Below are 144,179 nucleotides of genomic sequence, written 5' to 3'. Positions count from 1 at the left end.
AGTAAACAAGGAAAGCTTTTCCCCAGCTTTTCAGCTGAAAGAAAGAATAGATTTTGCATTGGTTGGGCTCATTTGACAATTGGTTTGGCTGAAAGTCTACTCCATCAAGCAGACTTCACTCCTCAGAAACAACTTCTTTCAGAAGGAATCTTCAGCTTCTAGCTCAACCCAAAAAAAGTAAGCAAAATGATATACATCATTATTTGCTCTCATGCAATGGAAATATCAAAGCACACAGTTGATTAAGACTTGTGCACTGCTGTTAGGCAGAATCTCTCCTAACACTACCGCGATTAAATTTACAATTATGAACATAASAATGCTTTTAATTTTGAAGGCTGAGGAAAGGAACACTGAAGTCAGCTGTTAATATGCTGCCCAAATATTTTTCTGCCCCATCTACATCAATCAAATAGATATTGTACTGAAGTCCACTTAGGCTACCAATTTCAGGAAAAACAGAAGAGTGATCAGCAGTGCAGTTAATCCCATCAGAAAGCTCATTTGTAGATGTTTCTACACAAGAGACTGTAAAACAGCTTTTTGCTCTGTTGGATGGGTCAGGAGTTCATCACAACCATGACAATCAGTGGAGAGCTCTGCATTCTCTATGATCACCTGAAGCAAGAAAAGGTCTTTGAAACTATGTTTTACCAGAGTGCTTAATGCAGAAACCAATGACAATTCTGTTTCTGAAACTYGGCACCAAAAGTTTCACTTCTGATGAGAGGCTGTCATAAACTGTTACTAACAGCAAATCAATATAACTTTCCTTGAAATGAAACARTAAGGTCGCCAGAATAAAATACCCATGAAATTATACTGTTGATGAAATTCTCTCTAAAACATAGCTCAAAAGTAGAACCCAGATTAAGGGACCAGGAAGCTTTACACTTGTTGAATTAACATCCTCTTGTGTGGAGTTAACATGCCCCAAGTGTTTCAAAAACTGTATTTGAGAAAAAGATGGCAAAKCACCCAACATCAGCATTTCCAGCTTCACAGTATTTCCCACGTGCACAACCACATACCTTTTGTCACACCCACAGCAAGGGCAGATTCCTCACTGGTTTGCAAACAACTGCTGCATGTCTTAATCCCACCCCTTAATATGCTGTGACCACAGTATTTGTGTAAGATTCAATAAACCTCAAACCATGAATAAGATCCCTATTTTCATACAGAACCTGAGAAGAAAACARCATTTAGGACAATTGCTCAATATGGATGATGCACTTTGTGATGCTGGAATAATTTGGTAACAAGCATTTCTTGCAAGATTTAGAATGAGAAGTTTGCTGCTAAATAGATCCCACACTTAAATACAAGGGTTCTTTCTAGTGTTAGCAATGGGCACCTGGAAAAGATATTCCCTATTAACAGCAGCTGAGGAGGAACCCAAGAAAAGCAAGGGTCTGTCCTGTAATCTGACAACCTTCAAACAAAGAACTGCTTCTTACAGAGGGCAAGTGGTAACTGGACACAGGAAATTATTTTTATATTCTCCCCAAGTGTTGAAACCCAAACCTTGCAAGAGAGACACATTTTTCCCAAAGTCTTAGTTTTAATAAAATAGGATTATCCCTTTACAAAACAGAAAGACRGGATATTAATTCTAGCAATGTATAGAACCATGAGGGCTTGCTATGCAGGCAGACACCTTCCAAGGAATGACCCCTTTATTGTCACAGCCCRTACACCAATATGCAGCTGCTAAGTATTTCAGTAGTGCTTACCACAGCAGCAGTTTGGGGGAAAAAAAAATGCCCAAAAAGCTGGGGGATGACAGAGGGAGTGAAGCAGCACAAATTCGAGAACCAAGTCCAGTAACTAAGACTGAAGAAGCTTAGTTTTAAGTTTCAGGATAAAGAATAATAGAACATAACTGAGCTTGGATCCATTCTTACTTTATGAAGACACAATATTTACACCACACCAAAATGGGCAAGTCCAGGTGCAAGTTCCTGAACATGATTTTTCCATTTCCTCTCTTTGGCCATTAGAAACAAACAAGTAACTTACAATCATACACTTAACAGTTCATCTTCGTTTTAACCAAATTTGCAACTTACAAAATCCTAAACAGGTATAAGTAGAGAGCAAGCCACAATCTAAAACCAATTTACAAATTCTTCAAGCTAGCGTCATTAATGCTTAGGAAGCTGGTAAAAACTGAAGTAACGTGTCACTGCAAGATTAGGTGAGTTACAACAGTGAGTGCAAAAGAGAAATAATTAAATAATAAATAATCCCTGGGGAYCTGCAACATTTTTAAACTTTCCTGAATTGCTGTCAGCTTTTTGCTTCAAGTTTTAATAATGCAACAATTGGAATCTATTAGGCTTTTTTTCCTGAAAAAATATATACTTTTGCAAACGAGGAAGACTTTTCACACTATTAATAGTGGTGTGCAAAATCCATTCCCAGAGTTATTTAAGTATCACCAGAATACAGCAATTCAGATTTGTTATTTCCATCATGCTCARTGAGTACATGAAACACTRGAGAATGGCATGAGAAAGAAGGGRYAGAGGGATGCAAGTTTAATAAAGCTTCAAACTCAAGCCGTAGGCCAGAATATGTCTTCAAAATCAGTATTTCAGATTAAATTTTCAAGTCCAAACCTAACATTTCAGAAACTCAGTTTGCTGTGACACACAAAGATACTTTCCCCTTGCCCATCAAGGTTTYTGCCTTCACCTTTGACAGGGCAATTACACGCCTGTAATGCTTCTGAGAAGGGTAAAATCCTGATCATTCAGTCAAGCCTGYATATGCAAYRCAAGGAAAAAACTGTTCCCCCAGGGTTTCTCTGTAAATGGCACTGTTTGTGGCTGAAGTTGAGAACTTCTGCTGTAACATCCATAACCACGGCCCATATGGAWACCCAGCTCTGACACCTAAAAGCCACAGTCTCCACACAGGGGCAAAATATCAGATCACAGGAGAGCTTTGCCTTCTGTGATCAAACCCACTTCTCTCCAAAAGAGAATGCAGAAACAAAAAATGGATGCCAGTAATTTATTGATACTGGGTATGTTATACCATCATTCTATGTAAGAGAATGCTACAAAAATAGTTCAGACTTCAATGTCTAGACACTTTGTCAGCTAGAGCACAAGGACTGGTCCTTTTCTCCAACTCACAATAACTATGCTAAAGCACTCAAAGTCAATACCATGTACTCCTGGGTCTCCTTATTTATCCTTGCAAAKTCAGACAAACCACCTTGAAGTTATATTATTTCCACTCTTCAAAATAAACATATATTTATTCTTTCTAACCTTCAGCATAAACAAGTGAACTTACGTTGACATAAGGTTTGAATTATAGTAAGTAATCAACTGTCAAAGCCACAGACCATATCGGTACCCATTTAGACAGATGTGACACATCATATATGTGCTTATATTACAGACTCTCCCTCAGAGCTGTTCCTCTCAATAGTGCTTCAGTGACTTTGACTCATGCCCGTGTATAATTAACTGAAAATTTGTGTTCAGGAGATTAGAAGCTATCAAGTATATGCAACAGAAAGCACAATTTCACCATCTCATTAATAACTTACATTGTCTTCAAGTGTAGTACCTGTCATAAGATTCAAAGGTTATTCTTTTGACACTTTATGGAAGCAGCCCTGAGTGCTGTTTATAAGATTGTTCTGAAGTAATTTGTAAWATGTAATTCATCTCTGTAAACCTCATAAAAACAACAGGAAACTTTTCTTTTCTTGAACACTATCACGGTGCCTCTCGTAATTACAGACCTGGGCTTTATGTTCTATATTGTGTATAGTTTTCTATACTGCCTGAAGAAAACTTTTTGCAATTGTAAGCCTAAACCCACAGGGCCTTGGAGTAACCTAGAGCCCTAGGAATTCAAATAYAATTTCCTTAGTTTTTAGGATCCCATGGTCACCATGGAGACCTAAACTATTACTAGCTTTATTTTGCACTTCCAGCTTATGTCTATTAACAGGACCTTAAAAAAACAAGCAGTCACATAGGTATCTCAGCAGGACAAGCATTTAAAACAACTCAGAAAATGTAAACTCCATGGTTCAATGTGAGAAGTTATTCTACATAAACACAAAGCTCATACAGATCTCGAAGTGGACAAACATCTTCCTGCCTACAGACTGCTTTACAYAGGACTAAACCTAACTTTCTTTGTATTTGGAATCTTTAAACAGCAGACACTAAAGCAGGACAATAGAAATGCATAGGAAAAGGAGAGCRCRTGTGAGGAAAGAAGATAYTTTTCTGATTCAAGGATTTCAAAGCTGAGTTACTGTGAAGTACCTTCTATCCACCACCTGCTAAGCACTGTCTTTTGCCTACATTATTTTCTCTCAAAACTCAACACAGCTCATTTGTTCATTTGCAGGAAACAACTATTGCAAGACTTGCCACCAAACAAGCCAAGAACAGACATTTAGAAACCACCAGTGTAAACAAACTGAAATTAAGTTGCAGCACCCTGCAGACTTTTCCAYAGAATCTCAGAACAGTTTAACATAACAAGATATTTCTTCCAGCTCAAAGAACCAAACTCTTCTAAAATAAACACTTGCTTCAAGGGCTTTAGTTGCTTATTCCACTTGGAAGATTCCACTGCATTCATTTGCAGTACAACACCTACGATAGAGAACCTTAAGCACACTCAGTCTTTATCCCCTTCAAGTGAGATAATCAGACACTGACCACCGTGCTYCCAACAGGTCATTTAAAGCTTTGCATGAAAGTAACAAAGGGATGCTGGAACTGCACGAATTCTTTCTCTAAATCCCTTCTTTAGTTAATTATGAGTCATGATTTCTGTCTTCCACATATCACTAGAGCTTTTTTGCTGAACACAGCTTCCTTGTTAACAAGCCCTTGCACTTCTAGATCTGCTCGTTTCATTATTCCCAAGACTATGGAAGCAGAGTATGCCTAACAATGACCCAAATTCACCTTTTTACATTCTTCACCAAGCCTTACACTGCCCATTTTTTCCTGCAAATAGTTCAGTTTAACCCCRTTTTGCATCAGATGCATTGTGGATAAGGTGCTGGTTTCATGCCAGCACTCCCTACCAAGAACTCTCAGAAAGAAGTCCAAACTGGCCTGTCCTACTTGCCCCAGCTCCTCCACCCCATATGCAGTTGTTTCACTACTCAATGGTCACTGACAGACCAACCAAAACATAAGATGGTCTCAAATGCTGTCAAAAGGCTGCAAGCTTTTTTTTAGCTACTGACGAGACAGTCACACTCCTCAGGCAAGTCTGATTATACAAATACTAGGCTTTYATTAGCTTATTACTCAAAAAGAAGCATTTTCCTATTGCTTAGTTGAATATCCCATGAATGTTGCCAAAAGAAAGCTTTTCTAATTCTAAGCTACTTGGAGGTATCTTAAGTATGAATTACTTAGATTCCAAATAGCAACTCCTAACAAGCACAAATATTTCAAGCACCTGTAGAGTGACCAGGAACAAATAAAACTTCTACTAAACACTAGAGGCCCAAAAGGAAGACAAATTTCACTTGCACAGGTCTCCAGCATCCTGATTTGCTCACCATATGTAATGAGAGAGTTAGGTCCCACAGAACACATGTGGATGTGTAAAAGAAAGATGTTTCAAGTAAAAGAAAGCTTAATTAGAGTTCTCACAGAACAACTCAGCCTCAGAAGGAAATAGCAAGACTATTGAAGACATCAGAACAAGTGTTGGTAAAAAGTACAACTGTTCTAGAAGGTTTGTCGTTGTAATGACATGGCTGCTTTCTGTATTTGGTCATAATGATACAAAGAGTATTTCACAGGCAGTAATGTAGTTCTGGTTACAATAATGAAAGGTAAACACGAAGCAAGAAATTTGGCGTATAAAGACCAGAAAAAAACACAATTAGTCAACAGACACTACTAGAAATCTTCAGTCTTTACAAAGATGTAACTAGAGTTGGCAGGTTTTTTTAATGCTTTTCTCATTTTTCTTTCTATTCTATGACTTTCTGCTTTCATTCTACATTTCTTTCCTTAGTTTTAAATAGCTTGTAAACAACTTTTAAAAAGCCACTCCCTGCTTTATCTCCTCTTTTTACCCAAAGGACAATTATCTGAAATCCCACCTGGCTTTTGCATCTTCTTCAGTGGCTMAAATTGTACTTCACTCCTTGGCAGCTACAGAAGATGAGCTGTACACTDAGAGATACACTTATTGGGTGGGTACCAAGACAGTACTGGTGCTTGATAGCAGATGTTTTGCAGGTATTTGGAATTTATCTGCTGTAGCCTCAGGCAGGATAGGAACGACACTGTGTTGGCTGCTGAAAGAATTGCTGTCCCTTCTTACAAGTCCCAGATGGAAAAAAATTTAAAAAAAAAACCTCAATGGAACAAAACTTCCACTATTTAGGTTTGCTTATTCCTAGAAGTTTTAGAGGCACAACCTAAGGCCACAAGTCACAAAGGGATGCTTATAGAAATTTGCATGCTGTCACAACACACGTGGGTCACATAACAAAATACCCTATTCTCAAATACAGTAACAAGAGGCAAAGGCAAGGAATTCTAACTAGGGGAATGCACAAATGCTTTAGGGCCTTCAGGGCCCTCTACAGCTGCAAATCTTGCTAAAATCACCTCTGATCCTGAACACTCTGAAGTGTTATTATGTCAGATACACAGATGCCAAGACACATCTTCCTTTTGCTTCAAAATCCGTACGCAACAACTGACTTTCTACTCCCAGTATAAGCTCCTTGTCATACACATGAGGAGGTAAAAATCAATCTAATGAGATATTACAAAAAGTTGGCCAAAAAATCTGAAATTATGACAATAACTTGGATTTTGAAATATGGATTTGCATGCATCATCATTAAGGATGAACCTCATCCTAAATAGTGTTTTGCCTTGAGACATTAGATACTGATAATGTGAAGCCATCATAATTAGTAAGACTTTTAAAAATTAAGTACCCAGTGAGGTGAGGACAAACCTTTACAATTCCTTCAAGTCGTGATATTTAATATAGTACTTCACTTAAAAAAAAAACAAACAAAACTGAAAAACCACCTGAACTTAACGGCACATCTACAAAAGCCTTTTTTAAGGTTTCTTACTTTATAGCAAAAGAGACTAAGGCATACATTGGGGAAGCATTTGGTCTTCCTACTGCAATAAAAATTGATATCATAATACACGGAAAACAATATGGCATTCCCTTGTCAGCAAATACTCCTGGCAGACTAATAGAAAACAGCTAAAGATTTGAAGAAACGAGTATTAGAACACATTATGGAGTGTGGGAGGTGTGCTACAATGCTGGCTGACCTTAGAGATGTTTCCTACATGTCTCATCTTAGGGTATATGCTGAATTGTTTCAACAGTGAAACACTCTGGGAACTTCTCTTTTGAGGAACACCACAGGTAAGATGTATTAGACTAAACATATTCTGAACAGTAAATTATTCCTTTAATAGAAATGAGAAAATACTTTTATAAGAACACATGACAAGTGTACACTTAGTGGTTTTATCTGYAACCTTTACATGGGAATCCTTTTATTTTTTACTCCAGTTAAAGGAGTCATTCCACAGCCACATGGGAAATTCTTTCACTGCATCATTCATAGATAAACTAATGCAGCAAKGCTGGAGCCAGAAGTGCACCAAGTTGATTACATAATTTTATTAAAATACTTTAAAACATATTTGATATTTATTTTATAAAAATTATTTCCAAGCAGTGGAATACCTTGTAATAAGATGGGGAGTGATCAGGAAATTCATATTCCCACGTTAAGTTTTGCTAGCTATCTTATGGCAAAGGGCTTAAAAGAGTTGTCAAACTTAATGACATATTAAGAATTTTTTTCTACGAAGATAACTGTGCAAAACTGGCTGATCTTTTCTGTMATGACAACTGACTGTCAGTACTATGCTACCTACCAGATATTTTCAAATAAATATACATTTAAGGTGTCCCTTCAAGGTGAAGCTGACATTTTAACAGTGAGTAAGAAAATAATTCCTATTCAAAAGAAACTCACTCTACAGAGACTGTTTTGAAAATAGATGCTTGGAATTGTTTCCACTGAAAAAAACCTCCTATAAAAACCCCTGAAAGCTGTACATAATTTCCTAAGCTTTAAAACCTTAAAAAAAAACCCCCAAACAAACCTGCTTAAAAATCTTCCAAAGTAAGTGCTTCAGGAAAAGAGGAGAATGCAACATCTTCTCATTAGACTGCAAGAACAACTGATCGACATCAGGGGAGATGGAAATTTAATACATGAATTCCAAGAAGAATCTATGCATAGTTAAGTGTACAGGAGTGGAAAATTAGTACCATGATTTAGTAAGCACAACCAACAGTGAACTCCTTCCACTTGGATCTGCCTTGGTGAGGCACCTTTTTCAGCTAAGACAACCATTAAAACCAAGTGTTGAAATAAACTGAACCTAGAACCAGCCCTTAAAATGGCTGTATACAAGTGATTAAGCAACAAATTAAAAAATTTAGAGAAGCTAAATTTCAATTACATAGCTCTCACTAAATTATTCCTTCATGAAAGTAAAAAAGGGTTTTGTTAAAAAATCAAACRAATTTTCAAACTATTTGTCTTGTCCTTTATTAATTCCTATTTTTTATGTATGTTCTCTAATGCATATAATAACAGTAGAGCAGTATGTGTGTAACTTCATAAATAATACTCATATTTTTTGATGTGTGGTCACAAAACTTTTACTGATAAGGCGTGGGAACAAAAAAAATCTTTGGAAACCACTGCCTTAAATGATTGGTAGGATGACAATATTATTCCAGAGAAGTTACAGCAATGGTTATTATACTAAGATCCACATKGAACACAATGCTTTGTTTTCAGTTTTCAACATAAAGTAAGAGAGGCTTTTTACCCTCATATGCAGATGGCATTTGTAATGCTTCAAACTGCAATTTATCTCTCAAAAGGAATGATAATAGCATTAAGGCAGGAACACACTGTTCCTGCACAGATATTCACACTCATTACTGAGCCACTTTCACAGCCTGGCCTTACAGTCTCTTCAGTAGCGGTGTGCTTGGTTACTCAGGCCCATCCACCCTCCTTACAGCTTGCAGGCTTCCTTGATYTGTGTTAAATAAGCTCCAACAACTGCTGCATAAACAGCTCACCTTAACCACATGCTTGTAATGCAATCAAGGTGGTTTTCTGCCTCATCTCTTTGTCACTGAAGCCCTGCCATTCCCTTGGGAGAGGTATTGCACAGTCAGCTAAAGTTCTGACATGAAAACTCTAAAACTACATTGTCTGCCCAGGACAGAGCCAGAACAAATTTTCACTCACTCATACAGCACCTGTGAACCTTTTGAACTGACCCCTTCTATATCCATGTCCACTACGTACAAAGGCCTCAGACAAAACTCATCAGATCCCCCACAAACCTCTTCATGTCTGGATTTGTTCTGCACTTAATCGGCACTCTGGTCTGCCCAAGCTCACCAGGCAAAGTTAACTACCCCTTCTCCACAGGTTTTAGTCCTCTGTACATGCACATACATTCCTCAGATGTTTTAAAGTCTGGTTAGTATCCCARTGCAGCTGAACAGACAACCCAGCAACAACCAGGCTTATCTGAATYGAACTCACAACTGCAAACACAGGCACTGATTTTTTTTTTTTTTAATTAAAAAGCTCAAATATTTTGCAGGGTTGGTGCATACTACATCATCTCAGGTTCTTGTCTAGAGTCTGTACATCCTTAGCTTTTGTACATAACATTTCAAAACAACACTTTAAACATCACAACGAAGCAATCTCATTTCCCACAGTCATCGCTTTTTTCAACTGAAGCTGGGTATTTATCTCTTCCTCCCTGTACCAGTGCCTTTAGTGATACCCTGACCCAGGAGACWTCACTGGTTCCTTTTGCTTGACCCTGAGTCCTGGCTGTGCAGTAGTGGCTCCCACTTGATCCYTTCCCCAGGGAGTTCAGGCACACCCTTGTCAACAGATGAGTCCTTATACCACAATAAAAAATCATACAGTCAAAAATGATAAATAATTACAAGAATTATAAAAAACTAGAATTACAAAAATTGCAAGCTACAGGGAAACTGAAATATTCAAGCTGGGCTTCCTKATTTCATTTATTCATATATTCGTTTATAGGCCCATTGCTAAATTTTGATTCTGTCATCATATCTAAACATGTTTATTGTATCTAAGGATTATGCCCCTCAGTCCTACACCATCATCATATTCTTGACACCATCCCTCCTTCCACCATGGTTCTTTTCACAAACAGGCACCATCACTTCTGCCAGACATTGATAACCTGTCTTTCCTGCTTCTGTCTGCCAAGTGYCACCTTGCCATTTCTTCCTACATAGCACTTGGCAAATGTAAATTGAACAAAGGTAAAAGGTACTTGCCATGAATTACTTCAAGCCTAATTAATATTTTCAGCTGTACAAAGTCAAGCCAGAATTTTTGGAATTTGTGCTTATTTTTATGTTATATATACACAAACTTTAAACCTTATTTTGCAGAAAAATCAGAACTTGCTCACTAGTACAGAACACRACTGAAAACAGACCACAGGACAGGYGGGACTTGAGGYTGCTGAGACAAAGGGTTTATTATCACATTAGAGGTATCAACTCTCAAGAAAGGGAAAGGRAGATCATTAYACGAAAATAAACAAGAATACAGAATAAGAAAAGCATTACACAACKGAGGACCTTTCTGAGCTGAATGCCATTGTTTAAAAGGCTCTCACACTACTACACCTAATACTTCAACAAAACACTAAACCYTTCAATATATTAGAACAACAAATCTACCACAGCTGACAAATACAAATTTTTTACAAGTCGGGAAACTGTTCACCCCAAGTAGTACCACTGATTTTTTATCACCTCAATTATTATTTGCTATGATTTAGAAAACTGGGAGCCTCCTGCTTATTCCTAGGTTACACATCACTTTTTCATGAAAATAAGAAATCTCAACCTTACAAAAGTTGCCACAGAGAAAGACACAAGGTTCATTTACAATTCACTTCAGACCATACTTTCTTCCTGCTGCCCAAACACAGAAAGATGAGCTACCTACTGAGAATGAGAGGAAGGCAGTTTCAAGTGCCAGCCTGACCCATTCTTGGCAGAAATTCAACTGATAGCTGCCAAGTAAAAGGACTACAAGTAAGTCAGCACTGTAATACTGTAAAGATATTTTAAGACAAGACTTACTGTTCTATAGTCACCCTCACCTTGTGAAGTCAATCAGTGCATTTTCTAGCTTTATGAAGATGCTTGAGTAAAAAGGCGCTGGAGCTTTGAGAAGCGAGGGGGTGGATCTCTGGGGATGAAATCCCAGCTTGCAACTGGAAGTGGAAAATATCAAAATGTTATCACAATTGCTTCAAGTATGCAGGCTAATTCAAACCCATTTCCAAGATAAGCATGTGTGCACACAGCACACCCAGGGAAATGGGTCTCTGACTACTGTGAAATGGGTTTTCAGCAGCATTAGCAAAGACAGAAACCTCCCAAATTCATTGTACACAGTTACAAGTCTGGCATCAGAACTAGGCACAGCTCCTCACCACCTTCTCATCCCCAAGCCTCACTCCAACAGCTAATATCCCTGCACCCAGAGACAAAAGGCACAATTCTCTTAACACTGATTAGACCCAGGATTGAGTGCATGCTGTGGATCAGCACTTACACATCTAAGGAGCTCAGGCTACCTTCAAGGCATTCTTTGTGAAAAAGGAATAGATTGTTTAATCACAACAATAAAAATGAAGCATAAAAGAGCTTAAGRCCCAGCATGATGTCCATATCATAATCTCATCCACAGAGTTGCAAAACCCTAGATTATTCTTCCTAATATAGCCTCTGGAAGTTGCAAGCTAAACTGTTCTGAAAAAAAAMCCTCTGCTTTTTCAGTTGCATCTCCCTTCCCCCAGATTTTTTTTTGTTCAATTTAATGTGCATTTCTGTAACCATACGTGGTCAAAAGGAGAACCTTGGAAGCAAAAACCTGCATTCTCCTTCAGGACTACCTGAAACTGCAATTTCCAGCTCCATTTGTCCCAACTGAAACACTAAWATCCAGAAGTAAACAAATGAAACKTAATACTGCCTTATTAAGATAGCCTCCCATCATTTGCAACAACACCCAACTATTTTGCTTGCTGTTCTCAATTTGCATCAGCATTCTATTGTCTCTAGAAACATGCATAAGCAGACTTGCCAAAACTTTTAAAGATTCAAAAGCAGGGAGAAGAAAAGAATTCCTGAAAGCTGGTACAGTGGTCTGTAAAGAYATTCACACTTCTTTCCTAATTAGGGCCTGGTGCAAAGGCAGCATCTGGAAAGCACTGCTTAGCAAGAAATTCTGCATACTGAAAAAGAAAAAATAACATCAAGATGTCTACACACTTGGCAGTTTACTGAAATCTCAGGGGTCAGATAGGACTGGCAGCTAAGAATCAACTCAAATGGTGTTTTCAGCACTCTAATGCTAAAATTATGGATACTTCAACAAACAGTATTGCTCATATTCTGTGATACCCCAACAGTTATCTGACACTACAATGCCATAAGAAGGAACAAAGTTGAGATGATTGAACTGATATCTAGATGTGGTACTACCATTTTTGCAAGCCATCTACTTTGCATTTGCACCGGTTTAATAGATACATACTATATAGGTAAGCATGTAAGGTGAAAATCCAAATATTAATGCCTCAGAACATCCTTGCTACATGGAATCAGACCTTTGCAGAAACAATCCCAAATAAAAAAGTTTTCACTGCAAAAATTCTAAGTCATCCTGCAGTTCAAGCWATGCTACAGCTAGACAGTTCTTTCAAGCCCACTCCTCCTACTTCCAAAAGAAGACTTGACTCTGCTGTAGTGGTGTTTTGTACTGATAGTTATATTTATAACGGTAGATGGATTTCCTAACATAAGTAGAATTCAGTCATTACATTAGYTGGCAAATGATGAAAGAAGTCTAAGTAAAACTGTAAAACAAACCAAGCTCAGAATAAAATTACTTAATCCTTTGCAGTTCATGCAAGTTCATCTTTCTCAATATTGTCTGCTTGTAACCAATCTATCCATCACACACACACACCACAAAACCTCTCGCCCTCTCAGGCACTACTACAGTGCAATGGGCAAYGTTTCAAATCAACTTAAATTAAGCTGTACTACATTCCATTACATGATATCATGCAACAGATGTTACTCCAAGAACACAYAGGACAATTATTCAGGATAAACTACTGTAATCTGAATGGCTAAATGAACTGGTATCATATAGGAAATGGCTGCAGGCTTTATCTAACTTTACCTTGAGATTCAGAACTTGAATRTAGCCCAAGTTTGCCACAGTTAACCCAGACATTTAGACTGGCAACCAGAAACAAGAAGTACTCTTATCTTACATAACCTCAATAATTTTATCATCAATAGATAAGACAGAATTCCATTTAAACCTTTAGTTCTGCAGTGACCAGTKAGTTAAATAAGGCATCATGAAACTMAAATGAAATGCACTTCCAAGAGGCAAGAGACACGCCCCTTCCCTCAGCTGTGGTAACCTTGAATCTCCCTTGAAAATGTCACATTATGAAAATTAAAGCAGGAAAGGTAGTTCAGCCAACTTAACTCACAGTTAACTTGTCTAACAGCTGTTCTGTTGGAAGTATGACTGACCATTACACCACGCAGATATGAAAGCTTTTCATATACTACAATTTRTAAGGTATTTATAATTAACACTGCCAGCTTGCATTCCCATTTGCAACACACTGCCATACGCACACATATTAGCGATGTTTTCCATAAGAAAGAGCAATCTCAGAAAYGTGTTGCTTCTTTGCTTTTAAATCATAAGGTTATTGTTCCATAGCCACTGGACTCTTCTGAGAATGCAGAACTCCCCAATGCCTCTAAGTAACATACTTCCAAGCCCAGAAACGGCTTGAAATTTAATATGGCTCAAACCTGGCTCCAAAATATAGGTCTGCAAAATAAACTTTAAAAATATTTGGAGGGAAGTGGACAATTGTTTAATCCGACAAAAGGCTTTTTCAGTCAATGAACATTCCCCCAATCTTTCTAAGTAGACGACCCAGCAGCATTTTAACACACAAAAAGTAAAGCCTAAAAAACCTGAAACGGCTGGTCAGCAGAACAAAAGCGCTATAGAAGGTGAGCACAAAGCCAGCGGAGGCCCCAGTTCTCAGGTGTTCCCACGCAGTGATACCGCACCGGGGCTCTYCAGACACCCAAAGGCAAGAGTGCACCCACAGACATCTGCTGGGGGGGCGTGGGACAAACAGAGGTGTCAGGTCACACMGGCGGACCCCAGCCCCGGGCGCGGACAGCCCCGCTGCAAGCACACAACGCCGCCTGGCACCAAGGGAGGTTGTGCGCTTTGCTCAGCCCTGGTCACGCAGCCTCCTCACCGGGACAAGCAGCCCGGAGCCGCCGGAGCCCTGCACGCCCCGGGCCGGCCCGGGGAACACAGAACGTGCGGAGCAGCGAGGCTCAGCTGCCCACCCACCAYCCACCGACCCCGGTGTGCGCTGCGCAGGGGCGGCCGCTCCTTCCCTCCCCTCCGGGATGGCCCTACGGGACCGCCCTGCGACCGCTGCCAACCCGAGCCGTCCCACCGCTGCCGTGGGATGCGGACAGGAGATACAGATTAATGCATATAGATCCACGCGTATGCAGACGCGGCAGGATCGTCCTTGGGAGGTCGTCACTTCACCACGTATTGCGAAAAAGGGTTTTTCTCCATCGCGGGCGCCAATAGCACCAGGGAATGGAGCGAACAGCTCCGTTCCCCCGATAAACCCACCCCTGCGGCCACGCCACGCTCCCCCGGGCATGATGCGAAGGGCCGGCCGCCCCAGCACCTCCGTCCTATTCCAGCCCTATACAGCACAGGGAAATCCCGAAACACCGCTGTTTCCCTCCCATGCCGGCCCGGCTCCTGACGAAGGATAGGTGAGCCGAGGCCGCTCTCCCCTTCCCAGGGCTCAGCCAGCACAGCATTGGGCCGGGCTGTTGCTGTCCTCCCTGGACCCGGCAACTTGTTGGGCGGGCAGCGGTGCCCACAGGCGAGGCTGTGCGGGCGAAGCGGGCACCAGCGACCGGCGGCTGCCGCTGCTCGGAGGCTCCCACAGCCACAACCCCGCGGCAGCCGAGCGGCTCCGCGCTCCCGCCGCTCAGCCCCGCGCCGAGTCTTCCCCCTCTCGGCGACTCCGCACAGACCACACGCTCTATGCAACGTGCAACGGCGGGGCAGGACGAGGGTGGTCGCGGGCTCCTACCGGGAATGCTGTTACTGTAGCATTACGGAGCGCCTAAACCCCGCCGCTCTCTCGCTTCCTTCCTTCCCCCCGCTCGCCTGTTGCCCGCTCCCGCCGCTCCGCCGCCGCCCGCAGCTGCCGCGGCTGCGGACTCGAGGCGCAGACCCCCGCCGGGGAGGGCAGGAAGCGCGTCATCACTCCGGGCCGCTCCACCGCCCTCCGCCCGGCCCGCTCCGCTCCGCTCCGAGCGACCCGCGGCTCCCGCCCGCGCCCACAGACCGGCGGCAGCGGAGCCCGACTCAGCCGAAGGCTCGGGGCTCTCCCTCACCTGGGCCCGAGGGAGAGGCGCCTCCGCCGGCCGCAGCCCTTCCCAGGCGATGAGGTAGCGTCGTTCCCGTTCTGCCTGCCCGGCACTGCGCTGAGGCAGCCAGGGCACGGCAGATCCTCGGGGGAATGAGGAGGAGAAAGGCCAGAGCAACCCCGCGGGGAGGAGAACGACCCCGCAGGGCACCGCCATCAGCGGGGGCCGCTGTGGGGGCATGAGGCGCCCGGCCGGCCCCTCAGGCCGCGCTCCCCGCCCCGCCGAGCCCGAACGCGCGGGGATGGCCGGAGGAGCGGGGAGCCCGGAGCGCCGGGAGCGTGTCGTGCTTAGCGCTTACAGTTCAGGTTGGGAAAGAGCTCAGAGATTAGCGAGTCCCAATTTATAACCGAACATCACCTTATCAATCRGACCACGGCACTGAATGCCGTGTCCAGTCGTTTCTGGAGCACTGCCAGTGAGAGAACCCCATCATCTCCCTGGRCAGCCTGTTCCCATGTTCAATCACCCTGTAAAGGAATTCCTCCTAATATTCAACCTAAACCTGCCTGATATAGCTTAAGACTATGTCCTCCTATTGCTCGTTGCCCGGGAAAAGAATTCGACCTCCACCTGGCTCCATCCTCTTTTCAGGGAATTGTAAGGAGTGATAAGGTCATACCTGAGCCTTCTCCAGGCTCAACACCCTCAGCTGCTCCTCACAGAACCTGGGCTCCGGATCTTTCCCCAGCACCATTGCCTTTCTCTGGGCCAATTCCAGCACCTTAATGTCTTCTCTGAATTGAGGGGTCCCGAACTGGACACATGTCGAGGTGTGGCCTCACCAGTGCCCAGCGCAAGGGAAGAGTCACACCCCAGTCCTGCTGGCCACACTGTTCCTGAAGGCCAGGGTCCAACACCAGCCACAAATAAACTGCTCTAGCAGGAAAGGAGACTCAGGGCTTCCCTTGCACAGCTTGTGTTATTGGAACAGTTCTAACACTGTTAGAGGCGTATGAATGGTTTTCACACCAATATATTGACACAAATAGGAGAAAAGAAATATCTACTCCAATTTAGGTCCATTACATGAATTAGTGCCATATATACTGGGACCTCTGTAAAATTGCAACAGTTGAAAATCATGCAGTTAAAATAATTTCGCCTGATTTAGCTGAAGTCGTGTCGTTAATAAATATTTTTACTTGTAATCAGYTTAAAAGAGCTGCATTAGTATACAACTGGTTTTGCCTTTCAGAATTTTACTCCGACAAATTAACCTTAAGACATTAAACTCACAATGCATGGTGACACAGTCCAACAAAGTTACACATGTTGTATCAACACATTTGGTGGGCATGTTTAAGGCAGTCCGTACATATAAAACCCAACCAGATTATTTTGTGCACCCACCCTACAGAATTAAAAGCATCACAACTTTTATATCCCTAATAGTTACCCTGACCTGTGCCAGCTTTATCAAATGAACAAAAAGTGTCTGCCCTTTAACTAAAACAGAGCCTACACAGGGTTTGCCTTATAACTTGCCAATACTTGACAATATACATGTTTTACAAGTGCATTATTGTTATCTTCTGTTACTAAAGAGATACTATCCACTCTGCTATTAAAAGAAGTGATAACTAAAGTATTTCTTGTGGTTTAGATGTACTTTTGCACAGGCAGATTASCTGTGAACAGCTGTAACGTTGGCATAAATTACAGGTGTTTTGATTTGTCAGCTTTTTTGTTTTGTTTGGGTTTTTTCCTGGCCTTTTACTACCACGATGATAAGCTTCCAACAATGTGGTTTTTCCTAAGTGGCATACAACTTAAACTTCCCTCTTAAAAATACATGATACATTTCATTCTTCTCTTTGTGCAATATTACCCTATTTCCTAGCACAATAGTGCTTCAAGAGAAACTTCCCGTACTCCATGATTATACTTGATTGCATTCTCTTTTTCTGCCTTCCCATTTTAAACCTTTTCCTAACCCGTGTTCTCTCACACAGTAACATGCAGCCCCACAATCCCAGTCTCCATTGCCCTTGTCATTTCTGTGTTCTGTTTCCTCTCAGCTCTCAGGAAGTCTGTTTCAATCTCTCTGCTGCATTGAACTCCAAACAGCTATTTTGAAATCTCTACAAAGAGATTTCAGCAAAATGGCAGTAAAAGTACCCAGCCTCAATCCCAAAGAACAAAATWTTACCACAATATGGAATGCAATGTCAAGACCTGTATCATTTCTATGTCTTGCTCCTCCCAGTAAATCTGTGTGTTGGGACACATTTACTATCTCCCTTTGTACCCACCTAGTAACTTGCTTTGGGGCAAACCACCTTTTTTTTTTTTTTTTTCCTTATGTTTGCAGCATCTCAAATACAAGGAGGTCTGTGCATATAACTGCATTCTACTGTAATAATCCATGATAAAACTAATGCAATAATAAATGAGGTATTCTGTCAATCTGTCATGCGAGGATTCAGCTTCTGTTATTTCACTAATGAGAAATACACATATTTTTGCTTCAGTACAGTGGCTATAGAGAACAGAAGTATGACTTCCTGGTTCTTTACAGTATTTCAGCTTATAAAAATCTCAGAAAGGTGCATTTCCCTTGAAAAAAAAATTATACTATAAATGGCTCTGAAAGCACTTACATCAATATATTCACAAGACCAAAAACTTCTTTAGCATTTCTAAAGAAGTTTTAGTCTTTGTGTCCTATCAGCCTTTCACTAGCTCCCTGGAGTATAGTTGAACTGATTTTACCAGTCATAGCTCTGGAGTTGGAGATATTAGTATCTGCATGGCATAATAATCTCCTGAGAGTAAATCTGACTTCAGTTACAATTACCATCTGTGACAGTAATGGTTATGATTCGTTGTGATTGAGGGGAAAAATAACATAAAAATAATTCTAAGCTTTATTTGCTTTCAGAGAAYATTTTGACATTAAGACATTTTGTTGGACACCTGACTTCACTTCTAAGGTTACGTTTTCCTACCATCGCAGCTATTCCAACACTTTATCTTTCCATCTTCTAATTACCAAACCCCACAACTTGAAGGGTGTGTTTTATAAAAGAAAGCACTACAACAACCTAATGTCCTTCTTCAAAGTGAAAATAGATCTTGTGTGTGAACATCAGGGGTGTTCTCTAGCAGTCTGCTTTTCCCACAAATCAGGAGAGAGATGTTAAAGGATCTCCAAAAACAGTCACGAAGCACCCACACAAACTCTCCCRAAATGATGTCATACTTGTCGTACTTGTTCACAGCCCTCTGTTAATCCTCCTATTGCAAGTGCTTCAGCATTCTGGTCCTCAAAATACCCCGTGGATGAGAGCAGCACTGGCGTGGTTACTGATGTTTTGRGTGAACCAGAACTTAGCCAGTGTGTGTGCACAGACCTTCCATGCAGCACATTATAAACAATTTYCTCATCTGTCRTTTCAAAYACATTTTAAATCATAGTCTCAGAAMAGGTCCATTAAAATGCAGCCTAAATCATACCCTGTAAAGTAGATTCTGTATGTGTGACAAGACTATTTTAATAACTACATTGGATAGCTTTGCAAGATAGATTGAAGACACATTTATAAAAGTGGCATTTATAATGACTCACACTTATCCTTGGTAAGCAGTGCTAAGCAAAACTCAGCGCTGCCAGTATTACTCTAGCATTAGCAGGGGGAAATGGTTCTGAGTTCTCTCGGAACCCTTAATGGCCCTGATCAACCTTACCTGGGGCCTCCACCCACACCCTCTGCCTCTGTGTCCTTTTTTGTGGTAAGTTCTKTTAGAGATTTGGTTTCTTGGTTGAAATTGTCTGCTCTCTCAAGACCAGTTTGGTTGATTTTGCTTGGGTGCTTTAGGGTGGTTTCTGGGTTTTTTGTTTTGTTGGGTGGTATTTTTTCTGTTTGATCTTTGGGGTTTTTTTTGGTTTTTTTTCTTTTCATTCTTTGTTTGGGTTTTTTTTTCTTTGTGGGGTTTTTTATGTGTTTGTTTTTTGTTTGTTTTTTGTTTTTGTTTTGGTTGGGTGTTTTTTTTAACTTTGTTAAAATTCTTAAACCAGGAAATGTTCCAGTATTTTGGTGTAGCTGGTTCTGGTATTCTACTGGGCTTACTAGGAGGTTTCCATGAGGAYAAGGTTTGTGCTGCTAATTTAGATGGGTTCTTTTTGTGCTGTTCTCTTTGATTATAATGAATAAGTGCATTGTAATCTATACTTTATATTTATTGAAGTTGTAACTTTATAGTTTGAATTTTTTTCCTTTGCTCTGCTTGATTAACATCTCTTTGTATGTTTATAGAAAGTTTTCTTGTTTCTTTGGGGTKTTTCTACTCTCCTCTGGATCATTATGTGGTTATATCTGCAGAAAATCAATCAGCTGTTTCTAAATGAGAAAATGAACTTACAGGATTAATATCATTGGTAAGGAATGCTCAAGACCAAAAGTGCAGAAAACAAAGAGGATATTTTGGTACCTAAACTTCAAGGGAACAGCTCTAAGAGAATGAAAGATAGGATTTTAATTTAGATCTGGTTACCACAGAAGATGTCAGTCCCAGCAAAGTTAATGGGACACAGATTTGGCACTGTGGGAGGTCAGGAGACTAAGACCCAGAGTGGCATCCCTCCAGTCGAGTCTGGCACAATACCCTACAGTGGCAGGGCCATAAATTGATCCTGGTGTCAAAGAGCCTGGCTGCCCTTGAGCAGGCAGATTTTCTGRTGATTTGACTTCTAAACAGCAGTGTTTTCTGTAATGCTGTGCCTCAAAAGCCAACACAAGTTGTCTTTTGGGTTCTAACTGTCTGTGGCTTCTGACAAACATATTAACATTTATGCTTGCAGCTGAACTACATTCTGGTCTGGTGAACACTTCCAGGTTTTCAAGAGTGCTGCAAGAAGGATCAGAAAATGAACATGAGGACTGTTATMCACAAACCCACATCCATCTAAGTGATGTTTCTCAATATAAACGAAAGTAATGCAGAGTTTTTGCGTTCCAGGGATTCCTGAGTAGCAATCTACATGCTTTTCCAGGTTTGTTTTTTAAAGCACCTACTAAATTAGTGTTGATTTTTAGAAGTCTGACTTTCTCTTGTTTTCTTTTCTGTATCTAAAATGTAAAATTTGCTATACAAATTATACATGAAAATATTTTATTACAGTWTTGAAAACAGAATTCAGCCTTCTAAACTGCTTGGCTCTTACATGGTGTGATCCAAATTGGATGTGACTTGTATGGAATTATGCWGAACTTTTTGCTTTGTCTGAAATTCATATCATGCAGTAATAATGGGTGTTTTTTCAATTGCCTGTATTTTCAGGATGCTGATAAAGCATTGGAACAATGCCAGGTATTTTAGGAAATGCATTGCTGTTTCCCTGGATCACCAGATGTTACAATACATTAACTCTGTTTCCGGAATAAAGAGTAATTTTTATTGTGTTTCTTTAACTAGGGTGATTCACTGTTAGACAAAAATCTTTACCTTTAAAATGAGAGATGTTGTTAGCACTTTGTCTTCAAACAAATAATTTAGATAATGTGCAGTATAAGATATGCAACTCTGTTTCCTTTTACTTCTATCATTTCCTTCAATGAGTGGCAAGAGCTCTGCCTCATTTTTATCACRTTCTATAGTTCAGAATCATTGATTATTTATGATTTATAACAGAAAAAGTCTTTTAAAACAATGAAGCACAGGCATGGGCACATTTAAATGGATCCAGCAGATGCATTGTTTGAGTCTGTGTGGTACCAGAGGACAGAGTTATAGCTGACACACGATTATTTCCTGCTGGAGTTTCGCCAAAGAAAAATTGGCATCATTCGCACTATTCTTTATTGCGAGTCTCCTCTAATGTGTGGTTAATAAAATGTGAACATCTGGGCCCACAGGGTAAACTCCACATGTACAAGCAGTGTAACTCTTCCAAATCAATTTTTATTTGCAAACTTTTCACTCAAGCAAGCCATCGCGGAGTATCCACTTTGGGGCCGTTGCTACTTTAATGCTACTTTAGCACTACTCGGGGTTTGTGGAGCTGAAGTGTTAGATAAGCTTTGTTCCTTCCTCTGCTTCCCGTTCAATTGCTGTGTTCTCTTTATGGCCGCTCAGGGATTTCCATGGCATGGCCCCAGGCTTCTGCAGGCAGCCAGCACTGCTGCGATTATTGATCTCCACTGGAGAGCTGAGGAATGAAATCACAGGAAAACGGAGCTGTGTTTTGGGATGGTCACTTCTAAGGTAAGGCATGGGGGGAACCAGAGTGCAGGAAGATATTTGTCATCTCTGCTGGCAGGAAGCTGCTAATGCTGATTCCTCAGTTTGTTTCTGGTGCTTGCCTTTATCCTTGCACCTTGATTTAACAACTGGAGTGGGTGCTGCAGTCAGGTGTAAGGTGAGCACTGAGCTGTGAGCAGGCCAAGTGGGCTCAGATGTGCTGCACAGGCTTGTGATTCTGGCCTTTTCCACAGCAAGAGGGAAGCCCTGCCAGGAGCTTTTGCTATAGCAGTTACTGGCCCTAGTTTAAACTCACTTTTCACATACCTGAGACTCTGGTTGGGTGTCATTCTAGATATCTGTATTCGTGCTGGGTGTCTTGGTGAGGTTTTTTTTTAAAATGTGAACCAAATCCTCAAACCTGCTCAAACAGGAGTAGTAGGAGAAATCTTTTTTTAACATTAAAAACATGGATTTTATGTGGTAGAAATATGCCAGTGCTTTTGCTCAGCGGTATTGTACTGTATTGCTGGCAAATACCTAAAATCTGAGGGGAGAAAAAAGGCAGGGCAAGAGATAAGGGAACTTCTTCCTCATAGCTGGTGGCAATGCTTTGAGTAGTCTCGAGCTCTGAAGGGGATTGCAGTGTGTGGGTGGAATTTTGCTCCACAAACACAATGGTTGCATAGAATTAGACAGTCAGTAACTTGGAGGATAAAAGGAGTTGCCATAAAGAGGGCAGTAGGTTCTTTTGCATCTGACTTCTACAGTCAAGTCTTAGGTTATTTTATCCAATGTTATCCAAATGGGTGAAGAATGCAACATYAGAAAAACCTGATGAAGTAGAGCAGCTTTTACGAGGTCGGTGTGGGAAGAAAAGAGCCACTTCTGCCATTAAGTGGGAGACTATAATTATAAATAATTTATAACTTCTGCACAATGCATCTTAGCGGTAAATGTGGAAGTGGAGTCCTTGTCTGGCAGTGCTGAGCAAGCAATCTCTACCTGTGTGCATGTTCTTTGTGCACATCAGGATGGCCTGTATTTAACTGAAGTGATGTCTAGATCTTGTGGCATTCTTGTGTGCAGAGGCATTTTATAGACATTTGTGCCAGTGCTGTTATTTCTGCTTCCTGCCCTAGTCAGAGCACATCATTTTGTTCATGCATATCAAACTGGGTTTATAAGAATAACAGTCTCAACCAAGTAATTAATCATTTCTGATTATGATTGTCAAATTCATATATAATCAGCTTTTTAGTCACGGGAATAGCAAATTAGATTTTCCCTCAGTAAAATGAAAAATTCATACTCTTCATGTGAAATCTTGGACAGCATACAATTAATATAATGTTCCATGTAATTTATATTTTTACAGAAGTAGACCAGTACATCCTTTTTGTGTCCTATTAATTCTTACCTTAKATTGTTACAAAAGTGACCTGCCTTTTCAGTGACTTCATTGATAAATCTCTTGATTGTTATGGTCTCTTGTTGATGTATTAAGTCAATAATGATTGAACAGTCTTTTTAAAATTATGACAATTGTACCACTTCTGGCATGCCTGAGATCTGGGTGGAACATAAGAGCCATGACTGTTGTTTCTGTTCTCAGCTGTGAGACACCTTTGTACTTTCTGGTTTTGGGGATGTTTTAGTTTTCAGGGTTGGCCTCGTTWATGTTGCCCTACCTGCTGCTGGGAAATCAAGGATGGTTAGCACTGCTCCTTCTCCCGCACTCTGCTTCAAGCACATGTCCCTGGTATTTCTCTAGGAAGCCCCACTGCCAGCCCAGTGCTGCCATCACCCCCTTCTCGGGACATTGTTCCCTGAGAGGGACCATTTCCCTCTGTTTTCTGCTGCTGTGTAATGCAAATGAAGTGGGGTGCCCTGGGGCAGTTCATGTACTCAGCTACACCCCTAGAGCAGTGCTCAACATTCCCGAATCTTTTCTTTGCCATTTTAGAGATCTCATAACACAAGARTCTTTAAATCTACTAATTGTAATCAGGGTTTGTGTATTTGGCAGTTTTCCCTTACTCCCTAACCAGCTTTACTATTTCTGCCAAGCCACCCCTTCCTTCCCGCAGCTGAATGCTTTCTAAAGCTGGATGTGAGTCTACTTGTCCCAACTCTGGGAAATGGACCCATGGATTTCTTCCCACAGATGTAATGAGTTTTGAAAAATTATTTGCTCTTCTWGGATTGTGTTTATCACCTCAAGAGCAAAATTCACTGTTTCCATGCAAACTTGCATTCCTTCCAGAATGGGTTACTCTTCATTGTGTTACATGCTCCTCCTCCTCATCTTGCAGGAAGGGGGAACGAGAGATCTGCAACTTCAGTATGGATAAATCCCTGCAGCTTTACTTGCTGGAATGTATTGCACATGAACATACTCTATTACACATTTTGTGGTCAGTTGCTAAGAAAAGGGCATCCCAAAGCAAAGGAGCAGTTCAAGTTGTCTTAYATCACTCTAGCCTTGTGCTCATCAAGTGTGTTGAGGGATTTTTAAATTGTAGTGAATCTTTTTTAATTAGGTAGTATGAGCTGGGACTTCACTGGGACATGTATCCTAATGGGAACTTGCTGCATGCTTAGGCTTTAAATGCTGTTCTGCACCCTGCATTGTGYATATCTGGCTTTAGAGTTTTATTTTTTTTTCAAGTACCCTTGCAAAAATTGGATCATTCAAACAAAGCACAAAACAAGTTCTTTGCCTTGTGAATGCAGTAGGTGTGTGTGTGCATGTACATGCCTATCTCATTTACTAAAGAGAAGCAATTAGTAGTGACCTTGGCAATTTGGGCAGAGGTTTGTTTTTGTTTGGTTTTTTTTTTTTTAAATTTTAACAATGCAGCAGATTTCAGTAAGAGTTAAAACTCAAGACAAGATGGTAACTGGCACATAGTGCACATAATTTCCTGTTTCAACTTTGCAGGCAAAATTTTTGGTAGATAAATGGTTTCTAGTGAGGTGAAAGTATATGCATAGGTAGAAAGCATAGACAGGGTTGATTTGGGGATTATTCTTTGCTTTTGAATGRGGCTAATCTCTTGGTGCATGACATGGCCAGCTCTAGGCACAGGCAAAGGAGRCAGCAATAGGTGTTCCATTACTCTTTAGCCACTTCACAAATCAAACAGATACTGCTTTAAAAAACAACTGTCAGGTAAAACCATTGATGAATAGTGGCGGACACCCATGGATATTTGCAGAGAAAATACTCAGATCCACATGAAATATAGTATGAAAGATTAGCAGAACAACTGAGGAGAAATTTATCTGGTCCAGCAGAGCAGCAAGTTGTGGGCTTTTATGTGATGTGCAAAAGTGGCAAGGTGGAGAAATGCAGGAGAGTTGCTCGAGATGTCAGAGTTGTGGAGAATGCTCTTCAGCCTTTAGGAGCCTTTGTGTAGGGGCCTGCTCTGAGTTGGTGGAAGAAGTGAGGGATAGAGAATGTCTGTGAATAATCAGTCATTAATAAGTGTTGCTTTTACTTTTCCACAGTTCTATCCAGAAGAAATTGTCATGTCTCCAATTGTTGCTGAGTCCAATGAGTAACTTTCTCCAGTGGCACACATCCAATCCTTTTTGTCTTCTGAGCTTTCTGAGATAGAGTACTCTTCCTTTGCCAGAAGTGTCCTCTCTTTTGTGGCTGCTAAACTGGAATTCCATGGAGGAGCCTAGACTGCAGATTCTTCCAAATATCTCAATAAATACAACAGAGGTTCACTTACTCCACGTTAGGTGCAGCCACCTCTATATGAGACAAATACTGATGGATTTAGCAGGAATGCTGCCCCACAAGGGGCAAAAATGAATTTCCCCTCACTATTGCAGTTTGAGGAATGACACTCAAGTGTCACATTGTACAGTGCTCAGTATCTGGGGTTAACTCATCCGTGTGATTGGATGTCAATTGATCTTCCTGTTACAGTGCTCAAAAAAACCCTTACTTTGTTAAAGGTGTTTCTCACAGAGCTTCAGAGCTATTGGTACCTTTAGATTCCTTTCCATTTGTCAGGATTTCTCTGCCTTGCCTCTCTCCACCACTCTGACCAAGCTSTGTGTGTCAGATTGTTTTTCTAGGCCCTGATTCAGCAGCCAGCATCAGGATTGAATGTCTCAGCAATAGCAGCTTAGTCAGAGTTGTGACTGTGGCAACAGTGAAAAGGAAAAACTGGTTAGCTCTGTGGTGGCATCCTTTTTCTTGGAGGAACAACAGTCCAGTGGGCAAGGATCAGTTTTCTAAAGGAGGCATCACCTAAAAGGGCCAGTAGAACCCTGCTGCAATTTTGGAGTAGCTCAAGTCTTGCTAGTCTGTGCTCTATCTGTGAAAAAGCTTTTACTGATTGATCCTGCACCTCTTGAAGCTGATGGCACAAGTTCTGCTGCAATCTGTGTGGCAGAATTAGGCATTCTCAGTTTGCTGGTGAGCACTGGTGYCACTGCTGTGCTGACAAGGAGAAAGAACAAAATGAAGTGAGAAGGCAGAGCCCTGGTTTGTGGCTAAGAGGCACTCAAGGTGTTGCTGAGTTAAGGCCATAAGATGTGGTGGTATCTGAACCCTGGCCTGCCAGATATCAGCTCTGTGAAAGCATTTAGGGAATCTTAAATATGGCTGGCATGGAACTGAAGCACAGCTACATCACAGGATTGATTGTCCTGTTTATCAGGTGCTTTTTAGAGAACTGGGAGCTGCAAGCCTTGTGGCACAGTGAGCTGGGCTTTCTCCTCTCACTGCTCCTGAGGTTGTGAGGATGGCCTTACAGTTAGGCAGTAGCACTATTGCAGCACTGCAGCTAAGTGTACCCATCCTGTGTTAGGGAGGTTTTGGCATTCCTTCAATGTTATGTAACAGTGCCAAATTAGAGATACCATGCAAATTAGAAACACAACTTGCACAGAAATATTTTGTCTCTTAAGTGTTTAATTCAGTTGTAGGCTAATATGAATTTGCTCTAGCAGTTGTGGTTGATTTTTACTTAGTATTGCTTTATGCTCATAGAATTAGAATGGTTTAAATATTTCTTAACAGCCTAGGGAGGAAGAAGTATCACTCCTGCAGCAACAAAACAGGCTCTGTATCTGTGCTTTCCCCTGTCAGTGCCAGCCTTTGCTCTCAGAAGCTGGCATGCAAGCTTTGCAGATAGCTCAAGCTTTCCTTAGCAAACGGGACTGGAGCTTCTTGTGTACTATGTTTGGGATAGGGAGGAAGTACAAAGGAAAAAAATATTTTTTCCAAAGTCTCTTGTTCAACCAGAGACTTAAGTAATGACTTAGTTAAAATGTGAGAGATTTCTGTGCTTCTTACCCACTGGATCAGAACATTTTCATCATTGCTCTCTGTAGCCCATGAGTAACAGATGAGAATAGGATGTGTAACTGCACTTCAAGTACAGGTTTAGGAACCTGGAGTCCATTTTGTAATTGTTATTATACTCTAGTTACCCTCTTGCTAAGTCAATGCARTGTTGTGTATTTGTGTTACTCAAACATAGGGTGTTGAACAGGGAGGAGCAGGGGAAAGCTGTGCATTGCTGCAGCTCCATTGTGGAGTCTTGTGCCACAGTGGCAACCACAGATGTGTGTGCCTCAAACACAGAGCACAAGGGACAGCTGCCCCTTTGCCTAGAAGAGAGTAAAAAGGATGTCACTGACACCCTGGCAACTGGACATGGTTGGGCAGCATCTCTTGTATATGCTTGCAATGGCTAGATCTCCTTCTTGTGAGGCAGATACTGSCCTCATATAGGATTGGCCAAGAAAAAAAAAACCCAGAAAATAGAGGTTGGTACTTGTTTATCAGTTTGTGAGTAACTACAGAAGTAAGCTGATACGACTTTCTTTAAGAACCTAATCTCTTCAAGTAATTGAGCATGTGTTCAATTACTGAGCATTATTTACTAGTTACATAAATTACTAATTACAATGTTGAGCAGGAGCAGCCTTTTTCTGTTAAGGTGGTTTTATATTGTAAATCTTACACTTGATCTTCACCCCTGTTTTCCTCTCTTTTTATGTTTAGCACTTTGGTAAGGCAGATTTCCATTTGCTGAGCTGAAAGCTCTCCAAAGCTGGGCCTGCAATCTGTTGTGAGCTAATAAGAGCAGCCAGGGTCTTTCGTGTCCATAGTGCCCTTGTGTTGAGGCACTGCAGGCTACAGGGAAAATGATTACAGGTACTAATGCCACCCTCAGACAGGGGGGCATCTGCACAGGTCTTTAGTGGGTGTTTCAATGAGTGTCAGAAAATGAAGAGTGACATGCAGAGAGGGGTCAATCTGGGATGCAGTCTGTCTGGTGCCTGGGATCACTGTCACTTTCCTGTTTGAGGGATGAGAAGTGTGTCCTCAAAGCATCTTCAATGCTTATTGCTTCATTCCCCATCCTGCACACCCAGGATCTATCAGGCCTCCACTGGGACTCCCTTTTCACTTATCTGAGAAAGCTATAAGTCAGATTTCAAGCTAAATACAGATGGAGAAAAATGCTTCTTCCAGTAAAAAAGGGGAAATGAGGGCCAAATGGAGATGCCATAGTGACTTTCTAAGTGTTTGAATAAAATAAAGGTACCTCTGAGTCCATGAAGGACTAATGTTAGAGGGGAAATTGAATTTCAAGATACTATCTGGTTATATTGCACAAGAATTAATGGAAACTGAAGTGATGAACAAAATTGTTTAGTCTTTATCAATAAAATAATCTGTAATTTCATCCTGAAGTTTAATTTTCAGCTCTGTGATGCTCCATGTTAGTAACTGGCTTTCTTACTGGAATTTAAGGAAAAGGCTGACCTTGTAACACTTGTCATTTTAGGGGTAAAGAAAAGGCTTTGACAGGGCTGGTCCTTTTGAATCTCCAGTTACCAGAGCCCATCCATGCAGACATACAGCTGACTCCTTAAGTCTCAAAGGCTGTGCTGCTCAGATAGCAAGGAGGGCAAGGCCTTAGGGCTGGAGATTTGGTGGCTTTGTGCACATCCTGATCGGTGGTTGGAATTGACAGTAGGTTGTGAGGGATGTTTTGGTGTCTTTTTAGTAAGTGCTGATGTTAACATTGCAATTCTTGGATGGATGAGGTTGGGGGAGGTGTGTCCTGACTGTCATGCCAGGGAAGGGTTTGGAGGGATCTGGCTGTTTGAGCAGCTGTAGCTGGGGAAATGGTGCAGACTGAAATCAGCACGTTTTGCTGTAGATTTTAGTGGGAGCTGAACTGCCAAGGGTCTGCTTTCAGGAAGGCATGGAACTGCCTGGTTACTGTTTGAAATGGCAAATATATTAGATAAAGAGTGGGGGAAGGAAAGGGAGAGCATAACATTWGATTTTCTATGCATTTTTGACTGGGTAAGGAGTCAGTTACAACTTTCTAGTTTTGCAAGGAAATTCATGCTGCTTCAGATAACTTGGCCACAGGACAAGAGGGTCTACCAATCTCAACTTAAAATCCCCTTCTGGCTCTTGGACAGGTTTTGCAGATGTTTCTTGCGTGCTTAGACACTGCTTCTGCCAAGCAATTCAATGTAGGAATAGTATCCTCCTGCCCAATACTGACACAGAGCCCTTTCAATGGGGGAGCTATGCTTACCACCAGTTTTGGTTTTTTTAATGTAGAATGTCTCAGGGAAAACAATCCCAAACAAAATCCATTAAATAAGATGCATTTTGTTTATACTCACTAGTTGGAATCATGTCAACAGTGAACAACTCTCAAGTTTTTGTGGGGGTTTTAATACTGGGATGTAAAGTACATTGTGCTACCAGTGCCCTGTTCAACACCTGGAGCAAACCTCGTGTGTATTGGGGAGTGTCTCTGCAGGAGGAAGGAGCCATTACTTCAGGGAGCATGGCCAGATCTGTGCTTTTGCAATAGCAGGCTCATTTCCCCTGTGATAACTCAGAACTGGATTTTTCACAATATAAAGTATAGAAAGCTGTGATTGTTAGCTGCATTTCTACAGCTGACTTTTCAAAATATGTTCAAGCTAAGCTCACACTTACCAATGTTTTTGAGAAAATTATGCCCCGTTATTGATAAATTCAAGGACTGACAGAGTCAGTGAGTTGAAAAATCAYGTAGATGATAAAGTGTATATCTTTATCTCCCTCACTTTTAAATGAGKTATTCAAGATAGAGCAGTGAGATCTCACCATCTTGCCTTTTGGCAGATTTTCGATGCATTGATTGCTTTAGAATTTCYTATTCTATTTATTGGTTTATAATATTTCCAGTTCCTTGGCTTGCTTTGTGAATACTGTTAAAATTAGACGAAGGTTCAAAGAAAAACCCCTAGGGACAAACAGATATGGTAATGGGCCTGAATCTTTTGGGGACTCTGTAAGTTTGGGRACATGTAACTCATCACGTCTACTGTTTCACTGAATGAACTTAGGCAATCAATGTTCTAGATATGAGCTTACATTTTCTTCTGAGTTTGTTACATGCCCTGATATCCTGCAGAAAACTAAAGCAACTGGGAAAAAAAAGGAAACCTCTCTTCTCCTTTACTCTCATTTTTCAAAAATGGAAACCAACAGCTGTTTCAGAGGCAAAAAGAAATATAAAGYATGTAGCAGGTGGTACCATGCATGTATGTCTAATTGCAGTCTAAGTCTGTGAGCCAGCTACCAAGTAATGTGGAGTGAGATCATAATTTGGGCASAGAAGGGGAGTAAAGACAATGGGAAAGTGAGAGAAATAGTTTTGCCTCAAGAAATTAGTGTCTTTATAGAGGAGAGAAATGAGTGTAACTAGGAGCAGKGAGTTGTGATTTCCTTTTGTTAGTGAAATGTTGTCCTCTTGACTCATTACAGTCTAGAGAAATGGGCTATAGGTGCCAAAAATCCTGGGGAAATGATGGCATGTCTGGTCCATGGCTCAGTGTAAGCAAAGCTGATGGGCTGTGTCAGGTGAGATGCAGCTGATGGCTCAGAGGCTCACACAGAGCATTGCATGGCTGTGTCTGGGGCTCCTTTCACACACTCTGTGCATCTGTCTGCTCACACCCACCCTCTGAGGGATCAGATACCTGAACATCCCTTGGCATTTCCTCCTAAAGGAGCTCTCTTAAAGCACTGTGTTTTTATTGTGTGGATTTCAAGCACTCAATGAAAACGTCATTCGGGATGGACAGGACCACAAATGTGGGTAACTCTGGAGTCACAATTGCTAAGCTGGCTCAAAGGGAACATGGCACAGACCTGGCATGTGCTTCTCTTCTCACTTCAGAGAGAGTCTGCAGTCAGCAGGATTACACAGAGGTGAAGCCAGCATCACTGAGAGGAGGGAGCACCGGCCCATTCCCAGCTGCTCTCCCTCTGGAGGTCTGACAGAGGTTTATTTTAATGCTGTTTTCCACTGACAACCCCCGCAAAGTCGTAATTTGTTTTCATTTTCTGTGATCAAATCAATCTTCCATCTTATTGTCAGTCATGCACTGACAGCAATCCTCAGTTTATTCATTTTTTCAACACTATCTTATTGCACAGATAAACCAAAGGATTGCTTTGCCTGGAGGATATGTGCCACTAACTTAAACTGATTTAGGAAATGCTCTTCCAGAATTTCACTAGGCAGCACACTGAAGATATTTTGAAAAAAGATTTAAAGCATTCCATAATAGCACAAGCCCAAGTGTGCTTTTTTCCCCTTGTCTGGCTCTTTCAGTGGGTGAAATGGACTCTTGCATGGTCCCAATAAGATAATGTACCTTTGAAACCATCCTTGAAGGGCTTCTGTCAAAGTAAATGTCATAACAGCTCCCTGTTGCCAGGGCAATACTTCAAAAGCGAGAAGAAAAATCTAGAAAYCTGTAATTGATTTTGCAAGAGTCCTTTAGAAATTTTAATCAAGCCCAGAGTCACTTAAGTTCCTCCTGAGGGRCTTTGACTTAGATCTGACCACAAGCAGAAGAGAGGTGAATTATGTTCTTAGAGCAGAGTAAATTGTTGACAGGTGAAGTTGGGCTGTCATTGATGCCTTTCAGTCTGCCTGAAAGAGCTGATCTTTGAACAGACAATGTGGGTTAAATATTTGGGGACTGAAGYTCCTGGGGCCTTGTGGCCACTTTTGCTGCTTTGGGACTTAGSAATCTTAAARGTCTTTTCCARTCAAAATGATTTGTAATTCAATGAATCACAATCTTTATTGCTCTAGGAAAGTTGCTGAGCAATAACTTGCTAAGTATGATATTTTAATTAGTTAAGATCAGTTGTTCCTCCCAACTTCTGCTGATGGCTGTAAATAGCAATTAAGAGCAAACAGCACAGGGTGAGGTTGCTGCTGCCATGGAGTTTGCTATTAGCAATAATCAAAGCCAGAGGCCTGTGCTTGTTAGTGCCTGGGCCATTTGCTGCCCTGCAGTTTGCTGATGAGTTCTGCTTAATTAAAAGCAGCAGGGACGAGTTGATGCTTTCTGATCCTGGTTCTCTGTCTGAGAGTGCTGCTGAGGCAGGCACTGCTCTGGCACAGAATGGAGGAGCAGGCTCTGTCTGGAGCCAGGGATGGGGGTTTTTCCTGTGGAACAGCAGCTTTCAGGTGAGTTTTGCCCAAGAGACCCGTGAGAGGGGCTGGTCCCTGCCCTTGGCTGATCATGTGCATGGTAAATGTATGTCAGGGATAGAAGCAGACTGCTGCCCAGGAAGTTTATAATTTATTCATGTGGGAGGAAAATGCAGAACCTGCTGGATCAACTGGCTGGTTTCACACTCTGCTCTGGGGATGGTGCTGCCAATTGTGAAGGAAGGGCTGTGCTTCCCACAAGTATGGCCTGAAAAAAGTATCTTCTCATGTCCCTTCTTTCTTSTCAATGAACTGCCAGTTCATGCAGTCCTTGTAAGACTGGTGCTAGAAGCAGCATTTTCCAGAGCTTTCATTATATTTGTTACTTTAACCGAGACAAATTAATGGTGGAAGAYACTTGTAAATGCCAGGAAACAGAGCAAAGCAGCTTTTACTTTACATACTCAGATAGCAAAAAAACCCCACAAGGGTCTAACAGCTGCAGTATTGGGTTCTGCTTTTGGGTGTGTGAAGCCCCAAGTGAARCAAGCACTACAAGTGAATTGCAGGCTGTTTTCTCTCAAGCATTTGGGGTGGAGCAGTTCCCAGAGCACAAGTGCCATGTGTTGCACACTGCCCTGGGAGGGAGGGAGGAGGCTGAGGCACGATTCAAACTTCAGCCTCGCCTCGGGGAATGAAAGGATGAGGTAGCTAAACAATAAAGGGTTTCATTTTGTCCTCCCCACTTAAGCAAAGCTCCTCACCATGAAACAATTGTTACCAAGTGCCAGAGAATCTCTCACAGCCACATGAGCTTATTTCTGCTCTTCTGATGAGAATTTGTGTGTGACAGCAATAACTGCAAATTGTTTCTTTGTACAGTATTATCTGGCCATGTGTTTGAACTCTGTTTGGTAGCAGTAGTTAAACAGCATTCCTCATGCCTATGGATTCCTGATTTGAAAGGAATTTTGTCACCGAAAATCCTTGCATTTCTCCCACTCTTCTTGCTGAGTATTGTTCTCCCAGCATTTTTAACCTAATYTGCTCCACATCTCTGGTTGTAAACCATTAATGGTGCATGTTCAAAGTGGAAGTGCTGGGGTGTGATCCACAACATGCCCCAGATAGAGCTGCTGCTTTATCCCAGGATATAATTACARTATCCTGTGACTTTTCTTCCTTTTAAATGAAATTTCAGACAATCCATTTCCTCACGATAAAACTGTCACTGTTTTCATCCTTTCTGCTCCCAAAGACCAAAACTGACAGCTCCACAAAAGCTTGAGCCTTTTCCCAAARCTGCCTGAAACCTACAGAGCTCTTGATATTGATGCCTGGAATCAAGTTCCTCTCACCAGTATCAGTTWCATTAATGCATTTTTGCCCCCACCATTTATAGTCCAAGTGACTTTTGTTCTCCAACTATTATTTGTGTATTAGGAGCTCTGAGGTAAAGGAAGTAATCATAAATCATCTATATGAAGCTTTGCAAGGTTTTTTTAAATGGAAAGTAAAAGTGGAACACTATCTCATTTCAGAAAATGCTTCTGGGAGGAACACAATTTAGGGGACAAAAAACCACAGTCTAGAAATGTGATCATTTTAGAAAAAAGAACTGTCCCTTTGTACATAGAAATGCTGAGGACAGACTAYGGTGGAGAGTCTAGCTTTGAGCTTTGCTTTGAAGGTTGAACTTGAGTGCACCAAAGCAACATCTCTTTCTTTATGAGGTGCTGCTGGTTAGTGAAACTACTTTGAAATGTATTCCACTTAAAGACAGAACTCTCATGACTGYATTTCCTGCCCATCAAGATGTTGTGGCCAATTCCACCAGTGTGCTGTGCCACCTTCAGGTAGAAGAAAGGATCAACTAAGTTTTACTCTTCAGAGGATACTCCTCAGCTCTTGGTGAGTTTTCTTTTTTAAATATTTAATTTGCAATGATTAGATGAAGCTGTCTGGAGTAGCTTGTGGTCTTAACTTACTGCTAAGCAGGAATATTTTCCAGTCAAATCTGAAGTCTAAGTCTGTTTGAAAAATGCTGTAAACAATTAGAAATTTACTGTGTTCCAACTGGAGAGGAGCAAGTAATCTGGGGGTTGCTGTTCTTTATGTGTTTCACCAACTCTCCCATAAGCAGCATTAGGATTGCCCTGTGAAGCAGCTCCTGTAGCAGAATTCTCCATTGGCTCTCGATCTGCCTCTCATGGGGAAGGGGCTGGGGCCAGGGAGGAACAGCAATCTCTACACACAGTCCTGGGAGCTGGGCTGTGCTCATGGGCTCTCCCAGCCTGTCACAGTACACTGCAGGGCCTGCAGGCAGCTGCACTTGTTGTTAGGCTGAACTTAGGAAATCTCCTCCTGCAGTGACACCTCAGACTTTGTAGCTCATGGCATGGGAAATGCAGGGAAGCCATGGCTGCCAACACACCTGTTYTGAAGTGTTAAACACTCCCAATCAAGATCCAGCATGTTTTACAAGGTGAGTTATCCTTTTTGAAATGTCCTTGGCTTGCTGCCTTGTTCTTTCTCGTGAGCCTGGTTTGTACCAGCAGATTGCTGCTTCCACGTGGATGTGGCATCTGGTGCCTTTAAGCTTCATACATACTGTACCTGCAGGAACACTGCAGCAGCCAGGAAGTGCTGAGAACATGTGTTCAGGGCCATTACAGAGAGATCCTTCCTCTCCTTTGCACTTTGAGGTTGCTTTGGATCTGTGCTCCTTGGAGAAGGACTCCTGAGGGTGTGACTGGGCAGGGAGGAAGGTTATTAAGAACTGCTTGTTTAATAAAACCTGCATGTAGATCAACSCTGCCATCCTTTTGGAAATCAAAATCACCTTTTACAAGTTTCTGCATGGCTACAGGGGTATAATACGGCACAGTTGGCTCAGTATTGTTATTTGTGCAAATCATGGGGCACAGCATATGGTGCATAACTTGACAGTTTGAGCCTTGTGTCTTGAAGGAAGACAGCAAGCAAGGAAATTCTGGGAGGAGTTCTTTCAAAGAATAACTACTGACATTGTAATGATTGGTTAAGGTGCTGGTAGTAGATAATAATCCATTTGCTGACTCGTAGTTTTCCTTTGAGGCATAAAATTATGTCTAAAATGACAAAAAAAAATATCAGCACATAGAACCTTAGCTTTTCTCAAATTTGACTTTTTGAAATGAATGTGAAAAATATCTTCTTTGCATAGAGTCAGGATTGTGTACTAGGAAACTAAATCTGTTTTTTTTCTTTTTCTCTTTAACCTTGATAAAAGTAATCCTTACTGATGTTMAGGTTTGTGGAGACTTATTTTAATTTTTACAAAGCCTCTTTTTTATTTGAAAATAAAAATTATTTTTAGCTTTTTTCTTTCATGTTTAAATTTATTTTGAGCACAAATATGTGCCATATTATACCCCTGTGGTCAGGCAGAAACTTATAAAAGGTGATTTTGATTTCCAGAAGTACAGCAGGATCTATGCACTGCAAAACACTGGCAGGTTTTATTAAACAAGTACTTTTTGGTAACTTGGCTGGGACCTTATGACTGGCCTCTCAGTCAGCAAAACTGTGAAATCTTCCCGACTGGGCATCCTTTAGCTGTCTTGGTAATATTAATTCCCTGGAGGAAGATGAGACWCTTTCACCCTTCAGAATGGCAGCCTTACAGACACAGGGGCACCACAGCCTCCTTGTGAGTACCTGACTCCTTTTCACCTTCGAAGTTTAAGACTTAATCACTGAAAGTCACTGAAATGRTACACTGAAAGGCAGCAGTTTGCCAAGCCTTGACTGAGAGTCACCTGTGCTTTCAAAGTTGGAGCTGTGCAACACAGCTAAAAAATCCCYATTTTTTCCCAGAAGCAAGCAGAGTCTTTCTGCCTATTGCATTTATTTTTTCAATTAAATAATCTCACTCTCTTTTGTTTTCCTGTCTCAAGCTGGTTCCAGTTTTCTTTAGGATCCTTTCATCAGCATACCTAAACTGTCCAGGCTGTCTAGGAAACTGGACAGTTTTCCTATTTCCTCTGGTCCTAAGAAATTTGCTCCACTTTGCTGTTGAATTTGTGTCCTGGTTATCTGTGTGTAGAGACTTGCTTTTTTGGGAAACTGCCTGAGTGGAATCATGAACAGCATATCTTTCATGGATTTTTGCATRGCAATTCTCAGGTTCTCATCACAGCACCATGTAATATGCTATCAAAAATGAATTCTTCAGTTYTTACCTTTAGATCTTTACAGTTCAAACTGCTGTGACACAAGGTATTTGAGATGCTTGGCATAAAGTCCCCAAGTGCCCGAAGGGCCCTGCAGCTCCGAGCTCTTGCTGCCAAGCAGCACTTGGGTTTCTGTTCATTCATTTGTTCATTTAAAGGAGCCTGGACTCTTCTTGTAAAACTATACAGAAACTTGTCTTTGCTAGGATGAAATACAAGCTACTCTGATAAAAAAAAATAAGATCAAGTTGTGAGATTAGTTTTGCTGAACCTGTTACTGCTTTGTATTCGTGTACAAGTAATGCAGAATGGTTTGGCCATTGATTGGTGGTGAACAGTCTGCTAATAGATATCACTGACATTTGTCAAAGTGATGGGAAGGAATCAATGTGCTGTACAATGTGCTATATTTACTCACGATATCGATCTTTAACAAAAAATGTATCTAAGTGCCTCAGTGATTGAAGTCATCTTTCAAGATGCTACAGCTGAATGATGGTTGCATTCCTCAGGAAAATAAAGCTGAACTGGGTAATCCTCAAGAAAGCCTGTAGAACTTTGGAATATTTTAGGTAATATAATGCACAGTCATTGCTTTTGCTGTAAGAGCTGTTGTGAGTTGTGCATTCAYATCTCCCCCTTTCACAGCACAGCCAGAAGGGTTTGTATAATCTTTGCACTCATTTTGATGGGGCAGGGAGTGCTCCCCATCCCTTGGTGCACAGGCTGTCARTTCCTGCAGCTCTCCTGTCTATACACCCTGTAAATCCCTGAAAGGCTTCTCCTTGCAGTTCCCGGCTCTTCATCCAGTCAGTTTTAACATGTTTTGGGCACCGCTGTGTTACCCCGGGCACCYCCAGTCCTGGCGGGGCCGGGACCCGCAGCCGGAGCGGGACGAGGGGGGACGAAGCTTTCCTGAGCCGGGCCACTGTGCCCAGTGAAATCCGAACGGCAGGAGATAAATAATATCAGTAACACACCAGGGAAAACTCCTGGCTTGCGTTGGTAAGAGATTCCATTTGGTTACAGCTTTTCCCTGGCCAGACGCCAGGGTTTCACCTGTTGTTGGTAMAGGGGTTGTAATAAAACCTTCCACGAATTATATCCGGTTTAAAAGTGCATTATTGCAGACACATTTCTCATAGCAACAGGAACCTCTTGGCAGCCTRTTTTAATTATTCTCTGGAGCTAATCAAGGAAAGAGAAACAGTTCCGAACACAGGAAGCTCCATATATACATTTGAGTGCCTATTTCCACGGGGAAGGTCCAAGTGCTTAAGTGTTGCTGAACTCCAGGCACAGGAGCAATCTGTTAAATGGCTGKAAAGTGCAGCTTTCATAGGAAGGGGAGAATACACCACCCAGTGTAAGGCACCTGCTTACGCTTTACAGTCACCGGAGGGAGACAGGCAACTGTGAGCAGGAGACTGATCACCTCTGGAAAAGCCCTAGCGCCTTTTTCCCCTATCGGTAAAGGGACTGAAGAGAAATCGTGCACCTATAACAGGGTCGTTATTTTATTTCAGCACTGCCTGATGCTAGCTGTGAATTTAATACACCTGAGGCTGGTTACCATGATTGCTGTCCTGAATTACTTTCGGGATCTGGTACCGGAGGCAATCAGGTTTCTATAAAAATTGCCATTTCTTTGATTTTTCTCCATGTTTAGAGTAAATTTTTTCTTTGGTATTAAAAGCAGAAGGGCATATATTGGAATAAGCTCAGTTACTCTTTGGAAACTACATGGTATGTAATGCATGATATATAGTATGGTATTGCCTGGTCTGAATGGGTAACCGCTATATGGTGCACACGCTGCTTCCCAAAGGAGAGCACTCCCGTGTCTCAAATAACTCCTCTTACTATGCTGCTGAAAAGTCTCATGGGCTGGAGAAAGCACAAACCCCTTCCAGAACCCYCTAAATTAGATTGGAGATTATTTGAAGCACACCCACATCAAGTAAGTTCATTTAATTACAAACTACACGAGTCCTACAACTGAAATGTCACTGGGATATCCTGAACCTTTTTACAAAGCATGACAGGAGGAATTTTCTCGGATTTTAATCACTAGCCCACTGTTATGCAAATGAAGCTTAACTGGTATAAAACAAGCTGGAGACAGGCAGGGCTTACATCCAGAACATGTGTGTACCAAACTAAATCTTTCAGCAGGTTCAAAATGTTCCCTGCCCCTGTAGCCCACGGGATTTGTTTCCTCTGAGCACATTTCGTCTATTTCCAGCACTCAGTAAACATGAACTTAGCTCTTCAGAGGGAAAAGGGAAGAAGAATGTTATTTGTGTACTATCCCTGTGTTATAGGATTCAGTTGAGTATTTAGCCAACCAGTTTGGCAGGCCTTCCTGCCTTTGCATTAAGGATTCTTATTTGCAGCTTGCAGAATAATTATAGAGTTTGTAGAGGTGGGTTCAGGCTCTGCTGCATTGGTGAGGAAGTTCATGGATCCCACCTGGCTCTCTGCAGGATCTGTTAAGCGTCACGCGTGCCTGGGTTTTTGACATGCTGCGTTTCAAAGTGACTTGMTAAAGCATTTTTTGCCTTGTGTTTCTCCTCGCTGCATTTGCATTCCCGTTTCTGCTGCTGCCCGCTATCAGCGATAAGAACACTGTGTCAGAGCTCCGCCGTCTCTTGTTCTTTGTGAGTAACGAGGGGGTGGACACGCATTYAGATGCAGAAGGGCCCAAAGTTCTTTACAAATGAGCTTGAAAACCGCAATCCCCACTTCCTACTGCTCTAACGCTGGAAAGCTGCCAGGATYTCCAGAAAAGAATCCCCAAGACAATGTTGCTTTTGTCCCGGGTTTGTTAGTTATCTCGAAACACCTCGGGACGCCTCTGTAAGTAGATGTTGATCAAAAAGAAATTGGAACAGAGGAAGGACGAGGGGCTGGGGCCGGGCGCGGGCAGCGGGTGCCAAGCGCCGGGTGCAGCTGCTCCTCCGCGGGGGCGAAGGGAGACCTTCAGAAAGCGCTTTCCGTGAGCGGCCCCTTCGGCCCGGCTGCTCCGGGCACGGCCCCGGTACCCAGCAGAGTGCCCGGCTGAGTGCCCAGCAGAGTGCCCAGCTCAGTGCTCATCAGAGTGCCCGGCAGAGTGCCCAGCTCAGTGCCCATCAGAATGCCCGGCACAGTGCCCATCAGAGTGCCCAGCTCAGTGCCCGGCAGAGTGCCCGGCACAGTGCCCATCAGAGTGCCCAGCTCAGTGCCCGGCAGAGTGCCCAGCAGAGTGCCCGGTGCTGACGCTGCGGCGCCGCTCCCCTGCTCAGCCCCCGCTCCTCCCCTCGGCCGGCAGCGCGGGTGGGAGGTGCCGGCGCGGCTACAAAAGGGCCGGCTCGGGGCGGGCTGTGCGCGGCTGCTTCCAGGTGCTCGGGGACAGMGGGAAAGCGGCGAGCAGGGGCTGGRAAGAGCAAGRCTTGCACTTGTACGTCCTCTGCTAAGGAAGAAACACGGTAGGGATTTATGCGAGAGGAGCGTTTTCGCCGATGGTGTTTGGTCTCTTTAGTGGTTTAGTTTCGTTCTTGTGCCAGTTGCTATAGTTAGTGTGGTGGGTAGAGGCTGTTTTGAGCACGGGGATTGAATGGGCTTGGGGCTAGTCCTGCCTTGAATAGCACCCTCCGCACCTTGCTTGGCTGTAGTGTGTTCAAGAATGTTCATGTACTTTTTTCCTTCTGTGTGTCTGCAGGTGGATTTGTCCTTTAAGCTTTTCCCCTTTGAGGATCTYCTGCCCAGCTAAGTGATGTGGTTCTTGGAAAAGATCAGAGCGYCACATGAAAATGGAAACCTCCCCAGCTCTTCCTTTCTGGGACTGCCACACGGCCAAAATCTGCCAGAAAAAGCCCGCCTGGGGGCTGCTGCTTTTCCAAATGTGCTCACTCCTGACAGAATCCCTGAGTTCTGCATTCCCCCCCGGCTGATCAGCTCTGGCTCCRTTAAAGGCAGTGGCTTCCACCAGGATCACAGTGTAGTGGATGCAGCTCTTACTTCTGGTTATAGTCCCAGCTCTTTGCCACATCTCATTCAGGTGGAAAGTGTTGAAGATGAGATCGGAGTCCTGGAGGAAGAAAGCACCAAYGCAGACCCACAGTCCCAAGCAGCTCTCTCACTGCCCCACTTCCCCAGAGCCTCCACTTCCTATGGCTTCTGCACTTTGCTGGAAAGTCCCCACACCAGGAGAAAGGAGTCCATCTTCCATGGTGATCCCCGTGGTGCTCTGCCCAGCCTGAAGCTGTCTCGAGCCAGAGCTAACACTTTCAGTGGCAAAGGGAGTATGTCTAATCCCATTGCTATCAGCTTTGCTTCTGTGAGACTGCCTCCCAAGCATCTCTCYCTGCAGAGGCAAGGTGCCTGTGACAGTGACACTGCCTCCTCCAGTGATTCCTCTCCTTTCAGTTCTCCACTTCTCAGCAGGTCACCTCCCAGACCCTGCTCCTTGATCAAAGCACAAAGTCAGGAGGGACTGCTCTGCAGAGCACTGAAAGCCAGGAGCAAATCCAGCGTGGCCAGGAACAATTCTCTCTCTACAGAGGAGAGCAGCTCGACTGATAACAGCCCCAGTGCCATCAGGAGAGCCTCRGAGGGGCTGCTTGGCATGCGGAGCTTTAGCACGTCCTGTTCTCCCATCTTTCCTCTGGAYCTGAGCCGCAGTCGGGAGAGATTGGTGGGAGAGAGCACCGTGGTCATGGACAAGGGGGGCGTGTTGAGGCTGTCGGCTGAATACTGCTCAGAGAACGAAAGGCTGCGCATCCGCCTGATCAGCGCAGAGGGTTTATATGATGATTCTGTGGAGCCCAAAAACATAAACTGCTGTATCTCCTTCTCCCTGGTGCCAGGGAAAACACAGAAGCAGAAAAGCACAGTTATAAAGAGAAGCAGAAATCCCATCTTCAATGAGGACTTTTTTTTTGATGGTATTGCAGAAGAAGAGCTGTACGGCCTCGCYGTCAGGATGAAAGCAACAAATAAAGGCTGCAGTATGAAACGGGATTACACCTTAGGAGAACGGGAATTGTCTTTAATGAGTATGTTGTCAGTGTAATGCTTCAAATATTAAAAGAAATTGTCTTCTGAAAGTTTTCTACTAAATAAAGYTTTAGGTTGACTTTTATGTTGATGGAGTTTTTTTTAAGAATACTTAAAATCACTACCTTACTTAGTGTTACTGTCATGCTCTTGTGCCTTGTTTTACTGTTCAACCCTTTAAATTCTGTGAGGTATGTGGTGTTAAAGGTGGCTGTGGAACAGACCTTCTGCCTGTGGAGTAGGACCGAGCTAGTTTGCCTTTAGGACAAAGGATTAYGCTGTTACCAAGTCAAGGCTATTCKAGTTTATGGCTTTCAGGCCATAAAGTTCAGGTGGAAGTGTTTTTCACTCTTCCTGGTCCCTAAGGGTAACAGCCTGCGCACACAGWACACCCTGAACTCTGTTGGCTCCTTGGTACAACATTAGTGCAATGGACCATTTTAACAGTGCTCATATTTACACCAACTAATGTTTTAATGAGCCCTGCATTTGGAGGGGAACGAGGTCTTTTACAACAGGTGCGTTTGTATTCCCAAGGCCGCTGTAAGTTTGTGTTGAGGATAACAAGATGAGTTTTGAGAAGCAGCTGAAAGCCACTGGAGGCAGCGCTCTCTTTACACAGCCTGTCAGTATCAACACTCAACAGGCTCCTGTCTGGGYGATGGCTACAGCACAGTCAGCATCTTCATTTACCTTCCCTTGCCATGGTCAGCTTCACAGCCCTCAGAAACAAGTTGCCAGGTGATTCCATTTTGGTCAGGAATGCAGCTGAGAGCCATAGCCCTCCGCAATTCAGTTATTGAATCCTTTCTGGASCTGAAGCAGATAAGATATCAGTGCAGCAAGGGCAAAGCTCAGTTTGGGATCTTGGCATTGAATTCCTGCTTCAGGTAATGAATTGATGCATACCTTGCTCAAGTCATTGTCATACAATGTAATCAATCTGTCCTGTCAGCAAATGCTGAGTGGCTGAAGCACTTGCTTCAGTGCCAGGGGAAAGGCAARGGTGCAGAACTCCTGCATGCTTGAGACCATCTTCCTTTTATTTTWTTTCTCCTGCTGAGGTGGACTTGGAGCTGRGTAAAATGGACAAATTAGTGGGAGGAGGCAAAACTGTCTTGAAAATGCAGGCCTGTTGCTGCCTCCCTTGATTAAGTTGCAGGCTTCATTATGTGAAGRGAGATAAGCCTTAATGGAGGAGCAATCCAAGCAGGCATGGGGCAGAGAAAACAAAGATTTACTTCTGTATTCCYTGTGAGGCTGTAGAAACATGGCCTTGCTTCTGCCCAAATACACACCTTAAAAGCTATTTCACAAAGATTTTAGCAGAATCTCCCCCTTGCCTATTTTGGCAAGAGTTTAGTTGTCTGCAAATCGTGGAACTACTCACAGGGAGACTGTGGTATTCCTTGACCAATGAATCCTTTGCTTCTGTTTCAGACTGAAGTAGGAAGGATAGCAGAAAAAGTGCTGATAGAAAACTTCTGATAGCAGTGAAAGCCCAAAGGATGTTAACTGTGACCACAAGTGCTCAGAAATGCCTGCTGCTAATCYTTGATCCAGCTCACGTGAGAGGCTTCTAAAAACAGAATCCTTGTACAAAGGACAACTCACACAGGCAAATGGATGGGTGAATTCCCAGAAGTCCCCTGAAGTAAAATGGAATAATAATCTYTTTGTGCTAAGGGAAAGAATTAAATCTACTGATACACTGCTCAGATGGAGGTGATGCATTGTCACTTTTATCCTTGGATCTGGGCAAATTTGTCATAAGGGAAAACCTAAAGGAAGTGGGAGAAGTGAAATTAAAAGATGTGACCTCAAAGAAGAATCAATAATGTTGAAAAAAAATACGCCAATTTAGTTAGTTATTGCATGGTGTCTCCTGAAGGAGGGCAGAGACTCCCTCTTCAGGCTTGTCACTCATCCACCATGGCATTTTCAGTTCTTGAGGCTTTAGGGTCTCTTCATAGGAATGCTCACATGGTGGGATTGACTGAGATAACACAGAACAGTTACAGGCCTCAGAGGATCACGTACAGTCACAGTATGGTGGGTGTCCACGTGTCATGTGCTATGTGCCATGTGCCATATGCCATGTGCCATGTGCTATGTACCATGTACCATGTGCTATGTGCCCTGTGCTATGTGCCATGTATCATGTGCTATGTGCCATGTGCCAGTGCCATGTGCCATGTGCCATATGCCATGTGCCATGCCAGCACTGTCCTGCACACAAACAGAACAGTGGGATGGTTCAGGGGATGATGCCACCTGACTCCTGCTGGAAGCACAGGCAGCTCCAGCTCCCCAGGACCATGTCCCATTGGGTTTGGAGTGTCTCCAAGGATGGACACTCCACAATCTGCTCGGCAAACACAGCCCAGCATTTTACCATCCTAAAGCWGGAGAGCCTTTCTTTCTGCACAAGTGAAATTGGCTGTATTTCAGTCTGTCCTCTGGCCTCTTATCCTGTCACTGGATACTGCTGAGTAGAGCCTGGCTCGAGCCTCCCCACTCCCTCTAGCAGATATTCATACATACCAATGAGATCTTCTCCCCTGAGGCTTCCCTTCTGCAGCCCAACGGGCACACTGCAATTACTGCCAGAAAAGAATTGTGCTTCTGAAATCTCATCCTACAKCAGGCAGGGAAGGAGTTCTCCCTTCCTGTCATAGGAAGATAAGTTTCCAGCTGGGCTCATCTATTTAAACAGGTGAAGGCTGCATCTTTGGTTGGTTGAAAAGAATTGTAGCTGGTTTTAAGGCTCTATAAAAACGGATACATTTCTGAGAAAGCGTCCTCACAGAGTTTTGATGATAGGCCTACAGGTTAGGGGGGACAAAGCAAAGCAGTAGAAGACTTGCAGATCCAGTTCAAAGGCAGAATTTAAGCCCAGGAAGGAYAGATGGATTTTGCTTATGTTTCTTTGGTAGATTTTTTTATTGCTTTATTCTTTAATAAAAGAACTTTGAATTGAGTACCTATTTGACTAGACTATACATGACTGTAACACTAGACAGAAAATACTTTTGGTGGGTTCCCCCTCAATTTTAGTAAGTCTTTTTACATTTTGGGGCAATTTGATCCCTTTTAAGGTTTGGGGTGTTGCTTTCAGATGTTATTAACAATGCAAAGCCGTAATACTATTTGAATACTTCCATTTGCTTGACTGTCCGAGAGCACAGGACTTGTTTTCCTATGCTCTTAGAGGTCAGCTAAGCTGTAAGTGGTGAACACCTCCRGGGCTGCCTATGCTGCAGCTGCTTTCCGTAAGCGTCAGCCTTATTGGGGCAATTACGTAAAACACCTGCATAAGCAAACAAGAAGGCAACTGGATACTTCAGCCTGGAAAAACTCCTGATGCCTCAATGCTTGTGTTAGAGTCAGCAGCAAGAAGAAAATCAATGTCCTGGCATTAGTAAACATCTACTCAGAGTTAGGAAATATTATCATCAGAAGTTTTCTGAACTTGTTAAATAGCATGAAAATATGGGACCATAAATGATGCTTCCAAGCAAAATTCCTGTTTTGGGGTAGTCTGGTCAGCTGTGTTCAGTGGTGCTCACTGGCTGGAAGATCACATCTTAATTTAAATTAAAAAAAAAAGAAACAAAACCAAAAACCCAGACAATTGTTCGAGGAAAAGAAGGTCTTTGTGCCAAGATCCTGGACTCATGTTCTGCTAAGCAAATATTATTTGTTTCAGCTGCACTGGAAGTAATACTTGTGCTGGCCTTTTCAAATGCAGTTATTTCGAGCATGTCTCTTGAGTTTTGGAAACATGTTACTGCAAAACAAGGCTTATGTTTTTCTTTCCAGAAGGTTATCCTTTTCTTTCCACTCAGGTTATCTCAAATACAAATTGAGTTGCAMTATACTGAGGTATGGTAGGGTAGAAGGCAATTCCTGTAAMTGAGCTCMTTTTCAGGTAAAGTTCAGAGATAATACCAAGGGAAGCAAACACATGTGACCTAAAAATCCTAACAGGACAGACCTGTAGATTGGGGATTAGGCAGCATAGTGACTGCAGTATCAAATTCTGTTTATTGCATCACTTTTTCTAAGCTGCTCCCATTTCCCAGACTGGCTTTGGAGAGGCACTGCTGAACATATCACCTATGCTGCTTCCAAGTGCTTCCTTTGAGGGAGCTTTTTGGGAAGGGTGATACTTCTGTTCCTGGAGCTTGGCTTTTCAGTCAGCCACAGTGACTGTGGTGCAAGACTGAACATATGAGGGGGTCTAAAGGGCAAAAATACTTCTATTTTATAATCTAGGTGGTAATTGCTGTGAGTAACTCTTAGTTTCCCCACAGAACTGAGGAAAGAGCAATTAGATGAATGTACAAATCTGTGAAAAGCCTRTCTGTGGGTTGCCAAGCTGGGGAAGCTGTCCTGGAGAAATCTGTGTCCATTTGCTCAGTGTGAGAACCTCTCTTGCAGGACTGCTAGGGAGGTCATGCCACGAGCTGTGCTCACCAGGCTGCCCGATCCTCACTGGGCCATTCCCAACTGTTGGATGCTGGTAAATTGTCTTGCATCAGGATTGGAGCTCTGTCTTGCATAGATGTCTGAATTGTGGGCCATGATATTTRGCCAGGGTAGGAAAGGTAATGAGTCACATCTATTGATGGCTTTTTACAGCAGGATGTTTGATTGAAACACACAGTAGCCTTACACTCACAGAATGAATGGCATCATTAGATGCTATTTGTTTTCCAGTACTGTGTGACCTGAACAAAAAAAATGTGTGTGAGGTTAATCTGCATATTTAAATGGCATTTCAGTACAGACTTAATGCTAGTGATTGCCACTKAAATGTACTCTAATATTATTATTAATAGTGCCTTAGAAGCAAAGGCTGATGCTGAACAATCTGTCCCCATAGCAGAGGTAAAATGCAGTTTAATGTTGTAGAGTGAACTAACCTACTTTGCATGGAGGTGATTGATGTAAAACACAGGAGTGATGCCCCAAAGCAGATCTCAGCCTGGGCTGTGCACAGTGTTGTGCTGCCTACAGAGTGGGGAAGGGGCTACTTCTTCTTTGGGTATTGGCCTGTTGTGCCTCCATTAGGATTGACAAGCAGGTCATGATTTGGGCTGCTGCATTTTTGCATTTAAGGTATCCTTATGAGAGGAAAAGAGCTTCTAGGAGTTCTTTGTTCCTGTCAGGAACAGAAACGGCTACAGCACTGGTTATGGTACATGGCAATTGGGGTGAGGTTCTGGGAACTGAGCACAGTCAATGAGATGATAGGAAACATCCAATAAATAGGATTGAGTAAAATTCACAGCCCCTTTTGCTCAGATAATCACAAGTGACCAGACAGCTCTGTCTTCTGATTTTGTTATTCTTTCTTCTACTACTTCTCTGTTACTGGCTATAAATATTCTAATGCTGCTAAATTAGCTATTCTGAGTGGTACAGTAAGAACCTGACCTTGTCAAGCATTGCATGTACTAGACAGGAAAGAACTGAACAAGATTGCCTCTGTTCTGTTAAATCTAAATAATTTTTCTACTTACCTTTCTCAGTCTCTTCAGTTCAAAATCAGGAAACATTTGAAGGAGCACAAGATGAAAGAAGGTCACCTGAAAAACCTTAGAGTTGCTTCTTTTTAGTGGGAGGACCAGGCATTCTGTCTGTCTTCATTACATTGTCGTGGTGAAGAAGCATTTACAGGGAAGCAAGTCACAGCCTGTCTGTTTAAATTGTCGCTGTCAATTAGAGGAGGCCCACACAATTTTAGTTTCCCRATGCTTGCATCCCTGTGTGCTGTGGTTTTCATATGGTTATGTCTCACCAGTTCCTCAGTTGCCTGTAAGGAAGAACTTTTCCCTGTCTTAAGAGGTGAGAAAGACATTGAGAAATGTCACTCAGGTAAGAGGCTTATACTAAAGGTGCTCATTTGCTCATGCCCAGAGCTGAAGGATGAGATGAAGGCGCTTAGAAATGCATTGTATGAATATTCAGGATCATTTCTGTAAGCCCATTATGAAAGCACACAATTCCAGAAGGCAAAACCCTTTAACTCCAGTCCTTGTTCTGGTTTTGGTAGGGTGGGGTTTGTTTTGGTCAAATCTTCCTGTGCTAACCACTGGCTGAGCAATAAACCTGCAYTTACTGTACCAGTARATATAGTAGCAGTAAGAGATGTCTYRAAATCCCAGAGCCAGCTTCAGCTTGCCTCTGAGGTTTGTGTGATTTCAGCAGATTATTTCATTTTTGTAATTGTGATTCTAGAAGATACCCTAGCTCTAAACATGTGTTGCTTGATCCTTTCTGGCAGCCCAGTGCCCACAGCAGAGCTGTACCTGCCAGAATTGCTTTCTGTTGAGATCCTCACCCTTACATTTCACACAAGGATTGGGCATTGGGCACAGCTGGCTTTTGCAGTGCTGGATGTCAGAACTTCAGCTGAGCTGGAGGCCCCAGCACTGCTCCTGCCAAAGCTTYGGTGTTAGACAGGCTCAGCACATCCTGCTGCCCAGCCTGCAGGGACTGCTGTGCTCAAGCTGACACTAAAGATGGAGTTGAAGTCAGGGAGAAGGGGATCACGCAGTAAAGCTTGTAAAGGCAAATAGCTCATGCTGAGTGTTGGCAAAAGCAATCTCACAAACGGTGATGAAGTGACTGTGGTGGTAAAAGCTGACTTTCACACCCCTAATTAGCTGCTGTCAAARCTCATTCAAGACAGCAATTCAGCTGTGCAGTCTTGGATCAGCTAGTCTGTGGGGGAAGGAGGAGAGTCAAACATCCACAGATGATTTCTAATGGATAGGAAAAACAGTGTAGAGCCCTAAGTGTTGTTTGTCTGCCACATGTGCTCCACCAGTGATGGAGGATGGCTGGRTTGGGAGTGAGGGCATTGTCAAATGGGGTTCTGTAAAGGAAAATATTCACCCTTCTCCTCTGACAGGTGATTAACCCTGTGACAGAGAACACAGTGTGCCCAAGAAATTGTTTTACATTTTTAAGATAAAATTTCTGGTTTTTGTTAGTAAAGGTTACAAAACTATCTTGCAGCTTTGTTGCTTATTAACCCAGCTGTCCTTTTAGCAGAATGTTTTGCTGGGGTATTTCCTCTGGTATAATCCAGAGGAATCTGAAACAAAACCATTAGTATGAAATCACTGGTGAAACTGAGAGCTATTCTTAACCCACTGGGAACAYTGAACATTTTCCAAGTTTGCATAAATCCTAAGCACAAATCTAATTCAAAAGTGTGTTTCCTAAGACTTGTCCTAAATAGATCTATTGGAAAGAATCAGCCACATCTAGTAAATGTAGACAAAGAGGTATGGAAACCAGCTGGAATAATTCTGTATGTTACTATTTTTAGCCATCTGTTTTGGAGATATCTTGCTAGGAATGAGTGAGTTGAGGTTGTTTAGGAATGGGACTGGGTGGAAGKTACAGGACAACACACATGTCCAGCTGATAGGAATGATTTATCACCCTTGGAAGTAAGCACAGGAGATGAGCAGAGCACTTGAGAATTGCATTAATATGAACAAAACCAAAGGGAGATTTAATCCATGGGACTTCTGAAAAGTCAAAATGCAGTGTCCTCTCAGGGAAGTTACTGGAAGAAAAACCAATAAAGTGAAAACCAAAGTGCAGGCTTGGACTACCAGTATGGAACTAATCTGCTCCACTTATTTATATTTCCACTCACTGTTTGTGTTGTAAAGAAATACTATTTAAAGACTGAGTACAGCTCATATTTCACTTTTGCTTGATAAGAACTCCTTTTTTCCTAAAGAAAAGCAGTCTTTGTTATGGCTTTGGCCCATAATTTTTGTCAGCCTCAGAATCTTGGAATAATCAATGCTGGCAGAGACCCAGAGATCCCCAGCCCAGCCCCTTGCTGAAAGCAGGGTCAGCTACAGCYGCCTGCTCAGGACCGTGCTCAGCTGGACTTGGAGTATCTTTGAARGATGRRGACTACAACCTCTYTGGGCATCCTGTTTCAGYGCTTCCCCACCCTCAGAGTAAAACAGTGGCTTTTTTCTCTGCTTCCTTCTCCTGTGTCATCTTTTGTTTAAATGCAATTTCCCATGTTTCAGTCTGTGCCCATTTCCTTTTGTTCATTCTGGTTGCTCTGAGAGGAATTTGGCTCMATTTTTGCTTCCTCAAATCACACTRCCATTGTTCCTTTTATTCACTCTCACCTTCCAAACACAGGAGATGACTTTTCTGTGCTTTGCTTATATGTTTTGCTAATACCAGAAATGTAATAATATGTCTCACTCATTTCGGTGGGTTTTTTTTTTTTTGGTTTTTTTTTTTTTTAAGCACTACAAATATCTGTGGTGTAGCCCTGCTTTCATCACATGCAAAGGGAATCTCAGAATGTCCCGAGTGTCAAGTTAAAAACTTTAAACACTCATGCAAGATGCAATGTCAAAAGTAAAAATACAAATGTTAGAAAACTAGGTAAGACTTTAAACCTGAAAAGTACATTGACAAAATAATTTGGCAAGGCTGAAGTCTTGCTTGGTTGATTACCAGTGTACAACAACCTGGGATTCTGTCATGATTCATTTCTCGGCTCATTACACGTAAGTTAACAAGATTCTTGATTGCGTAGGCTGCAGGACTAAAGTCAAAGGATGAAAAGATTTGCAGTATGSAATTCCAAATGCATCACCCAGACTGACATCAGTTTAGAAGTGCAAACAGGAGTTGTTCAGTGTTTTTCTGAAGAAAGATCCTGAACCCTCATTCCGAAACAATCTGCTAGATAAACATGTATTATCATACACGTGATACAGAAATGTCTGAAGAGAAGTTTTTGCCCATAATACATCAGAAGTGTAAATTCTTTTTACCATAGTCTTGAACATACACACATGGTTAAACTAACACGGGCCTGTGCTACCAGAATTTCAGGAAACTACAAATTAAGACATAATAGGATGTAAAGGGAAAGGAGCAATCCATTATACCACACAGAACTTTAGTTCTACGGGTTTTTTCTACACCATGTCCACTTCAACGTCACTGCAATATAAACATTAACAAAATCCACTGACAGAGCAGGACTTGCTCAGGCATATGAAGCAGAAAACATTTAATGAGGAAACTGGTGATATTAAAGTACATCATAAAACACAATTATTGTCCTCCTAATTTAATGAAGCATTGCACCTTCATTGGAGCGAGCAGTTTGTGCAACAGAATAGTTTAGGAAATAAGAGACCTATTTATATCCCCCAGGGGTTTAAAATGGTTCTAGGGGTAAAAACAAAAGAAAAGAGCCAGGCTATAATGATGTCAAGCTAACTGTTCAGGTGAGGAAAGCTTTTGGATTTGCTAATACACGATGTGCTTTGACCACATGGAGTTTTTTTTTCCTCCCTTCACCCCATCCAGTTTCTGAGTCTGTCTATACAGGCACCAGTAAGTGTTGTCAATAATGTAACAGAATTCTACTATGTACACGTGAGAGGGAAGCACACAGCCAGACTCTGTCCCTGCTCAGTGTATRTGAAAGCAGATTCATAATTTATGCTGCTGCTGAATAAGTCGAGGCACTAGTGCATTGCAATGATTAATTTAACAAAGCTTACTTAGAAATGACACCACAAGTGATAGCTAATGGCAGGTTGTTTCATTCTTGGAAGTGCATATTAACTGTTATATTCAAGAAAGAACAAAGGACTGAAATTCTATTTTTCCTAGTCAGTCTGCCAGATAAAATGGCAGGTTGCATATTTCCGAGTTGTCCCACATAATTTTCAGGTGTGTGCCAGCTGCTTGAAGCAGCTTTGRCCTGCAAAGGAGATAGTAACAGCTTCACCCCATACACAGTCAGGGATCAGGATAATGTATAATCAAGGTGAATGCTTATCCCATTCACGAGCCCATGGTGGTTAGAGATAGCACCCAGCCAGGCTGCCTTTACCACCAGGTTTCCTTTGTTTGCTTTGGAATTAACCCTGGGACGCAGTACCCAGCTTCCATGTGCACACTGGACAAATGTTTTGAACACTTTGCAACTGTAACTATGTGCTTGCCAGCCACTTGATGTCATGAGCTGCTGATATTTCTTGGTGCAGCTTGGACTTACCAAACGGGTTCTTGAGGGACGGCTGGCCAAACAGTTTGGTTCATCAGCTCTGCAGTGAACATWCTTCCCAGACTGCCTTTAAACTGTCAGATCACTGGACCTGCCATGAAAATGAATTAACTTGATGTAAAAATACTTTTAACCTGCAATTGACTGTTTTTGTCAGGGAAATTGCCAAATCTTTGTTTCACATGAACAGATATGTGAGTCATTACAATTGAGCATGTTTATTGTACACAGCAGTTCTTTTCAAAACACGCATGTTTAAACAGATGGCTTATGTTGACTATTAATGCAGTTCCTGCAATTAAGTTCAGTCTGAACGAAGTCGACAGAGACYGACATTCTATTGACATCAAAGCTGCTGTATTGCACCTTCTCTCTATGAATGTTCAAATTTGGATCTGCTACTACAGCCTTACTGAAATGTCAACTGTGATAAGTCACGATRTAACTGAAGAGGAGAGATAAGGTAGCTGGCGTCTTGCTAAATGACTTTTTGATGGGGATTTACTACTTTCATATTCATGCTGCTACATTTTAATGGTGAAAGTCCATGTTTGAGAAAATTAATATAAATAAACACAGCAGTAGGAAGAAACTTGTCTCTCTGTATCTATAGATGTGGGGGGCTCAAACCACAGTCAAGTGGACTTTTGCCATACTGGGAACCCAAATGCACAGTGATGATGTGCTCTGCTCACTGTACTGCCCACAAATGCTGCTGTCAGGTTTATGGTCCTGTAGGCAAATGACAGGAAATAAGAATGGCCACATTCCCGGTGAAACCCAAAGCTCTTGTACTGCAGTGTTGTGTTGAGGCAGGATATTGCACCAGTGACTGCCAGAAGAGGATGAGAGCAGCTCAGGTGACACAGCCCAGACCACAGAGCTGAGGTTGCTTTGGGGTTTTCTGATCTGCAGTCCATTTAGCTGTGTTTGAAAGTGCCAAACAGGTTTCTCCTATAGGAATTTTTGCAGAATTTTTGGAATTTATGTAAACATTCATTCCTGCCACAGAATGCTTCATGCTTTAGCTGTGCACTATGTGAAAAAAACCTTCCCTTCTTTTGAACTAGCTGCTATCTTCATTTGATATAATCTGCAGGTATTTCATTGGAAGAAACACTGAGCAATTGTTCCCTAATCACCGTCTTTTGTCCCCAGTGATTTTATAAGTCCATTCTATGATCTGATGTGTTTTGCAGCCTGAGGAATTCTATACTATTTTTATCACTTTTTCTTGTATCAACTCATCAGTATTTTACTTACCTACCTCAGTCATTTCCAGACAAGTCTGCAGCAGGTAATGTGTTGGCCCTGAAGGTGGATTTATGTGGTTGCAATTCAGCAAAGAGGGTATCCAGCCCCCTGTGAAGGGGGGGATCCATGTAGGGGTTGTTGACTGTGGCTTCTGAAGTGACACAGAACAGGTGTAGCTGGGTTTAGTGAAGTAAAGTAACAGGAGCAGTTTAACAAGCATCTCATGTCTATTAGATGCTGCTTACTCTTTTTCCTTCCTTGGTACTTTCCTAAAGCAAATTCCATCTTTACTACSTCTATGTATTGTCCACTTTAATTTAGGAGTGGGAAAACAAACATTCTTCATATGTCTTTAGAAAGAGATGTTTTCAAATGTCCTTYCATTATTCAGTAGAAGCTCTGTAAACATGCATGGCAGTAGCTTTCATACAGCACAGAGCTGTGTAGTAGWTAGGCTGTTTCCATATCTGCCCTAGCAGGGGCTGTGACACACATTCCTGAAAGACCTCCAAGTGTCACTGCATGATGCTGGACAAGGCTGAGGTTGAAGCAGAACAAGGTCCCTTCTRTTTCCAAGGCTGGCACATGTTCAGCATTGCAGGGCTGGCACTGCCCAGCAGTGAAACCGCCTCCATGCTGGAACACCACCGTCTGTTGGAGCAGAGCGCTCGTTTGCAGTCACCCTCATGCAAAAACTCAATAATCTAATTAAATCTGAACATTGATACATGCAATCTAAACTGCAAATAATTATCATTCTTTTGGTGGAATTCATTGTTGGAATTAAAAAAAACCCTACCGTATTTCTGGGAAAGCCTTATGAAAGCTCTCTAAGGAACAACAGGCAATGCTTAAATCTGTTCTGACTTGTTTTTTTATTAGATTTAACAAAATTTACACCACATGAAGAAGAGGGACAGCTATATACCTCATTACATAAATTCTGACCTTTCATTTCAGTGAATATATTGTAAAGGAAATTAACTTTATGGAGTTATTATTTCAACAGTCTCAGGTAGTAATCTGTAAAAATCAAACAAACCCCCAAAACACTGACACCACAACCAACACCAGCCACAAAAAACCCCTCCACAATCCCCYAAACTCTCCAAAAATCTAACACAAAGAGCACTTCATCTTAAACCTGTGAAATATCCTGGCAATAGTAGATTTTCCTCTCTAAAAAGCTCTGGTTAGCATTTTAGCTGACCCAGAGMTCTAGCAAGAAAGTCTCAAACCCAAAGGGAGACCAGCCTGGATCCTTCTCCAACAAGATGTAACTACAGCAACCACGAGGCACAGCTATTTGTCTTTACAGAAAGAGAGAAGCAAAGTTGTGCTGTAGCTTGATTAAATATTTGTGAAGCTGATTTAACATCCTTTCACCAGGTGAACGTAYCATGCTCCAAACAGCTGTGTAAAAATAACCTATGAAAACAGATTATTTTTGTAACTTTTATTGAAAAATGGCTCCAGAGGAGTRCAGGTAATGAGCAGGTACCAAAAACATTAGGAAGCTTACAACTGTAGCTTGTAAAGCTGGTTATTTAGGTTGCTTGACACTTCTTGTCATTAGAGCTGAATTTCATCATTGGTAGCATTGTCAACTCACATGTTTTTGGTCTCATGTTTTCTAGCCTGGATGTTAAGCTCAGACTGTATTTTAATGAGAAAATGACTTAATTGTTCTTGTTTCTGATCAAGCTGTGTGTGCATGAACTCTAAAGAGTAATTAAGCCTGATTCAGCCCATGCACGCAAACAGAATCAGACTTTGCCCATCAAAGCTGCTCTGGGCCCAGCACAGAGCTTGTATTTTTTGTGCTTACATTGATCCTGTGCTAGAACATAATGGATGCATGATAAGCAGGAGGAGTGAAGACCAAGAGGAGGGAGGGTTCACCTCAGGGAGCTGGCAGGACATGGCACCATCTGCAGAGGTGGTGGCTGGGGGGGACCAGCCCAGCTGGCCAAGGACTCAGCAGCAAAACAGCTCACACAACTGGGGCTCTCACAGGACAAAAGAGGGAAGAGAGTCAAACCAGCAGAAGAGGTAAAGCAGTGGAGATTTGGGAGGGACTGTAGCTGCATTGGTCAAGGTAAGAAAACCAACAATTGCAGCAGTTTTTCAAGCAGCAGAACCAGTTTATTGGTTTTGAGGATAAAATATCCCAGATTAATAGAACTTATTTTTAGTGTGTGTTTTCTGAAAGTTAAGTTTTAAAACAACCTATTTCAAAAGAATAACATTAACAWGATTGCTACCACCACAGAAAACATCCAGATCTTTGCTGGAGCAGAAGCTTCCCAAGTTATTTCTGAAGGATGTTGTCAGTGGGAAATGGTTGGTTAAAGTGCAGGGGATGATGGGGGAAGGCAGCCTGGGCAGTCACTTTGATCAGAGGAAATCTAATGAACACTGCTGGTTAGCAATGAATGCCTGCAGGTTACATGCATTCATTTAAGAATTTCTCAAATCCAAATTACKGAACAAAATGAAAGAAAAGTGATCACCTTATGGCCACCAGTATTTCTTGAATTTTACTCCCTACTGTGTTAAACAAGTGATATAATTATGCTGGAGCCTTATTTTCAGCTTCCTGTTTTTAAGCTTACTGGCATTTCCTCCTGTCCCAAAAAGGTAAAACTAATTTACTGAGGGATTATAGAGCGGTTAGTTTGTGTTGGTTTAGGCAGCACTTCAGATTCTGTGTGACATTAAAGACTAATCTTTGCTTCCCTYTGGTTTGTGGATAAATGCAACAAACTTTCCACAGTCACAGGTAAATAAGGATCTTTGCAAATAAAGCAAGAAGAGTACTCCTCCTTGAAAAGTTGTTTCACACTTCAAAACAGCAGCTATCATTRTGACCTTSTGTCTGCTGAGCATCAGTGGGATTYCTGGTCTGTGYTTCCATGTTCTGTGCTGCCAACTATGAGGAGCAGAGGTCTTCTTGGCAGTGGCCCTGATAAACTGGTAGGCCATAWAGCTTGATACTGGGATAGAAGTAGATGAGAATGATGATGTTTATTTTGTTGTTTGGTTTCCTCCCCCAACATTTGCTGCAAGTGAACAGATTTTGCTTTTTCCATCCAGTGGCAATCTGTCTGCATGTAACAAAGCACCAACAGGTTTTTCATTGCTTGAGTGCAGAGTATGAACCAGCACTCAGGGAAAGACATCTTTTGAGGCATCCTGGCCATGCTGGAAGCTGTGGCAMAGTGGCGTTGTCCTCTTTCTTCTCTGTCATTTGGCTTTGGCAACTGAGTGTAGAAAGAGGTGGTGCAAGCAGGACACACACACCTTTAAATTACAAAGCAATTCTTTGTTGCCTGATGCACATAGTTGAGAACGACAAGTTCCCAGGCTAAGGAGAGCTGGCAGGGACCTGACAGTGACAGGGGAAAACCAGTGCTCTCTTGTTCCCTGGTACAGGCTCACCCTCAGAGYTGCCATCCTTAAATCCCTGTTTTTGATTTAGGGCTTTATGCTTTTCCAGGAAGTGACATTCTTCATCTCAACAATGTTGCCTCTGTCTGGAAAGTTATCTTTCTCATTTTGTCCAGCCCCAGCTGACATATGGTCTCACAGCTGTTGCTCACAATTGGGCGGTTTTCTCGGAAGTCTGAGTGAGGGTTATGCTGACTCAAAACAGAGCTTCAGATTACAGAGAGCTGAAACAAAAGGAGGAGGGTAACGGAGGAGGTGCAGCCATGAACTCTGTGTATCTTGTGACTGTATGCTGAGCAGGTTGGCTGGTCTGGGAAATCTGGCACACACCCCCATTATGTGCTGGCACAGAGCTAAGAGCCCACAGCTTGGACTAGGTAAGACTGTATGGAATCCATTTTGGAGCATCAGCAGTGAAGAACAGAATTAATTWTCTCAATTATCTATTAGCCCTATTCATAAGGATGTAAAAGAGCAACCCTGATACTGGACAGTTCCTGTTTGCATTAGAAAAAGTGTTTTTTCATAAGTATCTTCTGGGAAAGTGTTTGTCCAGCATTCCTGATGGRGCAGAGAACAGAGAATTTTCATGGCTAAGCACTACAGTTCAGGGATAAATTTGAGCACACAGTGAAGAAAAGGCAACCAGAGGATGTTACAAGACTATTAAGGATTGATGAGCGTGTAAGAAGTCTATGCCAAATATTTCAAACTCTAATCTTATGTTATAAAAATTGAAAAGTCTTGAGGTTTGTTTTTGGTTATTTTTTCCTTCTGCATACAATATTTTTTTGTTTCTTTTTTATTGCTAAGTATATGACAGCACTGAAATTCTATGAATTGAAATGCTCTGCTTGAAGTGAGGGCAGATGAAGTAAAATCATCTGTCATAAAACCCAAATGGTGACCATGAAATTATAACAAATGTGAGACTGAGAGACTCAAGCTGCCTGGACRTATTGAGTAAATGCCATGCTGGGACACAAGGCAGGGCAATTGCTTGGTTCATCAAGTAGCCAAAGACCCACAGCATGAGAAATCAGTCCTGACATACTCCTGACCAGTGGGCAAGATACATAACTGTGAATGAATGGTTGTGATCTGCAGTAGAGACCATCATGTGCTCAAATACCAACCTTGGAGGAGGAAAAATATGATTTGCTCCAGTAATACATAAAAGAAGACAAATGAAGAGACTTCTGAAAGGAAATTTAATTTAAGCTGAGCAGACGGGATATAAAGAACTCTTATTAAAGGCTTGCGTGTATGTTCCCCCTATCTAATGTGCTTTCAGAAAGACCAAATCACAAAGAAAGTGATGTGGCTAAACAGGAATGGGAGCCTTGTTAAAGAAAAGAAACCTTAAAAGAAAAAATGAACAGATCCAAATCATAAAAATTGAGAAGAGCATAAGCTCTGGTTTCAGAATTATCTTCCCCCAAGAAGGAAGCACTAACAACTAAGCTGTCTCGCTAGCCAAGCTTTTCTATTATTCTCCTGTAAAATATGTTCACTTGTCCTCTGATAATGCTAGTAGATATATTTGAATTCATCTTTCTTTACAAGAGTTAACCTATTGTAATGAAAGCCTTTGTTTTTAGAAGTCGTCACTTGTATTTCATGAGAAACTGGCTAAGGTCTGTTACATATAAAGGCATAATCAAGTTCTGTGTGCTTTTCTGTATTTCATTATTTTAAACGGTAAGGGTAAATATTATAGCATCATAGAAGCACATCACATAGGGCCAACTACTATAAACTTAAAATGAGCAATATTATAAGCAAACCAAAATGACAGTTCAGATTAGATCGTGTGTTCACTACTTTATGAAGTCATAAAGCTAGTACAGTGTGTAATCAAAGTGTGTGCCCAACAAGAWGAAATGCTATTTGTTAATGTTGCATCAGATGTTTGAAACAGGAGTTGTTTCCCTTTGCTGAAGGCCTGTCTGTTAGAGAGCACTTCAGCARCCTGGGATTGCCAGGGCCTGGGTTTGCTGGACGAAGGGCATTGCCTGCAAGAGAGGATAAAGCCTCTTTAGCCAGGCTTAAGGAGCCACAGAGATCTAAGCAGGCCCTCTGCCATTTTCTGGTTCAACACTTTCTCCTGAAAATCTCATTGCAGTTGCAGAGCTATTGTTTACCCTCCTTCATTATTTGCTTTCTTTACCCATATGAGCACAAAGCTTGCCAAGGGTTTTGCATAAAGGTTCATTTCTGCACCAGCCCCAGGACTAACAACAGTAGGTCAATATGGCCAACTTTCAGATCACTCTGTTTTGATCTCAATTTAAACAACAGGATTATGAGCTGARGTTTGCTTTTCAGCTAATTATGGATTGTCTCTACATGCCAGTACTGTCTGATCTTCTGCACTGTCTGACAGATTAATCGTGCACTTTGGACACAATCCAAAGGACCCTCTTCAAGAGGGAAATCTTAAAAGTTACATCCTCTTCAGAGCTAGTATTCAYTCCCCTATGCTACAAATGAAAATCTCAGAATAGAATCCAGCTATCTATTTTAGGTTAGGGAACTGCAAACATTCTTTTTTTAATTTTTAGTTATCTGAGAACACACAATAATTTATGTGCCAAATGTATTTTTCAAGATTATTCTTCTGTGTCCACCAAAGTTTTCAAGGTTCTGTGTARTCTAAACACATTTTCTTTCATAAAAAAAAGTAAAAATCTTAAAATTCTGTCGATGTATTTAAGTTGTCATGTATTGTCTTTACAGTACATAAATAGTTGTATTTTGGAGTCTGATCTATTTAAATCCCAGTCTAACATTCTATGGTTACATATTCTTTATGCTTCTTACATGTTCAGTAAAGCTAGTGTTATACAAAATACTTTGTTAGTGAAAAAATGTATTTCTATACAGCTCATTAGTATTAACTGTAGAAGACAAAAATTGGAAATAACTTCTTTTTCCAATCACAGCCTGAAAAACTCCTATATGATAGAACTGACTGATGCTTTTATTAATTATGATATGCTTTTATCCTTTCCTGACTACACTGATTCCCAGAAAGAGTGGTGCTTCTGCACACAGTTTAACTCCTTTGTAAACACACCCATCTGCTCAGTGTTTTCCTTCCTGCATAACTTTTACCTCAGTGGTAAAAGCAGCTGACTGAGGGCATTAGGCAAGACATACATCTGTTCCTGCAGATTGTCTTGTTAAARTGAAATGGGAAATCAGGCGATGGTGATTGTCTCAGATGATCCTGACAAATGCCAGCTAAAGTTCAGGGATGTGGGTTACAGGACACTTCAGTGACTRTACCTCAAATGCTTAAGTGTCAAAGAACAATCTTTTTTTGGTTTTTTTTTTTTTTGCTTCTTGACATCTATGCCTTGGAGAGCATTATAATTTAAAGTGGCTCTCCTCAAACTGTATATTCTCAAAGTCAATAAAATTTGATGTGATTATTGGCCAAACTGCTGCGTCATGAAGATCCCTGACTTCAAACATTTTTCTTGGCCTCAAGAGAAGTAGCATCATCTTCAGATTTGACCATTTTAATAGCAAAGTGCACACAGAGTGTTGCTATGGAGTTTAGAACAGTGGAARGATAGTTTCCAACTCTGATAGAGTCTGGAGGTGTGCTCCTTTCATGCTGATTGCAAGTTTCAGAAGTAGACTGCCAGCAAAATTCAGCTCACCAAAGATAAGACTGACTGGCTCTGTACTTCRTACACAAAAATCTCATGCTCCCAGTTTTATTCCATGGAATTTTCCAAGAGCAGCTCACTATCAGCTTCACAGGTCCCAGAGCCTCTGCAGGGGAGAAATCTCACTGCAGACCAGACAATTTCAACAACACAGTCAGAGTTCCCACGTTTTTCTTGTGCTGCTATACTAAAATGCTAATACAAAATCTGCTCTGCTGGTTGCTGTAATGGCAAATGTTTGTTGTGCTCCCTGCTCTCATGAAGTGAGCATAGACAAACTCCATGGATTATGTGTTTTGTGGGGAATTGTACCCTTAGACATGCTCAGCTGCATTGATCCTCATAGGAGAGTGAGTACACCAGAGAGATTGCCAGTTTGCAAGCTGAATTTTGCTTGGAGGCTGTGCATCTCCACACTGACTTTAGCTTCTCCCAGAGGATCAGGAGATATCTTCCATTTTTGGAGGGTCTTGATTTTTAAAGTGAAGATTGACTGTACTGTTATTATTAATTTTATCTCTGTRTTGATTTTATCCTGTGCATTTTAGAGGAGAGAAAATAAAAATTGAAATGGCCCAGACTGTCTGCAGGAGAAATGCTTCATRTTGGGACAAAACACCTGGGTATCTACCCAGGACAGAATCTGGTATATAAGGGTGAATAGATTGAATAAGAGCAGCAGGCAYAGGCAGGCTACAAGATATGCTGGASACTGCTATTTAGAGGTGCCAGCTGGATCAAAAACAATAAGTTTGGTATTTTAAAGGATTTTTACACTGAGATTAAACTAAAGAAATTTTGAACATGAGTGGTTTCTGATCTAGCCGTGGAATCCAGATGGATCTCTGTGTCCATGCAGTTAACCCCTTTATGCTACCAGGATTTGGTATAATGTGTAAGGTAACAGGCAACTTGATATGTRTCTGTTGTTCAGAATTAGTACTTTGCATTCTTTAATGCATAAACCAAGAGATTTGTCATGCAAATAATCTGATTTGCATAGACAACTGTGGCACAGCATGGGAGTGCCTAATTCAGGTACATGTTTATTATTTAACAGAGTAGTTCTTTGTTATAGTAACAYCAAAAAAAGTACATATGGTTCACTGCTGTCAAAAATAAAGATGTAGAAACATGGTAAGCAGAGGCTCCTAATACCTTTCTCAGCTGCCATGTACAACCTTTCACCTAAAAAASCCAGTGACCTGTAAAAGGTAGTTGTTGAGCTATTATTTTATTAGGTATTATTAAATAGCTTCCTCCTGATAAGGGACAGCTTACAATATGTACAGCAACTTAAAATGCAATTTGTATCCATAGGCTTCAGCATTTTCAAATCACGTATGCTGACTGTGCAGAGGGTTAATGTTTCATGAGAAAGGCAAGCTTCTGAAATCAGGCTAATCTATAAATAGCTTCATTATTGAATGTTGGCATTTAGRGCCATGGAATATGCAGAGAGAATTAAGGGTTTAATTCTAGACATATAGTCTAGGCCAGGTTGCCTTTATTGCTTTCTAAGCAGCATGCAAGAGGCTGTGGAGACAATCCACTTTGTACCTAAGAGGTCACAAAGACTGGGATACAGCTAGAACAGAACTGTCAAAAAATCAACCTGAGTAGGAGGCTGCCAAAGARCTTGATTCTTTGGCATTTCTTCCTCTCTGTTTTTATGGAAAGCTTTTTATTAATAAAATATCAAGTGAAGGACAAGGAAAAGGAAGTGGCACTAATTTGTAGGAGAGCTGTACCAAACAAGGAGCCTTTCTGCTGAGRAGGTGACCATGACACTCCAGTGCTGCTTTCTCATTTGGCACAGCTGTATTGCAGCATTGAAAACATGGGTTTAGAACAATCTGAGTGTCAAACTTGACATCTACTACCATGTTATGGACTATCACTAGTAAAGTTTCCAATGGAAGTGAAGTCAGAATTTCACCAGAGCAGTATCAATATTTACATGAATCTCCTATTTGGGAGGTGGCAGTATTGCACTGTTGCATTGCCTGTGGGGAAGTTGCAACTCTTGGCTACAGCTTTAAGTATCTGAATGTTAGAAAAAGCCAAATACTAAAGTTTCAGGGAAGATTGGAAGGCCAAATATAAGAGTGACATTTGAGGCAGACTTTTCTTCTTAAAATCAGGCTTGAGCTGCTCAGTATCTCTAATCAGTTGGCAGAAACTAAAGAATACAGATTTTAAAGGCAGATATTACATGTTTGAATTCAAATACAATATTCAAATATATGTTGTGAGCTTCTAGTGTCTCACTTGTGGCATAACTGATAACTTGGCACTTAGACWTGGCTACATACATCTCATGTGAGAATCCTGGTATAATAAATACCCAGATTATGCATATAAAACAATAAAGTTGGAATGGTAAGTGTACTTATCTTCAATTGAAATACAATAAACTCTGAATTTAGATAAGCTTTAAAAACACCATTCAAAAAATAGTTCCTCATATGAAAGTTAGTTTCAACAATTAYGTGGCAATATTTTTCTGCAATGAGAGATTCCAGTAATCCCCAGCCTTTGCAGTCTTGCTGAGGTGTGTGGAAAGATGTATCCCCAAACCCAGCAACTTACCCTCTCCTGAGCGTGGCCTTGCAGGGTCTGCAGAAGATGTGACCCACTGGGGAGAAGCCTGCATGAGTTCAGCTTTGAATAGTAGATTTTGCATCCCTTGAAGCACCCAGCCAGTGCATAAGAGGGTGAAGAAAAAAAAGAACATATTTGCATTAAAAAGCTGTTCAGAAGATTCTATAATTCTCTCATTTATGACTTAGCTGGTTATGGTGGAGGAATGTTTCAAAGTCCAAGTGAATGTGCAAAGAACTGAAATTTTTAGGAAGGGAAATGTCTTGGCTTTGGATTATTAGATGTTTATGTGTGCTTTCACAACAAATAAGTTCAAGTTCTTATCCATGAATGAAATTACACTTATAATTTAAAAGCAAATGTGTTTGGTCCAGACTAGACTATTATTGCTTCCTTCCCCACTTAAAGGCAGCATATTCATTCAAATAAGCACTTTTTAATTTCAACCCATTTTCCACATAACTAGTTGTTTTTTCATCTTCTCAGCAAATCACTGAAGCAAAAAGCTACGACTCTCAGAAATTCTGTCAAATAAAGTCCTCACAAAAAATTAAGTTAGATCGTTCTTATGATAGGACTTAGCTGTTTTTTGAAGATTTCCCATCTCAGGAAAAATATAGCAATGCAATTTTTATTCCAAACCTCAGTTCGTATGACAAGCATGTGACCAATTCTGATAAGATAGAYTAAGCCTCTTGGCTTAGAAAATTCATGCAGAAATGCAGATTCTATTATAAATCTCTTAGATGCAGATAAGTTGCAGTAGAAAAAGGAAATGRTTCTTCAAACTCTCTTGAAAACCACCTGTCACCATCAGATTGGCCATGGAGCTGTCCTCATCTGTGGAAACAACATTATTTCATACCACGTGATATTTACACTTCGCTGTCCTTGTTTTTTCTGATCACATGAAAGCTGTAAAGATCTTTGGGCCTAGGCTTTCAATGAAAACCAGTGGGAATTCCACTTTTTTAAATCTAGATTTCTCTGAAAAGTTGTTTATAGAAGCCATTGGGGATAATTTAATGCAAGATTTGTCTTGGAGGATAATAGGTGGACATTTATTTATTTACTTAGAAACAGATGTGGCATTTTTATAGGGGGCAAAGATAATAATTGTGTTAGGATTTAGACAATGTATCTGGATTAAAATTATTCTGAGAAACAGAACTGGGGTTTCTGCAGGTGACTGAAGTTATTTTTATGAATAAGACAGGCTTCCATTTGCATATAATTTAATTCTTACATATTTGTGCATGGCAAACCTTTTATATTTTATTGTTTGAACACAGAGAGAAAGGACACGCAGTGAAATAGTCACAGCTTTTTGCAGATGTCAGTCCTTCTCCACTGAGAATTGAGACCCTCCAGCTGTCACAAGGGAAAAGAGAAAGCAGATTGCTATGTGTTGGCATCTTCTTAGTCATCAGACACCCTAATATATCTTAATCTGTTGGGTTTGCTTACTGCTAATAAGATTAAGTGTTGCAAAAATTTCTAAGAATTATCCYAATTGTTAGCAGTTTCCTAACTATTCTGCTACTCTACTTCTTGTAATGTAATTTGAGTATTTAGTATTTGACATAATTGTTTAAGCACCTTTTGTTTCCACTTATTGTCTACAAGTGCATTCAGCACTAATGAAATCTCCTGTGTATTACTTAGAAACAAGATAAAAAACAGTGCAAAATGAAGTTACTGTAAAAATTTTAAATCAAAAGATAAATAAAATTAAATCCAGTATCAAATACTACTATTTCTACAGCATASTAAATTTTTCTTTACAAAAGGAAAAATGGCGAAATCATGAACATTGATCTTTTCCATYTGTTAGGTCCAAAAATATGTGCTTTACGTATATAGTTTCTTCTGAGACTGTAGCAATCCAAAATTSTGACAAGGGAAATCCTCAGTAGCTGGAAGGAAGGAAACATCCCTCACAATCAGAGTCGACAAGAAACTGGCTGCTCAGAGAGGCTGTGGCATAACTGGTTTTTGGAGATTTTCAAAAGTTGCCCAAACACTTTTGGCTTTAGGCAACCTRATGTAACTCAACATAAAGTCCTCACATCTCTGTCGACTTTGTGATGAGAGTTGATGCAACATTACCTGGCTGATTTCCCAACTGCTAATAGGCATACATTCTGTTTAGTCAGGTACAGTGGATAAAATTTGCCATCTGCTCACTTGCCAACAGTCAGATGGTAGGAGCTGAGATTTTATAATATTAATGCAGTAAAATAGGAGAAGAAAGCTTGRCTATTGAGCTATCAATCCATGCACYCASCTCAGATTAGCACTAGCACTGCTGTGACAATTATTTATTTATGCTTGCAAGATTTTGTAACAGGCAACTCTAAACAAATATTTGTTGTTACAATTATTCATAAAACTGAAGCTTTAACTGATACTTTCAATGCAGATTTCTTGTCTTTTTTTAGGCTTCATATTATTGGTAAAGGTTTCCCTAAGAAGTTTGATTAAGTCTTGTCACATAAAATAGCAAAGTTAACACAAAGTGTCACAATATTGTATTTATATTTTCTTTTTAGTAAATTAGTGCGGTGATACAATCATCAGATCCTCTTATTTAATAAAGTGCTGCAATAATGTAAAAGAAGCCTTTATACACCAACTTCACCATGTTCTTGATTACTTTCAGCTGAGTAAAACTAATTATTCTATTCATATTTATCAAACCAATCATTAAGAAAAATCAAGCAGAATGCTTGGGGTTTTCCCGASGGTGAATGAACATTATCTGTGTATTCAATGAATGGTAAGCAAATACCAATATTTCTGTTTGTCCTGGATCTGTTCTCCTAGATACAGAATTCAGACGTCACGTAACTGTGGATGAGGGGGKTTTGGGGTTGTTTCCCTCCCCTCCAGCCCATTTTGGACTGTTTACCTTTCTCATTGATAACACACGAGGAATGGTACCTACCAACAGACACAGCTGCATTAATGTCATTTTGGAGTGGTATCCTATCAGCAGGGGTGGCTCAGGATGATTAGAAAAGGATTGTTGGTAATAGAAGTGCAAAAATATGTCTTTATCTTAAAGTAATATTGCAGTACTTAACCACACAWATGTTTGATAAAATACCTGTTTAAACTGCCATGTTTACAGGTTTTCCATTCTTAATTMTGTTTAATTTTCCTTTTACTTCTAAAATCTATGTAGGATTTCCTGAAATTGAATATCTGACACAAATGTGACTGGCTGGTATTCTTYTCCAAATCAAATTCCTTCAGGAGCAATTTTTTGTTTCACTTCATCATACACTCGTGTTTGCTARGAAAAACRGTTGGYTGGAAAGGACCTTTAAGATAGAGTCAAACCTTTTGGCTTGCTTTGCCCAGGCCASCACTAAACCATTTCCTAAGAGCCCCATCTACAGGTCTTTTGAATACCTCCAGGAATACTCTACCACTTCCCTGAGCAGCCTATTCCAATGCTTGATAACCCTGTGGTGAAGAAATTTTTTCCTAATATCCAACCAAGACCTTCCCTGGGGCAATTTGAGGCCATTTCCTCAAGCAAAATGATTTGATAAATTTACAGAGTTCTTTAAATTCTTTAGAACAACACTTTAGCCAATCAGGATATTATTTAACCACATACAAATTTTTTTTTTGTTTTCGACACCCTTTATAGTTGTGATTAACTTTTTTTCGTTTTTTTTTTTCTGTACAGAAATTATGACCATTAAGAAAAATGAAGTAGAAAATGGATATATCATCCTGGTTATGTTGTATAATTGTTATAGAGAAAATTTACTGCCATTGATTTGCACAATCATTCTTAAATTGACTTAAACTAAGTGYATGAACTGCCCCTGATTAGCCAGTACTTTTGCTTAAGCTTTGCTTACTCAGCTCTGGCTTGTATATACAGAAATTAAAATCTTTCAAARCTTCATTTTAAAAAATCACAAATGAAAATTCATTACCTAATAGAATGGCAGTAGGAGCTCTCTTTACAATTTTCTGATATGTTTTTTTTTTCCATTGTGTCTTCCTTATGATGGGAACAGCCAATACTGCAAAAAAAAAACCCAAAACAATCAACACTCTACAAAAAAGAGTAAACAAATAAAYTGAACATAAAGGCAGGCATATATATATGTGTATATATATCCATGTACAGTAATGAGGTACAAGTGCAGCACTTGCCTCCTAACACTGTGTGAAAAGGTGGTAAAACCTTTTGTGCTGTTTGGTTGCTCTGGACTGCACTCTGTGGTTTTACCACGTATGGTTTGAAAATGCATTTGACACATGGATTTGGATGAGGGTGAGTGTTCACAATTCAAATAAAATCAAAAGTGTTCSTAGCAAAGCTCTCTGGCTTTACGTTAACTGCAGCAAGAGGGAGCTTGCAAGCCTGAAATACAGGCTGTAACAGAACCAGAGTACTAACAACTGATGGACCTTTCCTTAGCCAAATTTAAATCGTTTCCTTCAGCTATTTGTGGTTTTGTAACATCTTGCACTAAGCTCCACAATGTGTTTGATTGCTGTTTAAAGCAATATTTGTCTCACTGTGATCATATTTATGTGGTGTTGATGTATTTTCACTTTTGAGTTGAATCCTATTGCTAATATTGATTTCTGCTCTCTGGAATACATTTTAAGGCTGAATTTGCTATTTTGAGCTACCAAGTGCTGTGCTTCCATGAATAACTGAGCTCCTATGAACTCAGAATGACTTTACAGAACCAGTTTGAGATCAGTACCCCGAGATTTAAAGATTTGTTCCAGGGTTGACATTGCTACCTGCAGGTTCACCACACAGAGCAGCATATTCTTACCTACTTTCTCTACAGTGCTRTTACTTCTAAAGAATCTAGAATTTTTAATTTTTTCTCACTTGTGCCCCTTCCTCTGTGAGCTTCCTGAACTGCTGGGTTAACAGTTTGAATAATTTAATTAATAGTTTTAAAATAATAAATACTTTTCTTAGGCACTGCAAGCACAAGCTAAGTTCTGTCAGTCCCAGGGGAGCTAACGTGAACAATTCGCCCTGGGCCGGCATCAGCACGGGCAGGGCCCCAAACGCGCCCCGCGGCTCCACACGGGGAACGGGCGGTAMCTGAGCGGCTTTCGGCGGGAACCGCCTGAGGGAACTGAAGGGGCCCCGGCCGGGCGCCTTCCCCACAGCCCCCCGGCCTGCAGCCCAACCCACACGGCTCCCCGGGGCTGCGGAGGAGCGGGGGCGCGGTGTGGGATGGTGTCGGGGCCGGGACGGTGCCCGTGGGTGAGGAGCCGGGACGCGGGGGCGTGACGGTGCCCGTGGGTGAGGAGCCGGGGCGCGGTGCCGGGATGGTGCCGGTGCCGGGACAGTGCCCGTGGATGAGGAGCCGGGGCGCGGTGCCGGGATGGTGCCCGTGGGTGAGGAGCCGGGGCGCGGCGCCCTGAGGGTGCCCGTGGATGAGGAGCCGGGGCGCGGTGCCGGTGTCAAGTCGGTGGTGTTATCAGGACGGTGCCCGCGGCTGCTCCTCCCTCACGCGGTCTCTTCACTCCGCGAAGCGCCGGGGCAGCCGCGCCTGCGGCCATGGTGCAGTAGCGGTTCACGCGCCACAAGGGAGCGCCATGTACCGCCGCGCCRGCCCCGCCCCGCGCGCTCGTTCGGCCCCGCGTTTCGAGGGGCAGCGGCCGGCCCGGGATTGCCCGTGTCGGCCCGGGGTCTGTCCGTGCCCGGCATCACCGCCCCTCCGCCGCTCCGAGCCCTCCCCACGCCCCCCGCCCCCGCACCCCGCCAGGCGCTGGCCCACGCCCCGCCCCGTCAGCTGACTGCCGGGGGTGCGTCCGCGCTGGGTCACGCCGCGCTCGCTGCGCTCACCGCCCCCTCCCCTGCGCTCCGCTCCCCTCCCAGCCGGCAGCCACGGCTGCGGGGCCGCCTACGCCATGGTGCTGGAGTCAGTGGTGGCGGATCTGCTGAACCGCTTCCTGGGCGACTATGTGGAGAACCTGAACAAGTCTCAGCTCAAGCTGGGCATATGGGGGGGTAAGGAGCCCCTTCCCTCTGCCGCCCCTCGTCCGCCGGAGTCACCGGGGACGGGCAGCGGGTCTGGCTGACTGCGGTTCCCTTGTGCGGGGCTCGAGGGCTGTGGGACCGCCGACCCCTCTGAGGGCGGGCGGTGGGTTTGCGGCCCCTTGTGAGCAGCGGGCGAGTTCCGGGGCCGCGGCCCTCCGTGAGGGCGGTCGCTGTGTGGCCCTCCGTGAGGCCGGCCGGTCAGTGTGGCCGCAGACAGCCCCGCTCCCGTGGGGGCCGTCGGTCCCTGTGTGCCCGTGGTCTGTGGCACTCCGTTCCTCGGGTCGGTCTGTGGGGCGGGGGCACGGGCGCACGGCGCTGGCCTCGCAGGGCTCCGAGGACGGAAACCGCCGACATCGATAAGCCCGCTGTTTTTCTCGTATTCCTTGTCTCGGGTGCTGGGTGGAAGCACGAGGGTGCTGTTGGGTGTGTGGGCGGGCTCATGGCGCAGTGCCCCGGGCGGCGGGAGCGCTGGGTGCCGGTGCMGCTGATGAGGTGCGTGGAGAGCCGWGCCTTTCAGTTATCGGTGTAAATAATGCGTGCGAAACACTGGAGAGTGCAATAACGTGGGGGGCCTGTTCTCGGGGAATGTATCAAAACACTTCAGTTCGTTACCCTGTAGTYATGCAAAAAGCCAGCTGAAGTACTGCCTAGAGAATCTGTCTCGTTTAGGGTGCCTTCCATAGGTAGGTCATCACCTTTTTTTTACTCGTCGTGGTTGTACGCGTTTTAACATTTATACAATATTAATACCTATACTTCAAATGGAATATAGCTCTAAGGAATCTGGCATTAAAGCATTAAGAGGTAAATTATATGGGCTTTCCTCAGATATAATTCTGTGTTTCATTTAGAAATCCAATTATGTTGCTTACGTCAGGAAAAGTTAATGTGTTTGTGAAAATAGGCAAGTATTTTTTGTGGCTCTRTGGTTCATGATTTTTCTATTATGTGAAATCATGAAAAACGGCACCATTTTCCAAGTCTACCCTATGTTGATAGAACTATCGTTGTCATTCACAACTAAGTGAATAATAAGAAAGACTTCCTATTATTGTGGGTGTATTCAATAGAGTAAAAACTTGGAGGTATCTAATTTGGTGATGATTCTGTTATTTCTTCCAGCTGAAATTTTGTCTATAACCTGAATTTAGTGGCTCTGACAAGTTACACAGTTATTGTGCTATTCTGTAACGGTAATAAGATTTCCAGGTTTTATTCATAAGAACTTGGGAGGGTTGTGGTTGTGTTCCTTATCCAATGTAAGTTATACTTGAAGTAATTTTTTCTGTACTTGTCCCTTTCTTCTAAACAGGTAATGTGGCACTTGACAATTTACAGATAAAGGAGAATGCATTAGTAAGTATCCTAATAACTTCAAAATTGTTTTTATGGGTCTAAAGATTGAGYTGTAGGRTAAAATATTGCTTATTGTAGTCTCACAAAAGGATRCACAGTGTCATGTTATACTGGTTAKTGAAAATAAGTTCTGCTTCTAATTTTGCTCATGTTACTGGGACTGAGAAAGTAAAGAAGCTGTGGTTGAAAAATRAGAAGTAATTTGCATTAAGTTCCCATATTCTTGTCTGGAAAAACAAATKACTTGAATGGCTTTCATGTTCTTTAATTTGGGTAGTGAACATCTGTGCTACTGAGAGAATCTCACTCTACTGTTTAATGTGTTTCAAGCTTCCCTAAAGAGAACTGTTACTCTTCTCTGCATTGAAAACACATTGGATCTTCGTATGACCTAATTATTGGCTTCTCTCCATTATTCTAAAGTTTCATGTTTTACTTGCCCATCTTGTCCATCCCTGATAACTTTGTTATGCTTTMCATCTATTGTTACAAAAATCTTCATTATAACATAGATAAGAAAGGAAGTGTTGCTTTGTGTACGCCTTTCCTTCTTTGGGGGCTGATTCAGATTCCAGCAGTTCTGACGTAGAAAAATGCACAATCATGTATGGGACTGACCAGAGCTGAGAGTGTGCCAAGACTTAAGTCAAGAACATGAACCAAGGAGTGGCTCTGAAAGCCTTATAATTGCAATGTGTTAGATTTCCATGCAAAAGTAATTAAAGGAAACTCAGCAGTGAACACCACTTTTAGAGAAGTAGCCTACACTTTCTTGAAAWGGAGGGATCAAAGGAATATGATGTGATCAAATTTTTCTCTTTTTCCCCCCTAGTTTGCTTGTCTGCTGCCATCTGCATTGTTTTTGTTTTCCCTGTAAGGTTTTTCATTACAAAAAGAGTAGCCTTTAATTTCTGTGTGTGAATACAGTACTTTGCAAAGGTAATTTAAATTTATTTATTTGATTTCTACTACTTCCTCTGATTAACACTTTTTTTTTTCAATTTACAGAGTGAACTGGATGTGCCTTTTAGAATAAAAGTTGGTCAGATAGGTAAGTTTTAGTTCCAAAACGAGTATTGAAATGGAAATTCTAATACAAGCTTTACTGTCAGTACTGCCCCGAATTTCTTTTATCAAACTTTCTTAAGTGTAATTATACTTATTGTTGAAACCAGCATAGAAATTCAATTTGACTGCAGTGGATGTTATCTGGCAAGCCCTGTTTGTGTAACTTTACAGATTGGTATGAAAAACACGTCTAAGAGGTTCTTACTGGATGTATGAATGATCAAGGGAGCTGTTTAGTAGTGACAGAATATGTGTTGTTCCTTAAAGGACTTACTAGGACTATGAAGAATTTAAGTTAAATTCCTGGAACTGACAAATATGCCAAATGTTTAGGAACTCTTAGATTTATTTATTTTTAAGTYCTTTTCCTGCTGGTCAACATTGCTTTTTCATATGAAACATTTGTAAAAGATATATATGTGTTGTATTTCCTCTTCTACTTCCTTGGGAAAATAATGAAAATCATGTTCATCCCAGTGAATCGAGCTTCAGTCATGATTTCAGGTTTTGGCTTGAACTATTCTGATTCAAACTGCAACTTTTTGCTTAAAACTGTGGCTTATATTTCCTCTGCAGGTATTTTATCACTTCAAGGGCTTTATAAAATGTTYATGCCCATAGGATTTCTCCTAACCTTCTAAGGTATTTAGGACATCAGGATATARGGCTAGTGCTCTTCAGTGCCTGAGGTGTTCTTCAGACTAAGCACAGTTAAGATTTATGTTTTGATGTAACTGTATCTGCTTTGTTTAGATAAACTTACTCTGAAGATTCCTTGGAAGAATCTCTATGGGGAGGCAGTCGTTGCAACTCTAGAAGGCTTGTATCTTCTGATAGTTCCTGGAGCAAGTATGTAAATTTTTCAGCAACAGTTAAATAAAGGAAGAGAAAAATATCTAAGGCTACCATGTAAATGAGTCTGTAATAGCAAGTAGTTCATGTAAACCACCATTTTTACATTTTGCTCCCTCAGAGAAATTTCTAGACAAATGGTGGCAAGTTAGTAGAAGAAGGGTGGGAGAAAACAGCACCTGTTGCTTTTATRGAGATCCTTGGTTGTATCAATTCCAAGTTCAATTCAACAGCCAAGTTTCCTCTAAAATGTGCTTATCCTGAATCCAGTGTTCTGGCTTGGTTTAGATCTTTAGCCGTTTATCTGCTTATAAATTATAACAGTCAAAGGTAATAATTCCATTAATATTATTTGTAAGGAGAGGGAAGAGGGTCAGAGAAATTTACTGTTTTTCACTGAAATCAGAACCCTGGAATGATGAGAAAACTTGCAAGTTCCTAGAACATCAAATATATGTGTCGTAGAACTTAAAAACCTGTTTTATATTGTACACACCACACTTCAGGGTCTGAATTTCCATTGAAAGATTTTCCTGTGAAGTAATGCATAATTGTGTAAAAACAACAGTTTTGGAGGCTGGCTGCAGTGGTCAGCAATGAAACATAAAATAACCTTTCTCTCAAACAAGGAGAGAAGCATGATGTTGTATATGGTGTGCATGGCTTGATAATGCATTTGTATTGACTTGAGATTTTGGATTAAGGCTGAGATTGTATAACTTGAGATTTTGGATTAAGGCTGTCCCAACTTGACTTACAGGTGTGAAATATGATGCAGAGAAGGAAGAAAAATACTTGCAGGATAATAAACAAAAGGAACTGGCAAGAATTGAGGAAGCCTTGCAGAAAGCAGCAGAAAAAGGTACTGAGTTAATAATGCAAATCTCCATTGGAATTTGAGGACTTTGGCTGTGCTATGAAAGAAAAGTCTTGATTTRTAATTGAYTTAATAAATTTTATTTTTTCAAGTGTCCAGCTAATCTTACTACAGTGCTTTGAAAAGGCTTTTTACTGAAAAGCTTGAAAGAAATGTTATTTGTTGTTTATCATTCATTTATCTGGTCAGCTTTGTGGGAAATAGGAATATGATCATGGGGTGTGTCTTTTTCATTATTTTTTTGGTTGGTGCTTTAGGGGAACAGGATCATATAGAACAGTAGAAAGTGCATTACGTGAGAGTAATGTTATCTTGCTTTAGCATCTTGATAATAGATGTTTAACTGTATGTTTTAGAGGTCCATGTGGTAGGTTGCTCTTTGCTGAAAGGAATTTTTAAGGGCAACGGTAAGGCTTGTAAATTTTCACTGCAATGATAGTGCTTTTGTTTCAGTTTCTGCTATGGTTTTATGACGTGCTGAGTTTGGGCTTGTTTGAGAAATGAGACTCTTGTGAGCAGGAAGTAATTCATGACACAAAAAAGCAATTGAGCATGAGCATAGGAAACTTAAACTTTTGCTTTAAGTCATAAAAAGTGTTRAGCTCTCAGTTATAGGTTAAAATTKATCATTGAARTTCAGTTAACTTGATTTGTGGTCATGATTTTYTTTTGCTGTTGTTTGCTTGTACTGTTGTAACCAATACTTTTAATAAAATTATGSTATCAGGTGGGCTTGTTTGGATGGAAACCAAGGTCAGAAACAATGACAAGTAATTACATGTGTTGGAGGAAAAKGTTACCACTGAAGATTTGTCTGAATTGAGACYGGTTTATTGACTTGTGTAAAGGTTGTTAAGAGGCATTTCTAGGATACWTGTAAAGCTGCAACTCAGGGAGAAGTAGCTGAGAATGAGATGATGCTTTGGACACTTGGAAAAAGGATAGTTTGCTCGTATCCGTTTGSTTATTTAATTCTCCAGTTACAGCAGAGTCTGTGGTCATTTTCCTGCTTTGCTAGTTTGAGAGGTGCAYGTGCAGTTTCCTTCAAATAGCAATCTGACAATCTGCAATGAGGAAAGGAGCTTTGCTTTATTTCTTGTCTTAAATATGCCAGCAACTGTATGAGGGCTAAGACAACGTCAGTGAATGAATTTTGCAGCCATTGCTTCATGCTGGGKTGAAGCAATGTTGGTAGAGATTTAACCTCAGTTATGTAGCACTTGGATCCTGTACAGCAGTAGTGCTTCAGCCAATRTTCTTTGCACCAGTAACAATGGGATAAAAGGGTAATATAACAACATKAATTGAACCTAATGGGCACTGCTTGAGGAATTCCAGTGCTGGAATTTCATCTATTTAAGAGTGAGTCTGTGACATTTTTCTTAAAACAAAAAACCAACTTAATGCATCCAACATTTATAATGCTTTTGAAAAAAACTATCTTAGAAAAATGATACCTTAATAGCTCAACTGATTATATAAATAACAAGAATTAGATTTAGTCATGTTTTGCAGTTTTATACTTTAAGCCTTGAGAAGGAAAAGTGTGAGGAACATTTAAACTGGATTAAATTTAAACTCTAGCTTGAGATGTTCTGTTATCTATGATCATATTTCAGTAGTAGCTGTTTGTATTTGTGGTGTTGTCCAGCATATATTGTACTCGAGGGGACTYGTGTATGTCCTGCATGAGCAGATCCTTTGCCTTTGCTAGATACAGAAATCTCAGAGCCATGTTGCCCTACTGAGCCATAAAATTCTAAGAAATTGGGCTCTCTCTGTAGGCTTTTAAGAGCACACAATGGATGCTGAAAATGTAGGAAATGTATTGAATAGAAAGTTGTCAGGRTCCATGAATTCTTAGCTGTATTTTCTTTTCTGATTAACACTTGATTTATGTTAACATGTTTAGAATCTTGATTGAGTCCTTGGATTTAAGAGTATAAATAGTCCTGGAGATATTGTCTTGTGACATGCTTTTGAAATGTWGAGCAAAATGGTCATGTTACTGGATGTGTAGATGGGAGGGGGAARTGGAAACTGCTGATACAAGCTGATGAAATGGTTTTCTTTTTTCTAAGCTATTACAATTGGTCTCTATGAAACCTCATATAAGGAGGCCAGAGACTGTAGGTCTTTTCTGGTTACAAGAAAAACTTGAAATTGCATAATTTTTCTGTGTAAGTAATCACTGAAACTAGATATTCTGAAGTGACTTTGGCTGTCAGATACTGTAATGGGAATACTACTGCGTCATACAAGTTTGGTGAACTTGATACTAAATCACRAGTTGATTTCCTTCTTTTAAACCAAATGCATTTTTTTGGTTATTTGCTGCCGTGTGGACCAAGGCACTCATTCACAAGATTCCTTGTATGGGTTGGAAAGTCTGGTTTACAAGGACACCAAGACTGGTGGGTATGCATGGTTAGTTACATTTTGCATGTGCGTGATGAGCAGGCAGCTTAAATTTTTAGAAGTCCCACCCCTCCAAAGCAGCAAAATTTAGAAGTGRGAAAACAGTACTTGTTTGGTAAGCATCCACATATTGGTGGTTCTAGAAATAAGATTTTAATGAATGTAGGTTCAGGTGGAATCTTGCAATGACTTGRTGCACTTTTAATTGAGTAGCTGTTTTGGAAGATTAAGAGACCACTTAGATTTCCATCAGTCATGTTGAGCTCAAGAATGTTATAAAATGCTGACAATATTCTACTATGATTTTACAGCACCATCTTTAGCTGTTTGGAGAGTAGAGAATAATTACCCTTACTTAAGGTGTCTGGGTTTAAGGTACTGGAAGTTCAGGCTGTCTTGAAGCCACGCACAGACAAAATGAACGATAGCAGATCGAAGGCATTAGCATGCTTTACCTTGCCTCTCTTCCTTGGGATTGCTCTCAAGTTAGGCAAGGAAACAGCTTCCATTAAAATTCAGGGGAGCTGTTGTTATATTGTATCTGCTCACTCTATTTTTAACTTCTGAAACCTGATTTTCAGAAAGTTGTTGAGCCAAAATTTCTTGCTTGAGCTGTTATCTGAGCACAGGTTTAAAATGAGCTTTAAAACATACATCTAGTTTCTATATAGTAGTGGATGTGGGTAAAGAAGAAGAATATCCTGTTTCTTTAGTTTTCTCATACATGGGAGTTAAAGCTTAAGACCTGCAACTTCAATAGTAAGTGAAGGAAGTTGTCCTTTTAAAATAACATTAATAAACTTGTAGTGTTAAAGGGAACTACCCAAAATAAAATGTTTCTATTTGGCTAGATTTTCCTTTTTATTGTTTGTATRGTGACCACTCTGTTATCTTACCTGCAAGACAGGTTGAAATCTTGGCAGGCAGTTTTCCTCCTTTGTTTGAACAGGCCTGCAAATGGTATCACGTTGTTCCCCACAGTTAGGTTAGGTACATTGTTACTCTTTCTTCCTTCTTGCTTTAGAGGGATACACCCTTCTCATGCTACAACCCCATAAAGATAAGCACAGGCAGCACTATTGCTGAATTATTTTCCCCTGGGTGGCCAGAGAGGGGAAAGACACTGTGCAACTCACCAAACTGGTTTTCTTTAGAATTGCAGAAAATTACGAGCATCATTTAATTAACGAATGGTGGTGATTATGTGGGTTGTAATATGTATGTAAAAGAAGGAATTTGATTTAATGTAAAGCTATTAGAATCATTGTTTTTGTATGTCTATTTTGTGTTTGCTGGATTTGTTCTGTCAGAGTGCTTTTGTACCATACTGTGGATTATCATGAGAATCCTACTGAGAAGTGCTCTTTGGGTTTTCACATACAGCTATGTCTTAGCTTGAAAGTTATGTCCTTGTAGGTAGAAACCTCTTCTGGATTTATATTCTATGCTATGAGAACTAGCTGATTGTTTCCTTAATACAGCTGAAATTCTTGAAAAGCTTTCAGCAAGAATTTACTAAGCCATTATGCTTTAAGACAAGCTAAACTTTCTTCCATATTTTCTTAGGCTTTCTTACATTTCTGCTTTACTAACTTGACTTTTATGCTTTTCCCAAAAAATTGCTTGCACTGCAAAAGGACGTAAGCGTAAAAAATACAAAAAGCATTTTAAGAGACCCTTTAAAGGTCGTGATCGCTCAAAAGGTGGGTAACAGTTATGGCTTTTAACTTAAAGAGTTCTTTTTGCTTTCTGTGTGGATTCGTTTTTCATAGACTTGGCTGTCCATCCAGTGAGATCTTTTACCTCCAGTTTGAAAGAGAGGATATAAATTGGAGAGAGCTTTTTTTTTTTTTNAAGCATTTTAAGAGACCCTTTAAAGGTCGTGATCGCTCAAAAGGTGGGTAACAGTTATGGCTTTTAACTTAAAGAGTTCTTTTTGCTTTCTGTGTAGATTCGTTTTTGATAGACTTGGCTATCCATCCAGTGAGACCTTTTACCTCCAGTTTGAAAGAGAGGATATAAATTGGAGAGAGCTTTTTTTTTTTTTGCTGTTTATCCATTCTCTGGACCCAGTGAGACTGAAGGGAGTCCTTGTTTCTCTTTACTTGGATAGTTGTGCCTATTCCTTAAACTTGAGCAATCTGTGGCATTTACAGCAGAACTGTACATATTTGATGGGCTGATTAGTGCACTTCACTGTGTCTGTTGGAAAACCTGCATGTGCAAGTTACTACTGTTTGTCTGACTTTTGTAAGATTCCAGTAACAGGTAAAGAAAACCTGATGCTGATGTTTTAGCAGTAAACAGTCCTTTTTATCACCTTTGCTCTCTGTTCTGAATCACTAATACAGTGGTATGACATATTTAAACAGGAATGAAATTGATGTTTTTCCCCAAGAGGATAATTACTGTCTATAAACACMTAACCATGCAGGTTTTCAGTATTATGTGACTAAGTATGGGTTGCCATGTCTTGTGTGGTTGTATTGTTATGTATTTGCTCATGGAGGAAGCTGCAGCTCTGCACAGACTTGCAGTTGGAGGGATAACTTTTTGGGGACCCAAGATAAGCTTTGCAAGGTATCAAACTGAAATTGCTGCTGGTAGCTGCATCTGGCTGCAAAAGTGTTAATGGAGTCCTTGCACTTAAAGGTCGTGAAGCTTTGATAAGGACTTCTCCTTTCTTTAATTTTCTTTAATTTTCTTTAATTTTATTTCATCAGTTAATAGGAGGAAATATGCATTGCATATAAAAGTGATACACTGTTTTGCTTTCTTCTGAGTTCATGGCTATTTTTTTAAATTGAAATCAAATGGTCTCCTGACTAAAACTGTTAGATCRTGTTCAATAGTGAAGTATTTTCATTTTTAAGCAGATTTCCTGAACCTCTCAAAGCTTAAAAAAAATTGTACATCTTTTTAAAAGAGTGGGACAAAGTTAGATACCTGTGGTGTTCAGTGTGCATTGCATATATAAAAAGTTAGAAACAGTTAAAGTAAGCGGAGTCAAAACCTRTAGTCCTTATTTTTCTCTGCTTGAGTAGCCATGACTATTTCTTCAACTTGAGCCATCTGTAGCATTTCCAACAAGAATATATAAGCTTGGTAGGCTGATTAGTGGCACTTGCTGGATAAGCCCCTTTGTAAGAAGGGTACTGAACACAGCAGTGGAGCCTGTAAAGGCAGCCACAGGACAAGCAGCTCATCCAGCCATACTTTAGTAAAATGCCTGAGATGACAGTCATATCACTATAATGAAATAATGAGGGATTGTAAATATTACTCCTTGCCTTGCCTGGCATATGTTATTCAAGGGTATTTTGTGCTAAATTACACTGTCTTACTTATTTTCTTTTTGAAACCTCTAGTTAATCATTGAAGGACTTTTAAGAGATAACCTTTTGCCTTGAAAAGAGTAGGGAGGAGTGTATTAATCCAAAACTTCCTGCAAGCGAAACTGTTTTGACTGAAACTGAGACATATATTTTCCTGTGGTTAAGTTGTGCATAGTCAGCTAATATCACATCTTCAGAATATGGATGTGCAGAAAAGGAAAAAAATGCAAAAATATAATCTAAAAAAGTGAAAACTGAAATGTTAAGTTAGAGGAAATAATAAATGTACATTGCTGTAGTTGTTGGTGTAATTAAGTTCAATTATTACACTGAATACTGACTTTTAAAAAATTGTTGTTCTAGACAAACCAAAGGAGGAGAAGAAGGATACGTTCTTAGAAAAGCTTGCAACTCAAGTTATAAAAAATGTGCAAGTCAAAATCACAGGCATTCATGTTAAATACGAAGATGATGTAAGTATCTGGGACATATTCTTTTCATTTTAAATAGGACTTGAATGCAGTTCTGGATATCTAGTCCATAGAGAAACTGTATTTGCCACCTTGAAAAACTTATTGTAGTTTCTTCCACACTTCTTCAAACAAGTTGCTCCAGAAATGACTGAATGCCAGAAACATGGATATATGAAGTAGATAYTCTCTTCCCCTTGTCTAGTGCCGCCTTGCTCGCTAAGTGTGGGTGGTGTCTGTTCTCACATATTGCTGTGTGCAGYTGAGTTTTTCAAGATCCTGGGGAGAATTCAGAATGGCAGAAGCTGGGGGGTTTACAGATGGGTCTGAAGGCAGATCATTGAAAACACTGAATTGATAAATAAGAATATTAGTTTATATGAACCAAACTGGTATTTCTAGTTTTACCTCCCTTTWGGAGAATGATTAAGCAGTTTGTTTTGAGATAATTGAATTTAAAAGAAAAGCACTGGATAATAGAGTATTTCTCAAACCTTTCTTTGGGACTGCGTGCAGAGACACTAAAGTTAAAGAGGTCAGAGGACTGCATATCATAAAGTGATATAGCTGACCTAGATGTGGTATTCTGATTCTTATTTTTCTTCCTGTATGATGTTATTAGAATCCAAAAGAAATTTTTCAGTTTGAAGTCCTGAGTCTTTACTGCCATATTTGTTGTGGCCTATCATAGTGGCTTCCTGTAATGTTTCAGTTAGAATAACTAAGCAAGGGCAGTTGCTCAGAACAGTTAGGATTTCAGTCAACTTTAAATAATACATCTGTCTGTAGCAAGAGAAGCAAATACCTGTTGTTTTTCTGTTTTTGTAGATCACAGACCCACAGTGTCCGATTTCCTTGGGAATGACATTGGGCGAGCTTAGTTTRCTGGTAATGTGTGTGTGACTGCGTGTTCTTGTATGTTCAATTGGCTTGCCTTTGGAGCAGCAGAGAGGAAAAGGAGCATATTGAGGAGATACAGTGACAGTGTGCATACAGCTGGAAGTGAAGACACACAAAATTTATCCATGCAAATAGTACTTGCAGCTGGAGCAAGCAGAAGGGAAGAGGACTGAGGAATGTTACACTTTCTGAGAAAACTGATCTGTTCTAATAAACTACTCTAGTGATCCAAGTGACCTTTAAAACTGGGCAAGTTAATTTAGACATGAGAAATGAGGGCAAACATTACATCATGATGATAAAGAATTTGGTATTGTGCCAGGCCTTTTGAGAAATGGGGAGAGAAAATTTCAGCTAACCTCTCTTTGCCTTAGCTGTTAAGCATTTTATGGGTTGGTTGAGAAGTTGAATATCAAAGTATGAAAGTGAAGTGATAGATTTTTGTTTGTTATTTTAACGTGTGTGTATGCAGAGAAACTGGATGCATTTGTTGCTTGGAAGCATACGTGAAACCCACAATATTTTAGCTAAGATGCACAAAATTACTTTATCACTTTGAACTTTTAGACAACAAATGAGAACTGGACACCTTCCATTCTGAATGAAGCTGCAAAAATAATATACAAGGTAATGTGTTCTAGGTTTTTTCCTACACAAGTGAACAAAGCAACTGATCTTGCAAAGTACTAACCTGGAGCTCTAAATAAATTTGAAAAATAGTTTGCTTTTTGAATTCTCCTGTTTCTCTTTATTTTTGATGTGTGGTTAAATACAAGCAGAGCATAAATAACTTTTTATGCAAGGTGTAAATTTAAATAAACTCCATGGTATGAATTATTTCCTTTAAATGTGAGTGCTGATCCCCTCATTCAATGCATTATACAGCAAGCCTGCATGGAAACAGTGATTTCAAAGAGGTTGTCAAATTGCCATTTCCTAATCTAATTTATATTCCTCATGTAATTGGGATTCTGGGAGCTAAGCAGTCTCTCTGTTCTCCCTGCCCACCTCTTGAACCACCCCCCCGAGATGTTCAGAAAAGAGTATGCAGAGGTCTAAGGAATTAAAGGAACAATATAAGAACGGTTTAATGGTCCTGGCTTCTTTATTAGGCCAAGTACCAGTTTTGTGCACCCTTGCCCCTGTAATCCAGGGTCATGTTTAACAGGTGTGCATGAACTTGGGCTTTAAGAACTTGCACTTCAATTACAATTTCAAAATAGTATTGTTAGATTAAATACATCTCAATGCTGATGGTGGGTTTGCTGTCTAGCCTACTTTCATATGTTTTCTGTTTTCATGAATGGAAAGCATGGTTCATAGAATGGGCTGAATGCAGAGTTTTCTTTCCTGTGCAGCTTTTGTGCCTGGACAGCCTCAGTGCATACTGGAACATAAACAGCAAAATGTATTATCATGGCTCCCGTGAACAAATACTGGTAATGTACAAGACAGTGAATTAAACAGGACTATATTCTCTAGCTCTTGCAGTGTTCAAAGCTACATCACACTGATTTCTACCCCACTCCTCACACTTATGGTCACCTGTATTCAGGGTCATATGTTAATTCACTATTGTTACTTTGTATAATCCAGTATTGTTAATGCACTATTGTTGGTAATACTTTTAGCACCTCATTTGTTATCAACCCCTAGAGGKTTTAGGCATTTTTTTATATTTTAACCCATGATGTTTATAAAGGTGYTCCATTTTCCTTGTGCAATACTACTTGTTTACATTTTTCTTCTATGCTCGTCTTTTATGAATATATTTATTTTTATTTTGCCCTTAACGAAATATGCACTTAACCTAGTGGGCTTGATTCTAACACTGAAGATTGAATCAAAACTGGGAAGTGCTTAAAACCATCCAGTTGTTTAAGAATAGCCAAATTACTTTGGCATTGCCTGTCTGTAAATGTTTTTCTCTGAATCTTAGTCTKAAGGGAAAACACAATTGATACACAGTTTGAATTGAGAACTGCAAAAGTCTGCAAAGTACTGATGARCTTCACTTGGTCTACTCAGAGCTTAGAGAACTCTAAACAAGTAATGCTCTTCATCAATTGTCAGACAATATCATATCCCTTTGCAGGATCAGCTGAAAAGAGGAATTCCCTGTGGTGGTAATCAGCCTAAGGACTACCAGTACAGTAAGTAAGCTAGGAATGAGTGCATATAAACTGTCCTGAGTATGTTAATGTCCAACAGCCTGACCTGATCCTGCAGACATGCCCATACTAACTTTCAGTTCACAAAAACCTAAATGTAATAAAACATATTAGGTCTTGGGTGTTTGAATGCTTGGAYTATTGCTGGGCTGTCTTAATTGTTGGTAAGAATTGTGTCTTGATTCTGTGGTGCTTGAGCATGCACATTATCAGTACAAAGTGATTCATCTATTACTTGCCATACTTTAATTATAAGCACAAAATCCATTTCAATTTTTTTATCTTTAAGTTTTCAGACCAGTGTCAGCATCTGCAAGACTATACATCAACCCATATGCAGAAGTAGAATTGAAAACTCCTAAGATTGATTGTAATGTGGAAGTACAGAGAATTGTCATTGAATTCACTAAGCCACAGGTAAGTTGGTTTGGTATTTGTCACACATTTCRATTTGTAATGAACTGTAATGTTTTTTCACTGGCAAACATTTTTCTTAGTGCTTCTTAGTGCTTCTATACCAGTAGAATTTCTAAATTGTTTAGCAGTACCTGTAGGAAAAGTGTAGGATCTTTTTCCCTCTGTGTACCAATCTTGGTGCTCAGTCCTTGTACTCTGACACTCTTATCCGTGCATCCTCCRGGGACCACCTGATCTGTATTCAGCCCTTCCAGTAGAATTCTTTTCACATAGAGAAGGGAATTATGAGTACCCTTTATCTTGTTAAACTGTAACTCAGAGTTAAACTTCAGAGATTCCAAAGTACAAGGAAGGGCAGGAATGAATGGCAACAAAGCCTGCTGAAGCAAAAAAGAACAAATTTAGATAGCTCCCCAGCCATGTAAGTGTTGTCATTTATTCACAGATAACTTGCAGTCAGTTGGCTGAAGAGCTTTTTAGCTCTTACTGATGTCGAAGTGTATATTGAGTTCAGAACTGTACCAGTAAGGTTCACTAATATAAAGGCAGTTCWAAAATGAGGGAAACTGCATTGACAAATGAATATGGTTGATTTTAGAAAGACTGAGAAAGTCTTTTTGTGCTGAGCAGGCTGCTAAAACTCCAAATCATTGTCGTACTTCAGGGGACCCAGGGGTTCATGTAGTGATGTCCTTTGAGAACAACGGGTATAGCTGGTCCACTTCTATGTACTAATGAAAATGCATGGAGCTGAGGAGTAATCTGAGGAATACTGAAGGCCATGGTATGCATTCAGTTCAAACACTGCCTGCAAACAAAACCTGAACCTCTAAGAAACTTGTTTTCCTGTGTTTAGTACCTCAGCATGATAGACCTGCTGGAGTCCATAGATTACATGGTTCGCAATGCACCGTACAGAAGATTTAGGCCAAATGTGTGTCTCCATAAACATGCTCAGGAATGGTAAGCTATGTACATTCATGTACAAAATTCATGCATTCTTTGGGAGATGCTGGAGTTCTCTCCACTGTCTTCATTCTCCTTTGTGGTTAGAAGTAGTTTTGAAACTAGATCACCTGTTGATACTATAACTTTCACAGAGCTTTGCTTAGCCCTTGGATTCAAGTGATGARAGATCCACTTGATGAAAATTTCGCTTGCTAAGAGAGGTCCCCAAAATTTGCACAATATGTGTGAGCTCTCTTTAGAGGTTAGCATGTAATTTTAGAAAGGCTAAAGAAAAGACATAGCAAATGTAATACAAGGGAAACTTGCATGTCACCTATAATTTGTGAAGTTTTGAACTGGTATGCATTTTCGTGGCCTTTTTCTAACTGAAAAAGTCTAGCTGATTATCAAAGTGCTTAAAAGCACTTAATGCTGTAACAGCCCAAATTTGTAAACATGCAGGTTTGTAGTTCTTCAGGCATTAAATTTAAGCCCTTAGTCCATTTTTCAAAACTGATGTTGAAAGTGCTGAATTTTTTATAAGCCAGGTTACTCAAGTCACAAGTGGCAAACAAGGTGTTTGCATACTAATTAACTACCTCTGCAATCAGTAAGTTGAAATGCACAAATGAAATGGGAAGTTGTTCACAAGTGTGGAATTATTGTAGGTGGAAATATGCAGGTAACAGTGTTCTTGAAGTTCACATCAGAAGACATACTCGAATGTGGTCATGGAGTAACATAAAACAGCACAGGCAGCTTCTGAAGAGTTACAAAAATGTGTACAAGAACAAGCTAACACAGAGTAAACTGTCAGAAGAAACACAGAGACAAATTCAGGTATGAGTTTTTAGTCTTTGGAGGAATTATGTTTTGGTCCCTCTATGGAATAATTCTTTAGATATACTTGAGAGTAATCCAGGTTGGAGGTTTTACAAGAGCACAGGAAGTTTGTGGAAATCCTTCTTAATCTGAAGTTCAGTGCAACCTGAAAGAAATAAATACTAGAAAAATGCCATTTAAAACAAACTGTCTTTGCTTGATGATTAATGAGCAGGGATGCATTTAATGAAGTGCAAGAGTTAYTTAGTTAAGGAAAACAATTAGGCTGCCTAACATCAGATTTCATCTTCTAGTGCACTTTGCAGCAGGGGGTGGGATATACCTATGATAGAAATGGGTAAATCTTGAAATCAGTTGGAGGGTAAATGTGAAGGAATGGTAGAAAATGTATGGTGGAGAGCCTTTCCTAAATATGTTTTAGAGGCAAGTAATTTAATCATATATTTTTATAGGACTTAGAAAGAAAACTGGACGTCTTCAATATAATCTTAGCAAGACAACAAGCACAAGTTGAGGTAAGGAGTCATTTTTGTTCAKTACTATTCTAACAATTCAAATGGGACGTTTTGTCGCGATAATATTTTTTAAAAATTGTGCTGATTTATGTGATAGGATAGGTAGGTAGGAAGACAAGTTTCCTCTTCTGCCAGGACAAGAGTAAATCTGTTTCCAAACTGGAAACCAGTTGCAAAAAAAGTTGAAAAGTTTTAAATGGTACAGGATCATTCCTCAGGTTTATTACTACTAGGTTAAGGAATCTGCTAGGTTTAAGGAACGTAATTGCTTTTTGTATTCTTTTAAATAATGTCTTTTTGTATAGTTCCTGTCTTTTTGTGGTCTAAATGCTAGAGAAATRTRTAGAAAAAACTGTGGGRAGTMAAAGACACTGTGCTGGTGTCAGTGYATGCWCACACATGGGCATGCCCTTCACTCTGATCCTCTTTTTGCCTCTGTCTAGTGACTCAAAGTGCTCTTAACTCTTTGTGGTGTGGTGTTGCTGTCCAWCAGTTAAATGCATGTTCACATGCATACAAACATGCATTATTTACAGAAAAATTGTAATACTATCAATTACATATTTTGTCCAATGTGTTTTAATTTCTGGTTTGAAGACRATAAGGTCAGGACAAAAATTACTGAAGAAGAAAAGCACTGAAGCAGAGAAGAAAAGTGGAGGATGGTTTGGTGGTTTCTGGAGTAAAAGAGAGTCTAGGAAACAAGAAGATGAGGAATCACTTGTACCTGAAAGTAGGTGTAGACTGTAACACCCTAATGTTTGGGGAGATTTTTAGTGTTCTTATACATTAAAATTATGATGTTTTTGCTTCCTGCTATGCAGAAGGAGAGAGTATGGCTTAAGCAGGGCAATCATTGATCATTTTATAGCACTACTTACTGAATACTGAGCTGGCAAATAAGGTGTTCTTCTGAAATGGCCATAAGGATTTTCAGAGGATTGGTGAGGAGTGTGACACTTACAGCTATAGTAAAAATTGGCAACAACTGGAATACTCTGTTTCTGATGATACAGAAATTTGAGATCAGAGATTTGATCTACTAAAATTCCTGAAATCTATTTTCACCATTGAAGAGCTCTGGATACACTTGTAATAAAAATTGTATTGGGTTTTGTGCTACATATGTAGCCATATGGAGACCTGCATATGGAGACTCTTGTGTGAATTATATTACAATCTGGAAYTTAGTGCAATATGAAGAATCAGTTAAATGCATCAGCACAACTTAAGTATAGTAGGAGACAAATGTGAGGGAAAATGGTAATTGTTATTAAGGTGCACTTTGTGTGGGTTTTTTGGTTTTTAGCTATCGATGAACTAATGACACCAGAGGAGAAGGCAAAACTTTTTACTGCTATTGGATACAGTGACAGCTCCCAYCACCTTTCATTGCCAAAGCAGGTAAGCAACCTAGGAGGATGGTTTAAAAAACCAAACCTCACATCAAATTAAGTGTAAAGATGCCTTCAACTCTCTCAGTACCCTGAAGAAAGTTGAAGGCTTCAAATTCAGAGGAGAAATGTTATTTGATTATTCTGAAAGTGCTGTGATAAATATGTTGGGAAGTCAGCACCCTCTCTTGACAAGGCCAAGACTTGACATTTAGCAGCAAGAACAATAAAGGCATACATGCTGTGTCTTCCAAAATTGAGTTATTTAATGGGATTGTAATGATTTTGGTTGATTGAGGGAGTTCGCTACTAAATGTAGTTTGGCTATRCTTGCTTCACAGTTTAAAAGTAACTTCCTGAATGCTGAAAAGGAGCAGACTATATTTGCTCTGCATTTGTTGAAGAAATGACCAGTAAACACTGAATAAAGTAAAGACTTTACTTTGCTTCCTGCATAGAGATGTGTTTCTATCTTAGTTGACTGGAGAAACTTAGACACATTACAATTTGTTAACATCAGGAGTTCTGAAAAATTATTCTTACTGAGATGACTAATTTCAGTTTCCTCTGTCCTCTAGTATATTGCCCATGTTGTGACACTGAAGCTGTTAAGCACTTCTCTCACAATTAAAGAAGACAAGGATGTGGCAGAAATTCTTAAAGTACAGATAATTGATCTGAGTACCAAAATATCACAGCGCCCAGGAGCACAAGCCATTAAGTAATTGGATTGATATTTTCTTTTCATAGAAGCATCTCTGCCTCTCTTCACCCCACTCCCCTGCTTCTCAATTTTTTTCTTGGGTAGTGCATTATGCTTTGTATTGCCTTGTAAATGTGTGAATKTTCTGTAATTGTACTCTGTTGTAAATCATAAAATTTGGTGAATAACATAGAATGAAATGAAGAAGGGAATGCTGTCTGCAAATGTTCATGAACAATATCAAGCTCTTTCTTGAATCTAAGTGTCCAAGTGCTGAATATGACTATTGGCAAGTGATAGCCAAGTAGGGAAGTGGTGTGGCCAGTGGTGTGACCCCACCCAAGCCATGACTACAGAAATGAAAAACTACATCTGTGACCAGTGGGTGGGAGCTCAGCTAGAATGCAAGACACTGAGACCTTCCTGTGTTTTAAGAGAGGGCACACCAGAACAAAAATTAGTGGATTATACAATAAATGAACAGGATTTCTAATGTTTGGAAAATGAGTCCATTTTGCTTTCATTTGCAGTTCCTTCAGTTCTAACTTCATGCATAAAATCACCAGCTCAGTCACCGACTCTTGAAATATTTGTGGTGAAAACCATTGTGGGTAATTTTCAGCTTGAATGCTGCATGGAAACAAAAACAGCTTTGACATTATTTCACATRAATGCTTGCCATATAATTTAGTTTGCAAGACTGAAGCAGTAGAACACATACTCTCAGTAATGTTAGGCTTCTGTAGCAAAGGTAATTAAGTTATCACAGTAGAGCCAGGCATGTGATATGGCCAATCTATGATGCCTCCCAAAGTCAGGGATTTCAGTGGTGGAGACACAGGCCCTGAAAATCAATTTCTTATTTGATAGCTACTCTAGTAATGAATGAAGGTGGTGAGGTTTGGTGGTGAGGTTTGGTGGTGTTCAATGGCTTTCTTCAAAGGTGTTTTCCTGCAGACTCCTCACTATTGTCGGGGCAGTTGTCAGTGCAGAATTCCCATTTGTACCAAAAAAGTCTGTAATTGCTTTGCAAATCCTTACATAGTAGTTAATGTTCCTGCACTTTTTATTTATGTAACTTAAATATTCTGCCTTTCTTTTCTCTTTCAATTGATTCTAGCCTTAACCTAATTAGGYATTTTTACTATTCATTGTCTTTAGGGTTGAAGCCAAGCTTGAAAACTGGTATGTTACAGGCCTGAGACAAGAAAACATTGTCCCGTCTCTTGTGGCTTCCATAGGGGACAGCAGGTCCTCTCTGCTTCAGATAGAGTTTAATGTCAATCCAGAGGACAGTACAGCAGACCAGAGCCTTACCATTGAATCACAGCCTGTGGAAATCAAATATGATGCAGTGAGTAGTAACCAAAACCGTCAGCTCTTTCTGTTACTCTTTCTCTGCTGTTACTCTTTTTGTGCTGTGCTTTTGAGTTTTTTATTGAGTGACTTATATGTATATTGCTAATTCTTCTTTTTTTTAAAAAAAATTGTTTTTTAGAGAACAATAAATGCAATGGTAGAATTCTTTCAGACAAGTAAGGGAATGGATCTTGAAAGATTAACAACAGCCACATTAATGAAGCTGGAGGAAATCAAGGAAAGAACTGCTACAGGTAAGATAGTAACAAGTCTCAATGAAGGTCAACCTTGAATGTGTTAAAATGTTTCAATAGACTAACCTAAACACTTGGCTTGTGTTTTGATTGGCGTCCAGGTGATATGATTGAGCTTTTTCTTTGAGTTGGTGCACTGGTTTCAACTGGGATAGAGTTCATTTTGTCTCACTTGGTTACTTGGAAATTTAGTGGATGTTTTGTGGGAAGGAGCATTGAGTTTAGTGAAATATATAGRATGCTACAAAAGTAAATCTTGGCTCAGGAGGCTTTATCTTTCAAATAGCATCATCTTGTGTTGACTGGCACAGTTGTTTCACTTGTGAATAGCATTTACATTTCAATGTCCTTTCCTTTTTGTTTAAGGATTAGTTCATATTATCGAAATGAGGAAAGTCCTTGACTTGAAGATTAATCTGAAGCCTTCCTACCTTGTGGTTCCACAGACAGGTTTTTACCATGAAAATTCAGATTTGCTGATYTTGGACTTTGGTACATTTCAGGTATATAAATGACCTCTCTTATAAGCTCTTTTAAGAGAAGTAAAATTCTCTTTTAACTGCTATCATCTGGAACCATCTTGCTTTCAGAAGGCAAGGTGATCATCTGTGTGATTGTATTTTGAGCTTGCTGTATTTCTTTCCAAATAGATTTGGGTCAGTCAGAGTTGCTAGGTGATCTTTGACATACTTGTTAATCCTCCCCAGCAAACATGTTCATATTGTAATCATTATTGTAATCCCTTAACATTTGGTATCTTTAATCTCTTCAACAGAGTACATGAACTTTTGTTTTCTTTYTTGTGAAATGATRGCCTTTTATTAACAAAAGAGAATACACTTTTTCTCTTGAAGTTTGAAAATTGTTACACTTGTTTCTATAAAATTGAAATATTGCAATCATTTAAYTTGATTTAATGAGTAATTAAATATTTATTTTAGTTGTATTCCATAAGTAAAATTATAACTAATGAAAAAAAATTCTTTTTGCTTAGCTTGAATTAAGTGGATTGATAGAAGTAATAACAAAAGCAAAAACTACTTATCAAGAATAAGTGGGAAATGATTCAAGATATTTTCTYTGTAAGAGTCCAAATGTCAATTATTAACTCCTATGAATCATCTTTTCATCTTCACTAGAACATGCCTGTGTTAAAGATTTATCTTTATCTTATTTGTTGTGTGTTTAGCTGAACAGCATAAATCAAGGCAGTAGTGAAGCTTCTACCTTTTCATCTTTAGAGGAGATTATGGACAAAGCTTATGACAAATTTGATGTGAAAATTAAAAATGTGCAACTTCTTTTTGGAAGAACAGGTAACAAACAACACAGCTACTGTTAATGCAAAAGAGTATCAAAGGCTACCTACCTGTAAGAATGAAATAATCTATTTTTTWAAGAAAAAAAGACAAACTGAAATCATTAGTTAATGAAAATATAGGTTATAATATGCATGTGTGGTGTCAAACTGAAAAAAATTGAATTGTTTCTCCTCAAACAGCTGCTCACTTTTTGTTTGGKCTGATGCATCACCTCTGCTTTGATGGTAGCAGGGGATGTAAATGAATAGAACTGTTGTGTTTTCCATCATATGCAKGAAAAGTGCAGCTAAAAATTTGCCTTAGTACTTCACTTGAACTTAAATTTGTGTAATCAATGTGTTAGGTTGCTGTTTTATCTTTAKCTCTGTCTATCCACRTGTTTTTCAMGGGTTCAGTGTAAATACATCTGGTMRTGTAGARTTGGGMTTAAGGCCACTAAGGCAGTAGTGGTCACAAATGGGATTAAAAGCTCTCAAAATAYCTTACCCATGTTGTTTTGAGTTTCTCTAGTTAGTGAGTGGGTTTCTTTACCATCCTAGTGATAGCATTTATGTTACTTTTATGATGCCATAATTAAAACAATTAGCAAGTGATGCTTTTTTTCATTAAATTTACTGGACRTTTTCAGGTGAAGACTGGAAGAAGGCTCGTTTTAAACATCCATCAACTTTGCACGTTTTGCAGCCTATGGATATTCATGTACAGTTGGCAAAATCAATGGTGGAAAGAGATTCCAGGATGCCAAGGTAGTATATTAATATTTATTAAAAAGGTTTATTATTACCGTGTGCTTAAAGAAAAGAAAATGCATTTTCTCCGAAGGTTCTGTTTCACTTTGTACTTTAAAGGTGTTAACTAAGAAATAGAAATAGGTTACCACTGTTGGCAAAATCTTTTTTGGTTCCCTGAATCCTTTGCTGTTTACTAACTACTGCTTAAATTAAGTCCAAGCCCTGTTTTAACGCAGAATCCCTGGCTTTACTGTGGTGTGATCTTTATATGTGAATATCCATATTGGTAAGATTTAAATCAAGAATTAGTACCTTTTTGTATAGGAGTTTAATCAGTTTGTTTTTTCAAAAAAAGGTTTAAAGTGTCAGGAGGACTTCCTTTGGTGCATGTCAGACTCTCCGACCAGAAAATCAAGGCAATCTTTGATCTAATTGATAGCATTCCACTGCCTCAGAAGTCATCTATGTCAATTCCAAGCACAAGGGTAAGCTGACTGCAACTAAGAAAGCCCAAAAGTAACCCCAAACAAACCAAAACCCAAAAAACATCACTAATGTCTTCACTGAATTACTATGAGACCCATTCTGGGTTTCCTCAGACGAGGCTGGTGGAGCCTTTGTCATTGTCCTGCTGGTTTCACTAGACGTGTTGGCAGAGCTGGCTTTGCAGAGTGTGGGGGAGGCATTGTGGAACATTCATCATCAGTAGAAAGCAGGAACATACACAGTTATGTAAACTTCAAAATACTGTGTTGRTTATTTTTCTCCTTTCCTTCCCTCCAGGTACCAGCTATACCCACAATTCCTGTTGTTGGTAAAGGGTTACTTGATACACCCCAGCTGCTGGCAGAAATGGTGTCAGGTAAGAAGCTCCAGATGTGTCTTTGTAAAGGTAGCAGGACATAACTTAGGAAATAGCTAATATTTTCATGTTGTTATTGATGTTAAAACATGTAAGGACAGCAGAGATGAGCATGATAGGTCATGTCTACCCTCAAGTGCATAAGAAGATTTGATTAAGATGCTGATGTTACCTCAGAATAAACTTTTTCCAAAAATCAAACCTGCTTTGTTTTGGTAATCAATGTTATGCATAAGTAACCTTTTCAAATGAGTGACCTATGAATATCAACTGTATTAGGTTGTTCTGACTGCTTTGCATTAGCAAAGCTGTCCCTTTTTGGAAAAGGCAGAACTAGAATAACACATTACTTAGAAATTACTGTATTGACACTGTGGATTTGAGCATTTATTTCTATGGCTGTTCTAGAGGAAAACTTTCCTATCCAGAAACCTGGGATATTTGTTTCCTGGAGCCTCCCTTATTACTTTATAACATGTTCTTGAATGTCTAATGATGCCTCTCGACTCTYGTGCTGTCCTTAATAGGGCTTTAATTTTGTTCACTTCTCATCCAGTGGGTAAGAGAGCACTATAGAGGTAAAGTATACTGTGTCAGGTTAGGTTTACACTGCTTGTGCAGTTAAAAATGCAATTGGAATGGGAAAGAGAGAGTGGGATATTTACCCATTTCAGGAAACCATTTATTGAGGAAGTCATTTCACTTCTGTAGATTCTGAAGAAGAATATTTCGATTTTGAGGAAAGCTCTGAACCAACTGASAGTTCAGTAATTAAAGGAGAAGAAATAAGAAAAGAGGAACCTGCTCAGGAGGAACTGACAGATCTTCAGCTGAAGTTTGAAATTAAAGAAGTATGTCTGTAATTCTATTTTCATCTGCCTAAAGAATATGTCTTAAAAAAATGTAATACTCATTTACAAGCTCTCCAGATTAGTGGATGGAAAACCAAATCACCAAACAAAGAGATACACGTATAAGCATACATATTTTTATTCATAGGATTTATTTCTTGTCTGTCTGTGATGCATACAAAGAAAACATAATGCATACATGCAGATAAATACGCATCTAAAAAAAAAAAATTCCCATATTGGAGTATTTTAGTAGRAAAAAATAGTACTAAGTCATAGTAGAGGGTTGGGAGTGGGAATTTAGCACTGAAGCCATTACCCAGGCAGGTCTCTTGCAAAGAGGGAATCCCCAAATATTTTTTTATATTTATATCTTTCACAATCAAACAATTACTTTTCCTTTCTATTTTTATGCTCTAAAGTCTATAATAAAAATTATGCTTCCAACAAAGCAGGGAGGGGATTCATTTTGCACTTCTTTGGCTATTGGTTTAAATGGTGAGAGTACTAAATGTGAAAAGATAGTATAACTGTATTTCTTACTCATCCAGGTTTTAGTAGAACTCACCAGGCAAAAGGAAACTGAGGAAACAGTACTAGTGTTYGATGTAATGCATCTTGGGACAGAAGCTACTGCCAAAACCTATAATTTAGCAGCTGTGTCTTATTTGAAGAAAATAAGCTTGGATTACTATGGAATTGGAGGTAATAAGGAATGGCAGAGAAGTAGAGTGTGTGTGTGTGTAGTGGTTGGTGTCAATCTGTGGCTCTCCTGTGCCCTGTGCTCACTGCAATGCAAATGTTGTGGTTTCCCAGTCTGTGTGTGACTGTCCACTGGCAGTGCTTGTAAGCTTTGGAGYCTCACCATAATGCTTATGGGATAAATAAATAGCTTAGAGCTCAGTCTTTGGATGGAGAAGGCGTTTACCATTTGGACTTAGCAAAGAGAAGCTGGTGCCTCATACTGGGTGGTGCAGTGTGTTTTAACAAATGGTACTGAAAGTTAATCCCTGCATTCAAAGCACAGATTGTTTGGTTTTCTGAAAGAATGGAAATGGTTCTAATTTGTATTTATCTCATGTGGTATTTTACAGGTAAAAAAGCACCCATCCATCTAATTAGTTCCTCAGACAAGCCTGGCTTAGACCTTCTGAAGGTGCAATATGTCAAGGTATACACAAAGTTTTCTAGAATTATTTTTAGAGCATTTCTACATATTCTAAATAGGCAGTCTATATATACCCCTAAACCTACTATTCAGAGCTAGTTGGATTGTTTTGCATCTTCTGAAGAGGAGAATGMCTGGTTGGAATTAATATTAATCTTCATGCAAATCATTATTTTCAGGCTGACAAAAATGGGCCACAGTTTCAGACGATTTTTGACAACACTGAACAGATGATTCAAGTGAGTGTTTGCAGATTTTATTGCTTATTTTCTTCTTNTTTTTTTTTTTCCCTCAGAATAGAGAAGCTAATAAGAGTTGCTTTGCTTTCCTGTTTTTCTTCCCACCGGACTTCTGGCAGGATGTTTCAGGAGTTGAAATGTCCTTGAAAATTTTTATACCRTTTACTGTGTTGAAAAGGTGTCTGTCTAGCTCATGTGGATGAAATTCRAACTACTGTAAGAATGTATCTTCTCATGCATCAGAGATAATAAAATTCAGGGGCCCAGGRTTGGAAGCTGTAGTGGAGTCCTTTCCTTTTCGTGTCAACCACTCTGTATTGTGAGTGTCACGGATTCAGCACTCCATTGGTTAACTTTCATAAGTGATCTAAATCCATATATGAGTGTGGTTTTTATTACTAGAGGTATATTTTTGAGTCAGATTTCAATCTAAGGAAATAGAGTGACTTGAGGCATTCTTGAAATAAAGTACAAAGGATGGTCTTTCATGTGATAGGTATTTCCCCCTCTTTATACCTTTATGGYATCATTTTGCCTGCTGTATTTTAGTGTGAAGACTGAAATATTCCACTTGTTACTCAATAGTTTTAGAGATTCTGKAGATTTCATCTGGGAATTTAGTTAATTCTGTAATCTTTTTGCCAAAAATAAGTTCCTAGAGCTGCAGCAGGAGATGACAGTTCTAATAGTCCAGTGCTGTTGAGTTGACTGTCTTTACTGTAGGGTAATGTTAGGGTAATTAATTGTGCTAATGTTAAGAGAGCTCAATATTCCTGCATCATCAGATGTTGATGTTGCAACTCTTCAGTGGGACTTCTGCATCTGGAAGAATTGCATTTGGGTTCCTTTTCCAGTTTSAAGCCCATTCAAGTAGACAACTTTTATTAAACTGCACAGCAGGCTCTTTTTCACCTTTTGGACTCCTTAGTGGATTTATTGAAAAATACCCTTATTCTGAATATAGACATGTCAGCCACCTGCTGACATGTATAACATGTCAGAATTTACCCATTCTGTTATACAAGCAGGAGCATTCAAGCCCAAGGCTGTGTTTGACAAATTTAATTTTGTATCACTGTTTTTGTACTGAGGAGGTTGTAGGTTAGCAGCTAGAGCTGTAACAGCTGGATGGTTGCTAGGTTTTCTTGTTTTCTAAGCTCACCTCCTTTCTGCTTTGCAGGAAACTTTTTCCTTTATGACCTGTTGCTGGTCACACATGCAGCTTTTGTGTTTCTAAGAAATGGTTCTGTTGCACTGGGTGCTTTTGCACCTCTGTCCAGCTCTTAYACTTTTAAGTTATTGTTTGGTCATATGGAGTCTCATGTTTTCAACAGGTTACATTTTCATCATTGAACCTCCTATTGCATACTGAGGCCCTTTTGTCTGCTGTCAGTTTTCTAACAGCTGTTAGTCCATCAGGCAGTGAAAAAAGTGGGGAGACACCATCTAAAGAAGAAAAGCAAGAAGATGACACTCTATTGAAGAAAGGTACAGTYGTGATTGTCCAAATGATGGTTCTAGAAGGATGWGTTGCATGCTGGCAAAGCAAATCCWGAGAAACATGATTTGCTTTGTAGAAATAAAGATGAAAGTGAAAATATGACTTATGGTACCTTGAAAAATCCCACCTTCTCTTACTTCTAGTGTCTAGACCTTCCAAGGATAAGGATGTGTTTGATTTCAAGCTTTTTGCCAAGCTGGATGCCTTCTGTTTAAATATTTGTGATGAAAAAAAGAACATTGCAGAGATCAAGATACAAGGTATTGAATTCTTTATTAGTAGTAACTATTCTAGTATTTTAGTTTCAAAGGAACTGTTAATAATTGGACCAAAAAATAAGGTGTAAGTGTTCAGCATCTGCTTTTATTTATGTATTTTACTGTTGTCTGTGSAAAAATGATTTGTAGTCTTGTTTGCAAAGTCAGCCTTCAAGTCTATCATAGACTTGAAGAAAAGAAAAACATGCTACGTTATTACTTAGGTAATTAGAGTTCATGGTTTGAAGGAGTTTTATTATGGGTGGCTTTTCATGTTGTTATAAGCTTTGGATATTTTTCTGGTATACCTGAATTATTTAGGATAAAAAGCCCCTTAAAAATGTTTTCAGTTTTTAATCCTTGGGGTTTGTTTGGGATCCTTGTTTTGGTTTTGTTTTCTTGATTGGTTTTACCCCTTAGAAGGGCTGTCAGTAATTCTTTGGGGTAGATGGGAGCAGGGGGAAGTTTCACTTCTGACTAAAATTGCCATCCTCATAGCTGTCAGCATTCTTATTGTGAATATTTAAGGAAATGTGATAGACAAGATTATGTAGTACAGTTGATAAAGTCTTTTGCATGTGTACATCTCTAAATCATAGAATGTATTCACACAAGATCATGTCTGCCATAGTATTTTATTCAAATAATTTAGTACAGTAGCATCTTCCTTGATGGAAAAGCTCAATCAACTCGTTCAATAGCTTGGTTATGAATAAGTGGATTATTGTTTGAGTATTTTTCTATAGGAGTTATTTCCAGAGATGATTGATGCTGAGACAGTATCTGTATTAGAAATATTTCTACTTAAATTTGATCAAAACTGTAGTAGTCATGTTTTCAAAGCTTAGTAACTTTCCCTCACTTCTCTATTGGTGTCCCCACCCTGAAAATAAGTGTTACTTCTGCTATGCAAGACTGTTTCTATTTTTGTACTTTGCAGGTCTTGACTCATCTCTTTGCCTTCAGTCAAGTCACACTGTATTCTTTGCCCGACTTAAAGACATAGTTGTCACAGATGTTGATTCAAGGACCCTTCATAAAAAAGTACTCAACTACAAGATTTTAACTTTTACTTGATTCTTGGTTAGTTTGATGTGCATAAAAGTGAAATATAATACATATTCCACTCTTCTAAAAATATTTTTCATGAATAAGTATTTTCAAATAAGATACATCATAAAGAGTAATTTTCATATTACAAGAATGGATGTCTAAAAGGATTAGAAAAACTGGCAATCTAACTTTTAATCTGATAGGCTGATGGTATCTTTAGTTCTTTGTGTTAAGTACCTTTATGGGAGCTGCTGATGACTGGTAGGTGCTTTTTTCTTTTTCTAGGCCGTGTCTATAGTAGGAGATGAAGTTTTCAGTTTCAATCTGACATTAAATCCTCATGCCACTGAGGGAGAAGCCTACACTGACATGTCAAAAGTGGATGGTACTGTATGTTTGAAAGTGGGCTGTATCCAGCTGGTGTACCTTCACAAATTTCTCATGTCTCTCCTGGTGAGTCTTATTTCCCTTTGTTTGTTTACGTAGCATTCTCAGATGAGTCTTCCAGGCTGTGCCCTCAGTAGGAGTGGTAGCTTCAGTTTTTGAAACAGAAGGGATGGGCTTAATTTTTCTTATGTAGTATTAAAAAACATTGGTAAGCAACGGTTTAAATTTCAGGAAACTGACATAGTGAAAGTGAGTCACTTCTCACCCTCAGTTTTGGAAACAGAGAAACGCTTAGTGCTGTAGTTTGGGAGTTTTATGCTTGCTGCCCTTTCCACCCTAGCAAAATTCTGAGTTCATTGCAAGCATATYAGAGCTAACACAAGCAGCACATCTTTCTGCAGGTAGATGTCATGATGCCTGCAAGTTTACCAATGTGAATATTAGTGTGTTCAAGTACCCTAATGATGGCTTTTTCAATAAAGCACCAGCAGGTTTCCTCTCCTTCTGTAGGTTCTTTAATAGGAATTCAGTAGTATTCACTGAGGGCAAGTACTTTCAGAATTCTATCCCTAAAAGCTAAGGAGCCTTGTAGTTAACGAAAGAAGAAAACATAGAGATGTATTTAAAGTAAGTGGATTGTACTGGTTAGTACTACTTTGACCCTCTCTTAGAGGTTATAATAGAATGCACTGAGTTGTCTTTTCCCATGGAAAATTCGACACAGGCAGCATAATTGGTGGATGATRTTGGGCTGCGGTTGGTTTGAAAAATGAGAAAGTAATTTAGGAGAAAGTCTATGAACAGTTTTTCAATCTTTCTCTCCAACTGCTTTTCTAGACCTTCTTGAACAACTTTCAGGCAGCTAAGGAGGCACTGAGTGCTGCTACAGTCCAAGCTGCAGAAAAGGCTGCCACCAGTGTGAAAGACCTGGCCCAGAGGAGTTTTCGGCTTGCAATGGACATTCACTTGAAAGCACCAGTTATAGTTATCCCCCAGTCCTCTATTTCCCCCAATGCAATAGTAATAGATCTTGGCTTGATTAAAGTTCAGAACCAGTTTGTCTTGGTGTCCACAGAAGGCAGTTCCCTCCCTCCAGTCATTGACAAAATGGATGTGCAGCTGACAAAGCTGAAAATGTCAAGGTACAGTGCACTTTAGGAAGTAAYGCTTTAACTAATTTCTAATGTTAATACTCTGTAGGACATTGATGTACTTGCCTGGAAATCATGGTTGGTGCTAATGCCAWATATTTGTGTTAAATGCTAGCCTGTTATCTTAAAAGCAATTAAATCAGTAATAAAATAAGAAMCTCTTCTGCTCAGGAAAGTGTTTAAACCATAAGAGGTGTTACTTTGAGATTCAAAGATTTTACTTTGAAAATCTAACATGTGACTTCCAACTTCCCAACTGTTTTCTTTTTTTTCCTCCCTGTGTTTCAAGGACCACCGTGGAGACAGATTTATCACATCCAGATATTCAGATACTTCATCCTATTAATTTAAGCCTGTCTGTGAAACGAAATCTCTCTGCATCTTGGTTTCACAAATTACCAGTGTTGGAGGTCACGGGATATCTGGACACAATGAATGTAAGTCTTGGGAGAAGGTGATGATAATTCTTTCTGTGATAATAACCCTTATATTATTTCTGGACACAAAGGGGTAACAAGCTGCAAATTTTTAGTATGTGTGGAGTGGATTTCATGCAATGCAAAGGATTTAACCCTAACTAGATGAGTGTAGAAAGGATCACATAAATGGTTTTTTGTCCARTTCTCTGAGCAAGTATTTTTTAAAGTGTTTTGGTTTTTGTTTCTTTAAAAATGCAGTCTTCTTGAGAGAAGTTTAAATTAATGCAAATATTTGCTTTAGTAACTCCAGTTTCAATCTTCCCATCACCCTTGAATAAAATGCTTATTTTTTGTGGTATTTTATATACTGTGAATGAAAGTACCAGGGACTTTTTGGATCAAACTGGAATTAAAATATCAGGAAGAAGCATGTCAATGGTAGGGGTGTAGTAAAAGCATAGGTACATTAAATGCTGCAATATATATTGATACAGCTTTGGAAGGGAAAACCTTTGATCTCCTCATGCTTTAACAGTAAGTGGTTGAAAGAATTTAATTTTGTTATTGAAGGGATGATTRTGCTGACAAAATAGCTGTAAATAAGCACTCTTCTTGCCAGGAAACAATATTCTGCTTTGTTAGCAGGTGATAAGTTCAAGGAACAATGTGTTTTTCCTGAGAATTGTTATCTGCAACTTTTTAGGTTGTGTTAAGTCAAGAGGATTTGAATGTCTTTCTCAAAGTGTTGACAGAAAACCTGGGTGAAGCAGAAGAAAATCAAATGGATGTAAAATCAGCACTGCAAAAGGAAGGTCAGAGATGAAATGTGCTTGTCATGAATACTAAGTGTGTTCACTTTGAGGAGTAAGGAAAAGCATTTATTATCTGKAAAGCAAATTTAGATCTGAGAGTATGGTGTGTAAGTGATAAAATCTTTTTGACTTTGCAAGGACAATGTTCATACTTTGATACTTMAAAAAATTGGAAATGTTACAAGAGAAAACTTGCTAATTGTGTTAGCTGAGTTGTCAAGGAACTAGCAAGGTATTGAGATGTCAGAGTCACCTTTTTGCCAGAACATGTTTCTATTTCCTTTTTATTCTCTGATGTTAAAGGCTCTGCTTGTGGAAATGTTGCTAGCTTATCTTAGGTGAATCTAAGCCATATAAATGAATGAAAGATTTGCATGTGTTTCTTGAGCTAAACAAATGGTGGCAATTTTATAAGTTAAGCAATTTATTGAATATTTCAGGTAAAACCAAAGAATTGGAGAGATCAGTTTTGATACAGGATAAGAGTATTCCAGAAGGTATGCTGTCTGAAATGAGGAAAATAACATTAAATGAAGATGCAATCAATATGCTRCTTAATTTTGAAATCAAAGAGGTATGTATCCATCTGCACAACTTATTCTTACTGATTCCAAATCTGATTCTTAGAAGTGGTGAGCTGTAAAGTCCATTTTAACAGTTTAACTAAGGAACAAAAAAAAACGAAGAGGAACACAGTAGGGTTTGGGGGAAATCTTTAGCAAATTGATCTTGTAGAATCCCTTTGTAAAAATGCAAAATGTCTAGATCAATACTGTGTCTCACATTTAGCTGAAGAGATAACGCCTGCTTATAACTGAAACGTCTGAGCAGCTTCACTGAAATATTGAACTTATTTCCCCTTCCATGTTCAAGGTTGTAATAACCTTGATGAARCAGGTCCAGAAGGAGAGATATCCATTGCATATTCTAACTGTGCTACAGCTTGGAACAGAAACCAAAATCAGAAATCATGAATYGGCTGCAGCAGCATATCTGAAAAAAATAACTATGAGATGCACTGAAATAAAGGGTAAGTCTTTTAGAGAACTGGTATAGTCATTAGAATGTGTACAATTGGGTTTATAGTCAGAGGATATAGTGCTCAAAACCAATAATGAGAGGGGAGCAAAAGGGTAATTTAGATAGAATTAATCTGTTTTACTTGATACCAAGTTTTACTGCCATTGCTAGAGTTAAAGTTCCTGTATTTGAGTGAGTTGCCTGCTTTGAGCAGGAATGGTCATTCCTGAGAAGTATTCAGCTGTTGAGTGTGTTTTGATGAGCTTCTGAATCTGAGCTTTATGACCAGTTCTGGCAGCACTGGAAATGCAGGTGTTTCCTTGGTTGATCAGGTAAAAGTTCARCCTGGCAGTCAAGTGGTAACTGAAATAGCTGTTTATCTGAAGTAGAAAAGTCAGCTTTTGAATGTGCAGACCTGAAGGTAGGAAGGSGGAGAACTTTTGATTTTGAATCTTTTCAGGAGCAAGATATTTTTTAGTTGAAATTTTTTAGTTTAAAATAAAGTGAATATAGCATTTCACAAGGTCGTGCTTAGTGAAAATAGCTGTTTGCTTTCACTCTTTCAGCAAGAATAGGATATCATTAGTGTATAATAGARCATTAGCATGGAGACATTGCATAGGTAGAGTAAAGCTTGGGAGTGGWAACTCTTTACATTTTTATTTCTTTGTTTGCAGACTCAAAAGGAGATCCTCTTTGCATTATTAATTCCTCAAGTGAGACTGATGAACATCTTCTGAAAATGGAATATATTAAGGTTTCAATACATTTTCAGTAAGATTACATGGGGAGTAAAATAAGGCTTCTTATCCTGCAGATTTGCATCTAAAACTTACCCAGGCCTTCTTCCAGATATCTGTTTTTCAATTTAGCATTTCATTTAATTCTCCGCTGCTGCCATGTAGTGCTTGCTTCATAAATTCACTGCTGAATTTATTTGTGGCAACACAAATATTTGTGTTCTGTATGTACAGCACAAATGAATACCTTTATGAAACTTAACAGGTGGGATGGTCTCTGCCTGTGGAAGTAAAGAGTGACTGTACAGGTGATAAAACAAGCATTTGAGGAGTGATATGTTGGTAGCTAAAAAATAAGGCCTTTAAAAACTGCATGAGTAGTTGGGAATTGATACGTTATAGAACCACTGGGCTATTCATTACTCTTATCTGCAATGGCATCATTTTACATAGTGAAAAATAATTTGTACTGGCAAAGTACTCGGCATAAATTGATCCAATTTAAATAGATTTTAGATGAGAAAAAAATTTTTAACTGGCCAGTTGAATTTTCACAACATATGTGCTATGAAATGTCTGAGCAGAGCATGATGAGTACCCATTCTGATTGCCTTGTTTGTGCCTTATTGGAGAACTTGGTCATTTAGGCTCCATCACTTTCCTTTGTTTTCTTTTGCAATTGTACTAATTCTTGTGTGTGTATTCAAATAGTTCCATGTTAATAATTATTGTTAATTAKTGTCTAATTCAATTGAGACGGTGTCCCCTTTTTTTTTTTCCTTTAGGCTGATCCTGATGGACCAGACTTTGTCACTACTTACCAAAGCACCAAACAAAACATCAATGTAAGTACCGGATGTATTTTTTGTTAAGCCTTTTAAGTGGTAGCAGCTCTGTTAGTYGCTCACTTTTTCTCTTCTTATTGAAGAGTAAAAAAAGGGAACAAAACCAACCTGAAAACCAAAACCCTGACTCTCATCATTAAAAYCTACTGCTTTATATTTAACTACTTCAAAGACGGATCCAGGTGAAAAAAGGGKTTTTTTTCTTTACAGAAGTGTTTATGGTACATTTTCAGCTAGTTAAAAAAAATTAAAATTTAACTAAGGCCTTTAGGACTTGTTTTATTTCTGAAGTGACACACTTAAGAGGAAAAGGAAGGCTTTGTGTTTCGGAGCTCTAAAGTTTGTAATAGTGAAATTGAGATGTGAGCTGAAACGTCCAAGTAGTATTTTTAGGGGTCTTGTYTGCACTCAGTCCTTCTTTTACTTAGCCTGAAAGCAACAATTAATGGGTAGGTTTCCATGGCTTCAGTGACTTCTGAAATGAGCATGTCATTCTGCTTTTAAAATGTTTCCTTTACAGTAATAGCAGGGATTAATCTGACTCTTTATGACCCTRTGTGGAAGTTGAAGTGGCTGCTGCTGGGTTTCACTAAGTAATGCTGGCAAGGGTAGTTGCTGCTCACGCTCTCCCTGTTCTGATTGCAAGTTATGAATCTTGATTGCTTTTGTTGTTGTTGTATCATATCTACTAAAATATCTTCATATGAGGTTCTGAAGTTGTGTGCTCACTAGTCCACAATGAAATGCAGCAGAATTAGAGAGAGTGTCATGAAAAAGCATAACCATGTGAAGCACCCTTCATTTTTCAGATTGGCACAGTTCCTCTGTAGCAGTTTTAAGCTTCCCTTCCATGGCTCACTCATGTGTTCTGGAGCTTGTGTGGTGTGAGGTTGAAGGGGTTTCAGATGGAAGAGTCAAACACTTGTGAAATTGAGCAAGACACTTTTTCCCTTGATTTTATGACAGCAGCTCTGACTTTTTAGGGTATAAACTGCTACTAAATAACAACATTACTTCATCTCCTTGCCCTTGTTTTAGGTCATCTTTTCAAGTTTGGATATAGTACTTCACACAGAGGCTTTGCTTTCCATCATGAGTTTTCTTACCTTCAGTGTTCCATCGGGTGGTCTTCCCAGTACAGATAAATCATCAGACCAAAAGCCTCAAATTAAAGAACAGGAAAAAGGAAGCACTCTTAGACCAGGTAATGTCATATTAGAAACTCTGTACTTTTGTTGCTTAACAGCATCTCACCTTCAGTTTCAAAGGATATTRTTTCAGAAGACAACATTACAGTCTATTTGGTGGAAAAATAAGTATGCACAATTGTAAGTGGGGAGAAAATAATCTTGTTAAAAAAGCACCAGATAGTTTTCCTGTTGCTTAATTTTACAAATTCTCCTTACTCGACATAACATTTCCCTGCTTAATGGTCTGCTTTTTATAACGCAAGTCAAATAAATGATGTTGCATTGTCACAACCATGTACTGAAGGCTCTGAAGAATGCTTGCATTGCTGAAAATAAATACTCCTCTGGGGAAGCAAAGAGAAGTTCTGAACTGAATGGTGGGGTGTTTGTTTTCATTATGGGTATTTGTAACCTTGAAATAGTAAGAGTGAAGAGTAATAGTAAAGCGTAAGGAGTAAGGACTCCTGGATATTTTTTTAGGTAGTGTGTTGTTGATTCTTGTGTTTGTGAAATTCAAGTTTTTCTGATCCTGAAACTATCGGGCTTGAGTCCAGGGGCTGTTACATTTTGTCTTGCTACGGTGTTGCTGCAGCTAATGTGCCTAAATTGGCCCTTCTACTTGATACAGAGAGGAGCATTTCTCATGTGAGATAGTGTTTCCAATAATATGTGTACACTGTATTCAGCAAGTGTTGTGTGAAAACTGGGTGTTAATGAGGACAAAGGACATCATCTTCATGGCTTTTTGTCTGTGTTGGTTGGTGACAGTTTGTATGCCTGAAGGAAACTGTTAATAAATGACCTTTTTCACATCTTGATTCATGATTATCATACCTTCTAGGGAATAACTACAGGTTGCTTTTGAATAGTTCATGTATGTACAAAACAAYGAATCTAATATTTGCTTTAAACAGYGGGCTTGTAGTATTTGACCTCCTTGTGTGCCTCTTGTGTTTCCTATGCAGTGTCTGGTGATGCAGTCCATGGTGATGTCTGTGAATTAAAACTCACTGCAAAGCTAAATGCATTCAGTATCACAGTGTGTGATCAGACCTGCAGAATTGCAGACATTAGAATACAAGGTATGATCCTTTTTATTTAAATGTTAGAGGAACTGGCTGTAGCCAGAAATAGGCTCTTTCCTTCCATTCACTTCTAAAAGGCCARGGTCTGAAACTGCCAATATCTCTAATGTGTTTAAATATATTTTGATTTTATGAAATGATCTACAAGGAAAAAACATGTTTGACTCAGAAAAAGAAGGAATTTGCTAAGTGTAGTGAAATTAAAAGAACTGAAGGCACCATGTTATAGGTAACACAGACTTCCATTTTTTAATAGCTAGATCCAAGATAGTGTCGGGGAATTTTACTGAAGTCTTAGAATCAATTTATGTTGGCAAATTTGTCATGTGTAGTAAGGTCCTGACTTCTGTCTCTGGCTTASCTTTCATTGTAACATAGCAGAAGGTGGATTCTAAGCTTTTATTATTCTTTATATTCAGTAATGATTAATTCAGGGACTTTGTTTTTTTACAAAAGTGTTTACTTAGGAATCTGTTGAAGTGCAGTTGTTACCTGCTTTCTTTTGTTTCATTCAGGAATGGATGCATCCGTAGTTATGAGGCCTAAAAAGATTAAAGTGTTCTCCAGACTCGAAGACATTGTAATTACAAATGTTGATCCAAAAACAATCCATAAAAAGGTGATGTGTTGTGCAGGTTGTAAACAGCTGAAGAGACCCAGTTGTTTAAGTGATTTAGTGACAGCATTATAGTTTTATTTGCTGTGTTAGGGAATGCAAAACACAATGTAATATTAAGCAAAATTTATTGGTTAATTTCCTTTACCTCAGAGAAGCAAAACATTGTTCCATTTAATACGTTGTTCTTTTTTAATATGTTTGCACTGGTATGTTTAATTYTTAGTTAAATTTAAAAGGGGTTAAATATAAAATGGGCTATGGATAAGCAAGTGAGAAGAGGCATATACTATAAAATAGGTGATTCTGTTTCCTTTTGTGACTACCATGTGTCCAAGTACTGTTGATAAATTGCAGTTGTTCTTCTTGGGGAAATRTTTCTTATTTCAGAAATACCTGGGARTATTAACGATGTGGACTTTATCTTYTAGGCTGTCTCCATAATGGGAGATGAAGTGTTTCGATTTCACATGTCACTTTATCCAGATGCCACTGCAGGGGAAGCCTACGTTGATATGTCAAGGGTGGATGGTAAAATGTCTCTGAAAGTGGGCTGCATTCAAATAATTTACCTACATAAGTTCTTTATGTCTCTCTTGGTAAGACATTAAGTTCTTTGCTTGGCTTTAAAAGGGTTTTTTTTCATTTAAAAAATGTAATCAGCTCTTTTTGACCTGTACCTGGTGATGAGTTGATGTACAGGCATATAGAAGGGTTTTGCTGAAGAATTGTCACTTAAGTTGCACTGCCTTATAGAAGATTGACAAATAAGGAGAAGGATGGCAAAATAAGTAATGAATGGAATTGACAGCTTTAATAGTATCTTGAACATTAAACAGTTAAGCAGTGTCTTAGCTTAGTCATGATTTTACCCTTTTCCTCTTTTGAAACCAGTGTGGTTGAATTAGTTTCATATTTATACCACACCTGTAATATTGTTCTTATATTTACATTTTGCCTGGGACTTGCCTTTTTTTTGAGAGGCTTATTTATTTTCATGGAACTCTTACTTATTTCCACTACCTTTGAATAGAATTTCCTAAACAATTTCCAAGCGGCACAAGAAGCCCTGACTGCAGTCACTGCCCAGGCTGCAGAAATGGCTGCTTCCAGCATGAAGGACTTTGCTAAGAAGAGCTTCCGCCTCCTCATGGATGTCAACTTGAAAGCTCCAGTCATAGTTATTCCTGAATCTTCCACCTCATGTAATGCTTTGATAGCTGATCTTGGCTTAATCAGAGTTCAGAATGAATTCAAGCTGGTGTCTTCAGATGAATCTCCTCTTCCTCCAGTCATTGACAACATGGATGTGCACCTGACTGACTTGAAATTATCAAGGTGAGCCTTTTTCTGCGTTGAAAAGTCTTTGTAATGAAAAGTGTGTCCATTTTCTGTGTGCAACCTTCTTCTCTTATTTAAATGTAATGGACAATGAGAACATACTAAAACCAAGCAAAAATCCTTCCCAAGCTAAGTTTAGGAGTGCATTTGGATAGACACACAGGTCTCCAATCTCTAAACCTTCTTGAAAAGAAAAGAATGATGGCACATTCAGTAACTTGAATTTGTTTACAGAACATACCTASGTGTAAGTGCATGTGAGTTTATTCTTAAATTAATTATGCCTGTAATTTTGCTAGATCACTATGATATTATTTGGGATTCTGCAAATGAATAATATTTTTCCTCTGCTCCTTCCACTGTCTCTTTTTTTAGGTGCATTATATCCACAGATTCTCAACCAGATTCTGAAATTCTGTGTCCTGTGAGTTTGACTTTACTTGTCCAGAGAAATTTAGCAGCAACATGGTATCATAAAAGCCCAGCAATTGGTATCAAAGGAGACCTAAAACCAATGCAGGTAATATAATGATTAATRGGAGCTACATCACACATATTCTCATAGTAGTCCTCCACTTAGTTAAATGAGCCTGTAAACTCATTTCAGTTTGTGTCCTTTACAGTGTTGGAAGACTTCCAGCTTGATTGTCCAGTTTACAGATCTGTTGGAATTTTGATACTGTGTAATGGATGGTTTTGGTGTAGCTGGATGCAAACTGAATATAAMCTGGTTTTATTGCTGTGGAGGTCTGTTTGAGCTATCCATTGACTCAACAGTCAGTAAAATCACTGAGGTTATCTGTTGAGTTGGCATTTAAAACCAAGGTTTAATAATTCCTAYTGTTTAAGCTGTAACATTCAGGTTATTTCAATGTTTAGTAGATTTTTTGGAAATGAAAACATTATCTCTAATACACGACAACTGAAAATTMTCGTTGCAGAGGGAGGGCTCTACTTTTTCTTTTCCTGCATTAACCATAAAGAGTTAAATGGGTAAGACCAAACTGGGGCAACTTTTACTTGTTCCTGAGCCTTTTTACTTTTTTATTCTTGTATTTGCTCTGGCCAAATGTAGCACTGGTGAAGCACAAAGAAATAAGAGTTTTAAAGGAGTGCCTGCAAAACTAACCAAATGTAGAAAAAATGGTCTTAAACTGTGTACTRTGGGCTAAGTGGCTGCATCCTGTCACTTAGCATTGCTTGGTTTTTTCATGATTCTGTGATGTTATGATTGGATACATATTCATTAAATCTTTGAAGGCCTATTGAAGGACAGTTACTTTTGTGTATACAAAGCAAATCTTGGCTTTAATGTTGTCTGGTCATGTTTTTGGGTTACTGAATTGTTGAGAAGTACTTAAATTTATCAATTACTCGTATTTTTAACAGGCAAGGATCATAGATCTAGACATTAGAAAGTGTTTATCATGTGGAGTGTTTTTTTTTTTTTGTAAGTGCTGTTCATAACAAGGAACAAATGATACTATAGGAAAAATGGGCAAATCATYTGGATTGTTTTGGACAGGATGATTTTGACTATCCAGCTTGATTCTGGTGGAAGCAGCATGTTGTTTCTCCTCAATGTTTGCATACGTGTTGGAAGAAATGCTGTCACCAAAAATGAACTTGTGGCTTTCTCACTTTACAGATTGCTCTCAGTAAAGATGATCTAACTGTTATMATGAAAATTTTACTTGAAAACCTTGGAGGGGCTTCCAAGCCAAGTACTGTGCAAGAGAGTATTGAGGATACGCAGATACCTAAAAAAGGGAAAGCTCCACATGARTGTGGTGTCTCTGAGGGTATGTTCAATTCTAAGGCTGAATACATGTAAGCAGAAGGCTGTTTGCAAATTCAAATTTATTATTTTTCTGAAGCAATATGAATTCTTTTACTTCTTATGTATGTATTGTGTGCATGAAAAGTTGTAAATAAGAATGTATGCACTTACATGGAGTGTGAGCTCCTGACAGACAGAAGTTTTTTTAGCATGTTCTTTGTGATTCATTTCTTATAATATGGTATTCTTCAATCTGTATTAATCACTCTAAGTGCAGGTGTTTCAAAAAGAAAAATGCCAAATCATCTCCCTCAGAATGTTAATGCACATTTATAACAATTGAGGATGATAGAGGATGATATTAGCATGTGTTGATGTAAATAGTGCATGTCTCTGGATGAAATACTGTTAACATTTGGCCAAAATCTGTTTTTCCCTAAACTTAACATTCTCAGTGCCAAAAATTTTCTGTTTGACTAGTACTTGAATTGCTCTACTGTGAATAGAAACTGGAAGGATGAGTAGTGCAGACTCTTTGAGCAGAMTTGGTGCTTTTTGTAGTTCTTTATTAAAGTGAATTAAGAGCTGCAATAAGCTAATGACAGCTTCCTTTAAGGTTCTAAGCCATTTGGTGCTAGATAACTTTAGTATGCATTGGATAGAATGAAAGTAGAAGTTTGAATTATTTCGAGTAATCTTCTGGATTTAGAGCTTTTCTTCTTTTTGTGATTTTCTGATCTTAATTAAAAAAAAGTCCAAACACCAAACCAACCAACCAAAAAAAAAACCAAAAACCTACCAGCAACAAAAAACCCCAAACCCAAGCCCAATTCCATTAAAAAATGTAAAAGTATCTTCTTTTCACTGGCAGGTGCCCTTGTTGATTTTGGACAAAAAGATGTTTCTGCTCTTCAGTCTCCTGTGGAACGTTATACAGCACTTAAATTTGACTTCAATTTTGAGTCCCTTTCTATAACTCTGTACAACAGTGACACGWCTCAGGTTTGTGACAAGGCTTTTACCATACAGTTGGGTTGGGCAGCCTAGGTACTCATATGACAGAATGAAGGATAGTAGAGGTTTCAAAGTTTTGGCTTTGTAATGCTTTCCTTACAGAGTTTTGAGCTTTCTTGGGCAGACAGTGAGTGTCCTTAAATTGAGAAATGTGTGCACATTTCTAAGAGTCACACTAAAAGTATTACTAAACCAACCAAAACCACCCACCATTTGATTTATTCATTCAAGCTTTGATTACAGTTATCCATAATGAAAATGAGTATTTGAAAAGCAGGAGTTGTTAGCTCAGATGGTGCTAGTTCTATGCGTGGTGCCTCTAGAGTTAGTAAGTAGATCCAAGGTGTGTATGGCCCATACTTTGATCTTGTGTATCCCCAAGTGTGAGCAATCAAACATTTCAAACATTCTGTGCTGAAAACAGAAGAGAAAGATARGAAGTGTTATGTTGTCTTGTTTTTATGACTTAATAAAGTCTGCTTTGTGTRAATGTGAAGGTGCTTGCTTCATGTCTTTGTATACAGTGAATATTATTTGTGCATAATTTTTAGGATGTGCAGTGGGCATCACAGGGAAGAAAGACACTGTAATGGGATTTTATTTTAATTTCACCTTCATGTCATTTCCACTTATTGCTGAGGTGCTGTTGTAGATGACTTAGTGTGATGAGAATGGAGGGATTCTCTGGTGAGGRGTGTAGAGTTCAGACAGATCATCCTTCAGTCATGCATTCTCAACAATGGCAGTGTGGTACAGAAACAACTTTACTGCAGCCCAGCAGCTTTTTCTCTTTTCTCAGTGCATTCCTTGAACTCATTTGTATGAGTGGAGGACTGATAACAGCAATAGGCTTATCAAGTCCTTGCATTCACAGATCAAGATGCACAAGACAGCAGCGAGGGAAATGTCTCCTTGCTTTGTCCTGTGGTACCTAACGCTGCTCTTGCTCCTTGTGTAGGAGCCTCTGCTTTCGGTGCACAGTGACAAACTGCGCCTTGGGGAGCTCCGACTGCATCTCATGGCATCGGCAGGGGAGATGTTTTCAGATGGCTCCATGGATATCAGTGTTAAACTCAAAACATGTACCTTGGATGATCTCAGAGAAGGAATTCAGAATGTGACTGCAAGGTAGGTTTGAATGCAATGGAAATGAAAAACTCCAGCTTAAGTGGAAAACTTTTTCCTTGTTCTATACTTTGTTTCACATGGGATTGATAAAACTCACTCCTGSTGTCAGTTGTGTCCTGTCATACTGTGTTAAGCAACAAACATTTTAATAATGTTAAATAAGTTTCTACTCTTATATGTTGATTTCCCAGGTTATCCAAAACAAAAAGAAATCTTGCTAGGCTTGGATACTACAGTAAACTGTTGAACAGCTGAGTAGAGAGCACCCAGCTTCAAATAGAGAGTTGTGTGCACTGAAACTTAAGTGTGATTGTTACATGCTGCATGCATACTTTCAAGAGTGTAGCACACTAATTTTCAATTGAAATTACACTTCTATTAGAAAAACCCCTACCCTCTTATTTATAGAAAAAATCCACTGTTKGCTTGTGTGGTAATTCTTCTTTATAAATTGCATGGGGAATAAAAATGRCAGTTATGCATCTTTGTTTTCCTTGATCTGTGTCTTATGATGTTTGAGATGTTTCTTATTAAACTTGTTTTCCAGAATGATAGGCAAGAAAGATGACACAAATGACAGTTCTATGATAGATATAAGATACAAGCAAGATAAAAACGGAACTGGAGTTGTTGCTGTCCTCGACAAGCTGTACATATGTGCTAGTATGGAGTTTTTGTTGACAGTAGCAGATGTTTTCATTAARTCAATGCCAGCATCCTCAACTGAAGGATCTGCACAGTTCCAATTAAAGCAAGTTGCTTCTGGGAAATCCAAGGCRGAAACAGGTCTGTAAAACCAATTTCCACCCACCCCCATTCCCTTTCTTTGCAGATTTAATTCTGAAAATAGCTCACCCCAAAAATTTTCAAGATCAGGSTTAAGAAATTAGTTTGTTCTTCAGAATGTGTAAATTGGCCACTGACATAGTGGCTTTCCTCTTTCTGTTTTTTTATATTCAAGGTGGGTTTTCTTACTTATTTTCACAGAAATATCTGTACGGCCAAACATGACAGTAAAAGCTGTGATTTTGGATCCAGAAATTGTATTTGTTGCTAATTTGACCAATGCTGATGCCCCTGCCTTAAAAGTCTCCTTCCAATGTGACTTCTCTCTGACATCAGGAAAGCTTGCACAAAGGATGACTGCTCAAGTGCAGGCCTTCAAAGTGTTGGCCTGTGCCTTTCTCAAAGAAAAACAAGACAAGAATGTTACTACGGTAAGGGAACCGGTGTTTCACAAGGAAAAAATAATGACAATTGTTGGCAGGCATGTCCTTTCATTGGCATATCCATAGCACTCAGAACCCTCAGTTTTCATATCACTGATTATTTGAAAGAGAGGAAGGGCCTGTGCCATTTAAAGGTGGATCTCTTATCATTAGGTACAGGACCTGAGCACTTAGAGCTCTGTCTAAAACCTGAGCAGTGCATTCGTGAATGACATCAAAAGTTTCCTAGTGAAGAAAATGAATGAGGGATTTTGAAGCCCAAGACCACTGTGCAGTGTTTTTCACTGCCTGTTGGTTTCCTTGTTGCAGTAGAATCCTGAGCAGCCTTTTGTCTGGAACTTCATCTGGACATTCCCACCAAGGGATCACTGAGCCACAAAGCTGGCCAGTGTAGTCCGTCTCACATATGCTATTTCCCATATGCATTTAGGTTTTTTAAGAATTCAGGGATTTTTTTACTATATTTTTACTCTGTTGGGTTTTTGTTCTGTCTGTTTTTTAAGCATAATATCAAAAGCTTTTATTTCACTAACTTTTAACCTTCCAGTACAAAATGGTTCTTGTGCAAATTGGAATGTGGGATTGTCACAGTAAATGGAAAGAATGTTGTTATTGTTAARCTTGTTACTTTATGGGATCAGTGCTCCTTCAGCCTATGGGGTTAGAAAAYACAAGCCTTTATAAAAAGGTAAATTCAAGAAGTCACCTTAATAATCAAATGATGTTTTTCATTCAGGTGTTACGGCCATGTTCTTTGGTCATGGAGAAGATGGAGCACACTTCAGGGTTACAGAGTATAGCAGTAACGATAGAGGAGCTTACTATTAAGGTAAGAATATTAAAATTGTCTTTGGAAGAGCAGCTGTGGTTCTCARGCTGTAGCTTGGTTTTTCATGGTTTATGTTTGGTTTCTGTTTTATAAACTTGCRTATTGCTATTTACAATTTTTGTTTTCCCTGATAGTTTAAGACCAGAAATAAACATTTTTAGAGCTGCTCTGTGTTGCAAAAAGTCATTGCGTGTTCTTTGTTTTGACAGTCCCTTGACAAAAAAGGACTAATTTAAATACTTCAGATACTATGATTTCTCCTACCACTTCCTTCCAAACTTAGGAAAAAACTCTTCCTCATGCTGCTGCCACCACTGTTTTTGGGGATATTTTGTAGGAAGAGAAAACAAGAGGAGGTCCATGAATGGATTCTCTTCCTTGGAAATTAAGTGCATCTCTTAAAAGGCCTTTCATGTTTGCTATTTCCATTTATCATAGATTTTGTATTTTGATAAAAGATCTTTTTCTTTGTTCAAGGTATCACCAATAATTTTGAATACTGTCATGACCATTATGGCTGCCATAAAACCCAAAACAACAGAGGAGGATTCTAGAGGAGCAGCTGAAGTTTCWGAGAATTTGTGGCAAGTGAAGCCTATAGATGAGTGCAATGCTTGGTTTCTTGGTGTTGACATAGCCACAGAAGCAACAGAAGCTTTTAATGACCATGAACAAATCCTGAAGGAAGAGAAATTTGACATTGTAGTGAAATCAGTTCAGATGACCTTGGAATGTGGTCTGGGACATCGAACTGTCCCTTTGTTGTTAGCAGAATCCACATTTTCAGGTGTCCTTAAAAACTGGTCCTCGCTGATGGAGGTCACTGCTGATATGTCMCTGGAGGTATGTAGGATCAAATTGTTAGCAATTTAAAACACTTCTACATGTTTCATGAGGTTCAAGTACCTTTTTAATACACTTTGTATGTGCTGAAATAATAATAGGTTTAAACTGAAATGCTCTTCTGAGTTCTTTAATCAGGAAAGTAAGCGTAAGTGCATTGTACAGCAAGTTTGCAATCAGTAGATTTGAATGGCAGGTGCTATGTGAAATGATCTAGTCCTCTCTGTGTCTGTATTATTTTTACATATTCAAGCTTTGCTGCATGAACAATGAGCTTGGCTAATTTGAATATTTACATTTAACTCTTATTGCCCCCCTTTTGATTGTGTCTCCACMATTGTGTTTATTGCTAAGATAGAAGTTATACTCTTTTCTCAAAATGAGGTACCAYTGGTTCAAGTCTCTTTTGGAGGCAGCATGTTAGAATTTCATACAGCCSGGTGTGCAGCTGCTCTGTGCAATCCATTAACTACCCCTTGTCACTTTACCAAATGACCTCAGACTTCCTTCTGTTCCTGGATTTACGAGTAGCCTTCCATTGCCAGGTGTTGTATCATGGTGGAGTTTGGATGCCTAATCATGTCCCTCTGGGGGAGGTCACTGTGATTCCATGAGGGATGAGCAGAATAGCTGAAAGGGACCATCCAGAACTATTGAGTCCACAGCTTCTATTCAGTTTTGTAGTGAGGGAAGCAAATTAAAATCTTGGTGTTGGTTTTGAGTTAGGGGAATCATTCCAGTGGACCAGATTCTGACTGTAGTTTGCTCAAACTAGTTGTTATTTCACAGTACGATAAAGCACTTGTGGCATTGAAGTTCCTGGTYTCAAAGTCATTCTCTCAAACCATGTGGGAAAAGATAAGAAACTTGATTATGTTAATTGGAGGTGTTAAAAAGGTATGCTGTTACCAGGATGTTTGGTTGCTCTGAAAGTGCAGAGAAGTGAACTGTTCAAAAATGGGGTCATTTATAAAAAATATGATACATTACTCTCCTTTGTATTAGTTTTTAAAGCCCTTAAAGTTAATGATAGACCTCCAAAATGTGAAATGAAGATTTGTTTTCTTATTAATGTTTTTCATAATTGCTTTGGTTTTAGTTACCTTATTTAATTTTTGATTATTTCTTTAGGTTCATTATTACAATGAAACCTATGCAGTGTGGGAGCCGCTTATTGAACGAATYGAAGGAGGAAAGAAACAATGGAATTTAAAGCTGGAGGTATGTGAAGGTGCTTGACACAGTGAACTGGTTTGAATAGGCAGCTATTTTTTAAATTTCTTAGAAGTTTTATGGGGCAGAACATYGACCTTTTGAGTGATGTTGCTTGAAGGAGTTATGCAGTTTCACATGAGAAAAAAATCAATCTGTAGAGATTGTAGATTTTTTTGAACAACATTAATTGTCCAATGCATGGACACAATGGAGTGTGTAACCATGCWGGGAAGAGAAACTAACTTGCTTTCTATGTTGGTATAAAATTTCCATGTTTGTTTAAAGMACCTGAGATTTACAAGCTAAAGTAGATTTTACCTTCCTTGGCGAAATTGTCAATTGTAAGTCAAGTTTCTTTCCTGTTTTAATATAGGAAAAAGTAACTTACATGTTTGTAATTGTCTGAAATTTTTCTTTTAGTTGAAGACTAACCCTGTCCAAGAGAGAAGTCTGATGCCTGGGGATGATTTCATTGTTATTCCTGAGCCACAGACAGCAATTAACATCTCTTCGATGGATACAATGAATATAACAATATCCAAATGTTGTCTTGCTGTTTTCAATAATCTAGCCAAGGTAACCCCTACAGGCAGAAGGTGCTCAGTTATGGACTTCTGCAGGAAATAGTGTATTTTCTTTAAGAACTATATTGGCTGCCGTCCATGGCTTTTTCTGAAGCTCTGACAGATGTTGCCTAGAAGGGCTGAGGAGTTTTACTCAGATGACTCCTTTAGGGTCAGCCAAAAGGTGGTGTTAGYTTTTGAAAGAAGCAACATCTGTGTTAGAACAACAAATATGCTTATGCAGGACTTAAAGAAGTGCCATACATGCAGGTTAAATGAACATGAAATGCTCTAAGAAACCGAATTATTTCCTACCCTACTTCTTCTACTAAAAGAGAAATTTGCTTTCATTCAGTTTTTTTCTCTTGAATACTAAGAAAAGAGTGCATTTTAGGATTGGCCTTTAAACTGTAGGAACAGAATGTCCAGTGTGTTAAAAACACTTCTTTTCTCCTATTTTTCTTGTGATTAAATGTTCTAGGCTGCTTCCCCCACCTTTTTTTTTCAGGGGTACAGAAATTTTGGTTATTAAATCAAGCTGTTTTTACAGAATGTGACTTATGCCTATTTATTTTTTAATTCTAAGTGAACGGCAGTACTTGCTTACACTGCAGGTCTGTATTGGCAGTTGGTTACTGTGGCTTCTGTGTTACCAAACAAAAGTTTGTGAGAACAAGTTGTGATTGAATTTGGAGCATGTTCCATGTCCTTGTGACTTCTGCGTTCCAGATCTTATGTTTCTCTTACAACCTAAGATTTGGAAAAATTCCCTTTGAAGAGCATGAGTACTTATTGTGGCATCAACATTTGCTGCAAATCACAGAATAAACGTAAATTATTTTAAGTAACTTTTACTTGCCTGAAATACTRCTATGCTCTTGCTATATATAATTCTTCCCCTTTTTAAAAAGGYAGTTGCTGGGAACTGTCTTTTAAAGCCTTTATCAGTATATTATTGTGGCTATTTATGTATGACATATTATATATRTTGTTATTTACAGGCATTTTCAGAAGCAACTGCGTCCACCTTTGACTATTCCTTTAAAGAGACAGCACCTTTCATAGTGAAAAATGCCCTGGGTGTTTCTCTCAAAGTGCTTCCTAGCTCCAATTTTCGGATTTTGGGTTCAGTTGAAAAAGAAAACATGAATGAAATACAAACTGATCAGAGTATGGAACTGGAACACTCTGCTTTTGAAGCAACCCAGCGAGGAAGGTTGTCTGCATTGCACCGWCAGGAAAGCTCTGTCTTCTCTTTAAATTTAGGTATTGTGCTAAGGGGCACTCTTTGTTATGATATGCTGGGCATGGGATGATGGGGTTAAATTAATGTGATAGAAATTCAGGTCAAGTACATTGTGTTGGAATTACCTTTGATTATTGATGCCAGTTAAAAAGCCCCACAAAACAGATACTGGGCTTCTTCAAAAGATGGAAAATTCCTTCTTTCCAATTTTTTAGAGTAAAAAGAGAAATAATTTTTCTTCCCCACGTGAGAAATGGAAGGCATTCTAGTGGAGTCATCAACAGACCATCTCAGAGACCCCTGTGGCATTGGCTTGTATGTTCCCGCTCCTCTAAAGCAGGATTTCGATTTCTCCTATCACTACTTCTATTTGGCTTTCTGTAGTTACCAAGTTACTTAAGACCAGTTATGATGTTTCTGCGTTTTTATGTTTGCCAGAAAGTATTCCTAAGAAAACAGGTTACAGCAGTTACTGATATGTAATCATCTGAGTTTTTCCCTTCCAATCACATCCCTTATGAAGGTACTTGGCCATGATACAGAGATTGTTCTGTGTTCATTAACTCACCCAACACATACCTTTGTTTACTGCTTGGGGTGTTTCCCATGCTGTGTGGGGATTTAATAGGAATCTGAAGTTCTGGTGTTGAGTATTTGGACCCTAAATCTTTCCTTCAGTGGTRCTCAAGTACCATTTAAGGTGCTTCTGCCAGAGAGTACTTTGATGCTGTGGTTGCTGAGTTTGGAGCATAGGTACTGTTGAGATAGAAATGACAATGTGATTTGTTTTGCCTGATGAAGACTTTTGTCTGTTTTTATGGATCAGAACTTCAGGGATATAAAGAGGCATTCAACATTCCCGTGGCCAAGCCAGGCCGCCGCCTGTACAACGTCAGAGATGTTGCTGATCRTTCAGACTCCATTGTGGTGCAGATTGATGCTACAGAAGGAAATAAAGTCATTACTGTGCGGTCCCCTCTGCAGGTGAAAGAACCAGCCAAAAAAAACCAAACTCCTGAAAGCAGTGTTCTTCAATGAGTAACTTTCCTTTTCTTCCTTAATGCAAGTTTTTGAGATCCTACTTTTTGGAAAAGTTACTCAAAGGCCTATTACTAAGTATCTTGCTGTATTTGTTAGGTTTGTGTCTTCCTGGTAAATGAAAAATTTGTTTTTTCCTTTTGGCTTTCTAATATCCTCATCATTGGGGATGTTTTTTATGCAACTTGACATTTTAAGCATGTTTTCCAATTCATSGGACTTAAATAAGTGTTTTCTGATATGCTTGTGTATTGTCTCCTTCTGAATTGTGTTTTGTGTTAAGACAGATAAAGTCTGTTTCTTAGAGGAATTTGTTTAAGTCCACTAATGTTGATTTTCCATGTTGTTATCGATATATTTTCCTTCAGAAATTTGTACCATAGAAATGTAATGAAAATTATGCATTTTGATTCTAGATCAAGAACCATTTCTCAATCCCATTTATGATCTATAAACTGGCTAAAGGCTCCAAGTTGCTGGAGGCAATTGGCATATCCAAGCCAGAAGAAGAATTTCATGTTCCTTTGCATTCATACAGGTAKGTTTTCCCTGCTCTGTAGAGCTCAYMTCTGGGAGACWGATGCACCAACACAGCMTTAGTGTGGAAGCTTAAATTTGCACTTGGAAGTCTTCCTGACTGGGCTAAAACTCCAAAATGCTGTCTTTATTAGGTCATGAGTGTGCTGCAGAAGCACTTCAGAATGTAAGCCATGACTTTAAACAGATAAAGTTTGGAGTCAGTCAAAGCTTGTGTACAATTCCTGYTGTTTCCCTACAGGTGTCACCTGTATGTTCGACCAACAGGAGTGTTCGAGGGGCAGTTCAAGGARTCTACAACTTACATTGCCTGGAGGGAAGAGCTACACAGGAGCAGTGAAGTCAAGTGCTTGTTGCAGTGCCCAGCCACTGAGGCCAGTTTCTTGCCTCTRGTAATCAGCTCCACAGCTGTACCTGATGAACTAAATTTTGTTKCAAGTTCTGGAGGGGATTTGGATCCTGCCTACATTATCCACCTGTACCCTACACTGACTGTGAGGAACCTTYTACCATACTCCTTGAGATATTTACTTGAGGTGAGTTACTTTATGGTTTTATTTCTAAGTAAGAATACATTTACTTAAAAGTGGAGGTGAATGTAGCGTGGAAGATACTGAAGATACTGAGTTTTGTATTTTCTATTGTAAATGAATGAGGCAGATAATTGGTTCTGGATGTTTTGGGGATTGGTTTTGATTTGTGTGTACCTGGCTAGCTCTGCCTTGCTCCTGAAACAGGAATCCTGTACTGGATTAGTCTTTTTCTTTTACATTCCTCTAAAATTCTGTTTGTATTTTGCAAGCTGTCTTCAGCTTCACAGGAAGAAGTATAAGAGAAAGCATCTTTAATTTCTAGAGCTTTTTTCTCCTATGTAGAAAATGCAAATCCTCTCCATTCTGACACTGATTCTTTACTGATGACCATTGCGAGGTCTCCCTCACACAAACTGGAAGAGTCTTTGAAGATGCTACACAGACCCTTTTCCTGTCTGTTCAGTATTTTCAGTTTCTAGTATTACTTCATGAAAGCTGAGTGATTTTAGTAAATACAACAGGTGTGAGTATTTAGAGCCACCATCCTTATTTGTTCTGTTTTGTCCTACTTGCATAACTGGCTGTGGCATCCATTTCGATATTTTTCATTTCTGTCTACCATCCCAGTGGCACTATTCCCAGTTTTTCTTACCTGCATTATACTCTGTACTTGGAGTAACAGAATGTAGATAGAACAAGAGGGCCACTGAGGAGCTAGAAACTGGTATTTAAAATCTATTTCTTAAGTCACAGAAACTGTAGAGAGATTTATGCTTATTGCCTTCACATCCCTGGGCTGAACAAGCCTGGCCACTATTCCATACAGTAAAATATGTATATCAGTAAAAAATAGAGGAAAGTTATTGTTGTTGGATGCTACTGCCTGACCAAAATTGTGCTACCGAATAATGTGGCAGAACTGGCAGCTTTCTGCCTTGGAGGTTCTTTGGTATGAAAAATCCTGGCTGTCCATCTGCAGCACAGTCCAGAGCAATGTTACACCCAGGATTTTAAGACTGTGAATAAGAACTCATTGCCAAAATCCTTTGGAAATCATGAMGGAGAGAGGGAGGGAGTGGAAACAAGGAATACATAAGAAGTGGTTTGCCTTCTGGTTTGCCAGAATTAAGCAGTCTTTACTGCCATGCAATTTAAGTGCAGTTCATACCAAATTATTCATAGGATTAGTCTCAAATGAAAGTGTTTGGATATTTTACTGAGATATCTGAAATGTGCATTATGCAAGAGATTAAAATGCTGTTTTTTTAACACCTAAATTTGATGTGTTGAAAACTTAATTTGCCTTATCTAATTTTTTTTGCAGGGAACAGCAGAAGTCAGTGAATTAACTGAAGGGAGTGCTGCAGATGTTTTTAATTCAAGAATCAATGGAGAAATAATGGAGCTTGTGTTGTTAAAATACCAAGGCAAAGACTGGCACGGGCATCTTAAAATTTCTGATGGGATGTCTGAATTTTTCCCTGTGCGTTTCACATCTGATTCTGTCACAGAGATGACAGTGGATGTTTACATCCACACGAGGCGCGTTGGGAGCCGGATGGTCCTGTCTGTGTTCAGTCCCTACTGGCTCATCAACAAGACTTCCCGTGTTCTGCAGTACCAAGCTGAAGACACTCGTGTGAAGCATCCAGCAGACTACAGAGATATTGTCTTGTTTTCATTTAAAAAGAAAAATATCTTCAGTAAGAATAAGGTGTGCTTAGTTTAGATGGTGGTCTTTAGGCTGTACTCTGAGGCGGAAAACACACACACACATTTTATAGAAGGAATATTTGTTAATTAAGTTTTTAAGTCTAAAGGCTTTGAGGACTGCTTTCGTCTGTTTTATATTACACACATCTCTTTCRATTTTGGTTTGATGTGATGTTTACATGGTCAAATATACTGCAGTAGAAGATTTTTTGGAAGTAGCCCTTCATTCCTTTTAAGTAACTTTTTTTACCCAACAATAGTTGAAGAAATGGTTGAAAAAAGTGTTCATTTGATTGTTTCTTCCCATCTCTTTAAGTTTGTGAAGCACCACAAAGTTGATGGCTTTTTTCCCATCTGTGTGTGTGCTGTTATGAGTGTAAGTCAATGAGAATTACTCTGTTTTGATACCTTTTACTGCAACATCWTTTCTAGAACTCAGACACACACTAAGAAATCAGAATATGAATAGTGATACATTCTTAGGGTATCCTAATTTATGGAAAGTTTTAAAAGCAGTGAAGTGTTGTCTTTATACTGTTATATGTGTTACAATTKCACTCCATAATGCATGAACTACAGAATGAAAATGAGTTTACTGAATTACTTTGCATGTTGTTTTTTGTGTGTAGATCCAGCTCTGCATTTCAACTAGCACTTGGTCCAACAGCTTTTCCCTTGATACTGTAGGAAGCTATGGATGTGTCAGGTGTTCAGCTAATAACATGGACTATCTGGTAAGATCTGTTTCTGTCTTTGGGAAGCTCTCTGGRTTCTTTTGGCTTGATTTCTCTTCTACAAATGTGTAGCACTCGGCTCTTTGAAAACCCAATGGTGAACGTGCAGAATAGAAATAATTGTTTATAATTGTTTGTCAGTGTTTAGATCTGCASTCCTTATCCAAGACTGCATCTCCACAACTAAGCAGAATGAAGATATGTGAGGAGTTGTGTTGTCTTGTACTCTTTAACTGTTCTATGATGATTATGATCGTTTTAGGATGTCTTGATTCAGTCTAGAAGTATTCCTGTTGGATTTTCCCCACCAGAGTACATCTGCAAAATGCTACTGCTAAAGCTGTCACTTTACTCGTATTAGTTGTGTTGTATAATGTGCTGATTTGACTGAATGTTAGATGCTTTTACTTCAGGTCAGGAGTGTTGTGTRTTAGGCTTTGTAATTACAGTGATGCTGGTTTTTCTCCATTCTGCCTTTTCTTGAAGTCTTGTTGATTATTYGCTCAAATTCTCCTTGTTCAACAGGTTGGAGTTAGCATCAAAATGAGCAGTTTCAACCTTACCAGGATAGTTACCTTCACTCCGTTCTACACAATAGCAAACAAATCTTCTCTGGAACTTGAAGTTGGAGAAATTGGTCCAAATGGTTCTCTTCCAACTAATAAATGGAATTATATTGCAAGTTCAGAGGTAATGTTTTGTGTCTTTTCCTTTTGATCTAATTGTAGACAAACAACTGCTCTCCARGTCTTACTTCAGGCAAGAGAAATTCTCTTGTGGAAGGTTTCCCTTTTTGGTGGCATGCCATGGGTCCTTCACATCCCAAGGGAACTTGAACAGCATGGGTTGCTTATGTTGGTGCATTAATCAAGTCCTTCAGTTTAGGTAACTCAGTAAATGGGTGTGAGATTTCATCAGTAGAGATTTGGGTAWGAACTGAGGCATCTGAAACAGTCAACCAAGTCTGCTTTACTGCTGGCTTATTTGGCTTAACATATATGAAGTGGYAAAGTCGTGTGTTTCTTGTCTTACAGTGTCTTCCATTTTGGCCRGAAAACTCATCTGGTGAACTTTGTGTAAGAGTAGTTGGCTATGAAATCTCATCCAAACCATTCCTGTTTAAAGCCCAGGACAATGGCACTCTGCTAAAACTGGAAGAATTGGTGAGACTGACTTTGTGTGGTCTGTTTTTAATACTCCATTTTGCCCTGTGGTAGCTTAACTAGCTGAAAYCATCAAGATTGAAACCTTGTGCCTTAAGGTGTGGGTACACTGCACTTGATTCACTTCTGTTGTGTGAAAAAGGTTATGAATGAAGTTTGTAGTGTTTATGTTTCATAGCTGTGTAGTCAAGTTGATGTACTTGTGACAAGCTGATAGGAAACTAAACAGCTCTATTGCTATTAAGCTGAAATGAAATGCTGCACCTCTGACATCTGGGCTTTTTGCAGAGGGTATGTCTTGGGTGCCTTCAGTATGATCAAATAGTTAACAAAAATACATTCTATTTTAGGATTTCTTATAAGCTRTTACATTTGGGGAACACAGTTCATGGCTAAATTAATTTATGACACAAATGATGAACTTTACAGTTTCAGAACTCACCCTAGCCTAGCATCAGGGAATATATAAATGTACCATGTTCAGACAAATGTACCGTGTATATAAATGTACCATGTTCAGACAAGTCTTTGCAGATAATGCTTATAAAGTTCTAACTTGAATTAATGCATAGAGCAAACACTGGACTTTGTGTAACTTCCTCTCCAGAATGGGGGCTTGCTGGTAGATGTGAATGTCTCTGAGCATTCTACTGTCATAAGCTTCACGGATTACCACGAGGGAGCTGCCCCTGCTCTGATTGTCAACCACACTCCCTGGGACTCYCTCAGATATAAACAGAGGTATGTGAAACAATTCACCATTGGTTGTGTAACCAGGGGTTATCTTTTTTGGAGAAAGCAATTCTCTTTTACCATTATGATACTTTGAAAAGTAGAAATCCCCCTGCTTTCCACCTTTTCTCTATCTCATTGTTTATGAGGTATTTTGCCTACTTTTAAGCAGTCTTCATAGTTTGAGAAAGTGGAGAGAAGGGAGTGGGAGTATAAAACTGTGTCCACCAAGAGCTGATGAACCTACAGCTGAACTTGTGAGGAGTGGAGAACGTAGGCCCTGCATGCCTCACCCCTGGAGACTGGAGGGGTGGAGTATTTAGCACCGTGSTTTGCTGGCACCACTTCCATCAGTGCTTTTAACCAGTGAATGCTGTTATTTTGCTCCTTTTCTTTTAACCTGCAGTGGATTACAAGAGGAAATGGAGTTGAAACCAAGGCAAGTATGCCTGTTTGCCTGGACAGATCCAACCAAACCAAGAAAACTGACTTGGGGCTACTCTCAAAGTTTTGGTGAACATGACCTACTTAAGGTAAATTTCATAAGGGGAGAAATCAATGCTGAACYAATCTAGGACTATTYCAAGATTAAAACTATCTGGGAGAAAGCTTCCTCAGTAACTTTGCATCTGATTCATCCTGTAAGAGACTTTTTAGCTACTGTCTAGCAGCAAGATTTTAGATGAAATAAAGTCCAGTGTGTCTGTCTCTAATCAGCTGCCCACATGCACCTTACACTAAGCTGAATTCTTCAGAGGTGGCTTGGTTATCTGTTGAGTAGTACAGAGTTAACAAAACTGAAAAGTATTAGTAGCTARAAGATGGGGCAGGAGAGCAAGTTTGAGTTTCAATTGTACTGGAAATGGGTTTAATTTCACACACCTGAACTCAGAACCAATTACAGTGTTCTTTACTGGATAAGCACTTTCTTGGGTCAACTTCTTCACGTTTAAAAATGGTTTTAGTTTGAAACCAATTTCCTTACCATATACTTAYGGTTATGTTCAAGATTCTTTAGGGCTTTTGAGAAAAGGGATTTAATTACCACAATTTTRTCTTATAAATTAAAAAATAAGAAGTATCTGCTTTTGAAGCACAGAGATCTTAATTATTGTCTGGTTTTACTTGTTCATGGTATGTGATTTATTGCCTTCTTCCCCCRTTACCTAAGATTCCAAGCCTTCTGCTTTGCTGTGAAGGCCTATTTTTCCTAATGGTTTTCCAATATTATTCTAAACCTCAAATACTGCTGGAATGTTTAGTTTACTAAAGGRGAAAAAATACTCCAACCTCCACCTTCTTTCCAGTGTTAGGATACAAGATGCAACCAAATAAGCATAACACAGTGAACTGAACAAACAGGAAAAGTGCTGAGTTCTGGTTTGTGTGTGTCTGTAAACTTGCTTATAAWCACAGAGCAACATCAGGGATTTCCTTGTGTGATACCCTTTTTTTTCCCCCTTGATACAGGATGACTGTGGCCAATTCCCTTACAATGCAAATACTCAGATTCACTGGGTGTCTTTCCTGGATGGACGCCAGCGAGTGCTGCTGTTCACAGATGATGTGGCATTGGTTTCTAAAGCACGACAAGCAGAGGAGCTGGAGCAACCTGACCAAGAAATAAACTTGTCAATCCACAGTCTTGGACTTTCTYTAGTCAACAATGAAAATAAAAAGGAAATCTCTTACATAGGAATTACTAGGTACTGCACATGAAAGTGTAAATATTCCTTTGAATAATTAAAATTTGACACGTATTACAATTTCAGCAATAGTTGAGTTGAAGGGGACATGTTTTAAATTAAATTAAGCAGAACCTTTTAAATTAAAATTAAGTTTTGCCTTTACTCTTATGGAACTAGAACCAATAGGATTTAACTGCCTCCTTTTTAGCTTATATTAAAAAAAGACATAAAAGAGTTGTTKTGAGCCTGAGAAATTGGAATAGTGTATTTTATGTGGTTTGCATGCATAAGAAAGGTATAAGGRCTCTGAAATAGTTAACCTTGTTATTTGTCTTGCAGTTCTGATGTTGTTTGGGAACGGAAACCAAGGCAAAAGTGGAAACCATTTAATCAAAAGCAAATAAACCTATTGGAGCAAGCCTATCAAAAGTACCTCTCCAAGAGTGCTTTCCAAGGTCCTGGTTGGCATAAACTAGACAGCAATACTGAGGTATGTATTGGGTTTCAGTGTTTAAATGTTTGCAGGACATGTGCAACAATTAAAACAGGTTTTTGTTTTGCTAAACTGGAATAGATGTTGTGTGAAGAAAAACAGAAACAAGAGGCAAGATATTTGTTTAAGTAGTTACATGTTTTACACAGTAAAATGTTTTTTTATTGTGGTGATACCTCAATACTGCCTCAGTATTGGACTTGAAGTAAGAATTTCAAAGGATTTTTCTTCTGTGTGGTAGAAAAGATTGCTTGGTATCTTCGTGTTAGTTGTGAACCTGTATTTGCATCATATACCATAAATTCTTCACAGAAATTTTGGTTTTGGCTCATTAATAAGATGCAGTTCCCATTACTTAAATGGTAAAGGAGTCTGCAGCATTCAAGAACTGTTGAAATTAATCCTTTTACCTGAGCTCTTTCAGACATTAATTATACACACCTGTATTCCATGCATAAACAGTGAATTCAAATGGCTAAGTCCAGTACAGCCATTTTACAGTACCATGGTCAGGCTTCTTTTCTGTATCATCCTTTCATTTGAAAAACATGTACATACCCTCAGCTCTTGAAATACTTGAGTTTCGACCATTGCAGTAGTGCATTTATAGTACATGGTATCAAGTCTTGTATCTGTAGGACATTTGACTCTCAATAATGGAGAGCTTTCTGCTTCTGCTTCTCATAACTTAGAAGTTTCCAGAGCAGGGGAAAAGCATCAACTGGGAAAGTAGTCAGCTGCATGTAAATATCTTTAATTATGCCAATGTAATATAGAACTYGTGAAGAAATAGCTCCTAAGATGACACAGAGGTTCCTGCTTGGGACAACTAGAGCTGCAATGTAATGTYCTTGTCAGACTAACTTGTGATTTTTGCTGCTTTCCATGTAATAATTAGATGGAGTAATTCAGTAGCCTTGTAATCTGATMATGGAATAACAAAGGTTTTATTTGCCAATCTGTTTGCTAGTAACATAACATTTTATTATTTCCCAAATTCAAYTGCTTTGTTGTATTTGCAGGTGAATTTCAGTAAGTTTCCAATGGAAATGCGTCTCCCAGTCAGATGCAGCATCCGCCGTAACTTCCTGTCGGGAATTCAGGTTGAATTCAAGCAGTCTCCTCACCAAAGAAGCTTACGAGCTCAATTGTACTGGCTGCAGGTACCAGCCTTCCTCATGGTCTAGAAACTAAGCAGACATATTAAAGCTTTGTTTTTATTCATTCATATGAAGAAGTATCTCCAAATCTTATGTGTGTGCTGCTCTGCTTGCTCCATCAGAGTAGCAGGACTGCTGTGATGGAAAAGTACTGCAGAACTGCCATCCCAGGGTTTTGCAAGTAGTATGGAAGGAATTCCCCAAAACTGTGGGCTAATGTAAAGGGGGGTGCCATGATGGAGAGTTTATTTCTAAAGAACTGTGTTTTGGTGTTTTAAAACAAGGACTTAAGCCATTTTCAAAATTTGTTTACTGTAGTTTTTATACAGAAATGTAACATTATTCTACAGAGTATATCTAGAGGTTTAAAGATCTTTAGTACAAAAACTCCTGTCTCATGGGAAGTAGAGAATAGACATGTAAATATTCTGAAATGCTATGCAGTAATGTATCTACATGCAATATGAGCAGTGAATTAATGTTCAGCACTTGCACCAGATCAGCATACTCCAGTCAGTACTAATAGYGTTGCTAAATTTGCCAGTAGAGCACTTGTGCAGATATTAGTGGGAAGAGTTCAGTACTAGAGGGAAATGATGGTGAGTCACCACCATTGTCATCTSCATTTGCTGCCCTTCACTGAGGACCCTGATACTTCTGCAGAGAGCTGRTGGGGAAGTTTGCTCTTTCCTTTTATCTTTTATTTTGCTTTTACTTTTGCCTGAAGRTAGTTTTCATATACAGTCAATGCTGCAGACCTTGTGAATGAGTCTTTCTGCAGGTGAACCTCTATAAGCATCCCTTGTGCAGCACTGCAACCTTTTATAATCTGACCTTTTATAATTAATAAGAGAATTCCACAAAAATATCTGAGTAATCCTTTTGGTTTTTCCTCCTTCCACCCTAATAAGTAGGGTATTCTTCTTGAACACCATTTATAAACAAGTTTCTCAAGCCTTCTAAAATGGGAATTATGTTTGATTATCATGTGATTAAAATATTCCTGTAAATATAAACTTCCTGCAATAATTTTTTAGGTTGATAATCAGTTACCAGGATCGATGTTTCCTGTTGTATTTCACCCTGTAGCCCCTCCCAAGTCGATTGCTTTGGATTCAGGTAAGAGAAASCCTATACTAATACCAAATTTATTCAGCCTTCAGAGTAGGAACTTGGCAATTTATTTTTAAATGTTTTTCCTCTTTAGAACCAAAACCCTTCATCGACATCAGCATCATCACTAGATTCAATGAATACAGCCAAGTCCTGCAATTCAAGTAAGTTAACAGCATACTGTAATTTGATTTTAGAGATGTAATGTATTTCAGAAGGGAGCTTTGTTCCAAAGTTTGTTCTCCTATCCAAACCACTCTTGATTTCAGATTTAGTTTTCAAATGTCTCTAGTGAAAAAACATTCCAAAAGGAACTTCTATAAAATAAGGACTGACCACATGGAAGGACTTTTACGCAAATTCTGTAATAATCAGAATTGTTTCCTCCTTGTATGACAATATGAGAGTTGTGTGTCTGTGCAGCTGTGCAGTGCTGGCCAGAAAACACTTCTGACTATAAATTGACAGTTGATATTGTGGATTGTAAATCTTAATATGTGACATTGYTTAGCAAGACTTCACTTGTGTAGGGGAAGCATGTAATATTTCACTTAAACTTCTCCAAGTATACACTTYGTTTCCCCCATTTTAGGTACTTCATGGTTCTTATCCAGGAAATGGCACTGAAAATTGATCAAGGATTTTTAGGAGCACTTAGTGAACTTTTCACTCCATCTACAGACCCAGAAGCTGAAAGACAAAGGGTAATGTATKAGAGAAACTGATTTTTGCTGGAATGGGACCTTAAGTAAATGAGGAATTGAAGTGAATATCAATATAACACAAAATTGAAAAATCAACCAGAATTTTGTGTATCTTGTGCAGATGTTTTAATGTTTGTTTTTGTTTGGTTGGTTTTAGGTTTGTTTTTTTTTTTAATTTTTTTTTTTAATTCCTGGATTCTTTAGTACACTTATATTTAAGTAGTTAGTTAACTGTATGATTAACTGACTATGGTTATTTTTTCTACTGTTTATATATATATATAAAGATATTTAGATACAATATGATTAATTGTATTACATATATGCAGATGAGATTAACTTCCTTTTTTTTTTTAATAATGAAACCAGTCTAAATTAATTCAGCAAGATGTGGATGCACTTAACACTGAGCTAATGGAGTCTTCCCTAACAGACCTGTCAATGCTCAGCTTCTTTGAACATTTCCATATTTCTCCAATTAAGGTATGCAACAGAGAGATTATTGGTTAATAAAACACCCAATTAATTCATTCCAGTAAATGCATCTCTAGTGGGGATTTTATGTTCTCTAGAATTTTGATACTTTGTTGGAWAACTTCCTTTGTTGCCCATGAGTACAAACAGACCTTTAACCATTACTGGGTGGGAACAATCAATGGGGATAATAATGCTGAAAGCCAGGTAAAATATTGGCCTGAAGGTGTCATAAATTGTAATAAAATATGCTTTCATGGGATTATCTTCATGTTCCTCTCTTGAAGCAGTTAGATTTTTTGGAGCAAGGGAAGAAAAATCATCAGTAGAATCTTTCCTAAGAGGCAGTCAAAGCACACTTAGCACTTTCACCACTGATTTGTTTACGTGTGCATCACACAACCTTCTGCTCTGGTCTGGCTTTTCTTTGGTCTTGATTTACTAATTCTGTCTTGACAGYTACATTTGAGTTTGTCTCTGTCTTCTGGTGGAGAAGCATCAGATAAGGGGGAACAAATGATAGCCATCCATTCTCTGAATTTACTGTTGAAAAGTATCGGAGCTACTCTAACGGATGTGGACGATCTTATTTTCAAGTAAGCTGATACAATTGGCTGGGGTTTTTGTTTTTTTTTGTTTGTTTGTTTGTTTGTTTGTTTAATACTTTGACTAAAGCTGCTGTACACTTAATAACTGGATCCATGGTAACCTTTTCTGCCTGACTCCAGTATGCTGTATACAGCCTTGGAGGAAAGGGAGGAATGGAGGGAAGGTGGGKTTTGGGATCCTTTTGAAGGCAATAGGTCTTCAGGATTATCTGAGGGAAAGCAGAGAGTTATTTGCATGAGGAAGGGTATCTTTAGCTAATGTATGATTACTTGTCTTTCAGACTTGCTTTCTTTGAAATTAAATACCAATTCTACAAGACACATCAACTGACGAAGAGGGTTATTAGACATTATAGTGAACAAGTAAGCTCATTTAGTCAAGCCTTTGTGTAAAATTGAATATATATCTTAAAGAATGGAGTAAATAGGAAAGAAAAGGTGAATACCTCTGAAAGCTACTAATTTTTTATTTCCTGCTGCTAAAGTAGRAATCTGGTGGCACATTATAAAAATGTAAACACAGAMCTGGCCTGAAAATGTGTTTTCAAAAATTTTAAATTATTCCTTCSTTTTTATTATTTCATTTTTCTTCACCAAAGTAGTCTATTGTTTGTCTTCCATATAATGCATCATTTTCCTAAATGTCCTCATTCTAGTAGTTAGTTATGTACTCTAAAGCCCTGCTTCGGTAGTAAATTAAAAAATGTACCAAAACTGGGTTCTGATGTGTGTGACAGCAGCTTGTAACACTGCTTTTACTTTTACTTTTTGCCTTTTTTCTTCCCTCTCATAATTTAGTTCCTGAAACAGATGTATGTTCTTGTACTTGGATTAGATGTTCTTGGAAATCCATTTGGTTTAATCAGAGGTTTGTCTGAGGGAGTTGAAGCTTTCTTCTATGAGCCATTCCAGGTATGACTTCCTGATTCTTCAACTGTATTTTTATAGAAGGCTGATTATATTGCTGGGGTTGTAGTTTTGTTGTCACTGTACTCCACACCCTGAACAAGCAGGCAGCAGTAATTTTTTACTGTGAATCTCAATGAAATAACCTATTCAGATGACCTTAGTTGCATCAGCGTAAAACAATTGCTAGTTTTTCATGAAACAGATGCATCAATGTATAGTTTTCTGCTATTTGTAATAGATGTTATTTTCAGGGTGCTGTTCAAGGACCTGAAGAATTTGCTGAAGGCTTTGTAATTGGTGTTAGAAGTCTTCTTGGGCACACAGTGGGTATGTGTCATACTGTTCTATTTTGGTAAATTCCCATGTGATTTTTTCCTAGTCAGTATTGAAGGTTGTCATACTGTTGCCAGTATTTGTGATACAGATCATTCACACATGATTTACCTGAGACCAGCTAAATATCTGTTTTGTAGACTGAGCAGCAAAAGTAACAAACATTGCATATATAGCTGGATTAGTAACATGCTGTGGATGAATAAGAAACATAATTTTAATGGGCCTAAAATGTCTGGAGAAGCCTGAAAAGTGTTCTATTACAATTACCATAGATTTTTATTTAGCTATGTGTTAACTGTAATTAGAGGGAACACTTTTTCGTCCAATATGCCATGTAACAAGTAATGCAGCAGTGTGAGTGTTTCCCTTTGCTGTCTGTATGGACATCAGACCAGATTCTGGAGTCTTCCCATGGACAACATGTGGTATTTGCTCCRTGTAAATTCATCCTACCTAAACTAATATGAAGGGAAATGCTGTGAACTGGTGTGTTGTCTGCCCTTAAGCTGTGAAAGTGCAGTAACTTTTGCTTTCTGCCCTCTTCCCTCAGGTGGGGCCGCAGGGGTGGTGTCCAGGATCACTGGGACCGTTGGCAAAGGCTTGGCTGCCATTACTCTGGATGAAGAATTTCAGCAGAAAAGGAGGGAGGAAATGGGTCGGCAGCCAAAAGACTTTGGGGAGAGCCTGGCCAAGGGAGGAAAAGGCYTGTTACGGGTATGGGTTTGGAGAGGAGTGTTTGATGTGCCAGCTTGGGATACATGCTTGAAAATCAGCTGCAAGCAAGTTAGAGATCTTTGTCCATTCATGAACTGAACAGAAAACACAAACAGGCAGTGAGTTTAAAGGAGACTCAGTGGAGTGCATCAGCTGTAGAGTTTGAGGTCATGTTTCTGGTCAGCCTGAGGAACTGAAGCTACAGTGTCAAACAGGAAATAACATCAGTTTCCCCTGTGAATTAAATAAATATACAAGTAGTTACTCATGCTCAACAAAAGTGTTAGGTAATTAAAGTAACTGGGCCCTTACTTGACCTTGCAGTCAATTCTGTCATTCAAGTCTTTCCCTCAGTGATAGTTCTCTTAAAAATATGAAGTAAGAGAAAAAAACAAAGCCAAAACTCCCAGCCAAACAGTGTTTCTAACAATGAACTTGACATTATAAAGCTTTCAAATAAGGATGTGAGAAAAGTGATTGCCCAGTTGGACTGACAGCATTCCAATTTCTCAGTGGGAATTTAATTATCTTCTTTGTTTTAGGGTGTTGTTGGAGGTGTGACAGGCATCATCACTAAACCAGTAGAAGGTAAGTACTAAGGCTGCACTGCACTGCTTAAATGGTTTCCCAGTCCTTTACAATTTATTTTGAAATGTTAAGAAATAGCAATCTAAGTGTAATGATGCTAAGACATTTATGTTTCTAATTCAAATGTAAACTTCTGTGATGATTTCCTCAGATATCTTTATTAGCTATGTGATGTGTTTTGTTAGACCTGTGGTAGTACCCATTTTATTGTCTAAAGCCAGAATAAAGATAGTAAAATTAACAAAGCAAAAATCACCAGCTGAAAAAGGTTTTTGGGACTCCAAAGGTTGGAGAAATCTTCAAAAGCAAATTTGRTGTTATGCCTGAAGTCACTATTTGTTCCTGTTACTTCATCAATATGCTAGATGATGAAAAGTATCCAAGATAAAATGCCTCTTACTAGTCTTCAAGTTGCAGTGATTTAAATGTCGGGAGTCAATTGTTACTATGCTATATTTTATTGCTTTTGATTGATGTTTGATATTTTGTCTCTTTGGTGGATGAACACACCTGCTTTCTGAACACTCCCTCAGCTTTTCCATAGTTACATATCACCAGAATTGTGTAACTTTGAGATAGAAATAGTTAACTTCTCTCACACTTGTACATCTTAGTGTCCTCAGAATATTTTGTTATTACTGTCAACCTATAAAAAACTATGGCCTATAGCCCAGACTGAAAGTGTGAGAAGGAGAATCTTGATAACATCTCAGTTCTGGCCCCTTTTGGAGGCTATTAAGGTAAGAAGTGAACAGTGCTTACCGAACAGACCCAGAAGCAATTGGTGACTTTCCACACCCTGCTCTTGGTACAAAAGGACTCGGTGCAATCAGTGGCTGTGAGCTGTTTCCAATACAAAACAGTTCCCCTCTAGCAGTAATGGTTTAATGCTGTGGTAAATGTCTTCAAGTAGATAATGAAAACATTTCTTTTTCTGTTTCTTTTCTCTTAAAGGGGCTAAAAAGGAAGGTGCAGCTGGATTCTTTAAAGGAATTGGGAAGGGGCTTGTGGGAGTGGTAGCCCGCCCGACAGGAGGCATTGTAGATATGGCAAGCAGTACCTTCCAGGGAATTCAAAGGTACAGTGCCAGGGGAGGCTTTGAAGTATTCCCCCTGTGTTAGATACCAGATGGTAATGTGCTCCCACACAATATTTGTTAAATACAATGAGCAGGATGATACGTGGGGCTGAGAAACGTCCAGTAGCCTGTAACAAGCATACTTTTGATGACATGGAAATTGCTGCTTCAGAGAACATCTTTCAGTGTTGTAGTTCAAGTACACAATAATTATTTATTTTTTCCTTTTGCTCCTTCTCCTGATGAGAAATGTCATTTAAATTTACTATGAAAAACAGACCACTGAAATTTCCAGAGTAAAACTTCCCAGTCTGAAGTTTAGTTGGCAGCGCACACCAGGGGCTCCCTGTGTTTTAAGGGGACCTTGGAATAGTGTGTTGATAAACCTGAGAACCCTTAGTAAGTTATCTGCCTTTGGGAATAAACTTCTCCAACTTATACTGCAGCTGTTTAATTGGCTACTGCTACTTTTGATTTATTGTTAGCAGTGTGCCCTTGCTATTTACATCCTCAGGGTACTCAGGACATGTAAGTGGGATATGTGAAAAGGTGACTTTTAAAGATGGTGATAAAACTGATTTTCACCTGAGCTGGTGAAACTCAGGATTGTATTAAACTTACCAGAATGCTGTTGCACTGTCCATGGCAGGGTGGCAGAATCAACTGAAGAAGTGTCAAATCTCCGTCCCCCACGCCTCATCCGTGAAGATGGCATCATCCGGCCCTACAACCGGGTGGAAGCTGAGGGCTATGATTTATTTGAGGTATGTTTTGCGCTGGAAACAGTTAAAATTCTCTAACTTGCAGGGTCCATAAAGGATTAAGTTGTAAACAAGCTGCCAGGGATCTGTAGCAGTCATTATCTGAAGTAAAAATTTGGCCCAGCCTATTTCATAAGGCAAGCCTGGATAGCAGGGAAGGCCCRTGCTTGGAGTAAGCTGAATGCAGAAAGAAACTCCAGCATTGCTGTTATTAGGTCTTCTCAATTTTATGTTCTGTAATCACTTGTCATGCTCAGGAAGTGGGTAGAAGAATTGAGAATTACTAGGATTAAGATACGAATATGTGGAAATAAAAACATTTTGATACTCAGTTCCAAATTTCTGTATTTATAACAAAGCTGAGGTTGGTTTACAGACTAAGCAACTTTTTAAAAAGATTAATAGAGCTTGAATTGTTTGGTTGTATCAGCAGTTGAAAAAACTGCATGAATTTTCAAAATACCACTGTTTGGTTTTTCCTTATGTTGTTCATAATAGCAATCTGTCATAGCTACAGGCACTGTGTGGACGTTTAGCCTGCTTTCTCATATAGATGTAGCTGACATATGGAAGATGAATAACAGGAGTTTTCAAGTTCTAGATAGTCAGAATCTGGTTAATTTGTATTTCAGAATTTGTGTTCTTAAAACCTGTTTTGAAATGCTTATTTTGTTGCTGAAAAGTTTGAGTAAAATAATTTCTGCATTAATATTTTAAAACCAAAACTTAGATATTTGCTACTTGCTTGTAGATGGTCTTTTAATCCTTATTCCCTGYTCTATTTCTAATGTTTGTTTTCTTTCTCCTTCTCTCCTGGCATGCAGCAAGAACTGGAATAATGGAGTAAACATTTTCCATATTTCTTGTCTGTTTCTGTCATGGTTTTTTATCTGCCTTAAGTATTTAGATAAAGGGCATGATTACATTTGCTATGTCCTCTCCCCTTCATTCGTATCTTTTCTGTGTAGCAGTTGAATAAAACGGTGTTTCATATTGTCCAGGCTAAGAATATCAACTTGAATAGCCATCTTCAGTAAGATTAAAGGATTGAGTCAGATGGGAGAGCCAGGGAGGGTTTGTCTCCTGTATATTTGTTTTTCTAAGGATGTTTAGCTCCTTATGAATGGCAACAATGGAAGGCACTTGGAAAAATAACCATGGTAGATTAAATCCAGAATTCATTTATTTATCCATGTTATCCAAGAGCTAGGGCTGTGGACAGAGGTGGAGAGCCACATCTTGAGCAAAATTTGAAATAGTGATATTGAGTGGAATTCACTACTGGGAAACTGCTTATAATTTCATGATCTGGAAGTACTGTTTTCATAGAAATGCTGAGAAAACTTGTACTTGTGGTTTCTGTATTGTGCCGTAGGCCTGTCAGCTACACATCTGATAACCCACGATGCCTTCAAGTTACTCTTACTGGTTCTTTATGAACATTTCTCAGTTTAAACGTATAGCCAGCTTAGTTGCCTCTGGTTTTCATTCACAGAATCTTCAGGGGCTTTGCTGTTCAACATAATTAAGTAGGTGTAAACTTTAAGCTGTTAACAAGAATTTACACGCACATATGTATATCTATTTCTAAACCAAGTGATGCCATAAATTTCATTACTAATACAGTATCTTAGAAATTAGCAAGCTAAGCTTAACAAGCAGTTGTCAGAGCAAATTTTTTGCCTGTCATCTGGGAAAAAATGTTCAACAGGTGTATCTTTGCTGCTAATGCCTTTTTAGAATTTAATGGTCAATTTAAAATTGTTTTAAAAGTCATTTAGTAATTTCTTTTCAGCTGATTAAATGAAATTAAGTTGTGATACACTAAGCAGGTAAATTTTTTTCTTCTTGAGTTTTGTATTTTTTTTACTATATTTTTTACATCTAGCAAAAAGGAAAAGGCGGCACAGTCAACAAAGAAAATTCAGTATCATGCAGTTCTTCCACATCTAGTATTTGTATTTTTCTTAGATCTAAATGATGTAGATTGGGATTGGATGCAAACCAGGAATGAATCCTCTGTAGAGCTCAATCAATAGTTGATTTTGTTTGATTTTGTAGCTTGAGTTTGTTTCTCTCAAGAAGTAATTCAGTGGAATCTGGGGAGGTTTAATTAACTGATTTTGATTTCCATGCTCGAGGTCAGTGTTGGGAAGACCTTGTTTTCTAACGTAGATTCGAAGCAAGAGGGRACAGTGTCTTTGCATGAAATTGGGTATTTAATGAGAAAGATGAGTCAGTCAGCTCTACATGCATTTACACATTTAATCACAACAGGTACAAGTGCTGTTCATATTTGGATCTAGTTTTAATTCTATGTTATAAGTAGTTTAACCAGAACCCACACCCTCTCATCTACTTCAACTCCATTTAATGCATATGTCCCTTTAGGATAAATACATTCTTACAGGGTGGAAACCCTGTAAGGTCACCTGAAGGAACAGATGCCTCAATACCATCCAGTGATTGGATGAAAAAATGTTTCACCTTAATCCTTGTGTGTGAAATGTGGGCATTAGAGGCTGTCTCTGGAGGAGCAAACGTGTAAGTTTGGAAACACAAGGTACTTTATTTCTGCATGGAGGTGAGGTTTTGGTGCAAAGCAAGAGCAATAGCCATGAGGAGTAGATAAGTTCACCTGTGTGAATGTGTTTATGCAGTTCCTTCTCCCAGAAGTGCTGGGTCCAAAGTGTGTGAGCTCTATAGGGGTGTGCTCAGGCCCTTCAGATCTGGAATTGGACGTGACGTGGTGCAGGCTGTGCCTYGGCTCTGGGAGCCAGATGAGGAGTACATGTGTGCTTTGTTAAATGGAAATGCTCAGGAGAGCTGGAGACCTCAAAGGATGAATAGGGCAGCTCTAGGAGAGTTGTTTTCCAAGGAATGTGTTCTCTCAAGTTCTAATCACGGTCTGAGGAGTGTTTGAGTGGAGGTTTGCTGGAGCAGGTGGTGGAGGCCTTGGCGTGGCGGGGCTGTGCCCGGTGAGGAGCTGCTGCTCACCCAGCTCCTCAGGGCTGGCATGATGGCACTCATGTATTATTCAGTGCCTGTGGCATTACTTTGTTTCATTTCCCAGTTAAAGCATGGAGCTTTATAAAGAATGCAGAACACCTCATGAATAATTGAGGCAGGGTGGTGAGACAGCGTTGTGTGGCATAGACTATGCTGGAAACTGCAGATTCTATTTCTGGTTGACTCACTGCTCTGCTGTGTAAATTTGCACTGGTTMTTTCATTTCCATGTGAAATAAGAATGAGTTAACTTCTTCAAAGTGCTCTAGTATGCTCATAAAAACAACAGCTTTTGATAAACATGTCTGAATTTTAAGAGTGTGCAGATTATGGAGTAATTTACATCAAGTGCAACCCCCTTTTTCCATAATGCCACCACCATTGTGCTGGCATCTATCAGGTGTATTGAGAATAGCTCTGAGAAATACTGCATCTCTGAGGCACAGACCTCAGTGGGAACTCTTACTTTAGCAACATATTGCATGTAAAATCTAAAAATACTATTGGGATTGTTTCTGAAGTTATGAGAAACAGGCTTTCTCTCCAAAGCTTTGAGTTTGAATAGAGAAACATGCTTATGAATAAATCTGTTTAAATATGTGGCATGTCTAATTTCTTCATATTCAACAAAAGGATTCAGAATATGGATCGCAGCCTTTGAATTACAGTTTTCACATGATGGTGGGTTTTCTATTTCTTAAATTTTTTACTTGTTTTTGAAAAAGCTATGGTTCAGGTATAAAATGTGAGTTCATTTTYTTATTTTAGTCATTTCTATGTTTCTTCAAATGTTTTGAAGACTCTTTGAGATAAGCAGTCTTTCTGGCATCTTTTTTTCCTTTCATGTACATTGTACAGTTTCTGAAATTTTTAAGATGGTCAGAAAGGGATATTTTTTTATAGAAGATGCTGGTTGACCCTGTGGTTTTGGTTGCTGAAACATGCTGGATTAAAATGTATTTCCAAACATAACATCACTAGAGAGCAAGTGCGGGAAAACATTATGCTGTTGATTTCAGCTCTTGAACGTTCATCTGCTTTTGAGATTAAAGGATTTTTTGGAGTCAGTTGTGATGTATGATGATGCTTTAAGATATTTGTTGAACTTTTGAATTTATGAAAATAAAATGCAAATATAAAAAACATTGAACCTTCTAATTGATTCTTATGGAAGCTGATCTTTCAATTTTGATTACTTAAACTGCATGGAGTTAAATCTGTTGATCATAGATAACTGTGGAGTCAAGTGGAGCTTCTGTGTTTGTCTTACTGGTTTTAYGGGTCCATCTATGGAAATACAAAAGGAAATGGCTATTTACAAGAAATATCTAAAAACACACTGAATTTTTAGTCATTCCTTGAAGTTGTTACTGGCTTGTCAGAAACAACTAGAAGAATTTACTGTTCTAGTGGCTGAATTCCACAATAACAGCTGTAAAATGAACTGAATTTCATCTTTCTTTGCTCTGAAGAATATCCAACCAATTTTGGGGCACCTGTTTGCAGGCACTTGTTAAAGGCTGGTCTGAAGTTCATGCATTCTTCTTTGTGTTTCCCCTTGTTTCTACCCAGGACCTGCCCATTTTCCCTTAAAACAGATTGGATGATAAAATGGGTGATTGTGTTGACCTACAGGATACAAAGCTAATATGCATTGACTTTATGCTTATATAACTATTTTGCTGACTTTTGCTAATTAAACACTATTTATGAGTGTCTTTTGTAAAGACTTTTTGCATATTAGGAAAAGCAGTAATTGACATGGATTTATTCTCATACCTGCTTTGAGGCTGGGTTCCCACTGGTAGCTTATTGTTACTTTCATGCTTCTTTCTTTTTCTGCATGATGTTTTGATGTGCATTCCTTKCCCACAAATACGTTCAGGTGTCACTCTGTGAGTCTTGCTGCCTTTAATCCAGATTACTGAGAGTTTCATGTAGTGGTGACTGAGCCTGTTTTGTGTGCTGGTCTGTGTTGTTGATGGAATGTTGTAATGCTGGTGACACACTCTGAGAAACGTTAACTTTAGTCAAGAGTATGTACAGAATAGGAAAGCTGAAAAAAAAGCCAATGAATAATTGCAAAAAAAAAAATATCCTAGGAGCTCTTCAGTACTTTATTTCTAAGCTTTTTCTGTATTTGTAGGTTGTCACTTGAGTTGTGGTTGTCTAATCAAAACATGATGAGTAATTTAATGTTGTGTTTGCATACACCATTGTATTTTGGGTTTTGAATAGTCATATCTGCTCAGTGTTTCAGAAGCCTAATCTTGAGGTGCATTGAGAATTTGTATCTGGATAGTTTCTTTCTGAGGGTCTGGTCATGTACCTTGTCAAGGTTCAGAACCTTTGCAGGATTTTCACTCTTGAGTGAAGCCTGCAGCATGGGGTCTAGCAGAATGAACATTATTGAACAATTACTAGCACAGAAAAGAAATGAAAGCTGAAGAAATTGTCTGATACAGCAGTGTCAGTGTCCACCTTTGAGTGGAATGAATCAGACTTTTCAGTGACTCAGCTTCAGCACTGAGAGCACTGTGAGAATCTGCCTTTAAAGAACTAACAATGAGGTAACTTCTCAGAAGGCTTTTGAATTTAAGAAATCAATTTGATTTTACTTTTTTTTCTGGTAAAGCCACAACATTTTCTGTTTCTGTTTCAGAAATTGCACATCAGAAAGTTGGAAAAGGAGGTGTATCGATATCACTGTGCRATTCCAAGAGGCAGAAGAGCAAACCTTATTGTTACCAACAGGTACTAAATTTTGAACGCTTTCTAAGGGCTTGACATGATTTCAGCTTGGGAATTAGATATCTGGCTAAGTCTAAAATGATTGCTATTGTCTGCCTATCTATTTTCCTTTCTATTTTCTTCCTGATTTTTAAAATAGTTTATAATGTTTCCATAGTGGAAAATGTAATCTAGTTGTGATGTCAGTGCTAGACAGTAATTTGGGAAGATAGTTTGCTGTGAGATCAGTGACCCTTTCATCACACTGGAGGGAAATACTCCGTTTTTTCTCTTTGTTTTTGATTTTCCAAATTAGCTTGTGGTAAGTGCAGTCAAGCCAACAGTTTGATAATACATGTTTACAATCTTGTTAGTTAAAGGATATTCTAAATGAAGTCTTAACCTTTTGTATCAGTATGACAATTAATATTTATCTCATCAGACAATTTTTAGAATTCAAGATGTTACCAGTCCWGAGTTTGAGGACTCTAAACCTTCTAAATACATTTAGATAATGAAAAGGACTATAGTATCCAAATCCCATATGTCACCAGTTCCCACCTTGCCTTAATGTGACAGAGGCTCATCCATAATGAGACCATGGAGGCTCCTCAGTGTGTTTTTTTAATAATGACCAGCACCCCTCAGAATTCAGGCTGCAGATGAGAAAGCTTTGTCAAGGCACTGGCTAAGTGTGTGAATGATAATTGGGCAATTTAGTTATTGCAGCCTTAGATGAATGTGCACTTCTCTCCTTATCCCTGTTCTTGGCCTGCTCATACTGTGTGGTATCTTCGATCATCTGTGACTTTAAAAGACCAGATCTCTGTCTCAGAATATATGGATGAAATACAAGTTCACTGTGACCGAGTAGATGCTTTTAATCCACATAGCAAATGCTGCCTTAAACAAATGTTTTAATTTTGGTTAGTTTTTCTAGCAAAGTTTAGTCCTAAGGAGAAATTAAGCATGAACCTTTTTTTTTTTTTTCTTGAACAGGAGAGTGATATATGTGAAAGAAGTGGAAATCTTAGGCCATTTAACAACAGAGTGGGATCACTTATTTGAAGAATTTACGTGTTATCCCTCCCATGAAGCAAATATTTTAAAAATTACTGTTTGGGTAAGAAAAGCATGTAAACTTCCTTCTGTTTAACACTCTTTAGAGCTCCATGCATGCTTTTTACTTATTTGTGGTTCTTACTGCTAAGAGACTGTATGACAGGATTTACTGAAAGTTTGTTGCAAGTATGACAATTGGGCTGGACAGAGACAATGTTGAAATCTAACCTGAAGTTGACATTCAAGCCATTTAAGTATCAGATTCTGCATTCTTGTTTTGTGAGTCATCTGAAGCACATTTTTGTTCCCYTCTGCAGCAGGATCAAAAGATGTTCCAAAGAAAGGACAGTACAGGTCATGAATGTGTAAAGACAGTTCAGCTTTGGGATGAAACTACAGCAAGGGTATATTCTCTTTTTTTTTTTGGTCTTCTTTTCTTATGATACTGTTAACAGTTGTTGAAACTCAGCGTGTAAAAAAGATGGTGGTCTTCAGAGACTTATGAGAAAATAGGCTGCTGTGCCTGAGGACCATTTACCACAATTTCAGGTTGAAAAATGAGTTTAACAAGAGTATGATGAAACTAGATAGTCCAAAACGTTCAGGAGAGTTTATGCAATAATAATTAATTGTTGTAGTTACATAGTTGTGGGTTTTGTGTATTAAAGCTCATTAAAGGAAAATAATTGCAATATCTAAAGTACTAGGGTGTGTTAGATTCCCTGTAGTCTCTGGGATTCAAATACCTCCTCATTATTTTGAGATCACCTGACTAAGCCAGTAAGTGGACCTTGTGTGAAAAGGCTTACTTAGAGTCCTCCTACCCCCCATCTGTTTTTTCTATCATTTATCTCTAAATATTAGTTCCTGTTGGTGCTGGGGAGGCTGGTGAGCCTTTGTTCTGTGGATGACTGGATCTTGTAGGTAATTTACATAATCCCATTTATCAATTTGGATAAATTCCAGGGTACTTCAGCAACAGAAACATTTACCTAAGGAGCCATGTGTGTTACTGTAGCATTGTATCATATGATGGGAGAGGAGGTGTCCTGCCTGATACCAAAAGTGAAATCAATTAGATGCWTGGTATCTTGGAAGCACGCTTGAAATTGTAGCTCTGGTAAATGGCAAGTCAGCAGATGGAATCAGATTTGGGGCCAAATTGCTGCTATTACATTGATTGAGCCTTCTAAAAGAATGGGTTAGACTGGGAAGGAAAAAAATTGCTGTAATTTTGAGGCACTTTATCTACTGGAAGAGTCTATATTAGTTCTTTACTGTGTCTTGACTAAAAATGTTCCTTCAGCTTGCCCTTAAAGCATGTCTTCCAAATCACACTTGGAATTAAGTAATTTAAATCCTTTTAGTTTGCCTGGATCTTAGTGGCATGGCCAAAGCTGGAGCATTGCACAAAACACACAGGCCACGCTAGAAGGGTACTTCATTGTATTTATTTACATTTTTTTTGGTATTATTTCCTAACTGCACRTTCCTTTACTAATATTTATGCTGGTATCTGCACATTAAAAATAGATTTTTCCGTTCTCAAGTGCAACACTAACCCTTCTTCAGTGGATTTCTGTTWCTGTTCATCAGTTGAATACTGTGCATGTGACTCAGGAGGTATCTAACTCAGCCTGTGTGTGGGTTTCCATGTCTGTTGAATTAACTGTGTTTTAGTAGCATCTCATGGAAGAAAACCATTGCCTGCCTTAATTGCTTTCTGCTTTCACCATCTTGTTTTACAGTGGGTTTGTCGTGCCATTCAGGAAGCCCAGGCATCATGGAAACAACAGAAGCTGATGATGAGAGCATCCTTGCAAAGGAAATTTTAAATGCTGTCTTGATAATGACAGGATATGCCTGGTTTGACCTTTGATATGCAATTTTCTCCCTAAAATTGATTAGAAGCAACATGGAAACCTTGGGTAAAAAGATCTGAGGTCTTTTTTCAAAATTCACAGTCATTAACAGTTGAGTTTYAGAAGTTATGCATCTTTTGGAAACAATGTATTTCTAAAATGTGCATTTCAGTTTAAAAATGATGATTTTTGAGAAAATGTTTTCCCACTCTGAAATTTTATTTTCTTTTCAACCTTTTATTTTCAACCTTTTTTAATGTCAGAGATTCTAAAATGAAGTGGTTATCTTATTTGCACTCTTAAGTTTATGGTTTACAGATGGGTGGTAGTAGTTGTGGTTCTGGTGTTTTGCAAAATGAAGTACTTCTGCTTGTAATTAATTAAATAATTAATTAATTCTGAAATGAATTAAAAACTATTTTAGACAACACTGCCCTTAAATTAGGAAATTGTACATTTAGCTAATTGTATATTTAGCTAATATAATTTCATCCCAGAGTGTTTAGTATTAGAAAATACTGCCTTGGAGCAATGTAAGAATGAGTATATATGAAAGAAATAAGACTATTGTTGTCTGGAAATGTTTACTTTGGAATGCTGTCACATTGTAAATGAAAATCTGCACTTTAAAAATGGAAAATATTATTCACCTGTCACGTGCATGTTTATGGTTTTGGTTTTTACAGATCCATGCAGTGAACCAGGCCTGGATTTTTCAACTCTATCCTTAAGGGCTGGTGCATTATATAAATGCACTTTTAACCTGTACCTATGAGCTCACCAAARTTAGAAAGCTTGACATTTGAAAGTAAGCTGCCAAACACACAACTTTTAGAAAGCACTGCACAYATGATTTTATTGCTGTTTATGCACATGGCTTTTAATCCACTTTGCTACATGGGAAAAAATGGTACAGCCTTTAATTCTGTGCTATCGCCTGTTTTCTGGAAAGCGCTGCTCAAACAGTAAATAAATTGGCTGTCTAGGTTSTATGTATTTCAACTTTTTGTTTAAAAAAAAAGACAATAAATTTTTATATGCAAGTATTTGTGCTATGATTTTAAGTGTTGTTGCTTCTCAAGTGCATTATGTGCTTTTGGCTTGCCTCATGTCACTGATGCTGTATGAAAACAATCATTGGAGTACGAAGGCACTGCAGAAGAGCTTTTCTACAGCTCAGCAGTTCTTGCATCTTGTTTTCTSGYATTTAGGGATAGTTGTATGTGTACTGMCTTTTAATTTATACTTSAAAATAGATGTCACTTTAGTCTACTTGCTGCATGTTCAGACAGTACCATATGCCTGTTTTTAGGTGGAGAATTGGAGCTGAAGACAGTTCTGAAGACACTTTTCTGACTCCAGTCTTCTGCTTGATTCAGTTATATACTTCCTCTTTTTTTTTGCAAACTTTCCAGCTTGAATTGCAAACAGTAGATATAATATTTTCTCACTTAATATATGATTAGGTTCAATGAAGAAACTTCCTATTTAAAATAGTCTGAAGAAACAGTAGTTTCATTTTGAAATGCAAAAATTTTTGTTTTGAAATGCATATCTTTTCAGTTTGGGTTGCTAGCTGAATTTGAACAGGTAGATGACCTCCAGCTGGAGTGATGAACAGCCTTGGATCCCCTTGGATCAAGAGGATATGAGAGAGGAATTCCATTTCTTGCTTAAATGAAGAAGGATATTTGGATTGAATAGGTTTCCAGTGCTTGTTCTGTGTTTTGCTCAAGTGTTCTGTTCCATTTTACCATGTGTCATTCTGGCTGTGCTTTTGTTGCTGTTGAGATCTTCCTAGCCCTTTCCTGACAATGAGCTCGCAAAAGTTTTTTGCTGTCTCCGTTATTTTTTACTGATTATTAAGACAGTAAAATTAGTGTTAATTAGAACTCCAGGCATTTAGGTCAGGCTTGGTTCAAGCTCTGCTTCAGTTGCTCCTTGGCTTTCTGGCTCATCATAGGTTTCTCCAGCTCTTCAAAAGCGTTTTTTTGATGAGGTGTGGGTGAATGTTCAGTCCTTGTGACTGTTTCTCAGTCTCTTGCTTCAGTTGTAGCCTCCTGAAGCCTTTCTGAAATTTCTCAGTCCTTTGTGCCTTGCCTTCCCTGCCCCAGCATGTTCATTGCCCCCTAGGTAAGGAACAGTACAGCCTTCCTCAGTGTACATCTATGACCTTGGAACCATTTTAAAAGGGCAGTAGCAGAAAAATGATAATACAATCAAGCTGTTTCATGGAAAAACACATTAATATGCTTTTGCTTACATTTTTAGAACCACTTAGTTCTTTAATAAAAGAGAGAATGACGTGAGAGCTTTTGGAAAAGGTAATGGCTGTRTGTGCTTCTTCACAGGACAGTGCCATCAGTTCCATTTAACT

General features: G+C 39.4%; 3 protein-coding genes and 1 long non-coding RNA gene across 8 annotated transcripts in view; 2 read left to right on the top strand and 2 right to left on the bottom strand.

Moving 5' to 3' along the window:
- TLN2 (talin 2) overlaps positions 1-15,854 on the bottom strand; it is a 142,393-nt gene extending 126,539 nt beyond the window's left edge. For 2 of the 5 annotated variants that reach the window (XM_057368619.1, XM_057368622.1), the window contains exons 1-2: positions 15,354-15,414; positions 11,268-11,381 (exon numbers count right to left, since the gene is read on the bottom strand). The gene's annotated coding sequence lies outside the window, so the exon portion shown is untranslated. Of the gene's footprint in view, positions 1-11,267; positions 11,382-15,353; positions 15,415-15,660 lie in introns of those variants that run through there. The other 3 variants (XM_057368620.1, XM_057368621.1, XM_057368623.1) reach the window with 3 other exon arrangements.
- Positions 15,855-21,743: 5,889 nt separating this feature from the next.
- Positions 21,744-41,714, top strand: LOC130575021 (C2 calcium-dependent domain-containing protein 4C-like). Its single transcript, XM_057368624.1, is given in 3 exon segments — positions 21,744-21,897; positions 40,293-40,339; positions 40,342-41,714. Coding segments are annotated over 3 exon segments (1,467 nt in total). The 5' UTR covers positions 21,744-21,781; the 3' UTR covers positions 41,646-41,714.
- Positions 41,715-57,909: 16,195 nt separating this feature from the next.
- On the bottom strand, positions 57,910-66,747 carry LOC130575019 (uncharacterized). Its single transcript, XR_008965512.1, has 3 exons — positions 66,661-66,747; positions 62,693-62,788; positions 57,910-58,435 (listed from the first exon to the last, which is right to left on the bottom strand). It is a non-coding gene; the product is annotated as an uncharacterized LOC130575019 (long non-coding RNA).
- Positions 66,748-68,513: 1,766 nt separating this feature from the next.
- Positions 68,514-142,848, top strand: VPS13C (vacuolar protein sorting 13 homolog C). The gene is made up of 83 exons (XM_057368617.1): positions 68,514-68,717; positions 70,060-70,103; positions 71,112-71,154; positions 71,925-72,020; positions 72,784-72,885; positions 79,017-79,126; positions 79,952-80,011; positions 80,591-80,650; positions 81,382-81,462; positions 82,119-82,176; positions 82,484-82,611; positions 83,468-83,574; positions 84,228-84,399; positions 84,855-84,917; positions 85,515-85,650; positions 86,227-86,321; positions 86,890-87,032; positions 88,176-88,368; positions 88,513-88,627; positions 88,994-89,130; positions 89,817-89,943; positions 90,578-90,695; positions 91,036-91,165; positions 91,464-91,542; positions 92,254-92,393; positions 92,945-93,098; positions 93,488-93,564; positions 93,741-93,800; positions 95,135-95,288; positions 95,445-95,561; positions 96,499-96,602; positions 96,897-97,064; positions 97,836-98,140; positions 98,439-98,586; positions 99,272-99,380; positions 99,821-99,954; positions 100,254-100,410; positions 101,078-101,157; positions 101,926-101,985; positions 103,024-103,189; positions 104,141-104,257; positions 104,776-104,879; positions 105,308-105,475; positions 105,910-106,214; positions 106,593-106,737; positions 107,866-108,019; positions 108,869-108,999; positions 109,970-110,139; positions 110,687-110,925; positions 111,127-111,356; positions 112,105-112,197; positions 112,675-113,040; positions 114,172-114,261; positions 114,676-114,831; positions 115,820-116,084; positions 116,891-117,048; positions 117,519-117,640; positions 117,881-118,175; positions 119,497-119,886; positions 120,515-120,619; positions 121,145-121,309; positions 121,654-121,782; positions 122,390-122,523; positions 122,921-123,047; positions 123,985-124,220; positions 124,542-124,692; positions 125,718-125,858; positions 126,893-126,974; positions 127,063-127,132; positions 127,561-127,672; positions 128,042-128,155; positions 128,606-128,742; positions 129,036-129,117; positions 129,553-129,666; positions 129,915-129,990; positions 130,550-130,713; positions 131,256-131,301; positions 132,256-132,379; positions 133,029-133,143; positions 138,811-138,902; positions 139,878-140,001; positions 140,258-140,344; positions 141,689-142,848. Exons 1-83 carry the CDS (start codon positions 68,618-68,620, stop codon positions 141,773-141,775), a joined length of 11,142 nt encoding a protein of 3,713 aa, XP_057224600.1. The 5' UTR covers positions 68,514-68,617; the 3' UTR covers positions 141,776-142,848.
- The last annotated feature ends 1,331 nt before the right edge of the window (positions 142,849-144,179 follow it).

The sequence above is a fragment of the Malurus melanocephalus genome, unplaced genomic scaffold, assembly GCF_030028575.1.
Source record: "Malurus melanocephalus ecotype Western Australia unplaced genomic scaffold, MMel_1.1 scaffold_96, whole genome shotgun sequence".
Taxonomy (NCBI): Eukaryota; Metazoa; Chordata; class Aves; order Passeriformes; family Maluridae; genus Malurus; species Malurus melanocephalus.
This window is presented reverse-complemented; position numbering and strand designations above follow the sequence as displayed.